This window comes from Cephus cinctus, unplaced genomic scaffold, assembly GCF_000341935.2.
Source record: "Cephus cinctus unplaced genomic scaffold, Ccin1 Ccin1_scaffold0407, whole genome shotgun sequence".
Taxonomy (NCBI): Eukaryota; Metazoa; Arthropoda; class Insecta; order Hymenoptera; family Cephidae; genus Cephus; species Cephus cinctus.
In genome coordinates, this window is record NW_014333091.1 from 1,080,340 (window position 1) to 1,204,003 (window position 123,664).

General features: G+C 36.6%; 6 protein-coding genes across 13 annotated transcripts; 3 read left to right on the forward strand and 3 right to left on the reverse strand.

Annotated features, from left to right (window-relative positions):
* Positions 1–37,555: 37,555 nt before the first annotated feature.
* On the reverse strand, positions 37,556–58,699 carry LOC107267506 (dynein heavy chain 8, axonemal). Its single transcript, XM_025084828.1, has 66 exons — positions 58,580–58,699; positions 58,268–58,490; positions 58,053–58,204; positions 57,784–57,982; positions 57,536–57,699; positions 57,303–57,479; positions 57,010–57,231; positions 56,749–56,850; positions 56,535–56,681; positions 56,174–56,448; positions 55,697–56,036; positions 55,397–55,623; positions 54,840–55,327; positions 54,616–54,775; positions 54,198–54,427; positions 54,015–54,139; positions 53,761–53,945; positions 53,344–53,689; positions 53,058–53,221; positions 52,681–52,935; positions 52,366–52,606; positions 52,097–52,296; positions 51,772–51,943; positions 51,534–51,679; positions 51,272–51,410; positions 50,981–51,211; positions 50,670–50,875; positions 50,358–50,578; positions 50,088–50,236; positions 49,843–49,979; positions 49,578–49,716; positions 49,269–49,489; positions 48,960–49,143; positions 48,752–48,892; positions 48,321–48,668; positions 48,049–48,238; positions 47,833–47,978; positions 47,559–47,757; positions 47,293–47,411; positions 46,830–47,166; positions 46,460–46,730; positions 46,171–46,371; positions 45,769–46,014; positions 45,222–45,540; positions 44,810–45,036; positions 44,473–44,695; positions 44,193–44,369; positions 43,938–44,105; positions 43,605–43,820; positions 43,368–43,505; positions 42,964–43,260; positions 42,658–42,813; positions 42,379–42,534; positions 42,147–42,282; positions 41,934–42,085; positions 41,517–41,770; positions 41,000–41,428; positions 40,654–40,930; positions 40,399–40,585; positions 40,018–40,279; positions 39,687–39,926; positions 39,291–39,458; positions 38,661–38,992; positions 38,436–38,557; positions 38,208–38,369; positions 37,556–38,081 (listed from the first exon to the last, which is right to left on the reverse strand). Exons 1-66 carry the CDS (start codon positions 58,670–58,672, stop codon positions 37,956–37,958), a joined length of 13,782 nt encoding a protein of 4,593 aa, XP_024940596.1. The 5' UTR covers positions 58,673–58,699; the 3' UTR covers positions 37,556–37,955.
* Positions 58,700–61,462: 2,763 nt separating this feature from the next.
* Positions 61,463–78,400, forward strand: LOC107267510 (vacuolar protein sorting-associated protein 13B). Of its 2 annotated transcripts, XM_015739326.2 has the most exons (51): positions 61,463–61,713; positions 61,955–62,215; positions 62,372–62,549; positions 62,637–62,718; positions 62,808–62,983; positions 63,062–63,165; positions 63,244–63,493; positions 63,574–63,761; positions 63,855–64,064; positions 64,139–64,277; positions 64,522–64,639; positions 64,776–64,918; positions 65,016–65,188; positions 65,286–65,462; positions 65,529–65,817; positions 65,901–66,063; positions 66,124–66,520; positions 66,595–66,721; positions 66,796–66,963; positions 67,065–67,309; positions 67,407–67,539; positions 67,613–67,817; positions 67,912–68,089; positions 68,175–68,504; positions 68,589–68,792; positions 68,895–69,010; positions 69,142–69,505; positions 69,634–69,759; positions 69,830–69,946; positions 70,031–70,300; positions 70,382–71,005; positions 71,111–71,206; positions 71,312–72,578; positions 72,675–72,757; positions 72,830–73,008; positions 73,082–73,286; positions 73,393–73,557; positions 73,707–73,868; positions 73,955–74,154; positions 74,275–74,425; positions 74,515–74,665; positions 74,783–74,953; positions 75,012–75,166; positions 75,245–75,373; positions 75,515–76,055; positions 76,163–76,567; positions 76,635–76,811; positions 76,885–77,055; positions 77,194–77,387; positions 77,527–77,871; positions 77,966–78,400. In XM_015739326.2, exons 2-51 carry the CDS (start codon positions 62,129–62,131, stop codon positions 78,194–78,196), a joined length of 11,259 nt encoding a protein of 3,752 aa, XP_015594812.1. In that variant the 5' UTR covers positions 61,463–61,713; positions 61,955–62,128; the 3' UTR covers positions 78,197–78,400. The 2 variants fall into 2 exon arrangements, with proteins under 2 accessions (XP_015594812.1, XP_015594814.1); XM_015739328.2 differs by lacking the exons at positions 61,463–61,713; positions 61,955–62,215; positions 62,372–62,549; positions 62,637–62,718 and having other exon boundaries at positions 62,930–62,983; positions 63,062–63,063; positions 63,128–63,165.
* A 920-nt stretch (positions 78,401–79,320) lies between these two features.
* Positions 79,321–81,645, reverse strand: LOC107267512 (crossover junction endonuclease EME1). Of its 2 annotated transcripts, XM_015739334.2 has the most exons (4): positions 81,528–81,645; positions 79,996–81,432; positions 79,851–79,904; positions 79,465–79,688 (listed from the first exon to the last, which is right to left on the reverse strand). In XM_015739334.2, exons 2-4 carry the CDS (start codon positions 81,376–81,378, stop codon positions 79,572–79,574), a joined length of 1,554 nt encoding a protein of 517 aa, XP_015594820.1. In that variant the 5' UTR covers positions 81,379–81,432; positions 81,528–81,645; the 3' UTR covers positions 79,465–79,571. The 2 variants fall into 2 exon arrangements, with proteins under 2 accessions (XP_024940621.1, XP_015594820.1); XM_025084853.1 differs by lacking the exon at positions 81,528–81,645 and having other exon boundaries at positions 79,321–79,688; positions 79,989–81,513.
* Positions 81,646–81,681: 36 nt separating this feature from the next.
* LOC107267511 (catenin alpha) lies at positions 81,682–92,173 on the forward strand. Of its 4 annotated transcripts, none has more exons than XM_015739329.2 (8): positions 81,682–81,979; positions 82,582–82,924; positions 83,034–83,766; positions 84,201–84,227; positions 85,116–85,349; positions 85,554–86,156; positions 86,269–86,946; positions 88,220–92,173. In XM_015739329.2, exons 2-8 carry the CDS (start codon positions 82,608–82,610, stop codon positions 88,385–88,387), a joined length of 2,760 nt encoding a protein of 919 aa, XP_015594815.1. In that variant the 5' UTR covers positions 81,682–81,979; positions 82,582–82,607; the 3' UTR covers positions 88,388–92,173. The 4 variants fall into 4 exon arrangements, with proteins under 4 accessions (XP_015594815.1, XP_015594817.1, XP_015594818.1 ...); XM_015739331.2 differs by having other exon boundaries at positions 88,223–92,173; XM_015739332.2 differs by lacking the exon at positions 84,201–84,227.
* Positions 92,174–93,412: 1,239 nt separating this feature from the next.
* On the reverse strand, positions 93,413–97,509 carry LOC107267514 (polyadenylate-binding protein-interacting protein 2). Of its 2 annotated transcripts, none has more exons than XM_015739338.2 (4): positions 97,356–97,509; positions 95,961–96,147; positions 95,695–95,886; positions 93,413–95,562 (listed from the first exon to the last, which is right to left on the reverse strand). In XM_015739338.2, exons 2-4 carry the CDS (start codon positions 96,126–96,128, stop codon positions 95,464–95,466), a joined length of 459 nt encoding a protein of 152 aa, XP_015594824.1. In that variant the 5' UTR covers positions 96,129–96,147; positions 97,356–97,509; the 3' UTR covers positions 93,413–95,463. The 2 variants fall into 2 exon arrangements, with proteins under 2 accessions (XP_015594824.1, XP_015594825.1); XM_015739339.2 differs by lacking the exon at positions 97,356–97,509 and adding an exon at positions 97,101–97,272.
* Positions 97,510–98,547: 1,038 nt separating this feature from the next.
* On the forward strand, positions 98,548–119,805 carry LOC107267513 (BCL2/adenovirus E1B 19 kDa protein-interacting protein 3). Of its 2 annotated transcripts, none has more exons than XM_015739336.2 (6): positions 98,548–98,728; positions 106,899–107,073; positions 108,144–108,231; positions 115,848–115,921; positions 116,527–116,682; positions 116,790–119,805. In XM_015739336.2, the coding sequence occupies exons 1-6, from the start codon at positions 98,686–98,688 to the stop codon at positions 116,839–116,841; spliced, it is 588 nt and encodes a 195-aa protein (XP_015594822.1). In that variant the 5' UTR covers positions 98,548–98,685; the 3' UTR covers positions 116,842–119,805. The 2 variants fall into 2 exon arrangements, with proteins under 2 accessions (XP_015594822.1, XP_015594823.1); XM_015739337.2 differs by having other exon boundaries at positions 98,551–98,728; positions 106,905–107,073.
* The last annotated feature ends 3,859 nt before the right edge of the window (positions 119,806–123,664 follow it).

The window sequence follows — 123,664 nt, forward strand, 5'->3', positions numbered from 1 at the left end:
GCCGCGCCCTTTTTTCCCCATCTACTTCATTCCTTTCGTGAACGCGTAACTCGTTAACTGGGGATAAGCTGGGATGCTATCAGCTACAACCTGGATTGGACGAATTCGTAACGCACAATTCAAAACGCACGAGGATTCAAAACAGCCGTTCTTTATCCGCAATCTTGGATACGTTATACGGGATACGTGTCCCGTTTAATTTGCGTCTCGGTTTCTAATCTGATTTTGTTATCGTTACGCGCCGATCTGTCTGAGGCGGGTTCTCTTTAAGCTAGTTTAGACAAACGACCGGGAAACGTCGCTTTCGTTCAATTCAATGTGTATTACGTGTTGACGCTGAAAAATTTCGTCTGTTGAAAATACGTTATCTGAAGGTGTCAGGTGTATACTATTGTATAATAAATAGACACCTATTTTTATTTTATTCGCGTGAGAATCAATTCTATGGATTTAATGTGTGCTTGTCATAGCGTATATTTAATTATTATACTGTATGCATTATTATAGAAATCAAATTAGGAAAATTTGAAAAATATTTGCAGATTTGACTTGAATATCCCTATATTATATTTTACACGAGACTAGTGCGATTTTTAAATAAAATATATAAGGGTATCATATTTATACAGGAGTGGAGTCAGTAGATAGTATAGTATATCAAAAAATTCGTATTACGCCATTTTGCTTTCACTTTTTTGTTTTTTTTTTCTCGCGAATTAATGAAAAAACGGTATTAATGTACGCTTCGCAAAAGGGCCGATAACGGGTCAAGAAGATAGCCGGTAACTTCAGGATGTCGTGTGTCGTCCTAACGAAATTAGACAATATGTCTTCGGGACGCCCAACGTAAATTGTTTACTGAAAAAGGATTACCTAACCTCACTCTTCCCATCTCATACCGTATATTCACTCGCCGCAAGTTCAGCCTTTGCTGGACCAGGTCGAACCGAAGCAGCAGAGCTTGGACCGTTTCGCAAACTACCCTCTAGGAATTTCGTACCTCTTGAATATATTCATGATTTGCCTCCCTGCTCGTGAACCAGCCGCGCTTTAAAATCGAAGCGAAATTCGCCGAGCTAGAGAATTTTACGCAGTTGCCAGCCTGCCTGGTAACCGTCGGACGAACCGTTTTCAAATATTTCATGTATTTTCATAAAACAATCTTTCATAAACCAATAAACCACATACAGTTACAAAGTTATGTAGGTAACTATTAAAATATGTCAATTTTCTAATTTTCTAGGTTAAGGTATCTTTTCCAATTTTGTCGTTCCTGTCCTTAGGAGTTACGTTACTGTACGTAATTCCCGAAAGCAGATCTCTTCCAATTAGGGAGGCTGGCCCTTGTGACAGACACAAAGATTTTTCATCTTATTCGTGTATCGCAGAACAGTAACGGATCGATGTTTCCTTCCATTGTTTACTCCCGTTAAAGCGAGGAAATGGAAGCGTCACGCGCCTACTCCCTTATGGTTGCTTCTTTGTCTGACATTTCTTCCGTACTTGCTCAAGAAAGAGCCTATAGTCACTTATGTAAATATCCTTAAGTCCTAAAACTGACTTTTAATAAGGGCTTTGTCAATTCCCTATGGATTTATGAGTAAATATTTTTTTTTAAATTACACTGTAAAAAGTATCTGTATGAAATTCAATTGAAATTCATGTAAAAGTTGTTTGCACGTGCGATACTTGTAATTTAATATACACCGTACATTAAAATTAATATACAGTTGGAGAAAAATACCAGATGTGTATTCAAAACTACGTTTTGTTTTGACGGTGTCACTGTTTCTTTGGCGTACAAACCTTTTGAAACATATGTATTATATATAAACATCGCACATGCGTTTTTGGCACGATTTTGCAACAAACAATCCGATTCTTATTGCAATGAAACTTGACTAGTCCCTTTCATCGACGAAACGAAAAATGCTACAAATTTTACACCAAAGCTTCGATGTACACATCGACTGAGATCGCGCCAGACATTTATAGGTTATGCCGAAAGAAGTATCCCGTTGAAAAGTAATTGTAATGATTTACCTTTAGTCTTTGTGTCTTGTCTTCTTCCACTCATTGGACTTTTGGTTCCAATGCTGAATTTTGGCATCGTTTCGATTTTCGACTAGATAAATCATTTGAATGGCACGTACGTTTTTCTATTCGCATCGACACTACACTGACTGCAGGACACAACGTACTAAAAACTTAATAACACTGACAACGGTCAGTGCGAACTGCGGCCGCTGAGGCGCTTCGATCGAACCTTTGTAACCGTTTATATTAGTTGTAATATAGATATCGCTGTATTTCTATCACATGTCCTATAATTCTGCTAATATATCGTAAATTCAATAAAATTCTGTGATTTTAATTTTAATATGTTCACAACTTTCAAATACATTTGTATATTAAATCTGCAGCAAACTTATGAAAATTTTTACAGTGAAAGTTGTTAATATATTTTTTGGTAATATTTAACAGCGAGTTATATAATTCTTATTTTAGTTTATGAGCTTGAACAAAATTTTGTGTACGCTTCTTTCATGCTACTTCTATGGAATTCGTAGATTCCATCATGTCTCCCTTACTCCATAACTTTGCACCTGAAAGCTGGAATACGACGTTGGATTCTATTTCTGCTTCATTTACTCGATTAAGGCTGAATTCATCTATATTGCATATCGACTCGCAAGAATATTTTAGAGTCTGCCTCTTTTTACGAGCATCCATAGAAATTCATTCGTTATATTTACTGACGCTATTATACCACTATATCTATATACATAAATTTTCAATATTTTCAACACTCGTGATTACGTGATATCAAGTGTGAACTTTACTTTATTCTATTCTTCCTTAGTACTTTTTAGCTCAATTCACAGTATTGCTTTAAAATGTGTTAGCATATGCTACAATAAAGCTATTTAAATTCTTCAATAAACTTTCAGAAAACTTAAAAAGTTCAAGGCCAGGGTAAATTTACAGTAAATCCTCGACTTACGTCGTTAATTCGTGGCAAAGGTTTCTGCGCGGTTTTAATATCCACGTAGGTTAAAAGGTACTTAAATATGACGTTTTTCACATGTATGTACGTCAATCAGTATGGACACGAGAAACGAATCAGGATCCAAAAAGCTCATTAGATCGCAGGGTTTGTAGGTTGCTCCTGCAGGTTTATTAAAATAATGTTAATGTGAATCGTAGCGTAGAGGAAGCCACGTAAACGAATCCACACGGCGACTATATCAGGGATCTTTATGCACTCGACTCCAAATGAAAAAATCATCCTTTCTACAATGATCTCCTGTCGCCTGTGGCTACGTAAGACAAAGACCCTTAGAAAAGAGCCCTTCTCTCGGATCCCCCGTTACGCCACTGATTCGGATAGCGGTTCAGATAACTTAAGAACGTATCTTAATAATGAAATAAATGCATCACCCGCCGACAAATATGTATTCGTTTCAAAGTAAAATTAATTTTTAAAATCTAGACCGCCAAATTCGAATCCACGCAAGTCGAAGACTTTCTGTATATTATTTTTATGCATTTCTTACACTTTCTTCTCTTATCCTGAATTCATATTTTTATCTCTAATTTTAATTTTTATATCTCTGTATATACAAATTCTTGAAATTTACAACGCAAGGCAGCATCAACGTCTCGTAACGTGAAGTCTCTATCATCATTATTTGACAGTAATTTCAAGTACAGCCGCAAATAGCAATTTTCTCTAGATACAAGATTTCTCCTCCGGATAATCCGTTGCCCCTTGAAACTCCCCTCAACGTTTACCAAGACTTTCTGAAAAAAACGAAGCACGATGTAAATTCCACGATTATTCCCAGAGTGCTCCTGCTTATTTTCATGCTACGCGGGAAATACAAATTTCCTAAGTATCTATCCACCTACTTACCTACCGGTGGTACAGCCACAGGCGACTTTTTAGTTGAATATTTACGCACGATGTTGAAAAGACGGCGCCAACAATACGAGGGTCTACAAGGCTGTGGAAAAATAATAAAGAAAAGCAACGAGAAATGCCAGCTATAAAACCACAAAAGAACACAAAGGACACGAGATCCTTCATGGACACAAGAGAACGAGCGAAAAAGGCCAACAATAACAACAGCAACGACATGGCCAAATAAGAAAAGATGGCAAAAGTTAATAACAACAAATTCAATTAACAACGATAACATTCGCCGTAATCACTATCTTGTACAAAATTGAAAAATAAATTGCAAAAGCTCAAAATCAGAGGTAGCCAAGGTAAAGTAATGCAAAGTGGAAAAAAGAAAAGGAAAAAATATCTTAAGCAAAGAGTCTGTACGGAAAAACACGAGTTAACCATCCTGAACTTAAAAAGCTATCAGTCTATAAATATAAATATGAAAATTGATCGAGACCCACGGAAATGACGTAGTGAATATAGCGATTATCTTAAGTAACCACCAGAGTCATTACCGGTTGGGGTATCCGAAAAGGAAGTCGTCGCGATATCGAGTAAAGGTATACATACATAGAGGCATTGAATTTCCCCGTAAATATTCCATTACAGGAGGGACTGATAATAATATAAAAAGAATAGCAAGCGCGAGATGACAGTGGATTCCATCCCATAATGTCAGAACGTTGCTACCTTCCAACATAACGGAACCACGAGGCGTTCCCCTAATGGTATAAAAACGAAGGGAGGCGCTTCCCGCTTGAATGGAGGCAAACATCAATTCGCGCTGACGCTGGCAGGCGAGTCTGCTCCGGGAATAGAATTGTCTGCCTGGTTAGAAGCTTACATCCTTTGCTACGTCGTTCCTTTGCCCCTTTAGCCCCTTTTTCGCCCTTTTGCTCCTACGTAACAGATCATCCCCCCACAACTCCCTGATACCCACCAAGAATCGTCTCTTTTATACTGCACAACCCCCCCTCCTCCCCCACCTCTCTCACTCTCTTATATATCAGCCTAACCTATACTTCGCATTTTCCCACCAAAAACTTCACGATTACCAAAAACTCCTTTTGCACCAGCTTTCTTCATATCTTCGACGCTACTTTTTCTTTGTGCTTCTTCTTTTTTCACTGTAAACGTATCTTTGGATTTTAATATTTTTGATGATTGTAACTTTTAGAAAATAATATCAAGGAATGCTTCCAGACTATGGACGTGTCTACTGTTCTCTTAATGCAGTATACTACGGTTAATAAATTTTTCCATTCTGTCTTCGAATATTTACCCACCGTACGGTAAATTTAATGTACTTGCATATATAATTATTGGAAAAATATTTCTTCTTTATATACCGGTAACGTTATATCCTTGCATATTAATACATAAAATTTTATATACATTTTATTAATTTTCAAAGAGAAATTTTTCAACAGTGTATACCTTAACTCTAATTATATATTGGCTATGATTATATCTATATACTTAGTTATAACTTCTTCCTTGAGATACTTGTAGGATGGGTTTACGACTAGCACGGGTAGATCAGGTTATATCAGACCAATGGATGAGTTCAGCTATGGACCTTACCAAGAATCCTTCGACCGTAATCTTGTAGAGTTTAAAGGATTTGTAAAAGTGGTACGACATAATGGCTTCGTGACATATCCAGTTTTCTCTCTCCCCCCCCCCCCCCCCCCCCCCCCGTAAAAGTGGTACGACATAATGGCTTCGTGACATATCCAGTTTTCTCTCTCCCCCCCCCTCCCTCTACCACCCTCTCTCACTCTTTCTCTCCATCTATTGTTCTTTCCAGTCCCTTGGCTGTTTTGTTACACATAGCTCTACTTGAGCGTCATCCATCTTTGTTCTTGTATGACATTGCTAAAACGAGAAAATCGGATGAACACGTCCATCCGGCACGTATTCTAATGTTTTCCAAAGGACTTATTTTCACGTTAAAAATTGCATACGTTGCACAACAGAATTGCATATGTTCATACTCGCTGTGACCGAATGTTTTTGAAGTTTTTTCATTTTGATCTGTCATTTGGCATTTGTCCTTAGATTCGTTTGCGGAACTCGCATCGTTGGAGGTTGGAAGAGACAGCAGGACGAGTGAACGTATGTGAAAGGTAGAGATGGGTCAGAGTAAGGCTGGCAAATATACACGGGGCAGAGAAGGAAAAAGATTACGCGAAGCCGATGGCTCCGATGGCTCCGATGGCTCCGATGGCTGCTATGCTGGTTGGGAAATTGAATCCTTCTGCTCGGCCTAACGATGCGGGTAGGTGAAGGTCTCGTTTCAAAGCCGATATACGTCTTCGCGGATATCGAGAATATTTATGCCGCTTTCGTTCTACCCTAAAGGAAGAAAAATATTGGCGGCGCACTAAGGACTGAGAGTGATCTGTTGTGGTGGGAAATTACGCGTTCAATTTCGCAAAGTGGTTCTTCGGCCGAAGATCATAAATTACTAGGCGGAAAAACAAATGCAGGTCAATTCCAATATTCGAGCGTAGTCAAGAGACGGGATGGCGATGTATGAGGTGAAAGAATAGAAAACAAAAAAAATGAATGGAGAAGTAGGAATGGAAAGTGAATCGTACACGTGGAAAAATAAGCGCGTAAGTGGTTTGACCTTGAGATATTTTTTTCAATTATTATTATACAACGCCGTTCACTTGGGCCACATACTGCTTCGACAGTGTAATCGATTTTATATGTAAAGAAGACATGGGGACCCACGGTAGAAAATGAATGGAGGGAAAAAACGCTGGATAGGAGGGAAGAAAAATTTACCTTAAGGTACCTTTCATCTCTTTGATTGTTTTCAGCGAATTTATTTTGTACTTGTTTCGATCATCCAATGCGTTGGTTTATGGTACCTTTAGGAAAACCAAAATAATTGCTTCGAGTCTTTACTGAAATACTCTCTTTGTTATTATGATCGTTATTCTATCAGCAGTATAGCCTTAGTCAATTTTGTTGTACTAACGAGGACTGTAATGCTAATAGAACCTATATAGGTATAGTTGTAATTTAATTGTAAAAAGCAGTTTTTGAGAAAAAGTTATTCGAAACATGGATCAGACGAATGACCGTGAATTTTTGTCACAACGAAATATCATTTTTCACTCTCGACTTCGTACCGAGTTGGTTCTACTGGTTTTTGGTGATATCATGAAAAAAAAAAACAGTGAGAAAAACCCATACTGACGTACTATGCAACTCAAGTTCATAAACCGAGTCGCCCACAAAAAGACACGACCTATTCCATAGTAAAAACAGCACCTAGACTGTTCATTAACGGGAGACACAATGCCGTCAATTAATGGCTGGTTATCCATTGGCGAGCCATTCGCGAAGTAACGAACGAACGTAATGGGCCGACGATAATTCAGAGGCAAAATTTATCAGCTGCAGCGTTTTGCGAGAATAGGATTCAAGTGGTTGAGGGGAGGATGAAAATGAGAGAGAGAGAGAGGCGCAAATGCGCCAGCAGTAAATTTAACCAAAGTTCTTTTTCTCAAGCTCATTTTCAGCGGCCTGTAGTAAAATCTACTGTATCGCCAAGAATTTTTCACTAGAGCCAAAATTTAACCATGGCCAACTAAGCCGTACTACATATTGTACAATTGTATTATTCAAACTCAAATTAGACTTTCGAGCCAACTCCTCCTCAGGTACACATCATAAAACGCTATAACCACGACCAGCAGTTCTCCACCACCTCGTCTCGTCCCACCAACCCAAAACTTGGCCAAGATTTAAACTTTCGAGTCTTTTCGCGATCATTAAAACTTTCCGTGAGAAAGCGAGGCGTCTTAACACATATAAATGGATTCCTCGCGAAGCATCTTAATAACGACCGAGTCATTTATATTAGTCAGACTTTCTCTTGTTACGTCCCTGTTAATAGCTACGGCCCTTATACTCCGATTCTCCGTATACGTATACCAGGCATAGTCACCGCATAGCCGTAACAATAAACGCGACTGACGCGACACAGTGACTGTCTCTTGCACTATTTCTATTACAGAAATAACATAAGGTACGTGACGTTTCTCTTTGATATACATGCAAATTTCTCTACCCAACCTCATTCCTTCTCTGCTCCGCGTCAAAGACAATATAATACACGCTATATCAATCTTATGTATTAATTTACCGTAATGACGTTGTTGCTTACATAATACGAGGCTGCCATCTAGCGGATCTGTGCGAATGAACTTTTTCTAACGTTATATCATACAAAATTAATTATACAGTCTGGAATTATGATTTTGAAAAAATAATATCTCTCACTCTACACAACAGGTATTTTGACAATAATAACATATTTCACAGTATGTCAAATCATTATGAAATTTGCATTACACACAAATAGATACAAACTTTTTTTTTCACTCAAACTTACGCTATGTTTATAATTTATGAAGATTGCTTTATTTAAACCAGCCGTCATTGATCGCAACTCTCTCTTTCAACGTTACGCACAAAATCCGCTCGAACACCAAATAAAACACCTGCCGCCGTCTCTTCTAAGGGTTTTCAGTCTTTACGCGTGTTCCTTCCATCCTGAAAGCATCCTCGAGGATTCTCTTCAACCCCTGCGCTACGTGTATACATATATTCATATACCCGTGTAATACAAGACCTTGATTTTTTACCCTTCGATTTTTCGAGCATGAAATTCTCAACTGGCAAACGGCGGTCGCCGTTCAGATACTCATGCGTGTAGATATCATTTGGACATGTAAATGTCTGAGAAAACGTATTACGTATCACATATTTACATATAATGTATATATAGCCTATATATGTGATAGTAGATAGGCACATTGGTGCGTATGTCGCAAGTATGATTGATGCGTGAATGCATGGATAGATAGGCGACTAGGTAGTTTTACAGCAGTTGGTAGGCTAAGCAATAAGTAAACTGCATATTGGACGAAGGCAGAAATACATTTGTTGGGTTAAAGGTAAAGGAGGATGCAGATGCACATACACCTGTGAGAGTGCTAGTGAAGTTTAGGGGTAGGGATAGGAGTAAAGGCAGAAGGTTCAGCTAGGCGGGAAGCACTTTCCGCGAAACATTTTTCTACCCTCTAAAGTCTGTACGTAGAGGGGCTGAGCTACAGCTGACAGCATAAAGAGCCATAATATGTATGAGAAGTCTGCTTGTGACAACTGCGGTGGCAGAGATGTGGAGAAGGACGCGAGGGAGGGGTACGAAAAGGGGTAAAGGGCGCATGGGGTCGGTTAACGATATAGAGATGCAGGGCGAAGGGATGAAAGACGAGGGACGAGCAGTTGGATTTTATTGGTGGCCGAATGTGACGTAACGTAAAATTTGCTTTGTATTCAAAGAGCGAAGTAAATTTAATTTGAAAGAAATTTACAAAAAGCGTGAATTTCATGGGTTGGTTGTTAAGTCATTTTGGAAAATATTTTTTTTTGGGTCCTTTAGTCATCGTTTGGGGGTAGCGTCGAAAATCGTTAAACACGATGAAATATTGGAAATGGAAATTCATGATTGAATGTTAAAAATGATTAAATAATCGAAAATTGAAGATTGTGTAAATATCGTGTTGATATTAATTTAAAAAATGTTTTATTTCTTTGAAGCAAACGGAAAAAGCGTGAAAAATATAGAAAAACCTTATCCTGAATTCCATAAGTATATTTCTCAGTGTCAACGTTTCTCTTATACCACCCCAAGCTAAACAAACAGTCACGTATCTGACCCGAACTCATACAGAATATTTCAAGAATTCCAAAAGGTCCGCCGTAGTTTGACTAACGTCCGAAACGCAGGGCGAGAAAGCCTCAAGCATGATGGGGCCATTCGAAATACACGGAACACGCATAGGGTAGACAATCGTCCCTCTGATCGTTCAGAAGTGGAATTCGCAGTTTTCTGTTAGCGACGGTTACGTGAGATATAGATCGGCGCTGGTACGAGATCTGTGTTAAAAAAGAAACCAAAAAAGGAAATAATAGAAATAAAGAGGGAAAAAAGTGAACGCGGCAGTTATCGTTAATCGCCACTATTAAACAACAATGAACGAGAAATGTAGGGAGAGGCATGAGAGTGAAGTAAAATATAAAGCGAAGCAGAGCAGAGTGGATTTCGAGTACAAGAGGTAAAGTGGAAACCAGTGACAGTGAGGTAGAAACGTTACCGAGAGGGCGCTAGCTGTCTCGTTAAGTTCCATTCACATTCAATTCCAAGACGCATTCAATTAGGCAACGGACGTTCTTTGCGAGCATGTATCCACGGAGGTCGGCAAATAAGTTTATAGGTTAGGATAGATACCTATGTGCGCGTACTTGATCCTGTAGTTAACGTACGTATTGGCTGTAATGAGCAATGCCCGGGAACGTGAAGTAATTCTTGCTGCCAGTACTATCCACAAAGCCTGTCTGGACGGCTGTGCCATTCCTCTATGGTGGTTAGTAGGTAGTTATGTAACCATATCCAGACAAAGCTCGCTTAAAAGTGATTAGCAGTACGCGTTATTACTGTTATGCGATCGATCGTGCATTGTGAACGTGGCTTACGTATTGTTTGTGGCGACGAACGAGCATTGCACAATATTTCAATAACGTTAAGTACAAGAGACTGTTTCTTAAATCTGGATTGACTTGGTTGTAATAGGCATGCGCGACTCAGAAGTATGTTTGTTTTTGTGGATAATTTCGAAAAGGAAAAATGTGACTGAATGTGGGGTTGCTTTATTGTTTTGATTCTTTTTACATGTTAAAATGTTCTTATCGGTAGGTAAGTGTTGGAGTGTTTTCATGTTTTTTTTTTTCTTGTGGCAGGTATTTTTTATTTGAAACTGACGCACTGAGGGAAAATTATAGTTTGGGAATGTTAGTGTGTGAAAGTGATGTTGTGGAAGAAATTCGAATTTCAAAAGGATTCTTTGAAGGTATGTAATTGATTGTTACGTTGTTATTGGTTATGTTCGGTATAGTGCACAGGAGCGTTTAACGACTATAGTGCTGTGACATATGTATGTTATAAGATGTAATAAGTTTACTAAATAACACTGCGCAAAAGGTAGATAAGGATGAAGACGATATTCGACATTTGGTTTCTTTGTTGAAGCGTCGCTTAGAGATAAAATTCAATTTCGTGTAAGTGGCAATAGCCGAAACGGGACACACGTGCTCCTCGTACGATTCAATCAAGAATCCATTTTCGGTCGATATTTTTTTTAGTCTTGTTACTCTATAGAAATGGCCCCAGCTATTACTCGTCAAATGGCCTTTATTATTGAATTGAGGTAAAAGACGCAAATGAAACTCATAAAATAGAATATTCTATATAACCGGAATACAACTAAATAAGAAAAACAGTTACCGCCGTTAAACACCCTATAAATATAAAAGGGAAATAAAACTTAACTAACCGCTTAAAGACAAAAACGTAACCTACGTGAACCTGGCATCCGACTTAAAAATATTATAAATATTTGCAGGGATGAGTTTAGAATCGTTTGTACCCGTTTGTACCACCGCTAGTTTCGTTTGTACCCCAATGGGTAAGGAGATACAGGATTTTCAAAATTTACTAAGGGGTAACGCCGCCATTTTTTGAGCTGGCTCAAATCTGCGAAGTGGTGCTGCTTTAAAATTGTTTTCACCCATTGGAATTGTTGATTACAGTACTGTTAACATTAAAGAGTAATTCATTACTCTTATTATTGTAACTATCCTAATTATATACGAATAAAATAATATTGATTAATAAATTTAATTCAGTAGAATACGAATGCAAATGAAGGTAAAGTAAAATTAGTAATCTTCTTGACTTGGTTGATTTGAAAATGTAAGTAATAATACCATTCAAAAAAATTTAGCTAATTTGTAGAAATTGTGGGTGATATATTAAGACGTTTATATAGTCCGAAACTGTATTCAAAACGGCCTGGAACTTGTGAATGCGCAATGGAATTAAAAAAATATTCAGCTTATTTCTATAAACAAAATAAAATCGTAGCAAGTCCTCCCTATATAATTTGTTTATTCGAAATTTCCTTAAGAATTTAATCCGGTTCTCCCGAGTTAAATGTGATTAATCGAGACTCGATAAATTAATTGCATATATTGCCTCTCTACGAGGTTCAATGTGTTTTTTGGCAGTTAGCAAACATCGTAACCTTAAGTGACACGTGGCTCCGCATAAAGTTTTTGTTACAAAGTATGCATATACATAGTTTTGTAACAAAAAATGTTCGCAGATTTGAGCCAGCTCAAAAAATGGCGGAGTTACCCCTTAGTCAATTTTGAAAGTCCTGTATCTCCTTACTCATTGGGGTACAAACGAAACTAACGGTGGTACAAACGGGTACAAACAATTCTAAATTCATCCCTGCAAACAGAATTTAAATTACTCCAAGTTGGGTGCTAGCGGTTTTTTGACCCCCCTGTAATTTCCAATTCTTTGAGGTACAAACGAAAATTAAAGTGGTGCAAACAGATAGAAACGGGGTACAATCGAATCGCGTGTTGAAAATTATAATATTTTTAAGTCGGGTGCCAGGTTCACGTAGGTAAAAACGTAACGTAAAAACTTATCACCATGCACCATGGCGTTTCTTCACAGTAAATGGCAACTTAGTACTTAAATCACATGCTCGTGCGATTTTTTCATAAATACAAATTTACATTTGACATTCGTGCGCGAAATTTTTGCAAACTGCTCCATAGCTTTGCAGTTTTCATCCATAAAAATATTGTAAGATTAAACAATTTTTTTTTTATTCTTACGATTCAATGTATCCCTGACGTTTTGCTACAGAAGTGTAACATGTGAAAATGAAAAAAATGTTGAATCGAATAAATTTTTTAAATTTTACCTAAAAATAAGAAATACGATGATTTTCATGATAAGTTTTGTTACTGGGGGGAGATAACACAGTTTCAGTTTAATACTTTTCAAAATACGACTGTTTACTCACAGTAGTGCACAGTTAGGTTTATGCATTTCAACAAATGCATAAACTAATTGTCAGTTCAGACTGCGAGGGATGCGCCTGCGCACAACTAAATATTCATAATACAATCTGAAAGTTACTAGTAATGATGATTCGGCATTATATTCCTTTCCAGGTTTCCAGCTCTATTATAACGCTTACATTCTATTACCAAGACTGTAGCACACCCTATTCCAAAGTTAAACTCCACCTCGCCATTACGAGGAGAGTAAAGCTGTTTATAGCGTTTAGCAGCAGATGCTACACTCGTAACAGCTTGCGAATGAAAACGATCTCACTTCCATGAAAACACGTTTTAAACAAATATGAAATAATTCACTAATTTATTATCCAAACCGAACTGGTTATTTCTATGAATTTGAATTTTCCGATTTAACCGAAATTTTCATACAAGCTACTGCAGCTGTTACGCGGCGCGTGAAAAAAAAATCCTATACAAAGTACTAAATTCGACAAATTAATTCGATTTCATATCAAACAAAACGTTATCGATGAAGCACCATTTTTTTCAAAACTCCCATTTCCTATACTAACGCATACGACGAAGGAATTATTTTTTAATTTGCTCGCTGCAACCAACGACAAAAATCACTACGTCATACAATTGATAATAACGATCGGGCTTATCCAACCGCAGGTTTCGACATTTTCCCCGACATTGGAAACGATCAATTGGTCCGATTAGATTCGTGGTTGTTTTTATTGTCGACGAGAGTGGTTATTTTCGCCATGCCGCATCGTGAAGTCTCGACAAAACGAGACTGGCTTAACGTCCAGCCAATTGGAATTGCATTGCATCGTGCAGTCGGTAAATTTACCCAGAAACCAGCTAAATCCAAGAAAGGTCATTCCAACAATTTCCACTCTGACGTTCGACCGCGTATCGAAAATTCGACTGAAAATCTAATATAAAAGTTGGCAAATATTTAATGATTCAGCTAGTCCTGGCATTCGTTTAATTTGTTCGGAACTTTAGTTAAGTGTTTAATTAGTTAACTTTACATACCAGTAAAGCAAACACTTAGCTGGTAAATTACAGGCCAAGCCATTCCATAACTTTCCGACATACCCGGGAGTAAGTGTATACCGTGTATGTATACCGTGTATGTATACGTAGTAATATTCATGCTTTCCGCCGAAACGGCTAATAATACGCTTAAGCTTCGAGTCTAGACAGTCTTTGGAATTTTCTTAAAAGCTACGTCTACTCCTAGTACCAAGACGCGTACTTGAGTTATTTTAAATTTCGTTTCGAGTTCATCCAGAACATTTACTATATCGAATACCAACGAATGGCTGAGGAGAAAAGACAGTCTGGCTATCTAGTCTTCTCCCTTTTGTCATCGGAACAAATGAACAGGTAGGTGGAGCAAAAAATTAAATTTCAAGGAACGCACGTTGTAAGTTCTGACGTGCGTCACGTAGGAGTTGGTAGTTATCATGGCGGATGAAGAAAGAAAAACGTACGCGTTTTCTTTTATTCTATTTCGGAACATATATGTATACATATATTCATATATATTATTGGATGAAACACTGTCTACATTTTGACTGAAGAACTGTCAGAAACCGAAAAAAGAGTAAAGAAGGGAAAACCTTAATATATGTGTATGGTAGATGGTTCGAGAACACCTTCAAATACGTAGCGAGAACTTTCCTAGTAAAATTTCAATGGGGAACTCGTGAACTCTTGAAATATTCAGAAGTCTTAGGAACATAGGTAGATTCAATTATCTAGTTGCTATACACGTCGCAGGCTAGCGCTTCACTATGTGGATTGACTATGAGAATATTATCAGGCGATTATTGTAATAAAATTTTTTAATTATTTATTATCATGCTTCTGGGATGCTTGATACATTTCTTATAAGACAAAATTGAGTAAATATATATGATATGGGCAATTTATGAGCTTGATATTATAATACATAAAAATCAGTATATTAAGTATGGGATTAGTATGTTGTGAGTCTTGCAAATCTCTTGATCGATTAATTTATTCATATCGTGGGTATGATAGGTATACAGCTTTAATCTTAATACTATAGATTATTGGTCTTTGACACTGTCGTAGTATGGATTATGTGCATATAATAAGTATATAAGAGTTTGATTATAATGTAAATGCTTTTTGTGAAAAGAATACAAAAATTTGACTTTATATAGAGAATGAGTCTAGGGTTAATGTAGGATCCGGTGATTTATGCTTAACTTTTGGTAAACTTTCCGATAGACGTGAACTGCATTTGAAATATCTTTTGTAGAGACTTCAAATTATTAACTAGATATTATACATTGTTGATGTACTACAACTATACATTCTTTATGGTAGCATACACGTCATACTTCAACTTTTTATTTTGGAAGTTGATATTATAGCCATGTTTATCAAATAAGTAGGACTTCCATATATATATATATATATATACATATCCTGTATTTGATATAATTTGTTTGAATTTGAAACAGAAATTTGAATATTGTAGATAAGAAAATCAGTGTCTTCTCGCTGACTACCGTTACTTGATTTAATTTTTTTAAATTTTATTCATCCTCCTACCTTTTTTTAATTCCCGTCAAAGAAGGCGAGTGTCAGCAAAGTCCATTTATACGATAAATATTTTCAAGGCAAAGTGCTTAGCCGCTGGAAGTAGTACAGGCGTAATTAGTCAGACAAGAACCAAGAGAGTTTTCTCTTGAAATTGGCGACCGTGGATTCCTAAATGGTGTATAAAAAAAAAGTGTTCGCGTATAATAACCTAACAATTATAATTTAAATAGAATATTATAGATTTATTTTAATTAGGATTATAGTCGTTATATAATCATATTATAAGTTTATAAAAAACCAGTCAAGAACAATATTGACATTTTCATATTTAAATTTGACATGCCTCGTCATATTGTATCCAAGCAGCCATTTTGAAAATGCTATTACCACGTCAGTAAAGACTTCTCCGCGCGTTGACTTCGTTCCCGGAGTTTATTGTGCGACATATAGATTTTCACGTTATGTCAACTCCATTGTCTCGAAATTCATTTATCTTCAAGAGCCACGGCGCTTGGTGCGATAATACCACTTGAGAACTCGCTAGTGATACAAAGGGGAAGTAGACGAGTAAGGTTATGGAAACAGCCTAGCTACGTCTTTGTGCCCAGATCAGTGTTATCATTCGCGTCAAATTCGTCAGGGAACAAAACTTGCGCTCATCGCGCATACGAAATTTCTACAGAATCCTTCAGAAACAATTTCAAGAATATTGCTAATCAGTAATTATAAGCAGGCAAAATATTTAACAAATTTACATTTCCCGTGAGCTGCTTGACCACCGCTTTAACTTTGAGCAAGCATGTAGAATTATATACTCAATTTGAAGGTTAAGCCATCCTTTTCATTGAACTTTCATTGAACGTATGTATATTATGGGCGAAAATAAATATTTACCGTAAAATTTATTCCCTCGAATTATTATAAATCCCAGTCGTACAATTCTTTGACAGCAGATTGCGTGCAGTGGCGTGGAGCCGTAGAATAATTTTTCAATTTACATATATGCAGAGTACTGACTGTGCATAGCATTGGCTTGGTTGGTTATTGAATTTTTTCGTTGGACTTTCACGCGCAATGCTCGCTCGATGAGACTGACATAAAATGGCGTTACCATTCAACACTTAAGATTTGTACAATTGAAAATAAATCATATCCATTCACGTGTCACTGTGCTTTCCTCTAACCCTGAAAACTCCTCAAATCACCTTATGGGTCGGCAGTGGCGGCTTATAGCTAAAATTAGTGGGCGTGCTCTAGAAAATTTTTCGCCGTTATCGATAATATCAAGTGGAAATAGGGGAAGCTGCAGTTCCACAGTGCCTATACGCGAGCCGCCACTGTGGGTCGGTATAGTTACCGCTAAGGTCGGGTCGAGTCTGCGACACAGAGAGGTTGACAGACCAAAAGGTCGCACGAGGGTTTAACCGTACGAAAATATGTTAAGTGATGCTCGTGACAAGTGTATGGAACGAGCGGTCGTGACTGTGCGTGCAGAAGCGTAACCACACGAGGAAATAATTCCTTCCTGCCTTCCCTTAACGACTATATGTATACCCAGGGCGGGACATATGCCAGTAACCTGGGTCCTATATAACCAGGATTGGAAATTCATACTAGATGGCGGCGATGTATCTCTCAAGACAGGCCGCCCTCTATTTTGTATGTAACTTAGTAGTCACTTGAATTTTCTTATGAAAAACCATCTGTGAATAAAATATGCTGCTGCTAGCTGGACGCGAACTCGGTACCTTTCGGGCGTGAATCGGCTACCTTAACCAATGGGCTACGGTCGCCCGGTGTTAAGACTCCAGAGAATCGTCTCCTAATAAACTTATATTTTATGTGAGTTCCAGGAAAATATCGGTGGATTGAAATGTTCGTTGAAGAATGTTTTTTCTTGAATAGCCTCGTATACAATTCTCAGGCCACTAACTGACTTACGCTAAAGGATGTCCACAGGCATGAATCGGAAGATACTGTAAAGAGTTTCTAAGAGATTGTTAAAAGACTGATAATAAAGAGGCTGGCAAAGAGTGACTGTTTTTTAAAAATATGGATTACGAAGTATTGTGAGGGATGTTAACGGGATATTTAAAGGAGTAAATGTGTTTATGTGGGCTGAGGGTAAAACAGACCACGAAACCTGACAGCACACGAAGGAATAATTATAAGAGAAATTCACGATCGAGCATAGACTGTTTCAATAGGTAGGTTATGGTGATGTCGTTTGAAGTAGAGGTTCAAGTCGACGGTAGCGCCTCTTCGATTTATGACAGGAACTACAAGAACTCGATAGAGTAACGACCGGCAAGTACCCGTTAAGGTAACGAGGTTATGTAGGTAACTTAAAGAGGAAGGGAAACAGTCTTTTTTTCCCTCCTTTTTTTCCGCCCTCACTTCCTTTTCTTCTACACCCCTTGCTACAAGCTTGCTCTTCTCTTCCTGCTTTCTAACGCTGATCCTACCGCCATTAATAGCCTCTTAACCGAGACCGGCTTACCTACACGCAGATGCCAAATAGCTATGAGAACGGGCTGAAGCTTTTGCACCCTTTTATACTATATATAGAAGACCCGTTCGAATCCGGCTTTTCCAATTGGCTAGCCATAATTGAACGTTAAGGGCGTTTATACTGGAGAGAATTATAAACAGTACCGTGACTCGTTGAATTAAAAAAAAATATATTTTCATAAATTTCCTCTTTTACTTACTTTTTTTATTTTATAAACGTGAAACTGCGATGCAGGGAACAGAGTTTTGCGAGCTTCGAAAAAAATTCAAATACACGAAACCACTTTGCAAATTCGAAATGGAATTGAAAAATATCGCTTTTTTTATTATGCGCGATTGAAAATCGCGCAAATACGCTTTCGGCTGTGATATTGATTCGCTGCGGTTTCAAATTTTACGTATTGACGCGCACCGCACGTTTCGACTGACGCTCCGTTGTGTCATGGTGAATCGAGCTGGTACGACGTCGTGTTTGTTTTTGCTCTAATACCACAAATTCAATGTAATCTTAGCAGCGACGCATACTATTTACTTAATGCGTTTATACGTGCTACGCTCTCGTAACAGTGGCTAGTGACACTTTAATTGCATTCGTAGTTTTAGGTAGGCGAAACGGTATTACGCCCTGCCAACCGCGAGAAAATTAAACTAACGAAGTAACCACTGAATGACGCAGGTATTATTCGGAGCCAACTGTTATGGCAGTGAAGTGGAATTTCTTGGGATTGCACAAGAATTCATAATAAATAGACAGCATTAGTTACATTCAAATTACATTAATAATGCATCACAGCTGTTTTATCTTTATAGTTGGTCTGTCTGGCTTAGTTGCATGGTATGTCAGGTCTGACTGGGTAAAGGTAATATCTACTGACGTCCAAGCAGCAGCAGTTACAGTGGCCAATATACGATTCCATTGTAATCGAAAAACTTTATGGCTCGTTTTCATGAAATTACATCAGACATACAGTCCGATCGTAGAATTAACGATCATTTGTTCAGTACTTAGTTGTCTGAAGTTGAAAAAAAAAAGAATGTTTTTAACAAATATTTTACTCGGGTTTGTTACGTTAACAAACCGTATTTAACCAGGTGGATTTGGCGTATTCAGATTATTTATTGAGACGATAAAATCAAAATTTGTAACATTCGAAAACGCTATTTATTTATCTGTAGCTTATATACAATATCAGATACGACAACAGATCGTATATGCCATATATGCCACGATAAAACATAAAAGTCAACAGTGTCCTGAATTAACAAGAATTTTGAAATTATTCAATTCTAAAAATTGTCGTCTTTTGCAATCTGAAATGTCAACCGTCCGTTCAATATGACTGTGAAAAAATGTCAGAAGTTCATTTTTTCTCTTATCAATCAGTGAAAAAAAAGTCAGACAAAATTATCCACACACTGGATAATATTGGGGATAAAAATATGATCTGCGAGCACGGTAGAGATCCTATGCATTCATATCCCTTAATCCAAAGGATCTCTGCCGGCCTGCGGTAACTGAATAAAACAGGAGCGGTTCGGCCATTAAAGCAAACGCGATTAGGCGACTTAAAAGAACGAACGAAGTCGAGACATTCCAAGTCCGACGTTCCGGATTTTCTTTGACATGTATAGTGCCCTCGGTAGTCACGTGGCTATCATTTTCTTTGTCCCTCTAACTGTCCGTGTCTCTTAATTAAATCCCATTGCCACCTTCTAATAACCAATAAGCAAATTTTCAGATAAGATCAGATAAGACCAGCACGTATCCAGTAACGATAGCGTAAACGTTGCGTACAGGCAAAGTGGATACGATATTGCCTATCCGAGAACCGGATTACGAATTTCCTTGTACGGATGAGAACTACCAAATAGAGAGGATCGCTTCCCGATTTTACGTTAATACACGGAACCTCATAGTCTCCAGTCTGCAGCAACTATATTTCCCAAGAGAGCGTCCTGGGAGTTGTTTGTCTCGCCAACAGACATGCGAACAGACAAAGACAAAGACATAGAAAGACAATACAGAGAGACAGAGACAATGTCGGACATTCTAAAAGACAAGTTTCTTGGACGCGGTTTTCTTATTTTTTGGGTTAAAGTACCGATTAGTCGTTCCACTTTAGTTTGGGTCACTTTATTTTTCTCTTTGTTCCTCCTGTGCTTCTTCTTTATTTCGATTCTCGTCCAGTCTCATTTTCCATCGCAGTCTCTTTTGCTCTTCGTTCTCTTGCCTCTATCTTTCTCTGGCTCTTCCTATCTTACTGCGATTTCGAAAAGTAGGTACTTGAACTGCTGCCCATCCGGGTCGAAGTTCGATCCTTTACGCCGATTGCTGGACGCCCAACTTTAGTAACGTCGGGACGCTTACGACGCGGTGGAACGAGGGGGTAGGTACATTAAAGAAATTAGTAAGGGAAAGGGATCGGAGCTTAAGTCCTTCTTCGGTTCCAATCGCACTTTGTCTCTTACTTGGGTCAAGACTCTATTTCAGTTTGGGACGGCTATACTTCCTGGCACTCTTAATGGGGCTTTCTTAAGTTCAATATATTCGAAAGGATCGGTGACCTTTGGTTTTCCTTTTTTTAAAGTAAGAGTTATCGAGTACTTATCGTAAATCATAAAAACGAATTTGGCTACGGTATTGGGGGAAATTTGAAAATTACTTCACATAAGACATTCACTGTGAGCTTAAAGCCACAAGGAATCTGTCCAAGTGAATAAAGGTGGCAGCATGAGTAAGTAAGGCCGAAGTGGCCATTAAGCCTTAACGATATTATACAAGTTAAAAAGTATCGGGGAGCACACGATCCGCCCCCATTGTCGCTTGCACTTTCCATTTTAGGTCATAGCCTTTCGACTTTCGTCCACCCTTATCCTCTGTCTTCATACTCTTTTGCTAATAGCCTTTTACCCGCAAGTCTCCTCCAGGATCTCAAGGTATAACGCTTAACTTGCGAACGTCCTCCGAGTCATTTTCCCATGTAGCTCGCCAGTTAAGCTTTTCTGCTCGTATAGCTACTGTAAATGTTCGGATCACCCCCTAGGATCCCTAATATTCTCGCACTAAAAGGAACGTTACACGCCTCGACGTCTACTAGCGTCCCGACGCCGTATACTTGGCTATTGCCCTGAGATTCAATAGACCTTTGCTCAAATTTCACTTGGACCCTCACTTCTCTCTCCCTTCGTCTATCTCTTGAGGAAGTCGTAAACCATTATAGCCACTACAGCACTGTAGCTGCTAGTTTCGTACCGAGGATGCACATACACAGTACGAAACCGTCAATAGATTTAATGTCTATAATTAATTTTATTGAAAATATATTATTGTGCACACTATATAAATATACATACATAATTTATTTTTACAAGTTTAACAATATCACTCTGTATATACCTGCTATTCGAAAGCGGAGAATCATGCGTTTGTATGACCGTGCATACAAAACTGTATGAAACAAAGAGTAAAGTAAAATGGTGAAATCGAATCCAGAAGGATTCGTACGTCCAATTTGTATTTTCTCGAAAGGTCTCATATACTTTCGAAGAATTAAATTGGAAATTTAAATTCCGCGTACCCGACCAAACGGAGTCCGCTGCAATTTCTATAATACATAGGAAATCCGCAACTTTCCAGTGCTGATTTGCAATCGGGAAAGGGTTGATGGCGAAAGAGGGAGACTCGGCTCCGTGCGACGAATAACAATTTCCCCACGAAATTGCAAATTCTAGTTACACCAGGCCAGTGTACGGCAACATTCTAGATGGCCGATCGAGCGAGTCTACTCGCAACGCTAATGGGAACGTGTAACCCCATGTACCAGCGCCTCTTAGAGATTGATAAATGCAAGTCAAAAGTAACGATTACGGTTTAGCATTCGCAGAGAATCGGTCTGGTTATTCAATAACAAAGCCTTTATGCTGGGGCTGCCGATGGGAACTGTAGTAGGACGGCCTAACTGAAGTGACAAGGAGGGAGAATCTGCCATCGGTGTCTCCTTTATATCCGCTGTTATTTCAAATCCTCAGGCTCGATTCTTCGTTGCCGGAATTCTAAAGGCAGCCAATTTAATCGAACGTTCCTCCCCCCCATTAGAGTCGTCGAGTCGGCTCGCGTCGCGACGCTCGAGGCCTTGACTCTGCTAAAACATTCACATCCCCAAGGACCCTCTTTCATGATTTTACCGATCAAACTTTCAAAGCCGATCCCGAAGGATCGCCCTGGGATTCTCCGATGACTCTGTAGTTAAGTGAGCTATTCGATGAACAATTTCTAAGTGTCGTAATCTTTATCTTATCAATTAATTAAAAACGGATATTCAAATTAATAAATCTGGCCTGTGTACAGACACTGGACAATTTTTTATTTTTATGGAAATTTAATATTTTTTTTTTAAGAATATAATATTCAGTAGGTAGAACGTCCAAGTAGTCAGACACTCGTGAAACCATGTATCTTCAAAGATATATTTATGACCTAACGATTGCTTCTAATTCAATGGCAGCCATGGGCAATTGGATTAAGTTTCGTTAGTCTTGTCTGTACTTAGTGATTCGTGTACTTTATACTTGAACTCGAACTTAATGAAAGTTTCAAAATAACAGAGTCAGGTAAGAGTAGATTGTTTGAGCTTTCGAAACTTTTTTTTATGATAGCACGATTTCATGAAGCGGAAGGGAATGTATGTCTGTATGGCACGTGTTACTGGTATGCGCTATATCATAGACAAACGAGTATGTGCAGCTTCCCAAGACAAATGACGAAACTTATGGACGAGTCGAGCGCGACTATCTCTCATGCTTGGAGCAAAAGAGCAAAAGTAAGAAGGTAAAAAGAAAGGAAATTAATCGGACGAAAGATTAAATTTCCATCAGTTAAAACGATGCGGCAACTGTCTAAAGGAATAATTGACGAACTTTGTATTATTCATTGTATTTTTTATTTATAATTGCAGTTAATTTATTTATATTAATTATGTATATTAATTCGTACAGCATTATACGATATTAAATACCACACACTAGATAATCAAGAAAATTGAATTGACTTGAAAAAATAAAAAACAAATTGCCAAGTTCACTAATCTCTGATCACTTGACCAAGAGAAATCACGAGATTCAGCCATGTAATATGTATAAAAAATTATTACAAAATTCCAAAACCACCTTTGACCTCACGCCGTATACTCCGTAAACTCGAATAAAAATAATCGATACAAAATTGAACTTAACTATCGATAAATCAAGCGTCTTAATGTGCTACTGTATGGTCCGAAATGATTGTAGAGGCTATCGGGAACCAGTCTAACGTTTTACGATTACTTATATACATACATAAATACGTCAGAGAGCAGTTTCCAGGACATGCGGCACTCACAACGGCAGGCCGATGTATTTTTTTTTTTTTTCTAAAAAAAAACTAAACGGCTTGGGTTTGTTTTGGGACACGTGGCATTGAAGTTCTAACCTAATCTAACCTAACGAAGCTATTTCTTAGCCCATCACAATTTCGAGTTTCTAGCACCAACAATTTTTTGGAAAATTCGGTGTGAGTGCCGCCCAATGGTCCTGGAAGTATATGTTGTATATGGAATTTTTGCCAGGTCCAGCCTGGAAAGCACCAAGTGTCCTCATAAATGCCAATACACCAGAAAAACGGTCCTGAAAACCACCTCTCGATATATTTATACCTATATATATACATATATGTATATAAGGCGTGCGTTCAGTCTTCTGGTTTGAAATCAATTTCATCTCGCAATAAAACTTTCCACGTTTATGCGCGCTTTCTCATTGTTATGGAGCCCTTGTTTTCAGCATATTTCAGCTCCCGCTGTTTCACCGTATCTCTATCATAGCGCGCATAACGATAGCGCAGCAAACGCCCTCATACGCCCTTCGTGAAATATCCTATTAAGACTTCTCCAAGAAGTTTATAAGCTTCGAGCACGACAAGCCCTTTTTCGAGCGGTAACAATGAAAGCCACTAATCGAGGCCTTTGTCAAATTACAAAGAGAAAAGACATACGAATATATCTCGTCCTTTTAACTCGTATCTAGCGAATAAGAGAAGCATTTGCCAGGAGGCCATCTTCAAAAGACTAGCTCAGCTGCAAAATTCCTTTCCCATGCAACAGACCAGGGTGAATATGACTGATATGACGGATTCGAATAATACCTTAGTTCACATACTTATACATATATGCGTTACTACTGTATACATACTAAACAATAATTCGATCAAATAATACAATAAAATTCCCTTATTTTTCTGTCCGATATTCCCCAATTTTTCTGAAAACAACAATTATACATTCGACTCACGACTCGAATCAAAGTGTACGAAAAATGCATTCTTCTATCTAATACCTACTTTTAATTGATCCACCACGTGTGTTATACAATATATTGGGTTGGCATCAAAGTAATAAGACACTTTAGAAAACTGTACACATGTCCTTTTTCAAATTAATTGTTTTTCGCCATATTCCATTGTATATACCCACAGAGCGGAAATATCTAGAATGTTCTACGACAAAAGAATTAATTTAAAAAAGAACATGTGTCGAGTTTTCTAGAGTCTCTCATTGCTTTCATTCCAACCCAATACAAATATAATGTAATATATAAAACAATAAGTGACAACAAGTTGAACTCGTTCTCCAAGATTGGAGAGAATGAAATTAGTCCGAGAGTAACGTATCTCTGGATGTTGGTAGGTATACATAATCTAGCAAGGCACACTTGTCCAAATCTAGTAATACTGTTTACGTGCTACTCGCTTTCAAGTTCCAGAAGCCATACGAAGCGTCATGTTTATTCGGCTAATATGAAACTGCAACTAATACAGTGGCCGAAATGGGAGTAGCGTCATAGCAAGAGGATAGAGGGAATAAGCAGGGAATGGCGGTTTGCCGGTTGCAAGCAAGGACGGCACGAGGTGGAATAAGAGAGAGAGAGAGAGTGAGTGGGAGTAGGAAAGATTGAAGGGGAAGTGCTGGTAAATAGAAAGGAAGAGCAGGAGGCAACGAAGAGGACGCTGGGCGAAGAAGAGAATACGATGCTGAAGATGCCGGTAAGTATGAGTCAGAGGGGTTGATACGATACGAAGGGTATACAGGAGCAACGAAGAAAAGCATGACAGCAGAAGGAGCCGAGCCATACCGAGGGTCGTGCACGGCTGAAGTGGCATTAAGTTGACACACAAAGAGGGGCGGCTTAACGTCTGATAAAGCTGACGAGCAAACTTGCTTTTTGTCCCGCACAACAACATAATATGTTAATGTGTCGTGAAATATGTCGGGCGTAACAAATGGTCATATCCCGTGTACTTACATTTAAATCTGGGGATACGTTGTGCCGTACAAGTTATAGCTGGGCCACCTATTCCTTGTTTATACATATATACGTATACAGAGTACGTAGGGGATGCTTTTTAGCAGGTGGTAATACCATAGACAGCCGTTTTACTCCTGACTGACATACATACGTTGCTGGAACCCTTTATCGCTTTTTACTCTCATCAACAGCCTGGCTAAGGGTTAGGATTGTCCAGCCCCTTTAAAGTACGTCGAAATTCCGGATACTTTGGGCAATATTTGGATTACTTAGATTTAAATTTTCCTATCCGTCAAGCTTTTTGCCGCCTTGACCTACACGAACCTTGAAATCCCTTTGAAATACGTGTGTCTGCTTGTAACGAATAGTTCCTACCTTGTGTACTTATTCATACGCCTACTTCTTAAATCCAGGGCTATGTGTCTTATGCTCCATTTAATTTCGCATTAACCCACGAGACACAGGTTTTTCGTACGAGTCACTTCGCGACGGACGTTCCTTTCCTTCTGGTCGACTGGGACTGGGCGAACCTTAATAGCTTTTTACGTCAACCGGAATTGCGGGAAGGGATGGAATCAAGCCCGCGAAATCGTGCCGGAAACGCAACGGTGAAACAGCTTGGCGTGATCGTCGATATACCTATACGCATTCCTTGTGCTTCCTACAGCACTTTTATCCTTCGTTCACGATTTTCCTCAGCCAGAAATTCCCAGTGCTGTCTGGGTCGATTTCTACACGCTTGCTTGCCTCCTACTTAGAAAGGCATTAAATGGCCGAACGATCGAGTTATCCCTGTTTTCTTCGCTTCTGTCTCTTGTAATGTCCTCTGTGACTCTTTGTTTTTTTTTTCACCTCCCTAATATTCCTAACGGTCGTTCACTTGAACTTTTATTAACTCTTCGTCAAAGTGATTAGAATCGTTACCAGAGAGCACAGACGGAGCATGCTGTATGGAATGTAGGATTCTCCGGCTGGGTATAGGTCTGTAGAGTTAATAAGATTGCACTGAGACTTTCTTCAGACTTACAGAAAGGAAATGGAAGAGAAATTATCCAGGTGCAGCGTCACGACGCTACGAAGAAACTTTTCTTACGCTGGTTCAACGACAAGTAAACAACCGTTGCGCAACGACGTTCAACTTGCGTGTACAAACTTTGTACTTTGTGTCACGAAGACTTGACTCACGGTTATAATTCTTATGGCGTGCAGCTTTTCAGTCTTACAACTAAATATATATATATATATATACCTGACTAAACATATTAAAGTTACTGATACAATATTGACGTAGGACGTGATGCAAGTAAAAATAATAATGCTAATTCTTTGACTATCATTTGATTCCTGGCGAATTGACTAATAAAATTATAGTATTCTAATAATTCATTTTTTTAAATACATAAAATCTTACTACTTTAATACAATTTTTATAGTGTTATAATATAACAGTATGATTAACACTGTACGCTTGTCATTCCTATACATCCACGGAACATTGTTATCAAACAAGGAACATCCTTACCCCATTGTTGAGTAGCGAGTACATAATTTAGTATGGTCTAGACAGAGGAATATTGAAATTTTTTGCATTGTAAATGAAATCATATTATTGTCAAATGTGCATATAATCTTTATCCTTGCACCACGTGGCAAGTATCAATTGCAACTGTTTCCATTTGGTCGGCACAAAAGCGTGAAGGTTTTCCTGTAGAGGTAAGTAGCATTTTCCAAGCACGATACAAGTCCGCGCATTGGCGTAACGTTGACTTTCGTCTCGAAGCAGCATTTACGTATCTTATCGCTGCTTGTTTCCAGGTAGAAACTTGTATTGAAATAATCGTATTATTTTTAGTGTATATAGTATAGTATTATCGGAGTAGTAACAGTTGAAACAACATCGACGGTACTGTTAATATGATTAGTAGGAGTGTCAGTACTGATACTATAGTACAGCACCTACTATACTAGTAATAGAAATAGGAACGGTAGCTCAAGTAGCGCACGCATTCGAATAACCACCGTTGGGAAAATACTGCATCGCGTTAAAAATTTCAGGCCTGTGCAAACGTCACAGCGTGGAAATTTGACCGGGCGGCAACGAGTTTGGCGTTTACGTTTCTCGTCCCAAGTATTGCCGTTTATTACGAGATGGACGCAGTTGGCGACAATAAGGCGAGGAGTGAGGGGAAATTTGAAAATTGGTAAATATCAAAATAGCTATGAAAAAAAAAAATGAACACGTATACAAATAGGAATTAGGCTATCGAAGGTGATATCGAGCTATGGAAAAAAATGAATGAGATACGTGGGATGAAGATGGAGGGTACAAAAACAAAGGGGAGAAAAATGGATGAACACTGGGAGAAAGGTAAATGTAAAGAGAGATGAGATGGTGGTCGGAAATTCTGTGAAAAATTTTTAACGGGAAGACGGTTAATGAACCTCGGGCCTCGAGGTACGAGATCAGTGAGAAGTGAATGGGGCGAGATGGTTCCAGGGTGAGGGGATGGAAAAAAAGAAAGGAACAAGGTCGACGTGGGCTAATTGAAAAAAATGAAGGACTGAATTAGAAACGCTGTTATTCTGTGTGAAAACGATGAAAATCCTAGAGGATCATCCCTTATTGCGACTGTCTTCTGACGTTAAGATTTAATGAGAAATCGATAGTATTACGATTAATGAGTACTGGCGCTACGTGTTATCATCTACTCGACAAGCATTCCTATATATAGTCCGGTTGCCGGTAGAGTCTTCGCACACGATTAATATCACGGTACGAAAGTAATTCGAGGGAGTAGTGCGACCGCGTTGGCACGAATGGGTAAAATGAGTCCGAGAGAGAGAGAGAGAGTGAGCGAGAGTAGGGTTAGGACAGCTAAAGAGAGAAAAGCGAAATAGAGAAAAAGAGAAGAGACAGAGCCATAAATCTAGCAGAGTCCGGAAAGAATTCACTATCTGATTCGGAAATCGGGAACTCGACCCGGAACTCTAATGCCAAGCGGCTTCCACGTTGCGTTACCATAACAATAAATCCAGCGAGAAGGAAGCCCAAGTCGCCCCGGTGATATTTTCTATTTCACAGATTGCTTCACCGCATTACTTCGCCACAGAGCGGCACAATTTGCAGTCCTCATCGCCGCCATGTTTTCCATTCCCGTCAGTCCTTCGACTTTGACTTCCGTTTTATACTCACTCGTTCTCGTGCGTAAGTCTCATACTACAACGTTATACGATTGATATACTGTGTTGGGTAATATCTTTAGATCATAATATACATGTGAACCCTACGCAATGACCCAAACCGATGCAGGCACGCGTACATCGCGTAGTGGCAATTTGCCTAGCTACGAGCCACGATGTGTCCTGACTGGCAGACTGGCTCGTTTACGGTAATTGAACGTCGAGTTGGCTGTCAGTCATCAGCAGGCGAATTTAGGTAGCATCGCTCTTAGTACTTCGCCCGGGTACTTTGGTTCGTTTCTGGAAGGGCGTGTTGGGTTCTAATAAAGAATTTACATTTTAGACAGATCCGGCTTGTCTCTAATTTAATAAGAAATAAAAGAATTGAATATTATTGATCAATCTGTAGAAATTAATTGGCCATGGAGAGGCAATTAGGAAAATGTTGTATACGTAGGTAGTACTCGTATATCATGTACTTCAAGCTATGGGACACAACGGTGCAACACGCGTCTCGTTTTAACCTGCGACTAGAAGCCGTTAGTTTCGCGAACGCCCGCGGAACGGCGCTGCAAAACTCCAAACGAACTCCTTTATTCCTATTCCACGAATATAGGTGGCGTGTGCGTCGCGCGAAACCACAATCCCGCACATGTATCAAGCTGTCCGCGACCCGCTCTCTAATTTGCATTTCAACGCTTGCCTCTCGTCCATTATTACCAGCGGAACAGCTTGGTTGAATTTCACAGACGCATCCCGGTGTCTCCTCTCTCAGCTTTGCCCTCATCCTCACCCTCGAGCCTCGTCCTTGTGCGCCTCTCTTCACTTCGCCCCTCCACGTCCCTGTGTATACCCCTGCTGCGTACCGCTCTCTCCGACTCTCTCAACCTTCTTCCTATACTCTCTTGAAGTATTCTGGGGAATTGTCTTGTCGGACTTCGGAGACGCAATTTCAGCGAGTCCCATCCCCGACGTGATTGCCCAACTCCGTCACGTTATTCCGAAAAAAAGGAGAAGAGAAAAGGGAAGAAAAAAGTCCTCCGCGAGCTTACCGACCAGAGACTAAGGGATTAAATAATGAATCACTCGGATGGAGGAGTGGGTTAATCATAATAATGGAATTTGCAGCTCGGTTGAAATTCGACTTCATTGTTGCCACGTGTTGGTAACCCAGGTCCTATTGTATCACGATTTTCGGGCAACAGCCACCCAAGTCAAAAGACCCTTCTCTCTCGAAGTTGAGCTCTTCGTCATGAGATTTATCTACCTCCGTCGTCCTAGTACAAAGCCCTTTGCAATGCCGTGAGACCTCGTTGAGATTATTATTACGTCAAACGATAGCTCAGATACGTTCATAGAGAGAATTATAATAGAACGGCCATGACATGATTGCCCATATAGCAGATCCAAAGGTGGCTTTTCGCGTACGGAATATCAATCGACGTCACGCAAAGTGCGCCTTGCAAATTAATTGGCCACCTGTAGATGGGCACGCCACGAGGACATTTTCCCTGCCCGATGCGTCGATCCGATTCCTATCGGATTAGTCGGCAGAGCTTTCCTCACATTTTCTTCCTTCGTCCCCTGGAAGGAAAAGAGAGGAATAGAACCCTGGCCCATATCTTGCGATTGGAGCGGCAATGATGGCACCCTTTGCCAGAGAGTGAATTCTCCCCTAGGATCTGACTTGGTCCTGGCCCCGGTCTGTGATTTTGATATCAGGGGACCTGCTTGCACCCAGCTTCCATTTATCTCGTTTATATCCCTAGCTATATAGATACAGGGACCAGGGTATCCTCACGTGGCGCAGCATTTTCACGGACACGAGTGCATCATCTTCCATCCCAAATGAAAGACGAAAAACGTTATTATTTCGTTTTCAAATAGCGACTTCTGAAGGCGTAGCAGACTACAAGTGCGTCAGTTGGTCTTCATAGCTTGCAACGACTTAAGGTAGATTATCTTGGACGATATATACAGTTTATTACAGCAACTATTAACCTATAGAGATTTCAGTGCAGGAGAACGAAGGTTCGACGCCATTATTGTGTCCCATTATTTCTGTACGTTTGCCATGGGATTATAATGTTATCCCTAGCCTTACCTGTTCTTACTTAACAAACACCACAATGCCACCTTGACTATCCCCTAGTGGTTATTTCATTCTAGAGAAGGGACACCTATTACCCCTTCAAGTACACCGTTGTTAATTCGAGCCACTACGTGGCGTGTCTTGTCCCAGTAATAAGTTTACTCTTGAGTACGGGGATTCGTATTTTTCCTCTCTTTTTCTCTTCCTCTTTCCTCAAATTACGTAGAACCTTTTCTCCATTCGTACCCGCGTCTAGGTTAATACCTCTTCAGCGGTATCCTGGTGTGCAAGTTAATGCTATCTCCGGCCTTGACGTGACTCTTAATGCACCACTCTACATGATACTTGCATAGTTCATGGAAGTCACCACCGTTCTAGGATACCCTGGTAAAATATCGAATAAGGTAACAAGATCATATTGGGTCTTGCATCAATTGTAAATCCGCCGTAAAGACAGGACCTTTTCCTTGTGAATGACCGAGCTTGCGTCCCCTAGAAGGTGACTTGGATTTACAAATCTCACATTACTTTAACACAACATAACCTCATCCGACACGTAGGTTTAGCCAGGATTGTTTGCAGAACACGAAGTCATTGTCATGCGGTCCAGCGGTGTTTGCCAGTAGGGCGATTATTATCCCAAGTGTACCACTAAAGTGGGTTCTCTCGCATACCTACATGACGTGTTTGTCCACCACATACCAGGAAGCCCCCGGGCACAACACAGGTTAGACGGACTAGGTAGGAAGCTATCGTGGTCGGACTTGAGCTTTGGCGCAAACCTCGGAACGAAGGACGCTCTTCTACCCAACTTGACTCGTGCCGCATACGTAACGCCAAAGCAAGTATCTCGGACCGAGATTTATAGCGAGTACGGGACTGGGGGGCCGAGATAAGATTTGCCGCACGATGAAAAAAAAAATTCCCCACGATAACGAAAGACCAAGAAGCCACGAGGGGATTTTGAAAGAAGAGGAAAAAAGGGGCACACGATCAAATCGGAGATACCGACATCCACCATTGCGCAGTTGGTATATACGCTGTTGAATATGGAGAAATGTTCATAGTCTCTTCAAGATGGATGGTTACGTAGGTCGACACGCTTTGGACACATCCTGGTCTCATTTACATTCCGGAAGTTGCTATATGGAAATCAAGTAGCCCTACGGTATAATTCATATACTTAACGAGATAGGCATTAAGACGCTTCCGCCTTAACGTCTACTTAGCATAGGTTAGTCCATGTTTACGTCGGCTACGCTTAACTACCCGTCTGCTCCAGGGGCTGTTTACTTTCCGATTAGTCGGGAAAGTGAGAGAATACGACTCCAGCACACTCTAGCGACGGCTATTAGCGAAGCTTACTCATAGTACGCCCGGGTCTACGGAGTAGCTTCGTAATGTACTCTCGATACTCTGGGATAATCGTTCTGTGGCATTTTCAAAGTTTACCATCACTTCCGGCGCTTGGCCACTCTTCTTTCTGGCATAGTCGTTTAATCATAATGGCGAACAGTCGCTGTACGAGTGTTGTGGAAGTAAATGCTCAACTTTCGGAAGACGAAAGAAACTCCGCGAAACGCAACGAAGGAAGGAACTAGGTAGGCAGCCAGGCAGAAGCAGAAACTTTCCGAGACACTTATGCCCTCGCGAGATAACAAATGTCATACTCACACTTATTCACCGTCGACGGAGTTATAGAACTTCTGCTGCACGACTCCACTCGGTCCCTTTTCCTGTCACTACTTGCAAATATCCATTCGAGGACGACGACGACGACCCAGTACACAACAAAACGGATTGAACCTAACTGACGTTTTCTCTCTCGAGGGACGACGCCATTCTTATTCACCTCTAAATTAGTTGGTAACAAATCTTTCCCGTTATATACAAAGGGTATTCTCTGGTCTTATAATTTAGTCTTTACAATGTCTGTCACGCAACAGAATCTTAATAATTCTCTAGATAATTTTAGTGAAGATATCCCCAGACTGTTCATTATAATTTACCATTCAAGTATATTTTATGCTGGTAAGAGTAATGTTTCTTGGTCGCTATTAGATTACACTGGAAACGCACAGATGGCGCTGTGTAACCAAACAAACACCGTTTGCATGGATTTTAACTCTCTTCCTATGTAGTGACCATCTTGGAAAGAGCAATTACGGTAACGCTTGGCGATTACATCGTTCTGGATGACCCCTAGTATAAATGGGCCCGAGCGTGCGAACGAGCGGGGTGAGTGGTTTTAATGTCCTGGAAAGGGCTGACGCTCCTTTGGATCTTCACGCGGAACTGCCTGAAATTGGCGTAATCAGCGAGTAAATCGACGCTTTTTCATTGACTGAGCAAACGAGTAGTTGGATTAGTTCGGTGCGATTATTCATTACGGTCGTACGTCACTAGAAGGTACGTATACTGATAACGTTCACGGAGGACTATTAGTTAAATTGGCGAAAAATGGCGTGTACCAATCAGCACGACGAAGTCGAACGTGAAAATAACTCGGACGAGGAACACGTCGTCGTCAACCATCAACGAGAAAATTTCGAGGTACTTCAAAATTGTTCATGAATTACTGAATATGTTCCATTTTTTTTATCACAAACAGCCACCACGTATTTCTCGCTGTCGGCACGGTGAGTCAGAGAATTAATATAAAAGAGAAAAAGAGAGAAAGAATTGTGGAAAAAAAGAAGCAATAGAACTTGGAAATGCGGGCGCGAATATTTCACTCGAATTTTTTCGGCACGACGAAAGTGATTCAAATTATTTGAAGTTTGATGGTTGCTGATAGAAACAAAAAAAAGAACAAGAAAAAATATTAAGAGGTTCCCTCTGCGATGAAAATGAGAAAATTAAATAAAATAGGAAATTGTGCTTCTAGCGTTTCTCACTAATAACAAAAATACGATCAGGCAGCTCGTTAAACATTCCTGTGACTTGCTCCAACTACCATACGCGTTAAAAAATAAAATGCGTGACATTGATTTCTCATATTTATCGTTGCAGCAGCGAGGGGTGCGGCATAAATTTTCAAAATCAATATTCCCGCGCACCAAGATACCACCTACAGTCCCAGGTAACAAAAGCAATTCGGACTATTCCCTGTGGCAAATGAGGCGCACTCTGATTAACACACATTGGCTCAATTACACGGGTTAGCTGAGGGAACACGAAATTGCCTGCTATTAATGGAGGTGCGAGGGTAGATAGAGAGACACGAAATATCTGGCAGATAACACAGTAGTACGTTAGAACGGTTGCGCGTGTCTCGTAAAATTTAACCGGTTGGTTAGATTGGTCGAGCAAGTCTAATTCCTTTATCCTTTTTCTTCTTTCTCGTTTTCTTGCAAATTTTCCCATCAACCCCAGATCCGCTTCCGCCTCTGGTGGAAGCGTACTCAATTACAGACTCAAGTGGCGACTGGCAAAAACGGTGAAAACAACATCATCAAACGCCATAATGCCTGGATAAGAAACTCAGTCGATAGTTCACGGAGCAAGAGGAAAGATGGCAGCAGCGGCGGCCAACTGCACGGAAATCAACGAAGGTGAAAATTAATTCCAATATCGAGATACATTGCTCGCAGTGACTATCATAAATCGTTTGACTTCCTTTGCATTTTATACAGTTTCGAATCTTACGATCGTTTCGTGAAGAATGTTCTTCGTTGTTCCTTCGAGAGTGTCGCCGACGCGACGTCCCGAAGGATCCTCGGGTACTTCGTTCATTCGATTACACCTCGTGTTGTCTTTGCATATCCTGGGGATAGAAGTCATTCCTTTGGGCTGTTTGTTATTCTCTTCTTTCGTGCAGTTTACAGAGGTCGGACCCGAAGGCAAACTTGTGGAATTGCAAATCGGCAGGCGTCGCTCGACAACGTCCTTTCCATGTCGATTGGCTCGTTGAGCTCACTGCTCGAACTGCTATTAACGAACACTTGGTAATTAGCTACGTTAGACACTAATTAAATACTCGACTAATTGCGAAACACGCCGGCAACTTAGCTGATCGGTTCAGCAAGTTCCGTTTTTCTAATTTCCAATTCTCAGTATTTCTAATGCGTCTTACGTATCCTGAAACATGTAAAAATAAAACGTCTGAGAATTTCTGTTTCGACGTTTGAAAAAAAATATCGGAATTTATAAATCTAATCGAGTCCTCTATATGCCTAATTTACTTACCATGATATTGAGCATAATTTTTCAAACGCTGTTTTTATCTTGTTAAATAACATGTTTTAAGACGGTCGTTTGTGCTCTTAATTTTCTTAAGTCTCAAGTAGGTTACGTAACGAGCATTTCGAAGTTTAGTCGTTTTTATGAGTCCATCGTGCTTCTCGCACGTTTTGAGTGGGTTGGTCTTTTTAAGTGAACCCCAAGGCATCGCTCACGGATACGAAACAAGCACATGGAACCTTTAGGCATCTTAAGCATATTTTATGCTGAGAGTTTGCGGAAGGTTTTACGTAAACACTCATCGCACGAAGTGGCTTCCTGAAAAATTATTTTTTTCTCTCATCTTCGACACATAGTACTGAAAAATACTATCTATATTAGTACGATCATAGTACACGTATACTCTAACTGGGTGTACATACGGCAGTTGACGAAAAATTGTAGAACATGAAGATCAAATATTAAATATAGATATTGACAGAAGTATGTAAGTTCTTCGTGCTATAACGGTAAGTACTATTTATGTCTATCACTAATTAAAGTTTTGGATGATTCATATATTTGATGTACCGAAATTATATTAAATAATACTCAAATTGTATAAATTATATGAAAAATCTAATAGCGTTACTTTATAGTACAGGGATTTATTTGATTTTCCAATAAAACTCATTTGGATATACAATGTAATTCCCAGTGGTGAATTTATTACCCACTAATTATAATTTCTTCTCCTCAATGTAGATGTATGTTCTACTGCATCAACTATAGCTATTGTAGATCCTGTTCCTATTCATTTTCTTCTTTTAGGATTTCGTAATTTTCGTGCGTCGCTGTAGTATCGTCCACGCTCTTCTTTACCGACAATCGCCTTTGTAGAAAACTTACTGTCGCATTACATGCTACTGCTTAATCTATGGTTAATCGATCTTATTGAGGAAATACAATCAGATATAACTGGAACATTTCCTCATTGAGGAGGCAGTTTTAAGTAAAAGAAGAAAGGAAAACAATCACACATAATTATTGGAACAGCATTTAGTCCTAACGTTGTTTAACAATGTGTATACATTCAGTGATGCAATCATGGTAAATCAATTGTACTATACGTAAGCAGTGAATAGTATTCATACAATTACATGGTATAATATATTAAGGCAGGTTCACAGGTAAGCATTTCCCATACCTCAGTTAAAGAAGCTATTCAGCTGAAAAATAGACCTAATACTTACCTAACTATCTAGGAAATTATCAGAATAAACAAAACCGGTATAATAATGATGCAATTAATATTTTGCAGTACTTAGTAAAAAATTGAGAAATTCTATGTACTATTGTTTTAATATTCCGAATGGTTGAAAATTGGAAATCATTCGGTAAAGTTATACGGAAAAATGGAGAAAATATTTTCGAAGAAATATCATTCGCTTTACGGCTAATAGGACGGATTCTTTGAAAACTTCATGAAGCAAACTAAAGATAAATACAAGCCTTGAAATCTTTATCTTGGAAATCGTAGCATCGAAAATGGCGACTTATCAATCCTTGAAATAAGTGAGTATCTCTACGAGGCGATTCGAGAAGTCGTCTCGGGACGGAAGAAGAAGGATAAGTAAAATAAGGAAAAAGAGGGAAAGAGGGGGAAAAAAAAGATTGCGTCCCAAGAAAGTCGGCAATTTCTCTGAATAACGAGAAGAGTTGACTCGGTTGAAGTGATATTTTGCATGGCGCCTGGGAGATATTAGATTCTCCCTCGGCGACGTGAAGCGTCCAAGGATTTAAAGCATTTACAAAAGAACGAGGAGATTCCTCGATCTCGTCTTTACGTCCACGAGGAATTCATCGGTATCGCCATTTTTTACGCTTCGATGCGGACGCCGTATAGGTATACTGTACATACAAGTATAATACTACGTGCAGTGCTTGTTGTGCATTTTGTGACTTATACGCCTTAAATTTTGTTTTCTTTCTAGGAATGTATTAGGCGATGTTATTTATCTTGAATTTATCGAAATTCATTCTGATCTAATACATAAAGCAACAGCCACACCGTTAACCACGTGAGTAACGATTTTCATTCGACGTGAGTCTGTTTTCTGGTTGGAAACTCAAAGGTTCTCATGTCAGATTTAGCCTTTCCAATTAAACTGAAAGTCGTAACCTTCCCGAACTTATTGGGATCCTTGCTATTTTCGAATAGTATGTTGTATTGCAAGTGCGGAAACGAGGCGAAATTCGACCAATATGAAGTTTGCGGCACGAGTGGAAGGCGAGTAGTGTAATCTGACATGAGTCAGATATCGTCTTCCTCACGTGCCATACACCATATTTTTTGTAATTCCTCTGAAGTAAAGTTCGATTTGAGAAGCAGACGAATGTAATAAAAACCCCCGATGGCGCCACTGACAGTGCGCAAAATTGAGTTATGTCGAAGTGCGCATGCGTCGAAAAAGCTCTAGTGCGGAAAGTACAGTATTTCAAATGCGCGCATGCGCGAACTTTTTTTCCTCACTGTTACCTAATAGGGCACTTTACGCATTCCCCACACGCTTCGAAAATCAAACTTTTCAAGCAAGTGTTACAAAATTTAAGTTTCCTATTTTTAACGATGTGTATTACAGTATTATTTTTTTGGCAAATATTTAAATGCTGAAACAATGTTACTGTATTTCTGTATATTAATTTTCTTCTGTAAGGTCAATTAGAAGCAATATCTACATTTATAAAGGGATGAAAATGTAACACACATTGCCATCCCCTAATACATTTGAATAATGCTCTAGAAAACTTCTGGGTATATTAAAATAGTTCTATTATGAGAATGTATGTAAACCAGAAACTAGTCACCCTTAGAAGTTTGAGGGTTCTCATAAATGTTGAAATATGGATATTCAAATAGATGCGATAAAAAGTAGTAGCACGTTTCGAAAATTATCTTAATACTCTCACTTAAGTATATAATAAAATTGTATGTAGTAATAAGAAAGAAAGAAACTTAAGAAATTAAACACAAGATACGTAACAAAAAATATAAGTATAATATATTGTTCAAGTATAAATAATGGTTCGTAAGGCTCAAAATTACTAAGGCGTTTAAAAAATTATTTATTGTGAGCAGTTAATCAAAGTTGTAGATCTCATATATTATTTAATATCACAGAGTAGAGCGACTCCGCGCATGACCCAAAAGTCTGGTGACTTTGTCGTATTAAGCCACAGGGGTGTGATGAGAAGTACGTAAGTCCTTTTAGGTTTCTTATATACAGGGCACTGAAAGCAATCAATAAATTAAAAATGTTATTCAATGCAATTTTAAATTACTATTAAATCAAATCTACGCGAAGACTCATTAATAACGTAATAATAATAATAATTTTCCTCGCACTTAAAAATTACCTGATACAATTTTGGATTTTTATCCGGGTTGTTATATAGGGCAAAAATGTGTATAACCGGCATAATTATATATAACACCTTATTTGCCGATTCGCAGAGCTTGTTATTTCTTTTGTCCCATCCAGCGCCTTCTAAGAAAAGTCCGTAAACGAAGACGCCCTCCTAAAAATATAATTACGCAATATGAAAAATCAATGTAGAACATTAGACTCAAATTTATATTCATACGTTTGGTGCGGTTCGAACTTCTTCCCGGGTATATCGAGTGACTTCGTTATGCAATGTAACATTATCCAAAGCCCAACCCTTGTGAGCACGAGTTACTTCCTGCCTCATTGCAGTTAAAAATCCTATCAATTAAAGTTGTACAAGTGTAATTTATTTAAATTGTTTTAAATATTTTAACGAACCGTTACATAATCTGGGGATATTAATTTAACGTGAGTTATCTACCTTGTGGATTAAAGAATCCTGTCATCCAAAATTGCGGTGGTCTGCCTGAGAATATCCATGTTGAGAATTGTTGATTTCTCTCGAGTAATTCAGTAAACCAAAACCCAAGGGTTGAGGATTCCCACGATCGTGCTTTCCATAATTGTGGGATCCTTGCGTCATAGATATTATCCAGAGCATCTCTAAGTTGCTCATTCATTATAATAACACCTTCTATTGCCAGCAGAAGATCTTTTAATGTCACTCGAACCAATTTAATCACTTTTTGCATTCGATCTATCTCTTGTTTCAGGAAAATATTCATCGACGCGGTAGTTCCCATTATTTTTAATCTATAATTATGAAAGTAATACTAGACAATCCGATTTTACACAGCGAATCATTACCACGATAATCAATGCATATGAGCAATCATAAGGAGTTTCCGTGATAACACATAATCCAAGATAAAATTCTGCATTTGTTCTGTATACTAGACAAGGAAATGTTCGCCTGTGAAACATTTGAATATGATTTTTACTCCCTATTTAACCCGTGCTTCCCTGTTACTATTATGATTATCATCACGGAACCTCCTTAATTAAGCAGCTGGATGAATTCTTTTTCTGCACATGTTTTAAGTTTACGTACCTTTCTTTCACTTCAAACGGATCATAAGCTGGTGGTAATTTTTCTAACATTTCTTTAGTTTGTCTTGTCACTGATACTTCTCTTGATTCACCTCCACCACCTCCTGCTTCCTTCGGCTGTACAGATATTATTGTGTCCAATACATCCTGTGTAGCATTACTTTGATATCTGAAAGGCATACAGTGTTTGATTAATCTCTAATTATAATTCTTGGTATAACACAGTTATCGAAAATTATTAAATGTACCATATATTATTATAATAAATAATCTATGCATAAAATAACATTCGGTTTTTCCACATATCATTTATAATCAATTGTGAACATAATATAATCATTAAGTATACCACTACGTTGGAGATATATTTATAAATATTATATTAATGATGTCTTACGTAATATCTGCATTGGGATGAAGCCCATAAACCTGCGGCGGATCGACAGTAGCCATTGCATCAATGGCTTTTAAATAATCAGAAACTTGTTTAAAGCTCAAAATTGAATATCCTTTGAAAAACGTATATCCTTCAAGGAAAAGTGCTTCGGAGAACCAGACTTTTGCAAACGTGTTCAAAAGTCTTTTATCATAATCATCAGTGACACGGCCACCGTATTGAACTTCACCAATCATATATCTACAAATGTTCACAATATATTGAAAACACATTTATCTATATCGTGGCGTATGGTATTGTAGGATTTAATTTTAATTGAAAACTACATCACCTCACAGTTTGCCAACTTATTCCACGCTTCGGGTCGTAATCATTTAAATGATTATTCATGAACATACAAGAAGCTAGCCAGTCGGCTGAATTAAATTCGTACGGGATATTCCAACCGAGTGGACCAAATTTACGCCGTTCCTGAACAACAGTATGCAAAAAGGACACGGCGTAAATTAGTGGAATATACTGAATGGCGTCACACTGATCTAACATTTCTTGATTCATACCACTGTACGTCGCCAATAATCCTGCGCGAATACCTGAACAGTGTAATTAGAATGTTAATCAGTGTCTGTATTACGTATAATTAGGCAATTAGAAGATTTAATATATCATCTTTATATATTGACTTCAATATTGAAATCTTTAAGAGATTTACCTTGTGGTGGTTCATATGTGAATTTTATAGACATTTGTAGCAAAGATATAGGAAAATCTTTATGGGGTTCAGTCGTGATCCATATTCGAAAATTTGGATGTGGCGCTTCCATATCTAATATAAAGTTCACTAGCTCAGCCATATATTCAAGACCCAAGTGACAATTTTGACAGAGTGCCCAGAATCCCTACAACATTAACGGAGGTACGATAAATGATGTAATGACTATGATTTTATTGGAAAAGAATAGCAAACCTCGGTTTTTGCATAGTTCAATAATTTTCTTGCATGAACTTCTTGACCTTGACCCATTGAAATACTTCTGCACATTACTTCCATCTTTTTTGCTAGCTGCTCAATACTTGGAGTGGGATCTGAACCCATGCTCAAGAAACAAATCATTGGCGTATTTGGTCTGGATTCAGCGAGCATCACGTCCAGAAGTGTAATTACAGGTTCAGCATACTTTGATCCTAATGAATTAGCTATGTATTTTCGCGACTGGGATAAAGCTCTGTCCAAGCACCATGCCCTATGATGTAAGAAATTATTTTATTAATATTTTTAATTATTAATTAAATCACATCATTATATTCTTTACCTTATCATTAATAAACGGCGGAAAGTATCGAGTACGTTATAACCATCTGGTATGATTTCTTCTTCAGGTGCATCCTTGTCGAACCAAAATTTCCAAACTTTTTCAGCAGCTGGTACCTGTGACACAATATACTGAAACTGTCTCAAAGCTGACAGCGCAACTAAATTCAACCAAGTCATGTCGGTAATCCATTTGCAAGGCTTTGGCGCAACTGCATTCAGATCCAATGCTGCGCCACCCTTTATGAAATATTGAAATTCTTCGTGAGTGATGGCGCCCTTTTGCAAATCAATTTTCAGGGTCATGAGTAGTATAAACATGTATTTATGATTCTCATAGAGACCACGTGCTTTGTACTTGAACACTTCGTAAGTCAGGTATTCGATGATGAAATTAATTCTTCGTTGGTTGACAGGACTTTTTTCAGATCTAACATAACAGTGATATGCGTTTATAATAGTTTCAGAGTAATATAAAATGTTTATATTTATGTATATAATAATATGAAATTATCTACCTCGCCATTGAAAGATCAAATCTTTCTAAGAACTGGGCGAGAGCTGTTTGATACATGCAATTAACTTGCGCCATGTCACAAACTAGAAAGTACAGGACGCTCCCTCGTGTTGCAACTGGTCGGAACTCCTCTCGAGCTGCATTAATTTTGATTTCTGTATCTCTCGCGATGGTAAGTTTCTCATTAACTTCGGCAGCCGTTTGCTTCGTGTTGTTCAGGACCGACATTAACTCGACGTCTTCGATGAGCGGCCCCTTTTAAGAATTAATTAAACATTATGGAATTAATTGTAATATTTACACGTTTCAAATGCTTATTTAATGTACAAATTGAAGAGACAAGATGATTTTACTTTATTTTTGAAATTTTATCTTGCAATTGACTTATTTAATGAATCCTGGAAGAAATTAAACTCACTTGAACCGTCGTTAACTTGTGAAGTAAGTTTGCTTCTAATTCCTTGATTTTACGTTTATTCGCAGTAACATCCGTGATTAATTGTGTTCTTTCAGTTTCCAATTCTCGTTTTTCAGTTAATATCACTCTACCTAACAGCTGATCCTCTAATCCTATATTGCGGGTAGACATATGTTAAAAAAAAAAACTTTTTTAACGTCAAGTTGATCGTACCTTTCATTGTAACAGTGAAGTCAATTATCGATGTGCGAGCGAATATTTCTGGAGTATAAGATGGATTAGGAAGTTTTGTCGTGATATATAGTCGGAAGTCTTTATGTATATCGACTTCCTTATCGCCAAGTTTTACCTAAAAATATCGAAAATAAGAAGAAAAATTCAAAATTGTATTCCTGCGTGAATTAACGTTATTGAAAAATTTCGATAACTTTTTAATACAATGTACCTTCAAGGATGTTCCTATTTTTATAAAATTTTTTTCCAATAAATTATCCAACACTGGGTCTAATTCTTCGGCTACATCTTCTATCAGTAATGGTCGACCAATCGAGACGCAATCTTCCAAGTGATTTCGAAAATATTTATGTGACAGCAGTGTCATCTACAGCCGAGATGTCAGAAGCATCGAGAAAAAATATATAGAATTATTAAAAAGTACAGTAGATATAAAGTAATCATAATTATGTTCAACTAACTAATTAATTGTCGTAATAAACTCTCATACCTGCATATCAAAATCTTTCTCCTTATTTTTAATCCACGTCTTGCCCTGTAGCTGAGGATCAATTAGTAAAGGATACCTCGTAGCCTTTGTTACAATTATTCCGTTTTGTATAGAAAGTTCATCGTTTGGAAGTCCTTGTAAATTCCATTCGCCAGTCTAACGATAACAAAGGTAATAAACGTATTTTACTGTTATTCCGGTTATTAAATTTATCTGTGCAGTCTCGTCACAAATTGTACTTTCTTTTATTACAATACCATAATCGAAATGACTATACCAAGTAAAAAAAAATGTTAATGCACTAACCGTCGCTGTATCTGTCAGTGAGTCTATAATGTTTATGGTGACAGAAACAGGGATCTTTCGACTCTGTAGAAACTCGAACCACTTCCTTTGTAGTAGAATTCGAAATTCCTGATTGAAAGGTCCGCAATACGATAGAAATCCTGTTAAAATCAATACATCTCCAATGAGTCTGTCGACCTCTGACTTAAACGTTGCCAATTGATCAGTCCATCGGATTCGTTCCCCCGATAATCCGTCGATCATAGCTGTGGCAGCATCCATTTTTGCTTGACAAGCCTCGGCCAGATCGACTACTTTCTGAAGGATGAAAAAACAGTCTGTTACCTTTTGTCAATAAAATTCGATTTCTACGTTATTAGAATCTTCGATTCCATTTGAATTTTTAAAAATTTCTAAAGTTATACCTGACGCTCGCTCATCACTCCGTCAAATTCTTTCTGCACTTGCTTCAAATCCTCGTCTTTGGCTCTGAGAAGCTTTTCCGCATCTGCCAGATTACGATTAGCTTTATCGTGTTTAGCCTGCTGCACTGCTAAGTTTGCCTAAAAATATTTCACATGACAACGATGATATATACCTTAATTATTTAACAACATACGTTAAGGCCTTCTCTATTTTAATTTATTATCTCTTGTATTTACCTTCAAAGGAAGTACATCCTTATTTATGCCATAAAACGTGACCATAGATATAGTCCACTGTATAAGGCCCGCAACATTTCCACACGCTTGCATCGCAGCTTCATAAGTGTACATATGGAAATTCAAATACGGCCTCATTAAATCAACAGTCTCACCATTGATATTGTCTTTCGGAAAATGTTGTAAATTGTATAAAAATCTTGTGTCAGCCATCATCTGTCCATAGAAACGAATTAAAATAAAGTTAAAAACGTCAATAAAGTTAAACCTCAATTTTATTTATCCAATTGATATAATGACGTAATAAGACTAAATGAGGATATTAAATTTTACCTTCAATGCTTCGGACCAAGAAGCGCATAAGAATAGTTTGTCTGGATCGGGTTTCACGGGTTCCAATTTTCTCCCAAACAAAATTAATACGCAGTCCATAATGAGGGTAATTAAATACGGTGGTTTTCCTAATTTACGTACTGTGGAGATGTCAGCAGCTTTTATGGTCTATGAGCAAAAATGAGGAGATGGTCTAATAATAGCACATTAACAATGTAACTGACAATTAGGGCACTGCTAATTAGAATCATCCACCTGAAGCGCCGCTTCAGCCTCGAGCAAAGCCGGTTCTGCGTCTTTTAATTTTTCCTCGGCGACGGCCTTTTCTTTTGAAATTATTTTCAAAAGTGCTTCCGCCTCGTCCTTCGATGTCTGAACGTGAGCTTTAACTGTTTCCGCGTCCCTCTTTTTCTCATTCACCGTAATGAGTATCTAATCGATTAAAATGATCATACGTGAAATATATATTTGTATCGATAATAAATACTGTTATTCTTTAACAATAAAATGAGCAAACCCGATAACATATACTTACTGCTTCAACTTGTATATTCTTCACAGCGATTTCCTCTTGATTCTTCTCCAATACTTTCCTCAACTCATCGACTTGTGCTGCTGCGTCGACTAGCTTACTTAAACCATTGCTCATTCGAAAAGCCATTGTATTTATATTATCCAGACGTTGTTTATATATTACTTTATAACCATCGATGAATGATAGAAACGATTTTGGAGTGACAAATGTTTGTCGTCGGAATCTGTCAAATAATTAATCAAATCACACTTGTAAAATTTAACATATTACATATGTCACAACATTTCACGGCGTCTTCAATTAATATATTTCAAATTATGGAGTAAATAATTTTAACCTGTTATAATAGTCAACGCAAGTATCGCCCACGTCATCCTGCACATCACCCATTACTTGGATCAATTGCTGCTTAATTTCCGGAGAACATATTACTTTGTAATGGCCCAAAAAGTGTTCACTGACAGCACAGAGTGCATCTTTCGGCCACCTAGTGAACCAGTTCATAGTACAGCCAGATATGAGGCCAGGAAATTTTAACGATCTTGATCTAAACTTTTCGCCAACCTGCAACGTGTATATAAATATTACATGAAAAAAAAAAGAAACTATCTGAAAATCTTATTTCTTCTCATGCCGAATGAGGCTGTGCACGTTATTCCAGCGTTGCAACTTTGGTGGATTGTAACTCATAAAATATACAAATAGCAATGTATGGTCTTTTGCATGCAAACAAGCTCACGCGTACTAACCGGCGAAAAGCAGAGTACCAGATGTAAATTATTTCGAGCTCTTGATATGAAATAATCGTATAAATTATCAGGCGTCGGTGGCCGTCTTGGATCGTCCTTTTTCATAAGAGGCACAATGTTCGTCAATATTTCATCCAATTCGTCTTTCGCAAAAAGATTTGCGACCTCGCCGACACTTAAGACGTTATTAATGTATTCTAAGAAAGCCTCATCCTTTATTTCATTATCAGTGAATATAAAGGTGACTCCCTTGGTACCAGCTCCAGAGTCCCGATACAGTTTACGCAAGTCGTCCATCAAGCTTCCGACATTGTAACTCCTAGAATGCAATGGTTAAAGTAAATTCATCTTTCTAGAAGATCTAGGAGAACACGATTTTTGTGGTATTAACGTTAAGATTATGTTAGCATAATTACTCAATGCAATAAATAATATCTCTTTAGACACTGACACAAGAGTTATGATTGGTTAATATTATATGCTAAATACTTTTTATATAATTTTCATCTAGATATTCTTTTTATATTTAACATTGTATGTACACTACCGTGTCAAGACAATTTGGAAGAAGTTGAAACCCGCAATAAAGGATGAAAGTCTTGTCAAGCTTTGTTTTCCGGATCCTCCAACGCCAACCAACATGGCGTTTCCTCTAGGTACACCAAGAATTCTTGATATTCTTATCAAGTGCACCAGAGCATCGTGAAAGAAGACCAAATCAAGGTGCATGCCACGTATGTATTCGTTGAATTGTTCCATGTTCTGATGAACTTTTGCTATGACAACTTGGTAACTACAAAACAATAAATGGATTAAGCAATTATTGTAACACACTATATTCAAGTACAATACTGTAGCTATATTGTACTAGTTGCAATTATGTAAAGTCATATGAATTCAAAAGTTTTAAAAATTATTTATAAGTTATCGACAATTTATGTTCCAGTACTTAGGTATCTCCTCGTATATTTTTGGAGCTTCGATAACATAATCGTCTGGTTCGTCGCCCGTTGGCTCCGGAGGTTCTCGTAAAAAGTTAACAAAGTAAGTTTCCACTGGTTCATAATATTGATAATCTGATCCAAGTAATTTTTCAGCTGTGAACCTCATTGTATTTTGAAACCATTCCTTATCAGCAAAATTTGTGAATCTGTAAAATTTATTTAAGATCAAATCCATGGATTGATTTGAAGAATGGACAATTTTTTAAAATAACGTTGCATTATCCTTTTACATACCGATCAGATATGACTCTTGTACATTCATGATCCCAGAGCTTTAATAATGTCGTGATACTTTGACACTCGTCTCTTTCGACTCTCAATATTCCTTCCCATATTCGCGACAAATCCCGCAAATTGAAGACGTAATGAAACTTCGCCGGAGTGGGTAGCATTTTGATCTTAGTCTGCTGCCACAAAACTCGCGTTAATGGAATTAACTTGGGTAAGAAATTCACGATGACCTCCGAGAATCTGCTATCGCAAAAGTAACCCATTCCTATGGCGCCTGAAATTAATATGAATAATGTATTTCCATAAAAGCATTTATAGGGAAAAATATATTTCAGAACTGAGGAGGCTATGACTTTTTTTATAGGATACTTACTGAAAATCGTATCCATCGACCTATTCGATGGCAAAGTGCAGTTAAATATATTAAACTGCCTTTTTAATCGCGGTGGAATGTCATTGCGTCCACCGCCAGGATGTATCATGGCAGCGAGTAACATGATGTCTTGAATAAATGAAAAGTCACCGGGTTTATCTAACGAGTAGAACCCTTTGTATTCCATTAATTGTCGAACGATTTCATTTGTGACTTGATCACCCCATTCATTTATCACTGGCATATTTATGTCGTCTATGAAGACAGTCATTTTCCTACCACCAGGAGGACCGTAAGTTGTTCCTACGCGTTTCTCCACGTAACTTTCAAATATGCGCTACAAAAAGTTGGAAAGAATTTAATATTTATGCGCATATTATTTGTAAGACATTTATTTAGTGACATGCGAGAAAGGAATTGAGGATATTTAATTCTACCTTTGATAAATAAGATACTTTCTTACCTGAACCATATTCGGGGTGGATGCCGATGAAAAATTAAAGGATTTATTTAAATGAAATTCAGGGTCATGCTGGGACATATAACTTTTCAGCATAACTGTCTTTGCTGTCCCCTGTTCACCTGGGATATAAAATACGAAATCCAGTCAAAAAAATATTTAATGCATTTTATTTAGGAAAGTTTTCTCAATGGAAAATATGAAGAATATTTGATTTTTCGAGAAGCGATTAATGAAAAAGTAATATTCATTGAAAAATTATTACAAACCAATTAAAAGAACAGCTTTTTCTTGTTTCGCAATAGTATCTATTAAAAACAAGGTTCTGGTGTTGTCCACGTTTGGTACTAAAATTTTATAATAATCCAAAACACTATCTGATGGATACTCAAAAACAGGGACTTTTTCATTCCAATGTATCCAACTTCCTTTTTCGGAAACAAGAAATTCGAAAATTATTTCATCATCCTAAAACACATTAAATTAACGTTAATTGTACTAATTCTTAACATTCATATTCTTCCTATGTAATTTTATACGCACTGCACACTTTGGCCAATCGCATTTTGACTCATGAGACAAAACAAATTCTTGCAATGCGTTGCGATCCTCCAGTTCAAGAACAGCCCCCAAACTCCACATAACGGCGAATAAAAAAAGCCTTTCAATATGCGAATCGCTCAAAGATTCTAAAGTTTTTAAGAATGAGTTGAACGATTAACAATAAATATTGACAACTTTTTAAAAATAAAATCTTACTGGACGGGTCAGAATCAAAGGCAAGTAACCCCTCTAATAAATCAGTACACTGCCGTATGTATAGTGCTTCCAAAAGCGACATTTTTGCTTGAAGCTTCGTTTGAACAAACGTATGTGCATCTCCGTACAAGCGATCAAAAAGTTCACGAAGAACCTCAACATCGTGGCCCGAACGTCGCTTGAACCAGCCCTGTTGATAAAAAAATATTTCCAAGCGCTCAACACGAAAAGCAACATCGGAATCCAATTAAGGGATAAAACGGATATCACACCTCGAGTATTGGTTTCCATTTCAATACGGAAGCGCTAACAAAGACCATTCCCATTCGCGAAATAGTCGCGGGCGATGCGTTATCAACATTATCTGGTTCGAACACCAGTTTACTGTTTGATGCCATGATAATACGATCCCCATTCGCCAGTGTCAGTGTCTTATTATCATCGAGAACTGAATTCAAATTTTCAATCCATACAGCATCCACTGGACCATCCAATACGATCCATAGATTATCAGTTTTCTTTAGTTGAGTTGAACGTCTCCATAATGTACTAAATATTCCATCAGTCCAATCATTCGTCGCTACGTCGAGTCTTCCAAACATTTGAGATGCTGTTATAGCCTGTTTTAATAAAATCCTTATATATACCAATTATCACTAGTTTTAATCAGTCTTAATATTTATTTATTTCTATAGGTACATACTTTGGGATTCATTCTAACTTCCTTATGTGGTATTCCCATCTCCGTCATGGCTCTCATCAACGCCCACATACACCTTGTTTTTCCAGATCCTGTTGGACCAAGTACCATCAAGCCATGTCGAACTAGAGACGTTTCGTATAACTGGAAATAAATATAAAATTTATAAATTTTATTTATTAACAATTTTTATGGCCTTATCGTCTAGTACTTGGACGGCTTTTAAATTCCATTCCGGATGATTCATTATGCCAAGGGCAGTAGTAGCATTTGCTATTCCTTTCTGCAATTCCTTGTATGTCTGAGTTGTTAATTTAATTCCTGGGAACATATCCTCAATTAACGACATGAAGAGGGGTTCGTCTTCATCTACTAATTTCGATAAATTCATATCTCTGAAATGACGTAAAGATTAATTCTCATGGTTTCATTATCGTACAAGAATTGTGTTTCCATGCAGAACTAATTATTTTATTATTATTTGCAGAATGAATTATTTTATTACTATATTGTAAATTACCGTAAAACTCTCATTAGGGTCGTCTCTTCTGAATCACCGGGATGCGCACGTTTCTGTGCACCGAGAGTTCGCAAACATGACAATATATTTCGCAAACCGAAGTCGTAGTGGACTTGTTTACTGAGCTGTTCCTCGCAAAGTTTATACAATGTAAAAAATTTGCGAGATAACATAACATTTTCTTTAAAGCCGCACGCAGCTAATTTTACTCGCATTATTATCTAAAAATATAACATTATGTTGAACTTTATATATTTATAGTGTATCTATTCGATTAATAAATTGTTAGTTATGAGGTAAATTTTTCACCTGTCTGTCCGGTACCATCATTGCTACACTTCTAAACATTATTTTCAAATTTTCTGGTAGTTCCTGGCGTCCTGCATAACCTGGATTCATCGTAATGAATAATCCAAATTCATAATCAATGGAATAGGTTTCGCCGTCGCTGCAATGTGAATAGCCCTTTAATAATGACGGTATTAAAATAACTGCGGATTGTAAAAATATGATGAAGAAATCGAATACACCAAATATTAAAAAGAATAATATTATCATTCAAGAATAATATTACCTAAATACGAATGATGTCTTTTTCTCTTTTCTCGCTGTTAATACAATCGCTATTTGCTGCGCAGCGACAGATAAAACAGGCAAATCGATCCGATTAAACTCATCAAAACAGCCCCAAGCTCCAGCCTGGGCCAATCCCTATAAAACGTATTAAATCTATATTATATCCAGTACCAAGCTTAACATGTATAAATTATCATACGCAGTTATAAATAATTCGGACTTCAGCTTTTAAAATAATAAAACCTTAAAAATTCTGCCCAATCCACGGAAATCCATTTGGTCGGAGCAATTGAATATAACTACATATTTCCCAAGAGCTTTACCCATATCTTTGGTCGTTTCTGTTTTACCAGTTCCAGCTGGTCCAGCTGGAGCACCTCCAAAATTCATACCTAAATACAGAATTATTATTTCCTATTTTCTACTATTTGGAATATATTTTATTAATTCGAATGTTCCTTATACCATTAGCTACGTATTATTTTTACAATTTTGCTCTCAATTATAGCGTACCAACTGCCTGAGCAAGAGTTATGTAACATCTATCAGTAAGTGGCGTAATAGCGAGACGATCAGTGCATCCCAAAAACTCGTTTTGATAAATAAAATCTACATCAGTGATTCTAATAGGTACATCTTCGGTATCCTCGTCAAAATAAAATCTTGCCTGCTTAAGCCATTCGAAATCTTGAATACTTCTTATTTTCAAACGACATAATTCATCAAAAATATCTCTTAAAAAAAATTGTATATACATATAATATTTATGGAATTATTATCAGAGTTTTACTTTCTATGTCAATATGCGTTATAATATTAGCATACCTTTGGTGGACGTGTATTGTAATCAAAGCTTCATATTTTGCACGTGCATATTTCGAAAGGTCCTTTACAGTTACTTCAATAAGTCCATTTAATAATTCCAAAAACCATTGATTGGTCTTTTTCATTATTGATTTATCTCGTTTAGCAGAAACAATTGCAATTTCCGAGTCTCTCGTCCACAACACTTGAATAGCCAACAAACCAACCTGCATAAATTTCAAAAATATTCGAATAATGCTATAGAATCTATACAATTGTTGGTAATTAAGATAATGAATTTGACTCGACATAATAATAAAATACATGTGTACCTGAAGAACAGATGTGTCTATCAATGATAATATTTCCATTTCAGGGGTAGACAGTAATTGTAATCCTTGCGCAATAACGGCGCCAACCGATTGCTGATGCATCTTCAACAGTGAATTCAACCAATTCTCAACACCGCCAGTGCATACGACTTCTTTTTCAAGCACAATTTTCTCATTCTCCCTCGAATACATAGCGATAATTTTTTCGTATTCCTTCTCCGAGAAATCCAGCTACAGTAGAATTCACCCAGTTAGCACATAATGGCAATACAAATATTCACAGATCTACACCTTTCCAATATTATCGAAGAAGCCATCCAGATAATTCTGTATAGTATGGCAATCAGCCGCTTGTCCGAGTATTTCCAATAAACTGGGATCCGATATAAAGCAGAATCTTGGAAATATCACTCGTTTTGTTTCCAAATAACTGGAAGAACATAAATCCAAGTATTAAAAATCACAACTGTAGTTTCACAGGTTCTTCAATTATTTAACATGCGACGTTCGGTAGTCGTAATTAAAATTTAATTAATATATTAATTTTACTAACCCACTTAATGATTTTTGACAAGATTCCAATTGTTCCAGCAAATGCGGTAAGAATTGACCCATTGTTTCGTCTCCTGTACATGTTTCCACTGCGTTAAGTTTTTCATGTGCACGGTACATAAGCTTAACCCAGGATTTATCGATACTCTGAATAGAATTAGGACCGATACGTTACCCAGGATAGAAAATGTCAATATTATAAATAACGATAAAACTGTAAGTGTAATAAAATCTCTCACATTAAAACGTTTCGCTTCAGCTGGAAGCTGTTTGGATATATCGCCGCCGATAAAAACAGCTTCGAGATAGGCCCACAAATTCTGTACGTTCAACCATTTTGCCAATATTTCTGAAGTGTTACTCAGCTTACTTTGCCATAGTTGGATTTCTTTTTTAAATGGTGCATTGTAGCTACAAAGTATATCATCGGTAATATTAATTATCAAATAATTAAATTGAAGCAATATTTATATATCCCAAATACCAAATCATTTTAGTTTTAAAAATAACTCACTAAATTGATATTGCCTTTATTAATAATTCAATAAATAGAACATTACGTACCGGTTAGCCATCAATGAACTGATAATCATTAAACTATCCTCCAGCTGTGATATTATTTCTCCAGTTTCCGCACCTTTAAGTTGCAATTCTCCTCGCTGCTTAAAGTTTGTAAATTGTAAATTAACAATCGCCCAGTCGGCTATAACTTGCTTTAATTTGCTTTCGATATCTTTCTCCTTTACGGCACTTATGCATATATCCTATGGGAATTGTACGGTATTAGTTATAAATATTATAGAAAGCCGTGTAAAGTGTACAATAACACAAACCTCTACTTCGTCCTTATATTTTAATAAAGGCGCTTCCATAACATTAGCCAATGTAAAAGACTCTGATTCGATGTCGAAGAAATAATTACATAACTTTGACATTCTTTCCCAATGACGTTCCTTCATGGCTTTATTAGCCATCAGTTCCAACAAGGGACATGTTTCATTGAAATCATCAATTTTTTTCTTCAAATCAATATAAGCCGGCCATTCTCTCATACCTTTCGGTAACTTACGACATCTAAAACGATACAAATTATTAAACTATTGTTCATTAAACAGTTATAAGTTGGAAAAGTATTTAAAAAATCATACTTGTTCTGAAACTCGGCCAGTTCAGCTATAATCGAGTCCGTGTCTATTTCTGACCAAGGAATCTCAAAGTAACCATCAATAGAGCGCATAACTTGCAAATATAAACCATAAAGTTTTTGCAATAAATTAAATTCCTTTTTACGTTGCTGTAATATCGGATATTCAGTTACTTCCAATCCAAATAAGGTCTCGCCACTGCTGTACGTTTCATATCTTTCCCATAATTCGTCAAAGCGCGATTGGAACAAGATAACACTAAAATAATAAATATATGATTTCAGTTCTCTCTTAAGAAACAAAGTACTGCAGTATATCTGTATGCATTTAATTTTTCTTATTATCTCAAGTCTTCTATAACATCGCCATTGTTACGTTACCGTTCACTCGCTTCTTTAGCTGGTATCCCTTCGACCATCGGTCCATTAATTTCAAAGTCTAGATCAAATTCAGCCACGTCCTTCTTAAGAACTGCGACGCCATCAATTAATTCTTTCTTCAGGGGTTCTTGCATCTCGCATATAATTGCTTGAACCTGTTTCGCCTAGAAAATTTATTAAGATTTCAAATATTTGTATAATAATATAAACTGTTTGCTGTCTTAGGAATAGCAATGCTAGGGATTTTTTATATAAATAAGTTATTAGTATTAATTATTATCATTACCGTGTGTAACATATTGGTGAAATTATAGCGCAAACTGTCAACTGTGTCTTGTTCTTCCTTCGTGACATCAATATTAAACTTTCCCATTAAAGTGTATGTCTCCTCGATTAATATTAACTCCATGTCCAAAGATATAAAATCATCCCTTATCTGCCCAAGACATTTCATAGCCACTCTAACATCCTCGAGGTCCTTTATCTTGCGAGCCAAGACTTTATTCTTATCATTAATATAATCAGTAATTCGTCGCAATTTTTCCTTGTAGGTCGTTGAGAGAATAATGCCCAAGGATGTTTTCCAAGCGCCGGATTCAACCAATAATGCTAACTTTAATTTGTCTATGAAAAATTTGTAATGTCCAACTATATAAAATGACGTCTTTAATGAAGCATATAGTTCGCAATATACTAAGGCGCTTTACCCATATTAATTTGAATGGGACCGACTATATGATGATCTGGAAGACTTTGTATTTCAGCAGATATTTCCTCGTATTCCATCAATTTCTCTTTTATCTCCTGAGTTATGGGATCTGAGTCTACGAATTTTTGAATTTGCGAGACTCTGTCCTCCGCCCAGAGATAAGAGTATCGTAAATATGACTGAAAGTTTCATACGTAAATATTTCCAGAATATTTATCAATTTCTTAATTTCAATAAATCAGACTCACATTTCCAAGCATTGTTATGTCGTCTTTTACCATAAGCATCGCTCCTTGTAAGCTCATAGAACAGCGAATAATTTCCTTATGTTCTACGACGCTTTGATGATAATTTTTTAAGGGTTGTACATTATCTGTTACGTAAGAAATATTTATAACAGTTTCTTAATAGTTAACAAGACAATTTTATACCATCATCTATGTCAATTCCAAGGGATGTTCTTTTTTTGGGCGTCGGTGAGTATCTCTGCCCCCACATAATCACCCCTTTATGGGTCTCTATTAAGTTTGTTATTACTCTTGCAAAATGGTGCTGCATCTCCTCTATTGGTGGCATTATAACGATATTGGGTATTTGCAGCACAAATTGAGTTGACATTATTGGAGCTTCCCCTCCTTCAATATTTTCTCGCAGCAATACACTAAAATTAAAACGAAGATCCAGGAAACTTTCTCATTTCGCATTAAAATTCGTAATATCGAGTTACATACATAATGTAAGACTTATCGAAGCGGTTGCTATTGTTAAACAAAATTTGAAAAATATTCACAATACTTTATGTTGCTAATTGCTATTTTATCCATTCTACTATAAACATCCTTTACAAACCTCGAAGTACCGACACGTTTTTTCAAAGCGTCTAATGAAATTTTGGTACACTTGACTAAAGCTTCGATTAATTTAAAATTGAAATATGCAAACATTTCCATACAGTCGTTATGTACCCGATGTATATTAATTTTGTTCGTTCTATCAATATTTCCAAAACCTTTAAAAGTTATAAAACATCAACTGTATAATTCATAAAATTTTCAACAACCCAAAATTCATACCTGGTTCAAAGGGTCCTTTTGTTAATTTCGTCTGTGATCCAACTTGTTTATTTGCTTTTTCTTGATCCATCCAATGATACTTTATATCCTCGACATTTGGATCCGTTATTAAGTCCATAAATTTATTAATGATAGTTATGACAGCCTTTTCAGCGGCTGATGATTTTATTTCCAATTCCACCGCCATTAGGTTTCTAAAGGATAAATTGTCCGTCGAGAATTGAATCGCACTTTGTGGATAATTCACAAGTTTTATGAGCTTCGTCTCCGCTATGGACTCGAATACTTCATCCACTCTGGCTTCCTTCATATCCTTCACTTCCTTAGCAAAGATTCCCACGTCCCTGATTGAGTTCTTTATATCGGCGCATACTTGAGGAATCTTCAATGAAGCCCACGTAACCACTGACAGACAAGGTTGAAAAGCCAACTCAAGTTTTACGAATGCGGAATTCATCAGTTTCAAAAATAACACAGGTATGGACCGCCTAATTACAATAATAGAATTATACGCATATAAATTAACGTAGTCTGTATAAAATTTTAATTAATTTTACCGTAAATCATTGTTCTCTTCTACTAATTTTTTTACGGTTTCGTAAGAAGAAAATATTTTTTCCTTGCAAAATGTTATTATCTCTATAAAATCCGGTACTTCTAATCCAAATCTGGACATGTGCTCAGCCTCCCGTATCACTTCCGGAATGTAAGGATCGAAATTTAAACAGTACTTGTTAGTTTTTGGATGACGGATAAGCAGTGGCGATGAGAGAGCTAAGCGTACCTATATCAAATATTTATATGTAAGTACGACTTATATGCGGATAAATTAATAATTAATATATTGTGCAACTTACGATTTCAGCGGAGTCGTACCATGCTTTATGATATATAATTTCATAATGTATAAAGACACTGATAAGCGCGTTGTATATTTTAATGCATTTTTGCATTCTTTCATGCATCACCACTCGTTTACGTGTTTTAAAAATATCCATAGGCATTTCGACGCGTCTATAAAGCTGACGAATCCATAAAATTCGACCAGCAACTGGTGGGATGTTGCGCGGTAATGGAGGATCTGATCTATCCTCATTGTATCTATCACGTACTCGTTCAACTTCTTGTTGGTACATTATAACGAGCTCTAAATATTTACGATCGATTCTCAGACGTTTCAAATGTAATTTCTGGAATCTAAATAAATATCAAATGGATACTGTTTGCGTATAAAAGAAGAATTCCTAAATCTTCACTAGTTATGACCACTTCTCTTGAGTAACGCGTCTGCAACTTTATTCTGTTATGGAAACTGTACTGTTCAGAAAGTTTACCTGTTTACTAATCGCAATGCCTCCACTATGTCTGGTACCATCGATACTGTTTTGAAGAAAAAGTTTCGTAGTTCCATTTCTGCTTCCATGACACTCTTCTTAAATTCATCATAGTCCGAATCAAAATACGGTTTTCTATGATCTAGGGGATCGTAAGACTGCGTCGCAATTTTTTGGAAAAACCCGGAAAACTTTTGTGCAAAGACATCAATCCCTTCTATAGTTGAACTGTGCAGAATAGAGTACATGATTGCAGATTGTAAAACGTCTATCAGCTGAAATAATTCATTCGTACATGCGACGTTTTATTTGCGTAGATATATTGAATCACGTCAATAGATAGTCAATAGATAGCAATTACCTTATTCATTCTTATATTGAATGTTTTGAATTTTCCAAAAACGTACATTTCAGAGACCTCAAAGGGTTTTTCGTCTGGACACTCTTTTACCTTTTTACGCATTTTATTGTAACAGTCGTAATACTGCTGATACAATTTCATACAATTCTGATTGAGATAAAAATTGTTATTAATATTGAATTATTATTATCATCATAATCATCATCATCTTCACCTGCATTCTCGAAATCATATCACATTTAGCGTCATCCCATATCTGGATCGTTCCGTTCTTAGTCAAATAGGCTTTGCACGCTAAAATCATTTGATTTGTCATCTAGAATTATGTCAATTATTATTAAATTGATTAGTATAATAATATTTAATTCATGTTACATATATTAACTAGATTCGCTATAGTTCAGGTTTAGAGCCATTGATAAATCAGGATATAATACCTACTGGAACAGATTCGGAATAATTATTAAAATTGTACCTTTACAAAAACCGCCGTCACCATACGTCTTGTATTAAAAAATCGTGACGTCGCATAAATCATTCTTATTGCATACATTAATCCAGAAAGATAATCTCCTATTTTTGTTGGATCCAATCTGTATAGTGGCTGAGTGAATTTTTCAAGTGCATATAGATACCGTACATTATCTTGAGATAATATCTGTACAGTTGTGACATGATTATCCAACCGTTTCCATTTCTGTACGATAAATACAATTTAATAAGTTACACGCCTTCCACCAAAACAATGAGGCGCTATTGCATATTTACTTTTATAAGCTTCGATTTAGCTTGAATCAAAAGTTGAATAAATTTCTGTGTATATGGTGACTTGATATGCTCTACGATCGATGAAAACCGTGCGAGAATTCTTCTCCAATATGTCAGTTCAGCAGTTGGTCCAACTGTTTCAGTTTCTCTGCGTAATTGCTGACTCTCAACGATGGCCTATCGTAAGTACACTATAGTTCGAAATCATAATCGACTTCCGTATCTGTACATACACGTTCCATACTCTTCATCCATAATTTGACGTTAGCTTCAACTTCAAGAATAATATCAAGATTTCTCGCGTTAGTCATAACACTTTCAGGCGTTGACAAATATTTTTTGTATAATTCCCAATTAGTATAAAACTTGACAGCACCCTCTAAGTCGAGCTTAGTCACTGAATTCCAGATAAATAGAAAAATTAATAACAACCTTTTATATCATAGAAAATTATATAAATTAGACTAACGAATATACTTACTGTTTAAGAAATCACAAAAATCTTTGAAGTCTCCAATAAAGTTCTGCTTTATCTTGAGTCCAGCTTCCGTTTTTGATAACTCTCCCCACTGGTTATTAACAGATATAGCACGTTCATTAAGACGCGAAATAAGTTCTGATATTCCAGCAAGAGCATTTCCGGTCGCAGGATCCACTTCAGCATATGCATAATACGTTTCCTGTATCAATTAAATCGTGATTAATATGTCAAGTTAAATTGAAATTTCATTATCACCCGCTAAAACTTACTTCGAGTAACTGTTTTAATTCAAAATCGGCATTCGATCGCAGACGATATACGATAACGCACTTCCCACAAAATTTCTCAGTGGAACCATCTGTTACGCAGCACCGCAACATTTCTTGCTCGTTATCATATTGCACAGTCCAACGTCCTGAATCTAAAACACAGCCGGTACATATAAACACAAGGTATATTGAAAGCCTAAAATATTTCTTATTACCAAAGGATGGTGGTGGCATTGGCTGATAGTAAATAACTACTGCTTGTCTTCCACCTTCGGCAAAGAAACTAGTGAATGCATTTACATATTCGTCCTTATCGATAATTCCTTCTTCTAATATGGACGGATCGGTATTTAATATATATGCCACCATTTCCAAAACATGGCGATGAGTCGTTTTCAGCCAACCCTGTCGTGCATTCCGATTTTCCTTATACTTTGCCTGCGTGGTAAACAATACGTTGTATCATAGGGCAATTCAAAATACATTGTTAGTTATGATTTTTATCAGTCAATAAGTTTCATACGCACGAGTCGTTCCTTCGTAGTTTCTGTTGGCAATCCTTCTAAGGCACCGATTCTTCTTTCTAATAATTCTGCAATTCGCCGCTCAATAGCGGGCATTGTGTAATTACGAGAAGCATAATATGCAAAGATATTAGCCATAGCTGCAATATATTTATCGTACTCGACAAGTATACGAATTCTTGACAATAGCTTTTTATCCGTTAAATGTCAATTATCGTCGGAAAAACGATATTGAATGAAGTTAGCCGTGTGTGTTTCTTATGTCATATTCATTCCTAATTTTGTAAGAAAAAATAAAATGTAACTATAGCATACGAGGATAATGAAGTCCGGCCCTTAACCCCTTAAAGCCTATTTATGATATAGAGTGTGTTCCGGAATCAGTTTTCAATGACTGGCAGTACTGCACTGGCAGAAAGCCGCAGTGCGTTAAGGTGCCTTTTCAGTGGACGCTCGGAAACTCAATTTCAGCAGTAAAATGGTCACGTGATTGAAAATAACGCTAGCGATAATTTCTGTTCGTGAAAAAGGTGCAGCGCTGCATCTTGAGCAATGAACTGAGAACTAATTCTTGTTTGGGGCAGTACTTCTGACGTGGAAAAGAGTATATATGTTGTGATGTGATTTTTCAATTCACGCTCACTCCGGCTACCGACTCAGGTAACGTTCTCACTTTCTGGTTCCCTTCAAGTCGCCAATCTGCTCAGAAGCTACGCTCTCGGGTTGATTCGGATAGTTACGCCAATGCTCTCAGAAGATTCGTTGTTGTTGAGCTGAGATCGAGGTGCTCGAATCTGCCGTGGAAGGTTAGTCTCAACGTACCGAGTTGCCCGGTAGAGGAGAATACCCAAGGGAGACTTCTCCACGGATCCGGGTAAAATACCGGTGCCCTGCTGGAGAGAAGCAAAGGTTTGTAGAGCGAGCGGAAGATAGTTTTGTTACGATAACGGGCAGGGGAGAAACCCCCTGACCCGAGTTGAGGATGTGGTCGCCCGATGCCCTGGAGAAGCGGCCGTGGAGGATCTCCAAAAGTTACGTACCGATTCGCTAAAGAACCTACAGTAGCGTTTCTCGATTTCACGCGCCCCCAAAAATCGACAGGATCCGTTAAGTTATCGTATCTTCTGATAGGTTCGATCGGAGCTCTTGTTTTGGCAGACTTAGGCCTGTTCCACCCCAACCCCCAGGTCATAGCGGCTTGTCAGTTCCCGGTGATAAAAGAATTGGCTGACGCCCGCCTGGCTTGCGGATGCGTGAACGAAGGGTGGACGGCCGAAAGTAACGTTGGTTGGTTCTCGAAGATAATTAGTTTTCGAATTTTTCGTTATCGATGTCGAGTTAAAAAAATACGTTACAATACATAGGTAAGGGACAAGTCAAAAGTATGGTTCAAACCGTTTTTCACGTTTTTCTCAGCTCCTATTGGAAATAGAAGGAAATGGGCCTTAACTTGGGATCACTGCTAGAGATATCGGATGAAGAAGAGCTTTTGGACATCATTCTGTTCATTAATAATAATGTTGATATTTCGTTTTCCTTTTTTCTGTCTATCTCCACAGCTCTTTCCTCGTCCGCCATGTTCGAATTCATTCGAATTACTGACTGAATTTCAACGTTCAATAACTGAAATGAACTGAGAACGATTTTGGAACACATCCATAGAATAGAGTAAATAAGTTCGAAATGCCTCTTCTTTTAAGTATCTTAACTAGTTAAAAATCTTTTCAACAAAATAACTTTAACAATTAAAGTGTAATTATTAAAAGATATTTTTTTTACTATAATAAACAAACTCAGTATCGTAAGTAGCCTAAAACACAACCTCTGTTGAATTAAACATATTAAAGATGACTATTGCTCAACACATATGTGTTATCTGAGTAATAAAACTTACATGCCTATCACTGCACAAACGATGTTTTAAATATTCACTGTTCCATTATCTGATATGGTACAAAACGTACCTGAGCATACATTTTCATTCTTCCTTCCTTCCTTCATTTTCCTTATGGCTTTATCCCCAAGGGGACATGTGCCAGTTCCTGTTAATTCTGAGTTTACATATTATTAAACAGTTTGAGGTTTATGTAAGCTATCAGTGTTACGACAGTTCGTACAAATAACAAATTATTCCATAACAATACCCTTTTATCTATGTAATCTGTGAAATAATATTGAAAGAAAGAAGAAGCTTTACCTGCCCGACCTCATAATTCAGTTTTAACTAATTATTATTCGTGTACTTTGCAACACAAGCATTACATATGGCACTAACTGAAACTATTAACTACACTCATCAAACAAAGCTAATTTCCACGACAGAACATGTAGAAAATTCTTTTTTCTAATATTGATAATATTAGTTATCGAAATCTACCTTATTCGCAGATGCGCCAGCCTTGCTGGTAAACTATCCCAGCTAGCAATTTTTTCGATATTACGCAAAAATCATCTAAATGTGTTACATATGTCTACCAAAAAAGTATCTTAAAGATATTCGACGTCCGAAAGATGACTTTGGGACATGAGTTAGCTTACAGGTAACTTTCTAGCGGACATATGTAACCCATTCGAATGACTTTTTCGTAACATCGAAAAAATTGCTACCTGGGATGGTAACAACTTGGATGACCAACTTCTGCTGGTGCGTTTCTACTGACTAACCCTGTATACTATGTATAAAACATCAAACTAAATCTTATTTTATTATATCCGGAATTCAAATATTCTTATATGAACGAGCAAAGTTTATCGATATTTTTCATTTGAATTTAAATTTAATGATAAATTGCAAGCTTACAATATTGACAATAATCCTGAACGGTGTATTTAATTTCAAATTGTATATATGCACTAATGTGAATGCACCTGTACGGTATAGTCTACATTTGTTAATAATTGTATTGTTTTTAATGTTTCAACGATTTGCCAATTTCAATCTATTAGAAGTCGTAAAGCAAGAAAAAATAATAAATTGTCAATCAGTAGTAAATCATCCATGTGAAATTAAATGTTTAATTTTTAATGTCATATACCGCAAGTATAGTAGGGAGTGACACTGAGTGATACATTAGGAAGGTGTCGTTTTGAGGTTGTGTCATAACCATATAAATATATGACATGGCATTCACGATATGGTAAATATGATAATAGTTCCATCAACAATTTATTCGCCAAATATATATTTTATCTTCATAACTTTTTTTTAAATGGATATATTGCCTTCTAGTTTTTAAAGAAATGTTCTCTAACATCATTGAAAGTAGCAAATCTATGTTTATTGGACTATATTATAATTTATACTCTGTTCCTTCTCTGTTAAACCAAAAGATAACTGTGCTAGTATATTGATCTCTATATATTGAATTTTTATTTTAGGTGAAAATTGATTACAAAATTGAACTGGCAAAAGATATATATAATTTTCAAAATAGCAATATAACAAACTATTACCTTGTTCAAAGATGCAAGAAATATGTATTGCTGTATTATTACGCAGATGTCAATACAATATTTATGAAATATAAGTGATGTATTGAATAACAAATAACAATGTTTAAACTGGAATCATATATAACTCCAGTAATCCTCAGTTATGTGGAGAAATATGTTAAAAATTTTAAACCAGAGCAATCACAGGTATGTACAAAGTACATTATAAGTAATACTCTTTTCCTTTTCCAATTATTATTTGCAAAAGATATATTTTGCATAGTCCAACAGTATTATTACATTTATACTTGACAATTAAATTTATAAATTTGTCTAATTCAAATTTAATGATATGTGTTTTAGGTATCATTGTGGGGTGGAGACGCATCTTTTCAGAATCTTGATTTACGATTGGAGGTTTTGGAGGAGCAGCTCAATTTACCATTCAATTTTGTCAGTGGCCACATCCATGAGTTACTCATTCATGTCCCTTGGGTGAAAATTACTTCAGAACCAATAGTCGTTACAATAAATACAATAGGTAAGCATTTCGTGTGAATAACAAATATCTGTTAACATTCTGTATAGAATGTCTGCTATTCATGTATATCTGAATTATTTATTTTAGAGTGTATTTTGAAATTAAAGGATGAGAATCAGACAGAAAATAGTACACCTTCCTTACAAAAAAAGAAACGAAGTATGATACAGTAAGTATTTTAAAAAAATAAAATATTCCATATTTATTATAATCAGTACTTTTTATTTAATTTCATTAAAAAAATATTGTGTTGTATAGAGAAGAAGCACCTCCTGGTTACATTAAAAGTATTGTAACTAAGGTAGTCAATAACATTACAATAAATTGCAATAATTTAATCCTAAAATATGTGGAGGAAGACATTGTTCTTAGTGTCAACATACGATTTCTTAGTATGCAAACAGTTAATGACAAATGGGAACCAACGTTCACTGGTAAACTTTAATAAGACCATATATTCGTCACTGACAAGACATCTTTATAGAATTATAATTGTGTTATTACGTTTATAGATGTGAGTAGTTATGAAGTTATGCTACGAAAGATTATTACTGTACAGGATTTAACGCTCTGTCTAGATAAAATGGATGCTTCAGGAAAGATAGAAGTTTATCAAGTAAGTCAATGACTTCAATCTTTGCTTAATATTGAGCTATAATTAAAACAAAATATAAACTTGTGAAATTTGTCATAGGACCCTGTATTATACCGATGCTCAATGATGATACGTCTAATCATCAATTATCATAGCAACACAGCTAAGCGTGCTTCCATTACTCGATTAGATCTTCACTGTGAAAAGATGGAATTCAGTATGACCGAACAGCAAATACCTATGCTACTTAGATTAGTCGCATTGATACTTGCTTTACAGTCCAAGCAATTACCAGTCAGCAAAGAAAGATCGCTGACATCAGTAGAAGAAAGAGAAAATGCTTCACAAGGTTTTGCACTAATAATTCTGCATATATCTCAATGAATTTACTTTCTTTATTCTCATAAAAATATTTCATTTAATTTTTAGACGAACTGGACGAAGATGTGGGTATGTCCTCGGAAGGTGGTACATGGGGTGGCTGGGCATGGGATGTAGTCTCATCGTTTTTACCTGTTGATTGGGATAATGATTGGTCCAGTGAACAACAGATGGCTTATTCAGGACACACAATACATCTTGGTATTTACGTGGATAATGCCACTGTAACGTTTAAGGTAAGTTTCTGTTTGCAAACTGAATTATAGATTCAGATTTCTTTTCATAAACATTACTGTTTTTATAACAAAAAATGTTTTGGTTTTTCACAGACTATCGATAGTGTGAAAGAACAACTGTTTTATAAGTCACGTAAAATCAGATACAAATCATTTCTTTCGCTACGATTAACGGGTGTCGTTATAGATGCATTACTACAGGGCATTACCATGACTACCTTTCAAGTTGGATTAGGCAGTATACAGCTTTATCCAAGAGGAATGTGTAGCTGTGGATTTGCAGAAATCATAGACGGTGCCCAGGTTTAGTAATCATCATTAAACAAACTTGGTTTCAATATGAATAGTTTTGAAGAAGGGAAATTATTATGTTTTAGCCACCACTCTATCTAGTTGCCGGAAAACTCGAAACAAATCATTTGAAAGACTCCTTGTTCGATGACGATGCTGTGGAAAATAAGGGTAAAAAGAGAGAATACAAGCAAGGAATTGATTATCATTTAGCTACTGTTTCTGGTAAGCTATATATTTATGTACTATATGCTAATATTTAAATTTATTTTGTAACATAATTTTTTACATTACATTTAAAATCATGGTCCCTTATTGCACGTAAATTAACTCTTGAACTGATAATTTACACACTGATATGATGAAATATTAATTGAGTACACGTCTTTCGAACCACGAGCGAAAATTAACAAGTTGCAAGAACTATTATATTTATAGATATGTTCATATTTATATTGAACTGTTTTAGTGGAAAGTTTATTAGAAAGATGTCCAGCTCTTGTCATGGATTATGTTCATCATATTGAATTACCTGATGACATTACGCCAGAAAGATTATCCGAATTGGGATCTAACTTTGAGTACAGGTACATTACTTTATTTAGTAATTATTATCGAATTCATTAAAAGTAGAGGACGAACCAGTAACAGGCAATGAAAAACCATTTAAGGTATCATTGACTTTATATTGTACTTAATCAAATATATTTATAAAACTTGCAGCAATTTTCATGAACGTCGTGTAATGAGATACGTTATTGGAGACTTAATAATAAGACTGTGTTCAGGATTATTTCATCGAATTGAAACTATGAAAGAGGCTGCAATGAAATATGATTATAGTCCCTACATCATTCCCAAACCAGGTATAAAACCAGTGTTTCATATTACACACAAATTTGAAAAAGATAAATTTTTAATTAAACTTCTTTTATTCAACTATTTGGTATATTATTATTTTAGAACCAACCATAGATGAATTACCACCGGTAACGGTAGAAGAATACGATGCACTCCGCGAAAATATATCTATGGTGGAAATGAAAGTGATTCTAGTAAAATGTGCACTACAATTGCAAGCAAGTAACCATCGTATTACGAGTCAAATTCGACCACGTAAATTTATTGATAATCGGGTAAATAAGAAATCCCTGTACCCATATTAATGAATTGTATTAAGAATGCAATTATAGTGTATCATCACTTAATCATCTATCATTATCTATATTATAGACAGCACCGTTAAGTCCAGCACTTACCGAGGATCCAGTTCTAACTGTAGAGTGGGACAAAATGAATGTAAACATAGAACAACCAATGTATCCATTTAGACTCATTGCGTGTGCATCCAAACAAACTGATATTTCTCCAGACATGTTCAATTACTGTCATAGAACTATCGATGCAGAGGTAAAGAGATTATAAAATGATAAGTCCGATAGTAATGATTAATAAGAATAAATTTTATTTATATAGGTACAAGGTTTAAGGTGTCAATTACGGTTAACAAATAAGTGTCGCACATCAATAGTTATGCCTTGTAAGGCAGAATACAGCCAGAAAAGCATTCTATACCCTCAATATTGGAGGAGTTTGGATCTTATCCATGTATCACATTCCATTCAGATCGATGCTGTAACCATAACAGGGACCAAAGCAAAACTTATTTGTGCCAGTTCGATGGTGACTTCTATTTTGAATCCCCTAGATATGACAAATCCACTTGAATGCTCTTCTCTTCTTTCTGATGCCTGTCGTGAGAATAGTAAGTAATTTGAACTTTCGAATATTAACATAATTTATATTTTGTATCCTTCATATTCTGGAAAAAAACTTTGTTATTTATAGATCCAATTTATCTTGAGGTATCCATTGAAAATATTAATTTCAAATGCATGGCATCTTTGGCGATAATTTCCAATATTGTAAATATTACGTCTGTCAAAATCTTTGCTCTGAATGACTCGCAACAGGCTATCATAATGTCAGGACCAGAAAGTGACGATGACAGGTAATTTGCTACTGTATTTTCATATCTGTCTTTTTATAACGAGATTTGCATAATTTATAGTGAGGAAGACAGTAAAGCATTATTAATGGCTATAGTGCAATTTTCAAGAGATCCTGCAAAACAGATACATCCACCAGTTATTTCATTTCAAGCTGCTCAAATAAGAGGATCATTGGACCCTCTTCTTTGTCAATGGTTACAATATCAAGTTCCTTATTATAAAGTGGGTACAACACAGGCTCCACGTCTAGAGAATCAGCAATCTTTAGTTGAGGGTACATCCTCAGATACTGGTACGCGAAAAAAGAATTTTCCAAGTTTACACGAAAGCGTCCACAGTTCATCCGATCAGGAAAGAAGGAAATCAGTTCTCATGACAGACGACTCGAAAACTGCCTCTAAACTCGAAGAATCCCAGAAGTGTATAGAAAAGAGCGATGATATTACTACTCAAGAGGTAGACACATTCATTTTAGTTCTATAACAAAATTTCATAATAGAAAGCGTAATAATTCGTAATGGAATTTACAGAAAACAGGAATATTGATCACTATGATCAAATTATATCCGTGGTGGCGGGGACTTGTATTAAGTGGTCATATTGGACATATAATTCTTTATATTCCAACAGAGACAATGAGTGGAATTGGTGTACATGGTATGCACGAACAGTAGTTATTAGAACTAATGGAAATGCGTTTGATACAAAAAAATCACTATTATATACTGTAGGTATAGAACAGGCGAAGGATCGGGCTTTACAAGAAATACCAAATTTACAAATTTTGGTTATAAAATTGCCAGTTATTCTTGTGCATTCGGTGAATGTGCAGCCAGAAATGTTGATGCCTTATTTGAAGGTGCTCCCAGTAAAGTTGCCAAAAGCTATATGGACTACGCGTGAGTGCTTATTATTAAAAGCATTTATTACGTGATATTTCATAACTGAATAATAGCAAGTATGTAAAACTATGGTGAATCTCTTATCTTTCCATCTGCAGAAACACAAAGCTTTCCATGGACCTTGACCATCAACGACTTTCACTGTTATACACTTCAGAAAGAAACATCAATGAATTTCATTAAAAAAGTGTCGTTAAATGCAACTATTGGCCTTACAACAAAAGCTCAAACAAATGATACATTACCTGCAACTAACGCAACATCGGAAAATAATGTAACGGCTCTTGCCTTGTGCGTTCATGTAGACACTTCGCCTATAATTATCTCAGTATCCGAAGAACAGGTATTTAATTAAAATTGTAACTAAACATTTTTTGTCATGAATTATTGCGGTAAATGACTCTAACGTTCAGTATAAAATGTACTATTATATAATGTAGGTGTCGTTCATGAGTAATATTGCTCTAACGGTGTTGAATATAATGCAAGTATCACAACATTCTCACATCTCATTTGTGGAAGATACTACCACAGCTTCCACCATTTCCACATCTAAAGAAGAATCTGAGCAAGGTAAAATTAAAATTATATTATATGCAAGTGTATAACTTACAGTTCGAACATGGCGTTTACTTTACATTTTCAGAACAGAATAATTTGACATTAACTGCATGGATACAATGGACAATTACAAAAGTATCTGTGAAGTTGTATGTGATGGGACAGTTGACAAATTCATCTCTTAAATCAGTATTGGAATTGGAGGATATTATAACGTCACTAGATTTACAACCAGTTTACTTCAAACTGAAGAATAAAATCACAACTGCTACAGTTTTTCACTACACAAGGTACATTAAATATTTTTGAAAATCAATATATTAAAATGTTTCCCTTTTGTTTCTTTGCTCTTATTGTTTGATTAATGGTATATATTGTCGCCAGAGCACCTCAAGCTCAAAATTGGGATCTTGGGGACTACGGAGGTTTAGTTATGTGCGGACGGGAGGATACATTAGAAAAGGGTGAAGATTCTGGTTTCTTCAGTCTAACGCTTACAAGGGCTAAATCTGGTAATGTGCATACCCGTTGGGGTGCGCATAGACAAAACAAGGCTCAGGATGTAAGAATGATAGTTATATTTGATTAAATTAATTATATATCCCCAGTATAATCTAACTATCCAGATGACACTTTTAATTTAATAGTATGACTTCAAATCGGACTCCATACGCCACACAAACCGCTACATAAGTGAAATAGTCATTAAAATGCAAATGATGGATATCATACTACCACTGAGCATATTAGCAAAGTATATGCAACTAGTCAAACCATTTACACGTCTTATTAATCCTGCAACTAAAGTTGCGATGGATGTTCAGGAAAAAACAGTTTCATCCCCCATAGTCGGCGTTACCAGTTTAAGTAACGATTCATTGCCTTTAATATATTTGGAATTTAAAGGCTTCCGGCTCATGCTACCAGGATCTACGACGGCAAGATATGGATTGCTTCATGATTTATTAATGATTCAGGTTGTATTATATTAAGTTCTAAATGAAAAGCTTTCCTGATATAATATCTAACTAATAATTTGTGTAATTAATTATGAAATATAGTTGGACGGTATTGTTATTACACCACACGCAGAAAATCCCATATGCCGAACACCACTCCGTTCAGATATTTATCAGTTAGCCGCTCAGGCAAACATACTGAATGTGCCAGGATCGGCTGTTGAAGATCGACAATATCAAATAAATATTAAGGGTGTATGTGCTTATACAACAATGTGGAAAAACTATCAAGTTAGCGTAACAAAGGTAGCTAAAATTATCGACTGTCTTATTCTGTAATATTTACAATTGTTGCATTATCTCTGATTCTTACATAGACTTATTTGATGATTTTGTTTTCTGTTGTAGAGAATGTCACAATCGTACTTGTATACTATGAATGAGAATCCTGCACTAGAATGGAACAAACTTGGAAACGGAAGCAGCTTAGAACCACACTTCTCTACATTCCCTATGATCACAAGGTAAAATTGAAGAATTGTTAAGTACAAATTTGAATTAAAATAAAAATACATTGTATATCAAAATGACAGTTAGTACTATAAAACATAATTAAATAATTATTACATTGAACAATTTCGTTATATGAACATAGGTTTGACCTTTGCCTGATAGTTGCACCAGCAACTATATACAAACCTGACACTATTGTTTGTGGTAATGCTGTGGAAGTAAATTGCCTCACTGATATAGAAGTCACAATTAACTTAGATCAAATCAAGCTTGGATCTATCCTCTTTAGCGAACTAAAAGATACCTTAATTGGATATTCAGAGGATTATGAAGTTGTTGATATACCGTCTTCGCCAGGGAAAAGTTTTCAACGAATACATAATGAATTCACAGCAAACATAACAAATATTTCTCGTATGAAGCCACTTTTTGATGATGCAGATGCAGATTTTACTAAGGACAGTGGCGTAGATTTTGAAATGTCTAGCGTCAATTCCACAATCGTCGTATGTATATTTGGCAGTAATATTTTAAATCCTTTTTACATATATTGCAATGTATGACCAACAATACTATATTTGTCTATTAATCATTTTTCTCTTTAAATGATTGTAACTCATATTTTTCACTTCAGGGCTGTAAATCCTTACCTCATGAACATTCTGCATTGCCACCGTACGAATTCTTATTCAACTGTGGTAAAGTTACGTTCGTATTGTATGAAGCACAGCAAGCTCTCCCCAACACTGAATATCTTATGGTAGGTACTATGAACTTATTTTAAAAATCATTTATTCTAAATAATACTGATGCATTATTTTTTAATATAGGATATTAACGAGGTCGATGAAGATGATAATACCAACATCAAACAACCATTATTATATGTAATGATCAATCAACCAAATGTTTATGTCTCTCAACAACGTTCAATGAAAAAAGTACAAGTAACTATCCAATACTCATAATAATTTATTCGTGTAATGATTTTTTGTATGCTGAAACACAGTAATGCCTGTACTTTACTGTAGGTTTCTTGCTTCGATATAGCAATATCACTTGGTGACGATGACGCTCAGGAATTGACATCAATTCCCAATCCAACGGACTTCAAAATTCATCTGATTGAGACAAAGAACGGCGATCCTCATCCTGACACTGGTATTCCACCATCATTCCTTATCGTGAAATGCCAACAAAGTCATGGGAAGAGTCCGGAATTCTTTATAAATATGGAACGCCCTACAAAAGTACACTGTTCTTTATCTCGACTAAATCAGATTGATTCCATAAGAAATAAGGTACACACTGTTATATTTTCGTACAAAATCAATTTTGACTATTTTATTTCAAAATTTGAACATCTAATATTTCTCAAATAGGTTTTAGCATGCTTCTCGGACGTAAATGTCGTTGTAACACCTTCAAAAGTTGCAAGTGAAGATGATATTCTACCACAAAAGACATCAATAAAATCCAAAAAATATAACGTGCCGAACATCAATCTGACTACAAAACAAATTGTTCTGTCTTTGGTAACCGATTCGGGATCCGAAACGATGATCAGCTTTTCAGCACTTTCCGGAAACATATCTAACGCTATCAGGCCCGAAAGAATTTATGGAAATCTAGCGCTAGACTCTTTCATAATATCAGTAATATTAGACGGAAAGATTAAAGTTCTTTTAAACCCATGGTGCTGTAATATCACAGTGTACCTGGTTTGGGAGGCATGGCAGGATCCTGACTCTGTTCCTCAAATACAAATTCAAGCAGACAGTGATAGTATCTATTTCGATTTTGGACCTGAACAAATAAAAATAGTTAAGACAGTTATTGATGATTGTCAAATGATATTACGGCAGTTTATCCCACAAGCAGTGGAAAATAAAATAACTGAAATTCAAAGTGGACGAATGTCTGAACAGCATTATAAAGATGATTTAAAGGCTGGAGCCTTTCAATTCATTGATGGAAATGCAGACGAACTACCATTCCCATATCAGGTATGAAAAATGCCTTGAATGCAATTACAATTACTATATTACCAATTTTAAGATATGAATTTTGTATTTTTTACAATTTTGTTTAAATATAAATCCCTATTGAAGGTGGTATTCTTCACGCATCCTCAACAAGCTATGGCATGGAGATACCCACAGCCAAGGACTCTCACCAGATTACACGTGTCCCCAGTACCATTTAAAGTAATTGTTTAATTTCTAATTAACTTTTAAGCATTAAATAACTTATCCATGAACTAGAATTAAAATACTATGGCACGTTTACTCTATGTAATTTATGCTTTGCAGACATCCAGTAACGAGGACGTCGCAAATACCAAAGTTCCATGTACTGTAGAGTATTGGAGCGAAAGTCACACGTGTTATCAACGCTATGTCGACTTTTATTTATCCGAAACTGATAGTTACCGATTGGATTTGCCAGACAATTCACCAGGTCGAGCAGTAGCATGTGTATGGAGAGTTGTCTTAGCACCACAAGGAAATTCTTCACTTGTATCTGCACGAGCTCTTGCAGCCTGCTTAAGAATCGATTCTTACTTCAATCCTACAATAATTCCAAACCTACAGGCTGCATTGAATATCAGTGCTATTCATATAGCTTTTTACAATCATATCGATGCCTTTCTTTACAATGATCTACCTAAACCATTGCACAATTATACTCTGAACAGTATGATACCGGAAACGCAATGCTTCATGTCTTTGGAACATAAGGAAGCCATAATTGTACTCCATAGATGGAGTAATGGAGGTTTGATGCTTGATGTGGGTGGCACTCTGAGTATTCGTGTATTGGATTATGGACTATTAAATATGCACGAGACATTAGATCCATTAGAAGGAAAAGTAGAATTATCCATGTCAGAAAAAATGAATGTTTCAGTAACATGCAATCCATTTTCTCTAAGAATAAGTCCTGCCATTATACATACTCTTTCTGTTTCGGCATATTTATGGGCAAGAGCGTTGAATGAAGATGATAAGAACGTTGTTATTATGACACGTTATGTTATTGCCAATGATACTAATATTCCCATTCGATTTGGACAAACCAGTACGGATGATAATATATTGCTGCAAAGCAGACAGTGCCATTTTTACTCATGGCGGCATGTGAATAATCAAACTATTCGTGTAGCTGTTGAGGACAATGCTTGGGCATGGAGTCATCCGTTTTCTGTGAAAAAAGATGGCCTGCAAATGATTGAATTCAGTAATGCTATCAAAGACATAACCATTTGCGTTGACGTTACTTCATTGTCCGCCACTCAGAAACTTATTACTTTCTCTGGCCAACTTATTATCTCTAATCAACTAATTGATCGATTCGAAATGAAACTGGTCAAACATGAGACGGAAACTGGTAGTAAGCCAGTACCTTCAAAAGGTGTTTTTAACATATCGGGAAAAAGTCAGCCACCGTCTATTGTGTTGGAAAATAATGCAAATATGGCGATACGATTACGATTTTCTAGTTTATCCAATTTGTCATGGACAGGAGATATTCCGCTACTGCCTAATACAAAATGGAGTCAACCTTGGCTTGTTAAAGGTAAATCTTTCATAACAGTAGCTATGAGAATAAGAATTGTATACGTTCGTTAGAACTTGCAAATATTTTATACTGATATTGTTAATTGCTTTGCAGTGCCATTACAAGAGCGTGGACAATTTTTAAGTATTTGGGTACGAATAGTAAATCAAGTAATTCACGGAAAAACTAAGATTCTTGTAAGTGATTTGTTATTCAATTTTTTTGCTCATTTACTTTTTAGGAATGTGTAATAATTATTGTTATTATAGGCTGTATTGAGTCCACTTTATATGATCCGTTCTCACTTGCCAGTCCCAGCAAAGGTCCAAATGGAAACTCCGTCCCTAAAAGTTTCATTAAGCACAACTGTTAATGGTCGTGGAGAACGGCAGCAATTATATTGTCCAGGAACATCCGAACATTTTCATCAATTGACTTTTCAATTGGAGTACGACATTTTATTTAGACAACAATGACACCTAACGTTACACTATGAAATAAATGTTTTATTTTATTTACAGAAGTGGAATTTCTGCATCAAATCCGTATGTGCCATTATCATATAGTTCCGTGGACCAACGTAAATTTTTTAAAAGGCCTGAAAATGAAGACATTGAAGCTATTCTAAAAGCATTAGATAGTCAGACTGAAGATCAACAATGGCCATTTCAGGGAGATGATGTTTATGAATGGATGCCTGCAGAACAACCGCAGACTCATGTACAGGTACATACCGAATAATAATTAATCAAAAGGTGATGATTACGTATAAAAAAAGATATTATGTAATGCTGACATAATAACATTTAATAAATATTAAAAATTAATTTAGGTGAAATATCAGGATGCTGGTCTTGTTTCAAGTACACTATTATTGGAGTTACAGCCATGGTGTTTTATCCTTAATTCGTTAGGATGTCATATTTCTCTTGTCTCGGAAGATATAGAACTTTGTCAAATTCCTCACTACGGGATCGTCACACCACCAAAGTTAGAAGTGAGTAATTTTCAGAGATGTTAAATAATTAGTAGTTATTTCATTTGAAGCTTATTGTATTTCATCTCAATGTCTACCAAATATTATTATTAATGTTTATTCACTTATACGTGCTGCAGTATTGTAGACTATTGTTATAAATTTGACAGAGTACTTTTCATTTGGGTGTTGGAATCGGTGATACTTATTACACTTCACAAGCACTTCAATTAGCACGACCTGATTGGAGTCAGAGTTTTTATATGCCCAGAATTGGTGGTCTTATCCCAGTTGAAGGGAACATAAAAACAACAGTGGATTGTGCTTCTAGTGTAAGTTCATAAATTTATTATAATGAAAAAAAAATCATTATGACAAAAAATTATGCGTATGTCTTAAATATCAATTTTTTATATAGCTTTGTATGCTGAGTATTAATTCAATTATGCATGAGGATATGAGACTAATACGAGTAACTAGTACTCATGTTATTGGAAATATCACAAGTCAAGAATTATGTGTTGCTACCTTAGCTGTTCATGAAACATCCGTTAACTTACGTCTACCAGCAGATCTCACTCCATACAGTGTAAATGTCCTACCATCTGAAGACCAGAGGTATATTCTTACAACCTTCTGAATCAAATGCAATAACCTACTTTTGTTTAATACTAGAGCCATTTTTATCGCTAGTGTTTTTCAAGACATGACTTATTAAAATAAAATATTATTTTTCAGACAAGCAACACCAATAGTGCAATGGCATACTCTATATGGTGAACATAATGCAGAACCAGTTGCCTTGTATATTTCATTGAGTTTAGGTCATCAGTGGTCTTGCCCAATCAGGGTGGACCAAGGTATGAGTCGAAGATGTCTCGCGATACCTGTAAGTAAATCATTAATTTTGTAGCAACCTGCAAAGAATACTTTATTTTTAGATTAATATTAATATTCGTTATTGAAATTGCTTTGCAGAATGGTTATACGACAATGGCAGTAGTGGTGACAACTCAGGAGGATAAGGGCACTATGTACATTATGGTTCACACAGATAATAATCCACAGTTATTAATTTATAATGGTTGTCCGTTCAAAATTCTACTGGGACAAGCTAATCCTAATGCAGGTAAATGTGTATCTAAGTTATATTTTCCAAAGTTGTTTGTCTCATCATATATTTTCCATACCTGTTTGTTATGATATATCAATATTAAATTAATTATTTTTGACATAATTGTTTTAGATGAAATAATATCTGAAACTCCACATTTCTCTTGGATTTGCGAAGTGGAAAATGGTGGAACTTGTCATTATTCTCTACCTGCAGTGGGTAGCAGATTACCTGACACTTCGGCACCAATTAATACAACAATTTTGTTGACAGCAGCCTCAAATGATGACGATGAGTCAACAGGTATGAGAGTCGCTACCACTAATATATTTAAAGCTATATTCTCCATTATGATTTTTAGACGACAAATCACTTACATGGTCCCGTGGGATAAATATATCATCAACATCCATACCATCTGATCAGTATTTGCGAATACCCTCATACGGTGATGTGAAGTTGATAATGCACACTCGTTGCCACACTACCTATATAAACATTCTACCCATATCACAGGTAAATTTTATAATTCCATTCAGTATTCAAGGTCTTTAATTTGGAGAAAACTGTATATAGTATTATCATCTGTTTAAGGTGGAAATATCAGCCCGAGATATTAGAAGCAGACTACAACAAAATGATGAAAAATCTCAAAACGTGGATATAGTATATAAACGATCACTTGCTCATACAGAAAACGAGAAACCATCATTGAATATCCACGTGAGTTTATTATACCATATAAACTAGGAATGATACATGTTTGTTAACTATTATTTACCAAATCTATGCTTCATTCTATCATGAATGTGATATAATCAATTTCTTCGTCTACAATTAAGAGCAACGATCGTTAATTTGTAGAGTTCGCCAAGTTCCACATCTGCAACAAGCTTTTTCTCAGCACAGGAAGAGATATCGGGAACAGAGTCTACAGCATCTTCTCAATTAAATCTAACATTGCGTCCAAGAGTTCAAACCACTACGTCCCATGTGAATGACGATCAGCTGAAACCCATTGCAGAATCTGAAGAATCTAATTTTTTGGAAGGCTCTGTCACAGTGTTCCTTCATGGTATCACAGTAGTGATAACACAAGATGTTAATGAGAATGCTCAAAAAATCGAAGTAGCGAGCTTGAATATTACTGACTTATTCGTTAACGTGGAATCGATTTCCAACCTACGCTCCCTATCTGTATACATAGGAGATTTGCAATTAGATAATCAAATGTTCGACCAAGGAGGCTTTGACTTTCCTGTCGTTTTAATAAGTCAAAATCCACGTGTAAGAAAAGAGAAATCATTCTGTCTAAGCAATCGTTTCAACAATGATATTTACCAGATCAAAGAGAACTCACTAATTGCCATTGATTATCTTTGGGAAATCGACGGACGAACAAGTGGTACGTATACCTACATACTATATCACCAGCAAATGTAACCTGTACTTTGTGCGAAATTCGACCGAGTTTCTTGATAGTAATGCTAAAATAATTGATACTTTTTTTAGCTTGTAAAGAACTTCGAACAAGAGTATCACCTATCAGTGCTTACATAGAAGACACGTACATAACGCAACTTCTAGATTATGCAACATCTCTGGTACCACCTTGTTTTGTTATGCCACTGGATGGTGGAAAGAAAAATCAGTATCATACTTCTATGACTGTTCATATACCTGATTATATAATGATAGATGCTAAAATCTTAAGTACTCCGTTGCGAATTCAAAGTTTTGTAATAGAACCAGTATCAATTTTATTGAGTGTTCACACTTCCGTCCGACTCTATGTCGCACTGGATCACTCGCCATTATATTTTGGTACCTTTGAAAGGAAGAATCTTTTAACTACCCCGTATCGTCTTGGAAATGCATTTATAATGCATTATTTGTCAGGCGCTATATTTGGAGCTGGTGAGAATTAATATTTCACTATAATTGTACATATTTTTATATATTAATATTACTATATGATATTTAGGGTGGGTAGTTGGTTCCTTGGAGATTCTTGGATCGCCAGGAGGTTTAGCACAAGCATTAGGTTCTGGTCTAAGGGACTTCGTCTCTCTACCATTTCAAGGATTACTACAAGGACCTTGGGGATTTTTAGTTGGAATTACACATGGATCTGCCAGTCTTATGAAACACGTCACCGCAGGTATTACTTTGCTCGATAAGGCACGTTACACTGGTTACAAGATTCTTAGATAAATGTATCAATTTATATTTAGGCACAGTGAATTCCGTTACAAAGCTGGCATCCAGTGTAGCTAGGAATTTGGACAGATTAACACTGGATGAGGAACATCTTCAGCGACAAGAGGAATCTCGACGAATGCGTCCGCAAGGGATGGCGCAAGGACTTTATCAAGGACTCAGTGGACTAGGAATGAGTCTTCTTGGTAATAAATAAATACATGCTGTAGATTCTTAGAACCTATTTCATTATACATATTTCCCTTTTCACAGAGACATACTATGTTTAGATATTAGTATTGCTTCTAAGTATAATGTAACTAATTAAAATGTTATATCAATAGCGGCCGTAGCTGGTTTAGCTCATCATCCTTTGCAACAAGTATGGTCAGGAGAAGCAACAACTAGGGGACTTGTAACAGGAGTTGGTCTTGGCTTAGTTGGAGTAGTTACAAAACCTTTAAGCGGTGCTGCTGAACTTGTCGCTCTTACTGGACAAGGATTGTTACAAGGTGCTGGATGGAATTCTCTACCATCTGTAAGTAATATTATTATGTAGATGCTCCAACTGCATAACTAGGAGAATCTTTTAACAATCTATCTAAGGCAATGCTACACATAAGTGCACTACAGACGTTCAAAGAGAATTTATATATCATTGCCATATACTTTTACAGCCAAAACAAAGACCAGTTGTCCAATACTCTACTGGTAGCAATAACGCCTCTGTAAGATACGCTTGGCGCCTCATGCCATTACTGTCTAATGGTAATGATAGCATCCTACACGTAGCCAGTGCTGATCGCGTTATTCATCAAGGCAGCAATCAGGCAGTAATGTTGGTCCTGACACGACAAGCTTTACTATTAGTGGATGTCGTGGAAGATAGTGTGGAGAAGATATTCCCACTGAGTGAATTGACCAGCCTTGATCATCCGTCAGAATCCACTATGCTGTGCTTATACTATCCACCTGCAGTGACTCAACCGGTTAGACCTGTTTCACCAACAGAACACCACGAGGTACATTGTTTTTAAATTAACTCTGCTGTTAAATAAACACCTGAGTATAGTCTGTATTTACTATTAAGTCTTCTATTTTCCTTTTGTTTCTTAGATGGATCAAGAAATGAGAGCGAGAGTGGAGGAGTTTGTACGAACGAGTAGTACTGGTCTAGGAAGTTTGCCAACGAATAGCGACGCACAATCTGATACATCCGAAATCGCGGCTCCACAGCCGGACGACACCCTAACATTTTACGTTTCTGCTGATTTACGTAATTATTTATTATCTTTAATTAATATAGCTAAACGTCAGAATCAGACTAGCGGTTTTATAGTTCTGTAACTTCACATGATTATAGATACAAAAATCAAGGGTTAAATGCAGGGTTAAATTTAAGCGAAATTTAATGAATGAGATGTAGATACGGGGAAGGAAATTACAATGCGAAATATTTCTTTTTTGAACGTTTCAATGACCTTCGTTGATTATCATTTATCATTTAAATTGAAGGATTGATCATCCTTTGCATTATTTAATTATTTTTCCAACCATTTAAGTACTACCCAGGGTAATAAAACGTTGTAAAAATCGACACTTAATCGATAAATGTCATATGCAATTTTATATACTACATATAATTTTTTTAAATTTCAAATGTGATATGTCGTGGGTAGTCAAATTATACTTATTTACAAATTATTTTGTATGAATGGTAAATCCAAGTTTACGTGTTTAAAAAATTTGGATAAAAAATAACTATTCTGTTTCAAATGCTTGTATGTCAGTTCTTTTAGAATTCTTATTCATCTTCCAAACAAACTATAAGTAAACGTTTCATGAAATTTGAATACTTTTAACCGGTGTACATTTGCGCTCTACATATTTTTCGGTATTCATAATTTATATATGTAAATATCACTGTACATTAAATTAATGAATCTTGATAGATAATATTCATACGTGAGCTACACGTGTGCAAAAAGGATTATAGTAAAGCATAAAATATAAAAGAAAATATTTTATACCATTTTCGCCTAAATATTCAGTTATATAAACTATAATCCATCCATGAGTTAAATGTATATGGAATACATATTATGGATATCTTCCAACGACTGCCTATGTTAAATCGTATCCTACAATTCACATTCTATTTGCGCATCTACTATATTATTTTAAAACAAAAGGAATTTCTATAACGCGATTAATTATATTGGTATGTATTTACTATTTTACATGGAAACATGCCATTGTTTTTAGACTGAAAATATTTCTTTCTCTTGAATAACATATAAATTATGAAAATTATATTATATATTTGAATTATGTAAATATCTATGGGTTGAATAATCATGTTTTGGGAAATGTGCAGCAAAAATTAAAAATCGACATTTTCAAAAGTCCTTAAAGTATATTTAATTTACAAAATTTATGTTAAGGAGAACAACAGGTTTACAATACTTTTCCCCCTTATTTTTCCTATTGAGACCTTTTTAGTATTTCTTTATATAGGTGAGTACACAGTACAGTACATTTATTTATTTAATTCCTTTATTTACAGTAAAATAATATTTGATTTACATTAACTGTGTAAATTTTGTATATGTATAACTTAGCAAACTAATCTTTATAAAATTGTATTGATATTATTGATGTATACTATATATATTTATTATCAATATACAGTCATCCTGTGTGCATAAATGAAAGAATATTATTAATCGTTGCCTAGAAAAGTTTCACCATCCTTTGAAGTAAACATGATATAAATTTTTTTACTTAATTCTGGACCAATTCTTCGAACCGTTGTAAGCGGCCCTGCTGCTCTTCTTATCTATTGAAATAACCATAATTATATTAAATTATATCTATTCTGGATGAACACACAATTAGCAAAACTTTTAAAAAATTAAAGAGTACAAACAATTAAGTGATTCACGAAATTTTTAATATTCGATTTTTATTTGAGTTATTTAAAATTTGACAATAGACTTACAGGAATATCTTTTAATAACATTTCACCTTCCTCTGGCGTGCAATTCATATAAGCCTGTAAAAAAAGGAATGAGAGTTTTGTTAAAGTATATCATGTATATAATATTCTACTGTATTGACATAACAAAATTTTTTTTACATCTTACTTCTAGAAGCTGCATAGGACTGGAGTATACAGAACAAATTGCATCAGCTGTTTCCAAACTGGATAGATTAAATTGACATAGTTGTTGTTGCCAAAGTCTTTTTAAACCATTACCATCCTTATCAACTTTGACTGTATCCCTGTTATCACCAGCAACATACCAATCAACCTTTTCTTCTAATGCTTGTCTCTTTTCTAATTTGTATGGAATTTCTGCTATTGCTTTTGTATACTGATAAATCATCAAACTCAAGTCTTGGGAAGTTTCTATTAATCTACTGTTGATGTTAGCTGTTATTTGAATTTCTGTTAAGCACGTCTCAAGATCTCGCCTAGATATTTTTGGAAAATCCCCAAATTTCTTGGTACTTTTATTTTTTCTATGTGAATTATTACTCACAACTGCACCTTTCACAGCAGCTCGTTTCAAATTTTTATGATACTTAAAGTATTCTTCTATTCCAAATACAACTAATGTTACCTTTTTTTGACAAAGTAACTCTTTAATATTTACAACAGCGGCACAAAAAGTATTACATGCAATTTTGTTAACTGTATCATCCCAATTCCAAATAACAATAACATGATCTTCATCTTGTGTATTCATTTTCATAGAAACCGTATTACTTTTATCTACATAATATTTCTCTACATTTCTCATCCATCTTATACTTTGAGGAAGCAATTGGGACTTTGTATCATGAGCTAAATCAGCATGTTCTAAAGTAACAATAATTTCTGCATAGAACTCAAAATTGGCTAGACTCTCATCTATAATAACTTTCATAAATTTCATACACTCTCCAGACTGAATATTCTTCATATTTCTAACAGTTACAACTTTCTGAGCTTTTATTTTAGCTGCATCTTCAAGCCTCTGAAGTTTTTCTGCTCTGAGTCTCTCTCTCCCATCGTTACTTGTTTTCAAAGGTTTTCGAGCCGTACAATATTTTTCATTAGTATCAATGGATCTGCCTTGGCTTTCGTATGAAGAACTGCTTGCTGTTCGAGACTCAGAAATCAAAGAGGTAGGTAGACGTAAATATTTCTTGACCAGTACATCTTCAAGATTGTAGTTACTATCAGAAGTGCACGTACTTAATCGTATGTCAGAACTATTCTCAAGTAACTTATAACTTCTTTCGCTTGCCAAATTGCTAGAACCAGAAGATTGAAATGCTGAATCGGAGGAATATTCCTTTTGTTTATTTGTTTTATCATTTTTATCAGAAACATAATCAAAGAGAACTTCAGGAAATTCGTTATCATCCCACAAATGACTCTCAGGAGAAACGCTCGAAACATCATTCTGTTGTAACAGCTCTTCTTTTCCAATTGTCGAAACAGAATCATCTGAATCACTCAAAACAATAACTTCACTCATGATTTTCAAACTGACCACCACTACTTAGCCATGCTGTCAGTTGCAACAAGCTACCTGCAATCATTTGCAATTGCAAGAAGCAACAGTTAACACGCATAGCTATTGGTCAATTGGAAATTGTGTATAACCAATAACATTCTTGATTTTACCCATTGCAACTAGAACTGACCACCAACCAAATTCTTCGTTTATATCCTGTTACTGACTTATATAAAATTACTAAACAGAAACATTAAAAGTCAATGTGCACTACTAAAATGTTACAACATATTCAGTGACATAATAATTAATATATTATTAAACAATCCATTAAAATAATTTATATCTATATACTTCTGCTTTGATATAAAATAACATCCTTTGCTGAATGTGAATTGGTCTTCGGGCGTAAACCGGCGATTCCTTCTGAAAGCCCCTCTTTCGATCCCTAGCGGAAACAATGACGTCATGAATGAAAGGTGTGCGATAAATCGAGACGGCATCAATTCTGTGCTCAGAACGATTGTGAGATTATTGTTGGGATAGGCGAACAAATAATTTGCTCTAAGTGTCAAACTCGCTCTGGATAAAGCTGCTACGAATTCTCTGACATTTCATGAAGGTAAGTGATATAGTGATTAGAAACAAAGTACTCGTTGAAATGTTTATGTACCTGTGGAAGAGGGTAGGCATTTTTGGATGTGTCAATTCAAGTAACGCCTCTAGCCACTTATGTTTCATCGACGCCAAGCTTTTTATATTCTACTTTTATTTTATGCAACTTTCAAGCATTCTCTGCTATAACTTCATTCCTTGACTGATGATTCATACTGAAAGAATTCTTATTTGTCGATGACGAATCATAGCTTCTGATCGTCCCTATGTTAACCTGATTGTGTCACAAATAAGAAATATAAGCTTTTATATAAATTTGAAAAAAGATTCAGTATTTTATTATAGAAGAAACAAACATTTTATGAATGGTATCCATATTTCTATTTGCAAACTACTGTAGTTCTTCAATTATTATGGATTGTTGTGTAGCTAATACTTGGATGCTAGTGCAGCATTCTTTTGTGTCAGTCACAATCGTAATTTACTAAAATAATAAATACATATAAGTTCAATGCACTGAGCAGTGCTATGGTGAAGAATTTGATCTTGTTCACCAAGACTGATAGTGTTTATTGTTTTAACTAAATTTCCATTTTGTTATACTTCCAGAATATCGTTCAGTAACATAATTTAATATGTCAGACCATTTTGGGCCAATAACTCTAAAATGGGATCCCAAAAATCTGGAGATCCGTACAATGTCAGTAGAGAAGACTTTAGAACCATTGGTTCTCCAAGTAACCACATTGGTCAATACAAAAGGTCCAAGCAAAAAGAAAAAGGGTAAATCTAAAAGGGCTAGTGCTCTAGTCGGTACAGTAGAAAAAGCCACAGCTAATTTTATTGAAAAAGGAGAACAAATAGCTTATGAGAATCCTGACATAACTGCCGAAATGCTTAGCGCTGTTGAGGAAGTAAGAAAAACAGGCGCTGCAATGAGCATCGCAGCTCGGTATGTTTTAATAATATCTTCAATACATCATATATCAAATTATCAAAATATATTCTCCAATTTAATTTACAAATATTATTGTAATTGACAAATATTATTTGTTTAATAGAGAATTTTCAGAGGATCCTTGCTCCTCCTTAAAACGTGGTAACATGGTACGTGCTGCAAGGAATTTATTATCAGCAGTAACACGATTGCTGATATTGGCTGATATGGTTGACGTGCATTTGCTCCTAAAGTCCCTTCATGTTGTTGAAGATGACTTAGAGAAGCTAAAAAATGCATCATCGCAAGGAGAACTCTTAGAAAACATTAAGCAGTTTGGTAGAAATGCATCAGAATTGATGAATCAAGCTGCAAAGCGCCAGCAGGAACTGAAAGATCCCCAGCTTCGTGATGATTTGGCAGCAGCCAGAGCTGTTCTTAAAAAGCATTCGACAATGCTTCTAACAGCATCCAAAGTTTATGTGCGACATCCTGAATTAGCTGCAGCTAAAGCGAATCGAGATTATGTTCTAAAGCAAGTTTGTGAAGCCGTCAATACTATCAACGATGTAGCCCAGGGTAAAACTCCCTCGGATGGTCAACATCCTTATGATGGACCTGGTGAATTGGCCGCTGCCCTGGATGACTTTGACGAGAGGATGGTTATGTCACCCCTTGCTTATAACGAAGTTAGGACTCGGCCAAGTCTTGAAGAACGTCTTGAGAGTATTATTAGCGGTGCGGCACTTATGGCTGATTCTTCATGCACTCGGGACGAACGCAGGGAACGTATCGTTGCCGAATGTAATGCTGTGAGACAAGCGCTCCAGGATTTACTCAGCGAATACATGAACAATGTAAGTGCAATAAATATTATCCTTCTTATAATACAATTATATGTTAAACATCAATCATTTGTTTCATTATGAAAGATACTCCATGCGATGCAAATTCGCAGTACATTTATCAACTGATAAACAAAATATCAATCATATGTTAATGTTTATGTGATCGTCTATCTTGCTTTATAAGCAAAAACAAATTAATTATGTGATCAAGCATTTCTTTCTTCAAATCATAGGAAAAAGAATATCCTGAGTTTTGTGTCATCATCTTAGTATATATAGTAGACAATTATCTTAATTATGAAGAAACCAAAAGATTGTTTAATTTTATTTTACAAGTAGTCTATAGTTAATACAGATACAGTTATGGTGAACGTAATTATCATAGCTACATAAGTGTTTGTGGTACATTCATTATATTTATTTGTTTTTGTTGGCGATGGCAGTTACAGCTCGCTCGGGGTGGGAAAAGGGTAAATATTCAAGATCACCCTATGTGTTTCCTGCATTTATGTTTGATATATTATTTGTTCATTAGAATTTATTCATCACCGCTCTCTGAGTGTTCATATCTGCTCACACATGCTCACTATTACTATATTCACCACTAAATCATTTACGAGATCGAAATACACATTCAGGTAGAATTGGCACTAATCAGTATGGTTTTATGACGTGTGTACACTCTCACAAATGCTTCACTTGATTTTTTACACACTTAACGAACTTCCACTACTTCCACTTTACTTTAAAGTACTGTATTTCCCTATGTATGAATACAAACACTAAAATTTCATAATTAGTCAAGCAGGACCCATGAAAGACTTTAGTTACATCCATTCTATCTCCATACAATTACCTATGACAGACTAGAACAGTTATGATTGTTATGGCTATCTCATTTTTATTATTATTATTTTTCACCAGTACAGAACAAATTCGTTTTTCCACAACGATTATAGGATCCTATCAATTATTATTCTATTCCAAAATCATGTTTAACTATTATTCCTGAAACACTATTAATACTAATTCACATCAAGTACTTATTTTGAAACTAATGACGAACAAGAAATAATTGGCTACTTGTTTATGTGTCCGAAACAAATAATATTTTCAGAAACTCAACATTCATTTAGAAATGTGATAACTAATGATTTGCAGCAGCAACTCGGTCTACTATGCTTTTACAAATGTTTGCTCTTACATAAATGTAATTAATATTGCAGAATGATTTGTTTGTATGATATATGAATACTTTAAATACCAGACATAAAAAGAAGAGAAGTCGGTGTTACATGTTTTCAATATGTATCCTTATTTTCACTACTGTATTGTTAAAATGATTCAAATTTTGACAGATGGGTGTTAAGGAGCAGTCGGAGGGCTTAGAACGAGCAATAGACCACATGTGCAGGAAGACTCGCGATTTGCGTAGACAGTTGCGTAAAGCTGTGGTCGATCATGTATCAGACAGCTTTTTGGAGACGAGTGTACCTCTTCTGGTCCTTATTGAAGCTGCGCGTAATGGCAGGGACAAGGAAGTCGAGGAATATGCATTGGTCTTCACAGAACATGCAAACAAATTGGTTGAGGTAAACTTCCGACTCAAAGTTTTTAGCATTGAATGTATCTCATTCTCGCACACGTTTAATTTCTTTGAATTTATTTAAACAAGCTGCATATGCTGCATGAAACTCCAACACCTAACTGAACGAACATAGTATTATCGGAACTTGTTGTGTGGGTCAACTCAGAACAGTAACTGTGTATTAAAAACATTTGCTTGTTTGCATTAGGTTGCAAATTTAGTCTGCAGCATGTCAGGGAACGAGGACGGAGTGAAAATGGTGCGTTACGCAGCAGCTCAAATTGAGAATCTTTGCCCGCAAGTTATAAATGCTGCCCGTGTATTGGCTGCACGTCCCCGCTCCAAGGTAGCCCTTGACAACATGGAGGTATTCCGCCAAGCATGGGAAAACCAAGTACGCGTCCTGACCGAAGCCGTCGACGACATCACAACCATTGATGACTTCCTGGCTGTCTCCGAGAATCATATCCTCGAGGACGTGAACAAATGTGTTCTTGCTTTGCAAGAAGGTGACGCAGATACTTTGGACAGAACAGCTGGGGCCATAAGAGGTCGCTCTGCCCGGGTATGCAACGTTGTCCAAGCTGAAATGGACAATTACGAACCGTGTATATACACAAAGAGAGTATTGGAGGCGGTAAAGGTCCTCAGGGAGCAAGTAATGCCAAAGTTTGCACAGAGAGTGGAGGTTGCCGTAGATGCTTTGGGCAGTAATCCGGCAAAGGATGTGGATGAGAATGATTTCATCGATGCTTCTAGACTAGTTTATGACGGCGTTCGCGAAATTAGACGCGCAGTACTGATGAACCGAGTAAGTACTACTACTGGAGACCAATATTTATTCGACCTACTATGTTCCATACTCTTTCCTTATATCCATTTCTTTGTGAGCTCTAATCGTAACCTTCTATCAATCATTACAGGCGGACGAAGATCTAGATCCGGAAGACGTTGAACTGGACGAACATTACACCCTAGAGACTCGCAGTAAATCTAGCGCTCAGACCGGCGAGCATGGCGTAGATGAATATCCAGAGATCAGTGGAATCACAACGGCTCGTGAAGCCATGCGAAAGATGCCAGAGGAAGACAAACAGAAGATTCTTCAGCAAGTCGAATTCTTCAAGAGTGAAAAGTTGAAGTTCGATCGGGAAGTGGCTAAATGGGATGACGCAGGAAATGATATTATTGTACTCGCTAAACACATGTGTATGATCATGATGGAGATGACTGATTTCACTCGTGGTCGCGGACCACTTAAAACAACTATGGACGTTATCAACGCTGCTAAGAAAATATCTGAAGCTGGCACTAAGCTCGATAAACTCACTAGGCAAATTGCTGATCAATGTCCAGAGAGTTCGACCAAAAAGGATCTATTGGCGTATTTACAACGTATTGCACTCTACTGTCATCAGATGAATATTACAAGTAAAGTCAAGGCTGACGTACAAAATATCAGTGGTGAACTTATTGTATCCGGTTTGGACAGTGCCACATCCCTTATCCAGGCTGCTAAGAATTTGATGAATGCTGTGGTACTTACCGTTAAAGCATCCTACGTGGCGTCCACCAAATATCCACGACAATCCACAGTTACGGTGAGTCTTGCACGATTTATTATTTATATAAAACATCCAATTTCACATAAACAAGAATTGCGCCGTTCAATATCTAAGCTAAATATATGGTATTTTTAAACAACGATTGTTTAACAAATATGGCGCTTTAGGTACCCTTATACATTGTTATTTTTTTAGTCAGCAGAATCAAAATAGTTGTTAGTTCTATTATCAAATACAATATTAGTCAAGTGACAACGAACGAATATAAAAAAAGGAGGATTACAGATGCTATGTAGGAGTATAGGATTTCTGCAATGAAAGTAATGCACATGTTGGAGCATTGAAAACATTTTTTGCTAGGAAAGAGATTAAAAATCTGGCCTTAAATTGTTTGTAGACAATTGAAGACAATGGAAGTGAGATACGATGGCCACAAGAGCCGTACCTGCTCTACCTGCCCGTATCCCACAGCCTATCTATTCTCTACTCCGTTGCACTGGTATACACAGAAATAATCACAAGTTTTAGGGCTGTCTTCATATTTGTGCTAGTAATTTCTTTAGCAATGTATAAACAGCTAAGGCATTTAGTTTCGTAGCTTAATCCATTTAAAACTATCCCTACAGTAACAGTTGCATTCACCAATCACACAAAATGAATTCTGTCCAAACACACTCTGAAAAAGAATCATTGCTATTATTTTACAATAATGGTAATATTAATTTCATTTTTCAAGCAATAAATTAAGTATCTAAATGCCTTGTAGTATATTACTATACTGGGTAGTCATGATACAAATAACCACTTCCTCAGGTACATAAGATACCATAACTACTTTTCATTAGATTACTTTGGTATAGTAAATACCATTAGTATTACTTACCATGTAAAATCGCTGATAAAAGCTTTATTTGTTGTTTACTAACTATATTGGATGACACAGTATGTAAGTATAATCCCATATTAATATTATATCAGTAGATTGTGTGTACAAATACCCTGTACAGTAGCTGTAATGCAATTACAGTTTTACATCTGTATTAAAACTACGTACCGCTCATGCCCCAATATTTCTCAATCTTTTAACAATGCTGAATTCGAATATGAGCAATATTATTTCGTCACTAACCATTAAAATAGAAATATAGGAAATCTGCTGGATATAATATCTTCGCAGCAAATGTAACCTCCTTTCTGCGTAGACCAGTCAGGGTGGTATATATATTTTCCATGTGCATTCAAAGATAATTTAAGTCAACAAGCACCGTGAACATATATTTACTGATGACAACTTAATGTTTTTGTTAAGCAGTCTCCTATTGTCGTATGGAAGATGAAAGCACCGGAAAAGAAGCCGCTAGTACGTCCTGAGCGACCAGAAGAAGTCAGGGCAAAAGTACGCAAAGGATCGCAGAAAAAAGTGCAGAATCCAATTCATGCTCTGTCCGAGTTTCAGAGTCCGACGGAAAGCGTGTAAGATTTTATTTACGGGTGACTAATTAAGAAAATTACTAGCATTACCAAGAGATAGGCATGCAGAATGTTCTATCTTCTATGAATCATAGTGTTAGCTACGAATCAAGGCAGTGTCGTCTGTATATCCGGGGTATACGATATGCCGGAATGAAAATGTGAAAAGAGTATATAAAGACGAGGACCACTACTTCCTTATAACTATAATAATCGTTTTATGCGATTTGAATCATCTTAGCACATGCCTTTTGTAAATTCCCAGGGGGCCTTTAATGCGAGAAAGAAAATCTAAAGAAAAATAATAAGTAATATACAACGGCATTCGTACCGTTTGCTGCAATCTATTTACTCTCGGAACTGAAAGTAAACGTTATTTGCATAACCTATGCTGCTCGAAAATAGGACACTCTGCATATTTAGGATGTCACAGTTAAGATGAAATTTTTTAAATTCGTGTCAATCGTAAACTCATGTTAGTCCGTTGATTTATATACATGCACGGACCCAAGTATTACCGTGTCGAGGTAAAATAATAAGATACTGGACGTACGTTTAATACAATAGTTATCGACGTGATGCTAATTCACTAGTTTTGAACGACACGATCAGTCTTATTTTTTTCTTTCAACAATGAATTGAGCTTTCATGTATTTTTCTTTATGACAAGTTCTAACGTAATCGTAATCATTCTCGTATTACGTTTATCATAATAATCTTAATTGATATACAATAGACTTTTCGGGGTTCTAGTGAGGGGAAATCTAATATATTCGCTGCTTCTTAACTTGTCATTTTGAATTTGACATGGACAAATTTAAGATACTGAACTACTAAAAGAAGCTGAAAAATCAGAGAACCGATTAACAAATTATTAAAATTTCACGTGTTGCTTTGTTAACGTTAACTATGTTACATCGTCCGACATTTTTATGTCAAGAGGCAACAGTTCCTTATTGTACATTTTCTCTCAAGCTATTCCTTTCGCTATTGTAACGCCCATGCTCAAGGATGCTGCAGTTAGTTCTTTCTCTAAAACTGCCATCTATTTCTATTTCCTAACATCCCAGCGTGTCGCAAAAAAATTGGTATCTATTTTTTTTTTAATGATACCCATTTCAGACAATAATACAGTGGTACGTTACAGATACAATAATACCTTAGATTTTTCTTCGCTGTTATAACACCCGGTTGTAATCAATATTGACATAGATAACGAATAGAAGGATCCATATAATCTTCATTCGTTTATCGATATCAATTATCTTGTTTAATTATTCGCTCCTTAAGTGTTATCATCAGTGCTACCGATGAAGCCCAATTGTTTTCCCTCGCAGTAACTTTCTAGGAAGAAGCGTCACGTTATCTTCTTCTGTTCTTCCTATTTTTTTCTTCTAGACAAATATATCTTTCTTACACGTTGTATGCGACGACGCTTTTAAGTGTGAACTGAATGATGAGAAAAATATAGGCTCAAATACGTTTCCATTGCATATAAGCAGTACAGTGATACTTTTTTGATACGTATTTAAAAACAATTACCAAGCATTCTCTGAGCATCGCTTATTATTATTAATGTTATTATTGCGTTCTTCGATTTCCACTTCTCATACGCATTGCGAGTCGAGAATCGTGAAACACGATGTTGGCACTTGAAACACTGGATACGTCGTTGCGTTGTATATTAAGCGTATAAAATAAAATTACTTCAACAGCAGTGACAGCACGTAATAAACATGAAACTTTAAGTTATGCAGCATTGCATCCTAATCAAGAGACTGCTGATCAAAGTATTTAATGTAATTGTATATAAGTGAATATAATTTTATATTTATGGGTGAAGAATTATTTACAAAGTCTTTTATATTATATAGAGAAACATAACATTCTTCTCAAGAATACTTGTACCGACCTTTTGCTCGCTCAACATCAGGAGATCTCCTAAAGAGTTCTATGATTCGATAGCAGAGATATACAAATATTTTTGTATAATCTCTAGCCAAACTATGTTCTAACTTTTGTACATTTTAAGTCAATTCTTTTCCATTTTTTCTTTATATTATTCAAATGATGTGTATTAGGCTTGATTTAAAAATGAAGATAATCTATATAACAGGTATTTCAAGGTTGTCTAACAATTTTCATGCAAGAATTGTGCTCAAAATTAAGCCCACACGTTTTTCTCCTGTATAGAGGAGAAAAGATATACAGTGGATTTTTGAACTTTTTGAATATACTGTGCACATTTCCATTGATATAGGACAATTGTCCAGGGCAATACAGACACTGTATGATATGTAGAATTGTATTTAAAAAAAAATGTTTGTATGAAATTTAAAAACAAAAGGAGAGTATTAGAACTAAAACATAATTGACGGTTGTCAACATACTAGTATTATTGCTCACTGTGTAAAAATTGCGAGATTTTACAAACAAACAAAAAAATAACTTTCTAAAGCGTCTTCTAACTCAAAGCGTATCACCGCTCGTTCGAGTATAACAATCACGAAGCAAAGTAGAATGATTTTCTTGATCAAGTACTTAATCATTCATTTATACTTGTATGGTCATTGCGAAAAAATGATTGTGTACAGACGACGTGTTATAAATGTTCATCAAAGTTACGTAATCGTTCAATTAATTCGTACATAAAATACTTTTCATAATACAAAATCTACCAATTATCCTCCTACCTGGATGTCAGAGATTTGTAATTGCATTTATATTGAATTTCGTCAATGACACTTCTCTATCACATATCATTGATTTTTTGTCCTGTGAAAATGACCAACAAACCTTACCGTTGATACAATCTAGTAAAAGTCTTTTTGAAATACCTTTAACAGTGTGTTTAGGCAATAATGTTAAACGATATCATTTTTCAAGTTGCAAATATGAATTTGTAAGATGTAAGGAATGAGATCCTTAAAGACATGGCGACAAGGGGTGTAAAACCAATTTTTGTGAAGAAATAAAAATTACAATGTAACTTAACGATTGTATCTTGGCTCTCATTCCATTTTAGATGAATATTTAAAACAGCTGAGAATTTTTTGAACCTAAAGAGTTCACGTAAACTTTGATCATTACTTTCATGTACAGTGTATTTCAAAGCAAGATTATTCCGTAATATTCCAACTATTCCTTTTCTGTGGTCGTTGAGGACGCACTCAACATTAAATTAAAAAGTTTTCGAGCAGTCAGTGTATAAGCATCAAAAGCACACTGCGACCAAATAAATCTACGATATACACAATTAAACTTTATACAGGTACATCGTGCAAATGTTTTGAAATACATTGGTACTAATTTATCGTTAAATATAATAGGTCACGTAATAAGAACATGCGGAAGATCACAGTACGTACACGTAATAGCTTATCGTAGAAATAAGTAGTCGTTGATATGCTGCCAAATATAAGGTGATGCTTTCCTGATAATAACAAAAAATTAGATGTATACATATATATTATTTTTTCGGTAGTTTTTGAACATTCGAACCGATTAAGTACACACACTGGTGTCGACATGAAAGAAAAAAGAATACTTCTTCCACATTTGTACCTTTCTACATGCTTAATTTTTGGACTTTGATAAGAGGCGATTATTTATTGTTACGTTTAATTCACGAGGGAAACAGTAATTATAGTTCTTGCGCTTATAGGTCGAATGTGTATCGAATTAAACATGAAAACAATATATTAAGCCTGTATAACATTTTAGTTATGTAGAAACCTGCTGTAAACTATACTATGTATTCACGAATGGGTCAAACAATAAACTTTTACATATACTCACCGTGTAAATGTAAAAGTTATCCGCACCCTCCATTTTTTTTCAAAACAATTTTATCTTCACAGATAATCAGAGAAGGAACAGTGTCAAAGGGATATGTGAAGATAAAAAGAATATGATATACACAGCAATTACGTTTTAGGTCTATTTTAATACGTACATTCTGTAATATATGTATGTTCATGCCACAGGTTAAATGTTATGTAAAAGAAAATCCGAAAAAAATGAAGTGAAAAAAATCACAAATGCCAAAACTTACGGACGAAGACAAAGTGTGTGTTATAATAGTTGATAACTGTATAAAATAATATGATCTACTCTAAGGCAACGTTCCTTTTTTTTTACCATTGGTGTAATCGCTTCAACTTATAGTCGAAAGATTTCTTACGTCAGAAACAACCACACGTAGAATCCCATACGCCGCTGCTTTTTTAAAAACGTTGCGACATTCACCATTTAAGTTCGAGTATTGTTTTTTTTTTAATTTAATTTTGCGAGTTTTGTACCTTTTTTTTCGTTTTGTTTGTTCAATCAAAAACCAGTTAAAAACGTCTGAAACGCACAAATTCACAAGTGGCAAATAGTTAATAAGGGAAAGGCCCAGTAACACGTTAAGTTACGTGACACCTTTCAGAGATGTTCCTACAGACTTATGTAGAAAGAAAAAGAAAATGTTTCCTACTGGTGATTTTGTGCGTATTAGCCTTTAGTCTATTCAATTCATTTTTTGCCACGTCCAAATGTCACAGTCAAAATCACGACTGAATCGAGATCTTAAATGTGAGACTTGGACAGCGACACTAAAGTCTAATATATAAGCGTTTACATCATAATCGTTTGTTTATCAATACGGTAATTTACAATCAAAATTCATTACTGATGAAGATTAAAAATGTCAACAGTAGACATGTGACCATAATTATTATACATTTTTTTTTTCTTCACATTGATACACTACATTATTTAGTTTATGATTATCGCGTGGTGTACGGAAATCTCGATGCAGTCTGTCAATTCAATCATTTACATGATCAACAAGCGAATTCACGTGGGATTAGCGACATTATATTTTATATTACGAATCGGTATCGTTCGCCTCTTTATATGTAGTAAAAAGCCAGGAAAAAACCGTGGGCCTGTGAAATTGAGAATCCAGTAAACCGGAAAGCAAAACTTTCTGCATAATAAAATGAAGAATTTTTATATATTGTAAGTAACACTATATTCCATATACATATTTTTTTTTCGCTCTTTCTTTGATCGCAGTCCCACATCCATGCTCATCCTAGGTCATGATGAAAACACTTCGTGCCACGTGAAGGGAGACCCAATGAAATTATGAGTACAGTAAATAAAAATAGCGCAACTTTATTCTACATTGAATAATGATCGCAAGACATAATGCAAACAATGATCTTTTGTCATTAGGAACAATTTGCGGAAGAAACAACTCTATCATTGTAAATACGTACATTAATAGGTAATAATTCTTTAAAGCCTAGGAAATAAATCTTTATACAATGATTACGTGGATGGCAACGTGTCTTGATCACCACCTTTCTATCTTGAATCGCAAAAATTGCATTTTTCAAATATTTATAAATTAACTGAGACAATAGATCGACATGAAATATCAAAAACTAAATATAATAATGGAAGACTATTTATACAAAAAAAAAATTAAAATAATCTTGAGCGACATTATCACTTCAAGTATGGGTACCAAAATGTGTACCATAAAGAATTTATATTTCATATTGCTAAGTGATGTGCATAGTTGAATATTAATGATGATTACGTTTGTCGAAAAAAAACGACTTATTGCGATTCAAGAAAAAACTGAAACGTACACTCACCATTTACACTGTTTCATGATTCGATAGTAATTAATAATTGATGGCCTACAACCTATAAAATTTCGAAATAGAATTTTTATAGAAACTTTTATAGAAAGTAAGTAAGCAATGTCCTGACCCTTATTGTTACCAAGGAGAGTTGTTGCCAAAAGAGTCCCTCGTCACAGACTCAATAGAAATCTCCGAAAGCCTACATAAGAGAATGTACTAACAGAGAGCCTAGAATCCGTATACATAAACTACTCTCTTCTCTTGGCCATAGTAACTCATTGGAAATAATTTGTGATCGAAGTTGAAATTATTAAGAGTCCATACTGACTCGAGATTTTCAAAACCGACCACACCGTTATTCGATATTGTTTTCAATATTTTTTTTATCTTTTTTTTCTTATATGAATTATATCGTAATTTTTACATTTTCGATTATTTAATCGTAGACATGAGATGATACTTCGGGTCATACAGTTACGTGTCCATTGTGTGGTGTTATATGTTACGTTAGACGAAGGAGCTGTTAGATAAATGAGAAAAACCGTTATGCTTCGACGATCCTATATGCACATCTCGTTTTTCTGTGTGCACAATAAAATAATTATCATTGCACAAGACTCGTTGCAAAAGTGAACGCACTTACAATTCGACTAGGTTTCTTTTTTGTTTTATAGCGAGGTTCAAGAACTTGATAGAAATTGTTTAAATAAATGGTACTGCGTCGAGTCTTCCTCTAAGTACATTGGCGAAAGTAGTAAACGCGTTCGCGCAACGTTAACATACAAATATTTACCTTCTGCACCATCCAATAAATTTTAATGAAATCATGCAAAAAGAAAATTTGTGTTAAAAAAAATGACGTAAATAAGAAACGTATAGTTCTCTGGAAGTTTACTAGGGTTCCCACATATGAGCTATCCAATTTCCCCCTTTACCTATTACCAGTAGTATTACTTTTTTGTTGTATTCACGAATAACTGTGTGTCGAAAATCACGCTTGTAAGTAATGCCAATGATTATAAATTTTACCGGAATTCATTGTGAAATAGTATAAACAGGAACGTAGAGATAATTATAATTTAATTTTTGCCATTTATACGTGTGCGATATCAATCGCCCGTTGACTTACTGAACAAATTAATAGACGGATATCAATTTTCTTGGTGATTTTGTTGTAATGGGTTCTCTCCTATAAAAAACATGAACAACACACGCTTTTACTTAATATTACATAAATTGATGTCATTAATTTCGGATAATGTGTAACCGTGTCGCTTCCATATCGACGATTACGCACTCATTCGTCTATTTGTACATACGGTCGCTGGCATGTATCTAAAGTTTCCCAGTCTAAACACCTGATAGACTGTAGCTGATGGACTCCAGGCATCTCTGCAGCCCATTTGTGGCTTATATCCGTTATAAGGGAGACGAAACTCTTCTACGACGACTCAGCAGCAACCTCAGGCGGCGTACTTACTGCTGTCGTTGGCGGTTTAAATGAGGGTACAAATTCTGCCGCATTTGGATTCAGTGTACTCTAAAAACGAATGACGTATTCGGACATTTAAAGTCAACGTACGGAAGAGTCCTTGGAGTGATTCTGTTTCCAAATTCTCTGACAGAATTATAAACCAGTGGCGAATTGAAGAGATTGTCCTGAAATTATTACCTGTTTGGCAAGGTCATCATGTACTCGTAAGCCACCCAGTTGCTGGCAGAGATCAACGCCATTATTGTCAGGAGTACTGGTAGCAGTGGACCAAGCTGTTGATGTTTGATTTCTCTGGTGCTGCCTTTCTTCCTCCAACATTGCTTCCAGGCATTCCTCCATCAGCTCCTCCTCCTCGAGCTGTTGCAGTACCTATACAAATTGTGTATTGCATTGTACAAATGATTGTTTCATTAAATTTGATATCAGATGCTGTTAAAAGGTACCTCTTTATCAAACTCTTCCTCGTTTTCCATCCACATGTACTCTGAAAAGTCGCCATCTGCTACGTGAGCATCAGCTTCTTCGTCGATGTTGTCCAGATACGGAATTATGCCAGTCCCATGTCCATAATACCCATTCCCTGAGCCGCTGTTTGGGATCTTCATTTTCATACCAGATTTATATTCAACACTAAAACACATTTTAGATACCCAAAATGATCTCAGTGAACTTTTTTCAATTTTTCTCTTCTTCACACAGAGTACAAGTCTCACAGAATACAAACTCTGTCACAGGTATTTTATTAGATTGCTGGAACAAAGTAGTATCTTGGAACCAATGTTACCAAGAAAATTGTTGTCTATCCACACATACAATGAAAAACATTCATTTGGTTAATACTTTATAAATTGGATTTCCAAATTATATGGAAACAATCAAATTCTTATTTACAAAGAATGAAGTAGTTAGTAATAAAGTTTCAGATGTATGTAAGTTTAAACAGTCTTCAAATTTATTAAATTTAATTTGGAGGAGAAATCTAATGTCCAACAGCACTACACTGAGTATTACTGAGCACAAATGGGAACAGAGTTAAAATCGCTGTGGAAGCGGCCTTGCCGAGTCCGTTTTAGCTACAAAAAAAACACTGATTATCACAGACATTCTGTTGGTATACAGAAAACGTACATCCAGTAATGTTAAGCACTGGAATTCGAAACTATACAGACAATAAAAGAAGTGAAAAGGAAATTCAAGACACTTAAGAAGTCAAACAAGAATATTTGATTCCGCAAAATTTAAGAAAAGGGACTCGACTAGAATGAATAGGGAAAATACGTTCGGTACTGTGTGGCAACATTAGAAACCGTCGACAAGAAGAGGGGCGGTCGTCTATTTGTATGCGAGAAACATACAAGGCAACCTACAAGATAGAATGGAAACACAGAACTGACGGTCAAGTCCTCGATCGAATCAAGAATGTTGAAAGGTTGCCGACGAAATACAACCTTGGGCCTCTCGAATTGCCTTGAAAGAAGCAGCAAAATACGCGAAACGCCGCTGTTCTGAATCCACATATGGAAACGTCGAAGAGCGATGTACAACTCGCGATTTGCCATTCGCAGTTGTCTTTTAATATTTACCTTCAATTTGGTGCCAAAACGCGAGAGTTACGAGAAATTTAGGGCTGTCGAGTCTAACGATTCATACTAAACGAGAAAAGTACAGATAATCACTTGACAGATCAGGTAGGGAGCAACCATTTTTCACTGTCTCACTCGCAGTGACCGCGGAGCGCAACATTTTTGTTAATCACGGCTCAGCGGTGCACGCTGTACACTTGACGGCCTCTTACAAACTCGATATCTTTCACATTTTATAAATGAACTTGTACCTACCTTCTGATAACTCCCTCTAAGATGATTTCACGTATAAAATACGATTTACGCAGTTAATAAGCAAAATACGTGTCACAAAACACAAATTAGCGGTTGAAGCGATGCCGCACAGTGCTGCCACCTTGTACATTTATGCATTGGCGTCGACATAGTGGGTGGAAAATATTACTACTTTAGGTCAGTTGTTTCTGATTTTTAACCCATGGATCTGTCTGTCCGTCTGTTTTAAATAATTAAAAATGTCAGAAATAGCAAAAGTATATCTGAATTTTACATGATTTAAAATACCTAATGCATATATGTATTTGAGAAATTTATGCGTATATCTTGTCATAGCATAACGGATATTTTGATTTGGAAACTCGAGATGCTAATAAAAAAGACAAATATTTTTCAGTATATCAATGTTTATGATATCTCGAACGTGCCTTCAATACATTAGTACATAATAAGACATTATTAGTATTTTTATTTATAATTTTCATCAATTGTAAGCGAAATAACTTCTAGAAATAAAATATCATTAAGCTTTATTCACAGGATGTGAAATATTAGTATAAACTTTTACGTTTTTAATGCTATATTACAACTATAAAAAGTTACTACGTTATATATTATTTACAATAAAATTAAATTGATAAAACTAAATTGTTTATTACTCACTACATTGAACGTAGATACACAATACACTAATAGAGTAAAATATTCAAAACTATTAATCTGGTAAACAAAACCAAGGAATTATTTCGCACTTAGAAGTATTCTTACATATCTAGAAGTAAACTCTTGTTCATCATATGTACATATGGATCCAAAAGTTGGAATGATCAAATAATATTCATGATCTGCGTTCATCTTAAAATTGAAGGACTTTACGCCTATGTAAAGCCGCTGAACCGATCGACCTGGTAGTAAGCCAATGAACGAACTGAAGGAGAGAGATTCAAGAAAGCTACTAAGCGACATAAAAATCTATCATCATAAATTCAGAGTCTACAGAAATTGATTTAATAATTTGAAAAAATTACCGTACAAAATTTCGTACTAATGTTGAGATGTAACCAGATACACAGTGGACCAAATTTCACAATAGTATGGTTTGACTAAAGTAGTACTATTTACATTGGGTCAGATGGAGTGTGATTGGCCGAGCGGTCTGACGTACGTGTGTTGACGTTTCATCAAAACAAAGCACCGTCTCGCGGCTCGCTGGCATTTTATTGCAACAATCCGTAGCAAGTGTGTCGTCTCCTGCTCGATTTAAGAAGTGCGTGACAGTCAGTTGGTGATATCCGTATTGGCGAGTCAGTTCGCTTAGTGGAGGAACGCGATGTCGTCAACCGCCAAGTTTACTGCGGACGAGCTGCTGGGTGGTGAGTTTCGAAAGATCTTTTACTACGAGATTCGTGGGCAGCTGTCATTCTGACACCGCGGCCATTTCGCGTGGCTTCGTTCAACACGTAAACAAACGCAGCCTCCCTACTACTTCTTTGCGTCGCAATTACCGCTGTATGTTAGCTGACACCGTTGAACTTGAGCACATCGACACAATCATTTGCTACGCATTCACCTGAAAATAAGCTTTTATATGTGCATCATTGAATATTCACTCGATAAAATTACAATATCGGATGATTCACTGACGTGTCGCGACTGGTTTCAACGACCATTTTTTGTAGCTGACCGGCGAACTCCAAAAATGCATACTTCTGTAAATCGAGTAGGAATTTTAAATCCCTAATTTTCCAGAAATATCTATATCGTAATCTTTTTTTTTGCAAGATATTTTTTTGTCATCTAATGGCGTACGTGATACAATATTGTCAAAAATATGTGAATGACGCGTGCCCCTGTACATACAATTTAGAAATGTATTGTGATCCGTTGAAGATATTAAAAGAGGCGTACTAATTTTTTTTTAATTTACTGTTATCGATATATCAATATTTGCTAAAAAATCCTGTGTTTAATGTGGATATCACAAAGGCAATATGTGGAAGCAAATGGCGAGGGAAAACGTATTAGCGCAGGGAATATATAAAATGATATGTACAATTTAGAAAGATTTACCATTCATAGGCGTATACGCGAAACTTGTAACGAAATGAGTAAAAATAATATTAGCAAGTCAAAGAGAAATTGCCTGCATAAAGATTAAACAAAAAAAATTATACGAGTAATGCAGACATTGCGCATTTGATTCTTCGCACGATTCTATTCTGCTCGTAAATAATTACAATTTTACGAGAATCTTAGATCTTACTTTTTCTTTGAAAGAATCTTTTATGTACGACGCACTCTGACATGAGTACATTTGACCGTCACGTATTCAATTCGCAAAAGATTATGACAAGATTTCTCTGCTTGTAGACATTGTTATTACATGTCATGATTCGTACTTAGCAGCTACGATGTTTACGTCGAGACTGAAAGATTCGCAAGTTCCAAATCGTAACTGCTCGTCAAAACAAAGGAGGTATTATTCTTTCTTCGTCTTGCGGAGTTGATATCTGTAAGATATGGCATTATCATACCTATTATCAGAAATAAGATAATTAGGTACTGAAAAGTACACGGTATTGTTTTACGCTTTTTATGAAACGATAACAATACAAATTAAAATGTCTGGCTCTAAAAGTTACCAATGAAACTATTTAAATATACTAAAAATAATTACCGTTTCCTGTTCATAACTGTGAAAGAAGTTTCTAAAGTACCAAGTAAGATTCGAACGGTAGTTGACAATCTGATTATAATAACACGTGGCAGAGCATATGTTTATGACTGCGTCTCATCAAAGATTCTCAGTCGACAATCCTTAATCCACTCAATCCTACAATCGTTGGAACAAATGCCATTGCTGTTGCTAATCTCAAGAATTAATGTCATGCAAATCTCCCTCGAAGTATACTAACAACACGAACTACTTTTCTAGATGAAAATAGACTAATACATCAGTGCGGGTGATGCTTCACGAATCACAGCTTTTTATAGCTTAGTAGGAATCTAGGCTACACACTGGTCACGCTACATGACGAAAAATATGACATGGCTGATGAAAGTTCAGAATATCATGACAGCATCTTTGTCTTAGATGATTAAAAGGAAATATAGACTTTCATTCAAGTTAATCGTCAGTATCATGGTGATATGAAAAACAATGATCGTCCTGATAAATCCCACTCCCCCAGAGTTCCATTCTTCTTTGCCTATATATAGGGACAGTACATCATTATATTATTGCCGTCACCACGTGTGCGCTCTAATGTTTATCGTGCGAAGGTTTCTAATCGATATTTGATCGACGGTTATAGCAGTGAGAGTAACTGCGCAGGTTAACCTATTTAGATAAAAAAAAAATGACGACTTCTTTGAGTACTTTGTCGATAACATGATTTGTAACTGTAGCAAAAATGTTCATGATCACTTAACAACTAGCACCTTCTGATGGCTTATATATACATATTAAGAATGAAGAATGATACTCTTAATAACTGCGTATGTTTTTGAGTATTCAGATCTTAAAGCAAATAACGATGACAGCGAAGACACTTATTTTTCACGGTTTTTAGAAATAATAATTTCCTCGTGGATTTTCTGTAATATTAAATAGCGGTTCTACGCGTGTTTTAACGGTCATATAATACATACAGCAAAAATGCCTATCCGACACGCTTTCCATTCTGTGACACGAGACGCAAGTCATTCTGATAAACTGATTACACCAGTCTAGTCCCCCGACCCTAAGTCAATAGCAAAGATCTGCACTGCAAAACGTGCCAAGTGGCTCCATATACATATTTGGCTGAACTTCAAATGATTTGGATACATTCTCTTGCATAGGGAAATATTTAATGAAGAAGTTAAGAATCACTAATAACCATTTCATCTGTGTAGATATTCTATATTCCTCTGACATCACAGATAATTTTTATTTATATAATTAGGAGTTCAATCGAATGTTCGTGTCGTGCACGCGCAAAACACGTAATCGATTACCAAGGACGTTAATCGCTAGGATTGTCAGCCGATGAAAAAGTTCGTTGAGAGGATTGAATTAGAAAAAGAGAGAGGGCTAAGTAAATGATTTAACGCGAGAACTCGCCCTTTGTTAACTTCAAGTCTCCACGCTTAAACTCTAATACCACTTGGTCGCCGTGATTCTCTGGCCTCCTAGCGATAGCTACCTTATGCTCCAGTCAGCTTACGAAAAATTCCATTGGTAAATATATCTTCCGAACGTTGTGTTTACCTCTGGAAGAGAAAGTCGCAAGCTCATGGCTATAAACGTAGGATCATCTATATGTTGTCTCTCTGAAGTACTGGCAACGAGATGTCTGTCGGGATGAGTGTGAAGCAAAGGAATGTCAGAGAGTCACTGACAGTTGAAAAATAACTCGACATCCCTGACCTTCTTTATTAGTCCGCAGAATAGATACTATACAATGGGATAAGTATCGTAAACACAATGTCTGCATTCCTTTCAGGAATATCAACAGCGATCGAGTCGCGTCATTACACCTACGTATATCATTTATATAACTTACGGCGCTCTTACCAAAAATGGAGCAGTCTAGAGAAAATTTGAAAGATTCGGTCAGGTCGTTATATATATATATATATATATATATTTCACTATTGATAACTCTGATAACGTGACATAAGATATACTCAAGGTCACGTCTCTATCTACTGTGATTCTCAATTTGGAATATGAATAAATGGAGTAGTCGTATAATCGTTAATTAACTTTCTGTTCTATTTCACTATTGATAACTCTGATAACGTTGGAGCAGTCTAGAGAAAATTTGAAAGATTCGGTCAGGTCGTTATATATATATATATATATATATATTTCACTATTGATAACTCTGATAACGTGACATAAGATATACTCAAGGTCACGTCTCTATCTACTGTGATTCTCAATTTGGAATATGAATAAATGGAGTAGTCGTATAATCGTTAATTAACTTTCTGTTCTTTTTATACAGATCCGTCATATCTTCCCTGAGGGGCTTTCAAATTATTCCTGTATCTTCTTTACCACGAAACATCTCTCAGTGTCATGGCCGTTCATTGTTCCTATGACGTTGTGCTGTGGGACACAGAAAGAGGACGGACACGTTTTTGGCTAGCTGCTATCTAATTCAGGTTCCACGGCGTGACCTTCTCCACCTTATATATATATGACTTTGGTCACGACCCTCGATTGACACATCGATTAGAACGATCTGCTTAGAAATCTCGTAGGCGTAACCAAATCCAGTACACAATTAATTGGCAACACTCTATGCGTGCTTTTATGAATCAAAACATTGTACGGTTAACAGCGAATATCGTAATATTTCCGTGGGTCGAAGACTGGCTAAGAATAAATGGCGTTGATGAAGGGGAGTCGGATACTGCGGTGGTCTGATTGAAATTACCGTCTGGGAAAAGAAGGGGGTCATTAATTCTTGACTATTTTTAAGCCGAAAGGCCCGTAGGACGTTATTCAATTTGTCGGCTTGTTATTATATTGTTTGACTCTGTCCGCCGTGTAATGCGACAACGTTATACATTGTGCTGATACTAGTACTCGTTACACTATAGTATCACTGGGCTGGCTCAAGTTTCCATACACGTATATACTATATGGCTTTGATTCAGGTGGCGTCTTGTTGAATACCTAGATGATACGCAGAGCGTGACCTTTTTTGTTTGTTTTTTCTGCTAACAATAAGCTGCACACACGCTAACCAGACTGCGAAGACGTACATGTCGAAGTTTTTTAATTCGTTGCCATACCAGGAAACGTATCAGTATGACAGTCTGTTGCTTCTGGATGAAAATCTTTTCAATGATTTCTCTGTATATAGTGCATGCTTAATTTCGTATGGTATAACGATTTTAATTGACTGCGCTCTAGTATGCGCAGTGCGATATGCAACACGCTGTGCTGTGCACGATTACGTACCGTAGGGTTAATCCAGGTCAACGTTTAGAGGTTGTGCGGGCAATTCACTAAATTGCATCCTACGTCTTCGCGAGTGTCTACCTTTCTTTTTTAACCGTTATTATTTGATAATTTCGTCGAATCTATAGCTGTACCCGCTACGTGGAATTCTTTTGAATAAATATATAACAGCGTAATAACAGGATACGCTAATAACCACTGAACACGTGTGTAATATCGGACTCGAGAATTATATTTTTGTGTGATGTTTACTTATGAAATTTCATACCACGGCGGTTTAACGCTGATTTCTTGTAGATACTGGGAAAATGTCGTTATAGGTAAGATATCCTATAATTATTGGGAGTAACAATTTTAGTTGGCAAAACGTCACGGTACGACGTACCGAAGAGCAACACGTGTAGCCTTGGCATGCACGTGCGTTTGTAAAGTGGAAGCAGGGGATGACAAGATCCCGGTGGGCAGCATCGTGAAATCCAATCGTGGGGAGATATGTACATACATACATACGTAATGTATATATAGGATACTGCCAACCGGAAACCCGTTCTACTTCGAAAGCAGCCAATCTTCTGTTTAATTTTTTTTCATCTTTCACTATGGTTCCGTAGTGTAAGAGTAAAAGAGTAGCTCGATTGTGTAAGAGTAAAATATTAACGTAGGCCGCAGCCGTGCGCAGTCGTTTATCTTGATAATCCTCTTACCACAGAATACTTAACCAAACCATATAAATTACGATATACAACTGTCATGAGATTGTTCGTCGTTTTACGAATTCTCAAAATCTGTGATATCCGTAGGATGTCATAGATTTTCAAGTATTAACCGCTGACAGCTTGCATGCAGAATATAAGCGTGACTGATGAAACGTGAAATTTGAAAACTTACTTAAAAATTATATAATAGATATTACAATATTGACCTATTGAGATTTTATTATTGAATATTAATATGGCAGCTTTCTAATTATTTATTGTCAATTATCCATTGAACATCGTGATCACACTTATGCAGTATATGGTAGCTGTCTGATGAATATTCATGCTGACAAAGTATTTACTTGTACCTAGTAACTGGTACGTTGGATGCATGCACGTGGTATAGTTATGGCGATGTTTATTCTGTGTATTGAGTGGATTTTATTTTGAAGTCTGACTTGACGCAGGGATGGTTTCTCTTAGACTTTACTTGACCAAGATTGACCTGTGCCAAATGTCTTAGCGCCAGATTACGTATTTCGCGGATATTAATCCTGACGTGGTCTCGGGAAATGGCGCGATGACAGTTCTCGAGGTCGTTCAGGTTTACCGCAGTGGGGATGGAGCCGTTGAATTTCATAACGATTAACGAATGCCAGAGAAACCCTTGAATTTTCGTGCTGAGGAAGCCATGACGCATGAACACGCGGATAGAGCATGAGCATCGGCTATTCTCTGGGCAAGACCAAATCACAGCGACATCCGGTTATACCTGCAGCCATGTTCACTCTCCAAGTAATATCGTCCCGAGGCAATAAATAGTAACGCTGAAAACGGCATTCCTCTCGCGTCAGATCTCGTATTATTTTCATCTCTTATACGTAATGCAAAACGCACGTTATTGCTTTAGAATTGAAATATTCACGTTAGAAAAGAGCAATTTAATTCTTATTGAGCATTTTACTTCGTACGTAAGAGATGTAAGGCTCTCGTAGGAAATTGTATAGTCTTTTATTCTTTCTTATTGTATAATTGAATAGTAATTGTATGTAATTAGAAAAGAACAATTCAATTCTCATTGAGCATTTTACGTCGTACGTAAAAGATTTAAGGCTTTCGTAGGAAATTGTATAGTCTCAATGTAACTTAGTTTCCTATCGAGAATTTCATTGGAGCTTTTTATACGGATGAGTTACCGGTGAATTAAGTCGAATGGTCTTCAAGAAGACATGATCCGTATGATGAGTACAATACCGAGCCAGATTATTAGCCAGTGAAAGATGGAGGGATACGAGTCGAAAGTAAAGTTACGTGGTGCGCGTCACGTAGTCGTACGCCAGCGTCCCATTCAATAACGCAGCAAGGGCTGGGATTGGTAGTGCGCATGCGCCGAGTAGAAGAAAGCCGAACTCCGTCCCTTGATAAACTCATAGGTCTCTCTCGCCTTCTCCATCATTCTTTCGCCTTTTCTCACGTAGCCGTAATAACCTATATGGAATATCATTTCTATACGGTTCACCATATTGACACCGTTTTCATTAGTGAAGCAATTGATTCGTCATGCGTTTCCTGTATTTTTACCCGTGGACACGCTGTAGAACTTTCGATAGTCGTTAAATCTGCATCGCATATTCGTAGCTCCGTTAGCTGATTCATGGAATCGTAACGTTACGCCGCAATGGACGTATCTTGTTTTAGACACCGAATCGCGACGGATTTAATAATTTAAGGAACAGTATGGAGCAGTCTTTCTTTTCTCTCGGTACAATGTATTTCTGCTAGACTCACACTAACTTTATCTTATGGTAGTACTAGAGAGGAGAAACTTGTTGGAACTGCGACATAAGAGTTTTTGGAATGGGAGAGACGCATGGTGCTCGGCTATTTAGGAGAGTTGAAATTACCCAAAATTCGGGTGTAGAAGATACATTTTTTTTTCCCTCTTAAAGTTGGCGAGTAACTATATACGCCGCGGTCATTAACACATAGAATATTAGACATGACCTATGCCCTTAGAAAAAGTTAACCATATGGTTTATTGATAATTCGTATAAACATACTAGTGAGTAATGACTTACGGTTAATTGTATTTTAGCTTTGTTATCATACTGCTGATACGTACAGGTAATTTCATATGGGAATTGCGATTAGCTACTTTTGTAGCATAGGACTATCGATGCTGTAAACTTATGTTTTCGAAATTTCTGCACGTCATTCAATGCAATTATTCGCAATTACTGCATCAAATGTGACGAATCGATATTACAGCTATATTATTATGAATCGTTTATATCGACGTCTCACGATCGATCAAACGTGTCACGTATCGATCATCGCGCACGAGTTGAGTTTAGTTACGTCAAAGACAGGCCTTGATCGTGAAATAAATACTGTTTAAAAACCGTACTGTGCCTGTGATAATTTTTACTTATTATTTTGTAGTTGATTTAAAAAAATCAAAAAAGAATGTACACTTTAAAGCTGATATTAAATTGATCATTTACACATTCGATCATTTTAACTGTGTAAAATTGCAAATCCGACTATAGGTACAGTCAGTTTTGATTTCATGAAAAATATTGATGACGCAAATATAAAAGTAATCAACAATGATTCCTCTGTATTTTCCTTATTTATTTACATAACTTAGTTATCGAGAATAAATAAACGAACAATTCCTTACCATTGTCACGTGCCAATCGACGTCATTAATTATTAACGTAAATCAAGCAGAAAGAGGACACTTTAGATAATAGAGGTGTGCCGGATCATTTACTGTAATTTTTTAATTTATATTAATAATTACTACTGTTAGGTTCTATGAAAAAAAATCCTAATAACTTGGCACGGTGATTTATTGAAAAAAATCTCGTCTTTCTTTTCGAGGTGCAGAGTCCTGGGTCGAACTCAATCCTGTCCCAGCGGACAGAGTGACACCTTTACCATTCAGCACCGGCGGTGAAGAGTACCTACGGCTTCTTCGAGAAGCCCAAAGGGACTCCACGCAATCCTCCGCTAGACATTCCTTGGCATCCTCTCGTCGAGATACTCCACGAGACAGGTAAGAAATATGAAAAAAAAAAAAAAACTGTTAATACACTATAGTACGTTACAATGTATTCCTATAAAAAATAAAGCCTATACAGAATCTTGAAACGCAGCAATTTCGTCCGGATGCTTCGTCAACGTGAAAATAAATCTGGACTAAGTTTCTGTGAGTCACGGGAATCTCAAGCAGATGTACAACGCGTTATCTTTCATCCAAGTTGTGCGTAATTTTTCGTCTTGGAGTCTTCGTGAAATTCCTGAAGATGGACTCGAGGAACGATCTAAGGATAAATTCAGAGATCAGATATCGCCCGAGTATTTACGTCGCTCTAGCGAAGCATTTTTATTTATCCCGTTGACCAAGGTCGCGGGATGCAGCTCTCCTGGCTTTACGTCATTTCGCAAAATGCACGCGGACCAAGTCTGCCAGTATGAAATGGTCGGGGAGAAAAGAAACAAAGTAATTGGCTCAATATCGCAAGCTTCTTGGTTCACTTGGCAGCGCGTGAGTCATCGCACGTTCGTCCTTTGACGCAGTGGGAAAAATGCTATTTATAAGCATTCAGTTCATCAAACCAAAAGTGTCATCCGGCATGCACGATTCAAACATGTGGAAGATCTTGCATGCTTCGTGCCTCATGTCCATAGAGTCATACTGTATTTGAATATCCTATATGCATATATATAGTATATGCATTATACATATGTTACTTTTCTATGACAACATGGCCGCGTGTTTTGGTTGTTGGTTTTATTGATTACCACGTGAATAATAGGTGCGCGTAGGATAGTTAAATGGATATACATGGATGCACGTGTTTACGAAACTACAATAAATATTTAAATAGACACGAACGGCAGAACGCATTACTTTGGTAAGCCTGCTTTGGCCGTTGCGTTTGGTTGTCGTTTCGAAAGCATATTCATCTAGTTGTTAAAGTAGTCCTCGAATTTTATCAGGCATACACGGACAGTGGTTATTTTTTCCGGGCGCCTAGTGCGCGTAGTTAATTTTTTCCCTCTTTTATATCTTCATTACGACGTTATCGGAAATGATTTTGAAATATTTTCTTTTTGTTACAGCCCAAAAAGCCCACCGAATAGTCCAAACACGGAGTTATCCACCGAGGACGAGCTTAAAGGCGTTTACATTAATTACACGTACAACAAGGTCAGTTTCCTTATCGATTATCATATGTGTACCGTACCGTGTGTGGTTTAATGCGCAACAGTAATAAACAGTATTATCTGCGGACGCCTTAAACGTGTGCACAGTAAATTGGATCTGCTTGGTCAGGGAAGCAAAATATGGTTTTCTATGATAGATACGTAATTGTTTGTAGGGCGATAAAAAAAATATGAGTCAGTATTGTTTTTCTTTACTCGTATATCAGTATCAAGGTCTTCGGGAATTTTGGTAATTTGCAAAAATTAAAATACTCTCGCGAAACCTTCGACACTTTCGCTTCTCAAGAACGCTCGGAGATTGTGTCGATTGGATAACCGGTTTATGAATTTTTTTATGCTATCAGAAGACGCGTGAACTATTTTTAATCATTTTTTCTTATTTCATCGCTAATTTTGTAAATACTTGAGAGACAGTATATTTTGCGTATATGTAACGGAGTCGTTATGCTTTTTTTTTATTTCGTTGATGATACCAGTGACAGAAATGGAATTTCTTTCGTTATGCACTTTGAGGTCACGTTAGCCTCAGTACTGTCAATCGACCAACGTGCAACAGGTTTATTCAATAAGGATTGTTTCCCGTAGAAGATTTCTTGGATCACTGACTCCACTCGTAGGGAGTTCGCAGTGGCACTCTAAAGACCGTAATATATCGTATGGTCAGATTTATCGCACGGGCCATTAAAATCATCCAAGAAGGTAAAATCGATTTTCAAAACATTCAGATGCACACTGCACGATCACCTTTACCTCTCATTAGCTATATGTTATTCCGCGCTCTCGCGTTCTCGTTTAGATTTTTTTCTTCCTTTTTTTCTGAAAATCCACATCTGTGTGAACCTTCGCACAAGAACGACGTCACTCAGAAACGTTTCTCCTTATGTTTTCCTGAACCAATTGACTCTGAAACTCTAAACCCGATCCATCGACTTATCGATCCTACCTATCACCTTTCATGGTACTTTCATACCTACCAACCATCCGTACTCTATAGGAATACCAATTGGTATGTGCAATTGTTTACCCGCACGGCACGAGATCGACGCTCCGTGACGAATCTTTTTTTTTCTTTTCCCTCTCAATTCATTGAATTCAAGTATGAAAAATCGAATACCGAGCGTGACTAAACTCACCGCAAAACCTTGAAATTATCAGTTTCTGAACACCACTGTAGACGTAATGCAAATCGATGATACAATAGCAAGCCTATGGCTTGTCTATATATAGACGTAGCTACAGGCGCATTCGAAACGGAGAGGGAAAATTTTACTAATGAATATTCCATATTACGTGATGGAAATTGGAAAACTTTTATTTTGGAAAAAAAAAATCACGGATTATCTTTATCTGCACGTGACGTCACTCACGCTTATCGGAATATAATAGCGCTATCAAAGTTTGTTTTGTTTTCAATAACGTCAGAAATTCTTCCATTCATTTTCGTATAGCGTCTTTATCTGACGTGCAGAAAGACAGCATTTATTTTCTTTTACAATAATTCGCAATACGTACGAAAATTGTTAGCTGGGGTTTCACTGTAAATGAATTAAGTGTAACAGCTTAAATTACTTGCTAATTTTACGGGAGACAGACGTGCGCCGTCCTTAGCTCTGATCATCCGAGTGTCTCATACGATTCTCGATCCGGTTGATACTTCTTTTTTTTATATGTCGTTCAAGAACCGGTTCTAAGTTATAGTTCGTGGAGTATCTACTCCGGTACCCATGCAAGCTACATACCCAACCTGTGTAATCTGGTGATTCTGCACTGTTTTGCACAAGAGATATAGCTGGATGTAACAGTTTTGCCTTAAATATAGTATATACACATAATCCTGATTAATACCCATATATATCGCTATAATATATATAATATATACGTGCAGTTCCGAGATTTGCATAACTCGATGATATTGTATTGAAATTTCACACGTGCGACTATTCCAATCACACTGTGCATATAGTAGGTGGGTAAGAAAAAAAAATTCTTAAAATTAGTATGGTGTGGATAATTTAACAATTTTACATATTTTCCTTGTTCGCTCCGCCGGGTATGTAACCATAAATTACATAAATCGATAAATATGCTTGCAAGAAATTTATTTTGATAGAGAGAATTCGGAAGTATCGTAAATATCATCTGTTCGTTATACTTCAGAGTCGTCCGGTATCTATGAAAGTGAAAGAACAAACTCGTATGGAATTTTCTAATCGCGTGCAACTCGCTATTGCTAGAATGTATACAGCGCGTTATATCGTGGGTACAGTTTAACGAAGCGTGAAGTTGCGATTGCACCTGCACAGGTGCACGTAATCCTCCTCTTGTATTTCAATTATAGAAGCGCAAACTGCACTTGGGAGAGACTCTCTTTGCCGTTATATTTTCCACGATTCGCGTGATAGTAAAAAAAATATTTTACGTAATATAAGGGAACGTACTACGGTATCCATAGTGGGACAATAAATATTCCTGACTTTTGGGTAAAAAAAATATTTTTTCATACTTGGTGTGGGGACAATATTCACTTTACGATCTATGTGCTACGAGTTACGTAATGAGCTTAGTGTCTTTCAGATATCTCGTATTCTTTTTTTTTTTTTCTTAATGGATCCCGCAAATACAAGCGTGTTTACAATCAGTGACGGAATTGGCGTGCGTTCAAGGCGTCGTAAGTTCATCAGCTGACCAATGGAAATTCAGTTCGTTTCTCACGCCACTCAATAGTCATTCATTCTCGATTTAGCTGGTTGTTTGATGGAGAAAGGACAGCCCCGATGATTTCGCGAAGAACACAAAACTTCTTTACCGACAATTGCCTCGTGGAAGTATGTTTGTCCAACTCTCTGTTCGATCGCCATATTTGGGCTACAGTTTCGTGCAAATTTCGAATTCGCTCTGCAATACAAAATTCTATTTAACGTACGCTTATCGCAGATTGCATTTGTGGCGGCTGCGCTAGGGCTAGACATTGACGTTGCACTAAAAAAATGTACAAAGTGGACGATTACGAAATATAAGGTTGTAGAAACTGTTTTGAAAATATGTCAAAATTTTCATGCCCATATATAACTAATATGTATAATACACGTGTATATTTATTGTGCTTTATATATAGCCACGCGCGGGCGTATATATTTTTGTGGACAATCCCACGCAAAGTGATGACGGACGCGCGTACTGATAATTCGTGCCAAAATCTGGCCACGCAGTGTTTCCTTAATAGTCTTGTTGGATGGTTAATATTTTTATCGAAATGCGCATCAACTGGCTAATTGTATGTACAAGTGAACTTGTTCATTAACCTATTATATAAAGACCCTATCCATATCATTATCATTTAGTATCTTCCTTATGTATACGTGACGCATCAATTAAACCACTACGGATTCGCGTCCATTAAAACAATTAAAATCACCGTGGGATATTTCTCTTTTTTTTTTTTATGTAAAACTGCCAAATCTCATTCTATGCATTCGAAACAACAGCCTTCCCAAGCGATCGTAGCTCAGACGTCGACTACTACTCCACGTTATTCCACAATGTAAATTCAACTCGTAGCATTTGTAAACAACGTCGTAAACGCGTCGCGAAATTGCATACAGCGTATAAATATTATACGTCTCATGACGATCTACGCGTGAACGAGACAGTGAATGTGTGAAACGAAAAATTTTTTTTTCAAGGTTTTAATAGGTTATGCGCAAATTGTGCTGCACCTAGAGACTCAATGTTTTCGCGTCATAGTTATCAGTAAGTCCTATGACAACAACCATGAGCGTTAATGGGAAATAAGTTGTAGAACAAAAATTAATCCGAGACGCATAGTCATAACTTGTACTGAATACACACACGGTCATATATAGCATAAGATAAGTTGTCAGAAGATTTTTAGTCTCGAAAAAAAGTTTATTTATTAAGCGAATTTCATATCGATTTTCCACAAATGACAGAAGCGCCCGATTACGACGACAACGAAATGCTTCTTGGATGCCAAAAACGCACGCGCCACGTGTTGTGTCCTATTCATCGGGATCTACGTAGCGCTACAGTAAGATAAAATCGAAAATAGCTAGGGGTCAATTTTCACAGCGCAAAAAACGCGAGAGGCGTCATTCTTGTATATCGATTGCTGCTGTAATCTGATAGATAGATGATTACATTATCGATTTGAATTTATCTCACTCACTGGCGATAAGCCGTCCCTTTAATGATAAACACATGTTCTATGTGAAATCAATAAAAACACGTCACTCGTCTATGTTAATAGTATCCACTTGCTTTGGGCACAGAACACCTACGCATCCATCCCAATTACGCACAATCACGTAATTACCCACCAGAGACAATCTCAGTCATACGACAATAATACACACGGAAACCTATAAATCGCACTAGAGTCGTCCCATTTTAGGTAACCCTACCTATTACGCGTGGAATATTCTTCGCAGTGGTCAATTTATCATCATAAGGATTCGTCACTGATAATCAGTATTCTTCGTGTGGAGGTACTTGCGAAACGTCGAGATCGAGCTGTTATCATCTCCAGTGCTTTAGCTTGCTCGGATAAGTATTAAGGTCATCGGTCAAGCGTTCAGTGTAAACTGCGACATATTATACTTTGTGTATTCAAAAAGTCAGCGACGCGTTCGCCAGTCAGTATTGCTTATTAAAGGCCGATTCACACATTTCAGTGCCGTATCCGGTAGCTACTGCACCACTTCGAGATGTTCACACATTTCAGTACTGTTCAGTATCAATACCGTTCAGACGCCACAGAGTCGTTGTTCAGTACTTACTGCCCGTTCAGTGAAAGTATCGTCGCACGGGACGTGCACGATACGAATACAGCACTGAAATGCGCGAATCGGCCTTTACCGTAGTCTTCGGAGACCGGAAGTTTTCATTATAGCATTATAGTAGCATTATAGCTATAACATGCGTTATGCATTTACAAAGGATCGAGCGTCCATAAGTTTATTGTTATCCAAGTTCATCCACGCCGATCGTCAAACAGGGACATTCGCTGGTCCGTTACTAAAGACACAACGCGACTCTTCCACGTGTAATGGCTCGCGTACGATTCTTGGCAACGTTTGATACTACGTCTTCGAGCAACGATCCAAAGACGCGTTCATTCTGGCTTAGCAAGCTCGAACGTCACGGAGACGTCAAATGTAAGCGCTTCGACATAATTGTACTTGCTAAGCGATAGTACGTTCCTTGTACTATTTATCATGCAATAAATTGTAGAATTTTCGTCTGTCATCATTTCCTTATTTCATTTCCGTTTATAGAAAAGATCGTTATAAATAAACATTATTCCAATGTTTATCTTCCATGCAGTCTAAACGTGATGTTATTGCGTAAGATTATGAGGTGACGCCTAGACTTTCTACTCCAGCATTGTTCAATAGACTAGACTCGCTTCGAAGGGAAGTTATCAGGCTGTTGAATATCTTTGGTTTTATCAAACCCGGAACAAATATTTTTTTCGCCGATTGACAGGGTTATATAAGCACTTTCGAACGTTGTATGCATATTTCTAATCGTACGATTTAATTCTTGATCGGCTATATCACGGAAATAATTGCGAAGTAGGTTCAAGCGCTAATAGTATTGCAGCTCAGTTGCATTTTGATAGGACTTAAGGCGCAGGCGACCTTGAATTCAATGTTATCGACGTAACGCCCCTGTTTACTGTCATCAATACTATACTCTGTTACGATAGACTTGTACCGAACGATAGGAAAATCGTATACGATCCTTCTGGACGATTGCCAATCCTTGTTCTTGGATTTCTTTGGATATCAAGACAAGTCACTCGGTGATTGCGACGCGGTATGTCCTTTGATTAAGAGAAATGGAGTTTTCTCTTATCTCTATCGTACATTGTTATTCATTGTTAACCTTGAAGGAAATTCTCGAGACATGCTAACGATGACGCGACACAAAGCACAAGAGACTTCCTTTGTTTCAGTTGACACGGGCATCCTATGTAGGTTGATGGATAAAATTTTATATTAAAAAAGAGTTGGTACTACTGCCAATTGTCAGCTATGTTTTTTTGCTTTTTTTTTTGGTTCATTCATTGAAAATCTCGTTCATTTAGCTAAGTTTGAATGTAGAAAATTTTGTTTGAATAATTTGATTTAATGGGTTAGGCCACTGTAACGACCGAAAAAATATTCGTGTTGTAAATTTTTTTTTCAGTGGAACCATGAAATAAAATGAAATTACAAAATAAGGTCTTTATTATATAAGTAATAAACTATACAAAGTAATTTTTTCAAAGCGATACATGTAAAAATGGCGACTGCACAGCATTTCTCCGATGACGCCTTTATTTACACGGCCGAATCAGTACCACCTGCAATTTTTACGTTAAGATGAAAAACCAAAGGTTTTCCGATTATTTATTAGAATAACTATGGGAATACGTAGGATTTTTTCGATATATTGATTTTTGCCAAAAAGGCGCACTTCGAAATGTAAAAGGATACAATGCCATGAGAAAATCATCAGGAAATTGTTTATAAAAAAGGAATTATGCAATATACCGAAAAAATACCGTGTAAATAGAGGCGTCATCGGAGAAATGCTGTGCAGTCGTCATTTTGACATGTATCGCTTTGAAGAAATTATTTTTTATAGTTTATTACTTGTATAATAAAGACCTTACTTTGTAATTCCGATTTTCTTCATAGTTCCGCTGAAAAAAAAATTCACAACAAACGAATATTTTTTCCGCCGCTACAGTGGCCTAAACCCCTTAAATAAAAGCCATCATGGCCGTTATTATTTAAATAATCTCATTTTTGTTTTAACGTCAGTGATATATGTACACATTGGAATATCAACTTTCAAGTTATCTCAACACATACAAAACACGGTCGAATGTTGTCATAGTTATTTGCTACGTGCTATATTGCCAGATTGCGTAGACTAATATTTAGCTCTATTCGACATAACTTTGTTCTTCTATGTGCCAACAATAAGCGGGCACGTGGCTGACTGTGCACGAGACGTGTAGTGCACTGTATTTGTTAGTGTTCAAAAGTTGCTTCGACATTTCAGCAATACTTTGCTTAGAATTATTTCGAGAAAAATTATACACGTAGATTAAATCATGTGTTGACTGGCATAATCGAGATCATTTTCTTCAGTGGCTAATCTTGATCCAGTCTGTTTAGTTTTCCCAGAATTCTTTGACAGTGATGTATTATCAGATTTTTAAGCGTTATCATAGTCATTGGACGATATGATAATTTTTAAAAAATTATTTTTTTTCTAAATTCTACCAGTCGGTTATTTTGTTTCAAAATGTACCTTGAACTTGATTTTAACCTGAAGTGCGTGATGGAAATTTCCTATGGTAAGGTCGTAGCTCGCAAAAAACGACGTCCTCAATGGGACGTCGGGGCGTCGTCGCCTCTGAATTGCTTTCCACCTCGCAGAACGTCTGTCCTTTTTCACGGTTCGATACCCGACGAACACGGAATGACCCGCTACGTATAACTTTGGTGGATTCCCTCGCATTTACCTTTTACCAAACTAAATATAACTTACAATGCTTTAACTTGTCTCTTTCTAACTTTGCAGGACGGAGAATTGCTGGAGAAGAATGGGGATTGGATTTATGAATGGAGCTCTCGTCCAGACCAGGCACCACCTAAGTAAGAGTTCAAACAGTATGCTTGAGTTAGAAATGAATATTTATTTTCGTCCATAGACAATTTCCCGAACTCCCTTACACCTCTTTACGTATATATATTCTCAGGGTGTACATTTAGCTACGCTATTTCTTCTATCCGTCATTAATATGGAAAAACCTCCTTTGAAGAATTTCGTATACCGTTTCTTACATGAGATACTGCACAGTTTGAATAGACATTCTGATACACAAATCATTGCTCTGTGTTCATTCACTTGTTCATCTACATCTGCATACCTCAAGATGATTGAAGTTACCTATTGTGCTTTAATCAAGAACAATGAACGACTCAATCAGAGGGAATGATAACTCTTCGGTGAATAAGAATTGCCCTCTTTAACAAAGTTATCAGTTTCTTTCTAATAACGTTCAAGTTTAACGACATTAATGCATACGCCATTTACTTCATGGTCAGTAACTGATGCTACAGTTAATTAATATTGATGACCTCTTAGGATCGCAATTGAAAATGATTGCAGTGAGATATGCAATTATATGATTAGAATTTTCAAAGAGGATTTTTAACGGTCTAATTTGATGTAACATAAATTTTTTTTCCATTTACAGAGACTGGAAATTCAAGCATCCACCCGGCGTTACCAAGAGGAAAACGTATAGCATTCGCACTGCGAAGGTTGGCAAGAATGGACTCTTCTCCAAGGAAGTTCTGTACACCCTTTTCCTTACCAACATTCTCTCTCTGCTCATCGGCACCGGTTTTGGGTAAATGAAAATGTTTTAATTATTTCTTCAAAATCTCACAAGCCTAACCATCACGTTAGAGCGAAAAGTTGCGCGTTGCGGATTGATAATTAAAACTCTTATTACAGAGTCTGGCTGACCAGGCGAGGACTCATGATGCCACGTGTCGCCATCGAGTGAATATGACGATCATGTGATACGAACTACGAAAGATTAACGTTGTAAGTAATGGAGGAGAAGGGATAGCTGGCTAATGGGACGCAAGCAAGACTGATGCTGGAGGGCAATCAAGCCTAAATACACTGCACACACATATACACAATTATTCGCATTATCCAATATAATTAATATTTCTATTTTAATCTCTTTCTATAAAGCGTACTTCATGAAAGATAACGTGTACGATTTAAGTTATGCGTATATGCATATCCGTATATGTATATATACACAGGCTGGAAGAGATGTATATGTATACGGGTATGTCGTATATATTTGTATGCATAGATGCTTAGGAAGAAAAATGTGGAAATTACAAAAAAAAAAAGGAATAACATGATGTCTAAGTAGTCTAGTTTTGGAGTGAAAAGAAAAAGATAACCTGTCCATTTTATACCGTTTCTAATACGTTTCTATCTGCGATAGTACATAGGCATAGCTTGGATAGTATTTATCGGTAACTCTTACTGATTAGGAAATCGCGATGTGAACCCGGCACTAGTAGAGGACAATTTGTATTACGAGTACGAGTAATGGAAACGTTTTCTCATGCGAAGTTGTGTATTGGCTTCTCCAGAAGGTATTTCGAGATGTGTATTTATTTGACCAACGAAAAATGTGCTTAAGAAGAATTGATACGATGCTATTCATTCAATATGATTTGGCGCAACAACTTCTTTTTTTAGCTAATACATTGTTACGTAACGTATGCCAACTGTCATTTATTTTTTTTAAGTTATCGATTTTTCATTATGTTGGAAGTACATTAGTCACTTTTTATTTTATCACTTTACTCTGAAGAGTTGAGGTGGTTCCTTATGGCGAACAATGCATTTCTCTGCTTTGAAAATTTTATGCGTCATATCGATACATCATTTGATGTCGCTAATTCAGAAAATTGTATGCCGTGGCAGTTGCGCGCGAAGAAAAGATATTCGGTCGGCGTAAACCAATCTTTAGTGCTCTAGTAGAATTAGACGTTAAATTAGTTGTTCGTTGCACGTGTAAGCTACCTTAGGGCGCCCGTGAAATGTGCATTGCATTTTTTGTTTTTGATTTTAATTAATACTCTTTCTTTATCGTTTGCATTATGTGTTTGGTATGCAAGGTATTATTGCGCAAATCAAAAGGAGCCTTGTTTGTTGGATCTGTTAAAATTTTCAGGATAAAGGAATAATTGTAATTGTTAGTTTGGGCACGAAGTTATTAGTCACGTGTCACCAATGTGAATCGGAACTTACTCGCTTATACTTTGTACTATTATATTTCTATGCTGAACAATTGCACATGTTTATTATTATGCTACTCATCGCAATGAGTCTTCACGGTTGTAGCCTTTTAGTATGCGCGAGCAATCATCAATGAGAGCTTCGCCATAATTGTCGTGTCTCAATTGATATATCGTTATTCATAAACGATATCAAGTAGAGAAACTTGATAAGCGCATTGTCTGTAAAATTAATCGGGTGACAGCCACTATATTCTGTTATTCAAATATGAGAGAACTTTCGACAAAAATTTAATGGTTTTCATTTGAACGTTAAACATTCTATCTGTTCTCTTTGTTTTGTCTTTTCTGTTTTCATTCTCCATGGTGTTAATACTTTCTTGCTGAGGAATTGCTTATCGATCGATAAACTGATGTCATCCGTACTTGTGTGTTTCACACGTTAAATACCTCTTGACCAATATTGAAGCCGAATAATTTGTGGTTCGCAAATTTATTTTAACAGCAATATCGCGATGTTATATTTTCAATGAAGCGACGCTTCATTGTTTTTTTTCTTATATGAAGATGAATTTGTATATCAAGATTGGCCATGTTAGTGAGTCAGTATATAAAAGATGAATAAATGATTAAAAGCTCTTTTCCATCTTGCAAAATTTCCACTACGATTCTATCAATTATATTCTGCATTGTATGTATACGTGAAATGTAATTCTAAGGCTTTGAAGGGACGGTGTTAGAAGTATAAATGATTATTACAATGCAGAGTAATGCAGTAAATATTTAAAAACTGTCAAGAAGAAATTTTCTATTCGGTTCCTGTAACGAACAAACAAATTTTATTCTAATTCGATTTTCTCAAATTAGACTTCCAGGAACCAGCTTATGAACGCGCAAAAACAATAATACTATTTCTTCTGTTGCTTCCCTAAGCTACCCGTGAAATTTAATAGACAATAAATTATTACGCAATTATCTTTAACAGATGCAATTAAAAGTTTAATTAGAAGACTTCTACTACGTCTTTGGTCAATGCCATATGGGCAGTGAACTTTCTATTGCTATTCTTAGCAAAAACAATATGTCAATATAATAGCGCCGTTAACCGTGGACAACGTGAAATGATTCTACTTGATCAACCTCGAATTAAAAAATTGTTTATGCATCAGAATTAATTTTGATTTACATTGTTATCAGTTAAGATAAGTTTGTTTGTATAGCAGGAAAGCTTCTTTATTAGCAACACAATATTATTTAGTTGGACATCAATGAACTTTTCAGTGATATGTGAATTTTATTGATTTAAAATTGACGTCTTTGTACCGAAAGATAATCGTCAGGAATATTCTTGTTTGACAAGAAGAATTGTATTTGACCTCCTCTCTTTCGTTCAAGAGGAAATATTTAATTAGTGGTTCCGTTTGTAACGTGAATTGTATTTTGAAGTAAGCGGCATACAGTAATGGATTTATTAATGTGATTTGTAATCGCATTGGTGGGAATATTCATAACTTGATTGCAACGTTTGTCATCTTTAATTTTATTATTTACGTTTGCAAATTACGGTGTTGATGGTATTACTGTGATTCTATAGTTGCGAGATGCCTGATGATTATTTTACTTATTCTCCTTAATACGACGAAGTATGTATATGTTTCACTGTTTGTAATTACTAAGAAATAAAGCATTTTGTAAATTTATATTTAGCGTGTTTATTGTTATACGGCTTTATGCGTACCATACTGAACGAATCGATGATACTATATCATATGTCAGTTTAGACAATTGCTCTTTTATGAATGTGTTTTCAGCTGCAAATAATTCTTCACGTGTCCGATACGTATGTAAATATAAGCATCATGTACGGTAATGGAAATTCACTCTCCTTACAAAGTGCATCTTCTTTATGTTTATAATTTAAAAAATGATCGAAACTTAATATGGAACTTTGAGATTATCTTATTGAAGACATAATATACAGGGTGAACCACAAATCGTGATCAGTAGAGATTACTTTGTTATTAGCAGTCCGATCGAAAATGTTTTTATCAGCTTGTGCATGGTTTTAAGAGAGCTTTAACGTAATAGTGAAAAATTACTGGTCAACTCTTTTTTAAAATGTTTTTTCAAGGTTACCTTGAATGTTTTGCAACTGAACATATAATTTTTTTACGCCTGTCTGTTAGAGGATTTCAAGACGAATTCGGCACATGTAAGGACATGACATTTTTTCATCTGGTTCGAAAGAAAATTAAAAAACTTTGTAGCACAAGGAGAATCACAGCTACGCCGTTATACGCATCCATTCTGTCGTCTTCAGTCGCCATCAGTGTAAAGGAGAGGCCATAAAGAATGCAAAACAATCGTTTGTTCACCGTCTACGCGAGTGCATTGCAGCTCGTGGACACCATTTTGAACATCGCTACAATTAAGATTGGTAAATTTTGACTTGTCAACAACATTGGTTGCGTAATAACGGCGTAGCTGTGATTCTCCTTGTGCTACAAAGTTTTTTAATTTTCTTTCGAACCAGATGAAAAAATGTCATGTCCTTACATGTGCCGAATTCGTCTTGAAATCCTCTAACAAACAGGCGTAAAAAAATTATCGATATTTAAATGTTAATATTCTGGCATATCTCCTTATTGGAGGAGTCAGCCATAAGGAAAAGAAGGAATTAAGTCCAAACACCTAATTTATTAATATTCAAATTTGAACGTAATTTATTTTCGATATTCTACAATTTCAATTCAATTTTTATCTACTCCGTATATTCTGCGAGATTTCGATTTAGCATACTTCTCAAGAACTATTGAAAAAGCATATTGATGAAACATTTTTCAATAATTGAGGTGCTATACAGGTGTCAAGTTGGCACCGTACTTTCTTAAAAATATCTTAAAAATGTTTCAACAATAGGCTTTTTCAATAGTTCTTCAGAAATTCTATATTTCCCGGTCTCGTTCTAAGGGTTGCTCTGGAAACCAGCGGTGAGGTGGCGGAAAACCTCTGGCCGCAGAGGTGAGTGGGGAGATGTACAACGCTCCGGTTTTAGGCGATATCAAAAGCATGGCGCTAAATCGTAGCGGCAAGTCCGGGAGTAGGATTTCGTGATCATCGCCTCCGTCGATAATGCGAATCCCGTCGTAGCCGAGCTAAGCGTGAACACGAACGGGTAGCCTGGCGGGCAGAGATTCTCCACAACTTACAACTGATTCCCAGAGCAATCCTTAGAAAGAGGCCGCTTATCAGATATTGCCTAAATCTTTTTTTTTTTAATCTTAAATTCAAATGTACAGTGTATGCTCGATAAGATTTACTGAGACAAAAGCCAGCACCTTATGCCTGCCTATGTTAAGGAGTGCAGCGATGCGGTGCTAGCTTCAATCATTATTTAACAATAGTTCCAAGCGGAACTATGGTCCCAACATTGAGTACTTGAGAGAACTATTTCGGAACTGTTTGAAGCACAACCTGAAAACAACACTGAAAGCCAGCTCCTTATGCATACCTGCACTGAAGCGTATGGTGCGACTAGTATCCTTAACACTAATCGTATCATCGACGGGTCATTTGACCCTTTTAAAGCCAAAAATACGTTTATAAAAAATTCTCGGTATGTTTAGTAGGTATATAGGTATTTTACCGATGTTACGTAGCAGAACTATTGTTGAAACCTACCAGGAACTATAGAACTCCTCGAGAACCATTGAAAAAGCCTATTGTCGAAACATTTTTGAGAGATTTTAAAACAGTGCGATGCTTGAGCTGACACCCGTGTAGCATCTCAATATTTGAACAATGTTTCAGCAATAAGGTTTTTTAAGAGTTATAAAAGAGTTTTATAGTTCCTGATAGGTTTTAACAATAGTTCTGCTACGGAACATTACAAAAATGGAGATGCTACACGGATGTCAGCTCCAGCATCGAACTTTTTTAAAATTTCCACGTTCCATCGTTTACACCGTCACAGTTTTTTTTTTTAAATTCAAGATACGAAACATTTTTGAGAGATTTTAAAACAGTGCGATGCTTGAGCTGACACCCGTGTAGCATCTCAATATTTGAACAATGTTTCAGCAATAAGGTTTTTTAAGAGTTATAAAAGAGTTTTATAGTTCCTGATAGGTTTTAACAATAGTTCTGCTACGCAATATTACAAAAATGGAGATGCTACACGGATGTCAGCTCCAGCATCGAACTTTTTTAAAATCTCTTAAAAATGATTCAACAATAGGCTCTTTCAATAGCTCTCGAGGAGTTCTATAATTAAAGGTAGTATAGTTATAGGTACTAGAAAAAGTGTATGAATCCGTATGCGTGCGAGAGAGACGACCTTAGAGCCCTGCTGTACCAATGAAATGCACGCGTTAGGAGCATTACAGGGTGCGTCAACGATATCCTGAAATGCGAACACTCTCGTAAGATTTCCTTATTCTTTAGTTGACGTCCAGGTGCTCGAATCTGCCGTGGGGAGATAGTCTGGACGTAGCGAGTCGCCCGGCAGAGGAGAGTACCCGACGGAGACGTCTCCACTGACCGGCAGAAGCTCGAGTGAGATGCTGGCGCTCCGCTGGAGATGGGCAAAGGGCTGTCGAGCAAGCGGAGATAACGTTTCGTTACGATAAGGGGAGGAACTTCCTGCCCGAGTTAAAGATGTGGTACCCAGCTGTCGTCCAATGTCCTGGGGAAGCCGCCGTGGAGGATCTCCAAATTTCCCCGTTCCCCTCTCCCCACAAATACATCGCAGTTGTGATACATTCATCGATTCTTTGTCTCTTTTGTTCATCTACATTCTAAGGTAATACTTGATTATCTAATTCTAGCTCTCTCTCTTTCTCTCTTTCTTTGTGTTACCTATTTTCCCAATTTCTTCCGCTGGGCTATACCTTCTTCGTGATATCACTTTGGTATCGCAGTAAACTCCGCAGCAAATATGCCAAGACGGTTTGAGCGGTGGGGAGTCATGGGTTGGCGTCGGCATCCCTTTCTGCGCTCTCTAGGGGAGCGGTCACGTCAATCTGCGTTCGCTTGTGCTACTCCACTTGGCGTATGGGACCTCAAATCCCGGTAACTTCTAATCACCCTCTGCAGGAAACACTTTGCGCGCTGATCTAGGGTTAACGTGGTTCGTCTTCGGAGATCGAACGTGGTTCCTTACGTCTAACCTGCCCTAGCTTCGGCTTTGCGGCGGGCAGTGACGAAGGTTGAAGCGTAAATTCAAGTCCCCTCGGGGACTTCCGGCCTCAGTCGGTGCTGATGCCCAGTGATTCGTTGCGGTCGACTCGGCTAGGGGTGATCGCGAATTTTCATAGCCTGGCTCCTTTTCCCGTCTTCTGGTTCTGCGACACAAGCAACTGCTTAGTCCAGGCCATTCACATATGCTCATGTCGTTCAAAGTCTTTACTCATGTTTGTCAATGCTTTGTGTCCGCGACCAAAGTCTGTCGAAGGTAGTGAGATGCTGGCGCTCCGCTGGAGATGGGCAAAGGGCTGTAGAGCGGGCGGAGGTAAGGTTTCGTTACGATAAGGGGAGGAACTTCCTGCCCGAGTTAAAGAT

Bases quoted from the DNA above. Each gene is read 5' to 3' on its own strand.
- LOC107267512 (XM_015739334.2), bottom strand. From the start codon at position 81,378: ATGAGTGAAGTTATTGTTTTGAGTGATTCAGATGATTCTGTTTCGACA. The intron at 79,905-79,995 runs GTAAGATGTAAA...CTTTTTTTACAG, and splicing joins GTCCTATGCAGCTTCTAGAA to GCTTATATGAATTGCACGCC. The intron at 79,689-79,850 runs GTAAGTCTATTG...TTATTTCAATAG, and splicing joins TGTTATTAAAAGATATTCCT to ATAAGAAGAGCAGCAGGGCC.
- LOC107267513 (XM_015739336.2), top strand. From the start codon at position 98,686: ATGTCGTCAACCGCCAAGTTTACTGCGGACGAGCTGCTGGGTG. The intron at 108,232-115,847 runs GTCAGTTTCCTT...CTAACTTTGCAG, and splicing joins TTAATTACACGTACAACAAG to GACGGAGAATTGCTGGAGAA. The intron at 115,922-116,526 runs GTAAGAGTTCAA...TTCCATTTACAG, and splicing joins CCAGACCAGGCACCACCTAA to AGACTGGAAATTCAAGCATC.
- LOC107267514 (XM_015739338.2), bottom strand. From the start codon at position 96,128: ATGAAAATGAAGATCCCAAACAGCGGCTCAGGGAATGGGTATTATGGA. The intron at 95,887-95,960 runs GTACCTTTTAAC...CAATTTGTATAG, and splicing joins AGGAAGAGTTTGATAAAGAG to GTACTGCAACAGCTCGAGGA. The intron at 95,563-95,694 runs GTAATAATTTCA...ATTCGTTTTTAG, and splicing joins ATGATGACCTTGCCAAACAG to AGTACACTGAATCCAAATGC.
- LOC107267510 (XM_015739326.2), top strand. From the start codon at position 62,129: ATGTTTAAACTGGAATCATATATAACTCCAGTAATCCTCAGTTATGTG. The intron at 71,207-71,311 runs GTAATTGTTTAA...TATGCTTTGCAG, and splicing joins TGTCCCCAGTACCATTTAAA to ACATCCAGTAACGAGGACGT. The intron at 73,558-73,706 runs GTGAGTAATTTT...TAAATTTGACAG, and splicing joins TCACACCACCAAAGTTAGAA to AGTACTTTTCATTTGGGTGT.
- LOC107267506 (XM_025084828.1), bottom strand. From the start codon at position 58,672: ATGCCCGCTATTGAGCGGCGAATTGCAGAATTATTAGAAAGAAGAATC. The intron at 58,205-58,267 runs GTAATAAGAAAT...GCTGTGTTTTAG, and splicing joins AATGCCACCACCATCCTTTG to ATTCAGGACGTTGGACTGTG. The intron at 52,297-52,365 runs GTTTGTGTTATT...CAATTCCCATAG, and splicing joins AATATAAGGACGAAGTAGAG to GATATATGCATAAGTGCCGT.
- LOC107267511 (XM_015739329.2), top strand. From the start codon at position 82,608: ATGTCAGACCATTTTGGGCCAATAACTCTAAAATGGGATCCCAAAAAT. The intron at 82,925-83,033 runs GTATGTTTTAAT...TTTGTTTAATAG, and splicing joins GCAATGAGCATCGCAGCTCG to AGAATTTTCAGAGGATCCTT. The intron at 84,228-85,115 runs GTAAATATTCAA...AAATTTTGACAG, and splicing joins TCGCTCGGGGTGGGAAAAGG to ATGGGTGTTAAGGAGCAGTC.